The following is a 142233-nucleotide window of genomic DNA, read 5'->3' on the forward strand; positions in this document are numbered from 1 at the left end:
TCAAACGATGACGTTGAGGGTCGGTAAGATTGTATCGATCAGGTCTGGAAATCATTATTCTGGTCACTTGAATAAAGTCTTCTAGAACTGGAAAATTGTCTTTAATTTTGACATTCTTTTTTCGAAAACTTTTGTGCAAGAAGGTGTGAATAGTATCTGGGGAAATTGAAGAAGCGTCTTCGAGCTTTAGAGAAGAAGTATCGCTACCCGCATCACTTGAAACAGAGACAGAAGAAGATGTCCCGTCAGACTCGTATCCCCCCATACTATCTGCGACAATACCCTGCTGTCCTTCAGCAGTGACTTCATTAGATATCACAGGCACGGCTGCCTCCAAATTACAATCAATCTGTACATCCGGTGTGTTGATTTTGACTGGGGTAACTGTACATGGGAGGGAGGTTCCATCAATTTGACCGGGGACCTCAGATTTGTCAGGCACGGTGGGAGTACCAGTTTTGTCAGTTCGGGTAGGTGTTTTAGCATTATCATGACATTCGTAACACTGCTCTACGTTATGGGGAGAGGCCCCCTTTTGTGAAGCGGTACATTCTAGGGGGTCAGGAATACAGTCTTTCGATATTAATGATTTGGCATCTACTCCATCATCATTAATATTGTTATTGAGTAAAACATCCGATTTTTCCTCTTCTTCTAACAAGGTAAATTGGTTGGAAAGTGAGATTTCAGTGCCATTTATGCTAGTGTTGGTTGGTCGTTTCCTGGAGGGTGATACGTTTCTGACAACAGACTTGCGTTTTTTAACTTTAGAAACCGTAACGAACCCCTCGTTTGTGGTGTCCATCTGTTCATTACAAGTGCTTGTGTCAACTCGTTCAATTACTAAAGGCCAATCTTGTTTATTTGTTGAAAGGGAAGCTGCAACATTCGACTGAAGCTCAACGTTATTTACTGAGTTGGTGATATTAATATTAAGGCAAGGATCGTCACCAACAGAATCAGTAACGTTGGGAAGAGGATCGTTATGAGCACAGTCAGTGACATTGGAGGCAGAGACCTTACGAGCAGTGTCAGTAATGCTGGGGAGGGGATGGTTACCGACGGAGTCAGTAACATTGGGGGGGAGGATGATCATTTCGGGTGAAGGTGATAGCATTAGTCTGAAAATCATTGCTAGGAGCATTGAGGGGAGGTTGTTTCTGACTGAGTGGACAGAACTGTTTCATATGTCCAATCGCTCCACAACCAAAACACTTTAGGGTGTCGGTAGAGACATATACTAGATAGTTATGACCATTTGAAGTGAACTTCATAATAACATTCAGTGAAGCATATTCTTTTTTAAGTACCATGAATACTTGTCTGCGGAAGCTCATGACATGGCTTACCCGTTTGTCTTTAAAGCCGACAGGGAGCATTATTAATGGGGACACACAATCACCATAGCGCTGCAAGGCTGAAAGTATTATGTCATTCTTTAGGAATGGTGGGAGATTACTAATCACTACCTTTTGTGCACAAGAGTCAAAGGGGTATGCCATTATAAATGTCCCAGAGTCAAGGGCCAAGCCTTGTTCAACAATTGGAGCAACGAACGCTTCATCAGATACAAAAATGATCACACGCTTATTCATACATGAAGCAGCACGTACCTTTTCAAAACCGATTATGTTCCCGATTGCCATGACAATCGCTTCCACCGTAACACCTCCCGGTGGAGAGCAAGCTATACCGTGTTTACGTGATAAATGATCGAATGCAGCATATTGCTGTGAACGAGCAGCCGCCATGTTTAAGTACAAGGGGCCCAACCTCCTCCCTACCTCGGGAAGAGGAAGTCAACAAGGCACTCCAACTTCCTCTGACTTTGGGAAAGAGGGAGTTAACAAAAACGAACTTAAAAGAAGATAACAAAATAAATTAAAATAAAACAGGTTTAAAGCAGAGAGCAAAACCTCAAAGCAAAATCTATCCTTAACCAAAACGGGTAGGCCATGCCCAAAGGGAGGGCCAGCTCTCACTCTTTCTCTCTCTCAACGATAACAGAGGAGAAAAACCACGAATAAGACACCACAGAACATAACAGGAAGGAAAAGGGGAAGAGGGAGGGGGAGGGAAGGGATGAAAACAACACTGAAAACTCACCACAACACAGAGCAGCAGCCCACGGCGGCCATGACACCACGCCCAGAAAACAAACGACCAGCAGGGGACAAGAGAGAGAGGAGAGAGAGAGAGAGAGAGAGAGAGAGAGAGAGAGAGAGAGAGAGAGAGAGAGAGAGAGAGAGAGAGAGAGAGAGAGAGAGAGAGAGAGAGAAAGAGAGAGAGAGAGAGAGAGAGAGAGAGAGAGAGAGAGAGAGAGAGAGAGAGAGAGAGAGAGAGAGAGAGAGAGAGAGAGAGAGAGAGAGAGAGAATATTCTGGCAGATGTGACGTCAAGTTTATCATCCATGCAGATGGCACAAACATTGATGAATCACTCTACCTGTGAAACAAGGGATGAAACAAGCTGGGTTGAACAAGGGTGAAACAAGCTGGGTTGCGATTTGAACCCATGCTCAACAGCTCAAAGCGAGCATGCATACCTCTCGGTTATCATGCCGTGATATAGCGATTCATTGCTTTGTAACAACTGAAAACCTTATTTACTCATTGTAATCATCAAATTACCCTCGCTGAAGGAGAGGGTATTGCATTTGGTTCCATTTGTCTGTCTGTCTGTTTGTCCACCCAGAACTTTAATGTTTTTCTCCTCAACCACTTGTCAGATTGAGACAATTTTTACCAAAGGAGCAACTACTCATGTAGACTGTTTTATTGATAATTGCGATATCATAGGTCATGTGGTGTGGCAGCCATGTTGGAAAAATGGAAAAACAAAATGGAACAAAAACTTCCTGACTGACGTCATAGGTCACTTAGTTTGGCAGCTGTAATGGATTTACCTCAAAAGCTTTGAAAATCTTCTTCTCCAAAATCACTGGACAGATTGAGAGGAAATTTCACACATATTCCTCAAACTTTGCAGACATCAGGGTATTCATTAATAATTGAGAGGTCACATGGTTTGGCAGCCATATTGGATTGAAGGAAAATATTTTCAAAATTGTCTCTTGAACCGCTGCATCAATAAACTTGAAACTTCAAAATTATGATCTAGTCCTGATGGTGAATATATATTGTTGCTAATTCTGGCCCGCCCGGCGTGCGATCGGCCACGTAACTCGAATCGCGGCACGTCGCCCACCGGACGGACAATTCAGTCGTGACCCTCTCGGAACAACGCTGGGAGCTAGTCACGGGTGGGTCTTTCAACCTCACCACAATCGTGCCAATCGGCCACCCGCGTAGGATAGGGTTGTTCGCCAAACTCGACCTACCTAAGTACCTACGGGGATGGTTAATCGGGCGATCGTACCTCGCCGCAGGTCGACTTCGGACACGAACCGCTTAAGCGGTTCGTTCCGTACTGCGGAGATAACCGAGCGGAGTTATCGTCGACCTCGACGGTTCAGATTAGTTACCGGAAACTTACACCCACTGCCAATCTCTTGCGCGATGCAGGATGGAGAGTCAACAAAAGGAAGGAGACTGAAGCAAAGCGGGAACAATTGAACAAGCACATTTATTTCACACACGCAGACAGCACAGAAGGCACATATTCAGTCACAGTAATAATAATAAAAGGCACGTATTCAAGCACAGAAAGAAACAGTAAAAGAGAGATACTACCGACTAAGACCGACACACGGCAACACTTACGCAGTTTTACTTAACAGACGGCGCCACCACAAGCATTTACACAAAAGGCAAAGGAAAAAGAAAGCCACCCTCATAGGCGAGGAGGCAGACAGGTCCGTAGACCAAATGTACGTGGATCCTGGAGGAGCGGCAAGGTCCACGAGACCGGGGAAGTCTTACCCGTGTCCTAGTGACGCAATGGCAGGCAAGCCGCAATGTTTGCGCCGCTGCGCCCCGACTCCGTGCCCTGGTATGGTCGGCGAGTCCTCTCCGGCGTGCTCCGCGCGAGCGGTCTTGTTGGTACCACGTTTAGGGTGGGGGAGGAACGGGGGCCCCCTCGGCACTATCTCAGCGCGAATGGGGGGGGGGGAAATCGCTGGTGCTCAGGGAGAGGGATGCTCAGGGACAGAAAGAATGCCAAGATGGGTGGAAATATGGCTGGCTGGCCTGGATCCCGCGACGAGTCGAGCGACCCCCACACCGCGACCTCGTTGCCGTCCGCCGTCTTCCCTGCAACTCCTCCGCAACTTCTCTCCAACTCTTCCCGAACTCCTCCCAGCTCAACTCACCCTCTCTCTCTGGGGAGTCGCCTTGTGCTCGCATCTTTATAGGACTCAGGAGGAGCCGATATGCAAATCTGCGGATCAAAACGCGATTGGAGGCGGGGCCACGCCACCCTCTGTTCAGCCATTGGTCAGGCAAAAAGGGGCGTGAACCTCCCTTGATCCGCATATTTGCATAAACGGACTTCACATACACGTGCTTGGAGGCGGGGCCAAGCGCCTCGCGCTCGCCCATTGGACGAAGGGGAAGTGGGTGTGAAGCATTTTGGATCCGAATTTTTCCCTCGGAAAGGCCGCCATTCGCGCTCGCGGCTCGGTGCGTTTGGCACCAATCGCCGAACCGGCCCAAGACAGCCCGACGTTCAGTGTTCACAGGTGGTGCGGTTGTTGGTTGTGAAGGAGAAAGGCGAAGGTGGTGGAGGGTTTTCTGTGGTGGTTTGATGGTTATGGTGTCGTTTGGGAATGGCGGTGAAGCGATGTTTGTGGGATGGAGTTGTGAAGGGAAAGGTAGTGGCTGTTTGCGTTGTCGGCGGCTTAATGGTCGAAAATAACAATAGAGAAAGAAAAAATGGCTAACTAAAGGATCGCAGGCCGAATGGAAAACATAAATTCCCTCAATACAACGGGTGTGGGCTAACTACACATGGACTTATCGAGATATCTCACCTGAGGACTCTTTATGGTGTAATGCGAATTTCCACAACCGTAACAATATATATATATATATATATATATATATATATATATATATATATATATATATATATATATATATATATATATATATATATATATATATATATATATATATATATATATATATATATATATATATATATATATATAATTTCAACCAAATCGGATGTGTTGTCTGGCAGCCAGAATTATTTATTTTTTTGAATCTACGTTGTGTTTTTTTTTTGTATTTTTTAAATAAGATTCACTTGGCTGCACCTGGATGGGTTTGAGTTGAGGGTAGAGGAGTAGCAGCTGAAATTCGAGTCAAATCCAGGTTCCTCCTGATGACTCCATCTTTGCATTTTGCTTGTTCTGGTTCCTTCTGATGACTCCAATGCAGGACTGTACCTATTTGGTCTTCCATTTAATTTGAATTTAATAAATTACAAATTTGCCACCAGAACAGTTGTTTCGCAATAAGTCCTTCTCAAGACTGCATAGGGTAAGTATTCTATGAATACCATCTAGTAAACCTCCGCCATCGATGATCGGAGGTTACTGTTTTCACCCCTTTCTGTTTGTTTGTTTGTTTGTGAACAGTATTACGGAAAAACTCCTCGACGGATTTCGACGAAACTTGGTGGGGGGGGTTAGGTATGGTCCAAGGATCCTGCCATTAGATTTTGGACTTGGTCCCCCCCCCAAAAAAAATTTTTGAGAAAAAAATTTTTTGCAACTTTTTTTTCAACAAAATTTCGATTTCTTTTTTTTGCATTTCTCCATGTTTTAAGTGATTTCAAACCCTCCCCCCACCAAAAAAAAATGTTGGAGAAAAGAACTATAACTCTGTCAGCACTGTTGACATCATATTTAATGAATAAGATATGAGGTTCACTTGAGTGACCCAGCAGTATTCTCGGCGGAGGTTTTGCACTCTCCCGAGTGCTCCCCCTCTAGTTTTATGTGTATCTATCTACGTCTAAGTGACAGGTCATATAATGAAAAACGATCGTACAAAAATGGGAAATGTTGAAATAAAATTACACATTTTCAGCGAGCGAGCCACCGCCTGAGGGACCGCATGCACGACAACACACGTCCAAACGCAGGCAAGTAGGGCCTGAACTTTGTTCAAGTCGATCGATATATTCCGTGATAGTGTGAGTACTTTTGTCAACTGGGCGTAGTGGCGTGCGCCTGTAATCCGGCAACTCGGAGGCTTGGGTTGGAGGATCGCTTGAGGACTGGGGTTCTGCGCTAGGCTATGAGAGGGTACTGGGGCTATGAGAGGGTGTAGGGCAGCCCAGAATCATGGCGAAACCCAATCCTTATCCCTGTGTCGTAAGAGGCGACCAGGGTTGCGTCAGGAAGGGCATCCGGCGTAAAACCTGTGCCAAATCAGTATGCCGATCATAATGGATGATCCGCTGTGGCGACCCCTAACGGGAGCAGCCGAAAGAAGAGCAAGAGTGCGAGTGCTTTGGTCATGTATGGCCATGGCTTGGAAATGAACTACCAAGCTCACCAGGTGGCTTAAGCACTCAAGCAAGCACTCCAGTGAAATGGTTGATAAGGAACAGCTGGCTTGGCAAGCAATTTGTGATCGCCAATCGGTCATATAAACACCATGCACCTGGATGGGCCGGAATGTCAAGCAATTCCCAAATTGGACAAAGGAACACGTTTTTTTAGCAGTCGGAACTGCTGCTAAGTTCAATTCCAGAGCTTGCATTTTGAAATTTGACTCAGATTAAGAGATTCTACAGGACATGGCACGTGCGGAAATGAAATAAAGCTACAAACGCTGGCGTCTCGGGGAATTTATAAGCATTGCAATATATCCAGCAATTCGTAGATATGATGATCAGGCATTTGATGATATGAGTGTGGAAAGTGAAAAACAAATACTTTATCAGAAAGAAACTGTTTCCGTCTGTTCCAAGTTGAGGAATTATCGAGCAGGCCAAAAAAAGAGGCAAATTGAGACTCCATTCATGCACTCCCTTGGAATTCCCCTCGCCTAGTACGAGTGCAAAGTTTCAGGCCGTGAGGTTTCATGGTTTTGGTGTTATGGAGGAGACACACACACTGATTGACACACTGACACAGTGACACACACACACAGATATTTATTATTTTAGATATGAGCAAAATGTAAAGGAAAATTAATGAGTCGCTACAGTTGTAATTAAATAAAGGTACAAACACCTCCTGTGGATTCCTGAAGAGTTGTGAGGGGTGCTGTGTCACGTGATTGGGTTTTCGTATATCATGCCTCGCCCGCTAGGGGTGGCAAGAGTGTGCTTCTGGTCGCGCAATAAAGCGGAGTAGATCGTGGCCCGCGTGCTTCTTGCGTCCCACCGCACCTGGTACACTCTAGTTGGCTGACGAGGATGGTGGAATACGGACTTATGCCCGTTTTCGACGGGGACGACTTCGAATTGTTTTCGGAGCAATTGGAATGCTATTTCCACGCGAACGATGTGGTCGACGAGAGCAAGCAGAAGTCGATCTTGCTCGCGTCGCTTTCGCCGGAGCATTATCGGCTGCTGGGTGATTTAGTGGCACCGAACAGGCCCCGGGATGACGTGCTGGCGTTTCGGGACATTGTGGAGAAAATGAAAGCACACATGGCGCCGGAGAAGTCATTGCAGCTCGCTCGATTCCAGTTTGATCGCCTCTCGAAAGGGGCAGAGGAACACATCGCTGAGTTCGTGGCGCGGATTAAGCGTGCTTCCGTGGCCTGCAAGTTCACGGTGGGGGAGCGGCCAGCTCAGCTCAGAGATCGTTTTATTGCTGGTTTACGAGATGCGAAAATGGTTTCAGCGGTTTTACGGCTGAAGGGTGAAGCCATTACATTCGACTCGGCGGTCACCATGGCTACAGCGGTCGAGCAGACTCGCGGGGATGTTCGAGCCATCACCGGCCACGCGGGGTCGCGAGCACCCCGGGACGCGCGCACGACCTTCGATGCGGGTCGGACGTCGCCACGCGGCCGCGCGTGCGGCGGGGTGACCCCGCGGACATGCTTGGGATGTGGAGGTCGACACCTGCGCCGTGCGTGCCCATATAAAGGCAACGTGTGTTTGAATTGTCACAAGGTGGGTCATTTGGCGCGTGTGTGCCGTGGGGCGCCGGCCACCGTTAAGGTCGTGGACGGCGATGTGCGAGGCGACTCGGGGTGGAACCAGCGGCCGTTGTTGAGCCTGTTTTCAATTGGGCCGGTGACAGCGCGCCCGATGACGGTGGAAGTCGAAGTGAACGAAACGCCGATCACGTTCCAGGTCGATACGGGAGCAGCGGTGTCGCTCATCGGCGAACAGACCGCGCGTAGACTCAACGGCTTGAGGCTTATCAGGTCAAACCTCACGCTGTTCACGTGCACCCGCGAGAAGATAACGCCAGTCGGGATGGCAGACGTGTCTGTGCGGTACCAAGGCCAGGTCGCCACGCTTCGGGTGTACGTCGTACGGGGGAGGGGGCCGTCTCTCCTCGGCCGAGATTGGATGGCCCGCATCAGGCTAGACTGGGCCGCAGTTCACCTTGTGCAACCCGTGCCGAGCCAGTGGGAGGATCAGTTGGAGGAGATTCTTCAAAGACATCAAGGGTTGTTTAGCGACGACCTTGGAAAACTCAAGGGCATGGAGGCGAAACTCTTCTTGAAGGAGGGGGTGGTTCCTCGGTTTTGTAAACCGCGTCCGGTGCCGTATGCTATGCGGGACAAGGTCAAGGGTGAACTGGATAGGCTGGAGGCCTGTGGAGTGATCGAACGGGTGTCGTGCTCAGATTGGGCCACCCCGGTTGTCACGGTGCTGAAACGGAATGGAGACGTCCGATTGTGCGGGGACTTCAAATCCACGGTTAACCCGGGGCTCAGCGTGGAGCAATATCCACTGCCGTCAATCGATGAAATATATGCGCGATTGGCGGGGAGTCAATACTTCACGAAGCTAGACCTGCGTGATGCATATTTTCACCTGCCGATGGATCCCGGGAGTAGCGAGCTTTTAACAATCAACACGTGTCAAGGACTCTATCGATATACCCGACTCTGTTTTGGGATTGCTTCGGCCCCAGCTTTGTGGCAGAAAGCGATGGATCAGGTTTGCATTGGCCTGCCCGCTCAGACCTACCTGGACGATGTGCTCATTGCGGGGAAAACGGCGGACGAGCATCTTGCGAACATTGCCCGAGTGCTGACAAAGCTAGAAGCGTGCGGCCTGCGCTTAAACAGGGACAAGTGCGCGTTCTTCAAGCAGCGCTTGGAATACCTCGGGCACATCATCACGCCGGAGGGGCTGTTGAAAGGTCCTCGGAAGGTGGAGGCGATTCAGCGCATGCCACCGCCTCGCGACAAGACGCAGCTGCGCTCGTTCATTGGCATGGCCCAGTATTACCAAAGGTTCGTGCACGGGCTCAGCTCACAGCTTGCGCCGTTAACGCGGTTGCTCAAGAAGGACGAGCGCTGGGTTTGGGGGCCTGCACACCAGGCGTCGTTCGACCATGTCAAGCGGCTGCTCACAGAGGATACGGTCCTCGTGCACTACGAGCCTGCGCGTCCGCTCCTATTGGCATGCGACAGCTCTGCATATGGCATCGGGGCAGTGCTCTCCCACAGGATGGACGATGGTTCCGAGCGGCCTGTTTGTTTTGCATCCCGGACCCTGTCCACAGCAGAGTGCGGATATGCCCAGATTGAGCGTGAGGCTCTCAGCCTCGTCTGGGGTGTGCGGAGGTTTCATCAATATCTGCTGGGGCGGCATTTCACTTTGCAGACGGATCACAAACCGCTTCAATTCATCCTGAGACCCGAACGCGGGGTGCCGGTGGTAGCAGCCGCGCGAATACAGCGGTGGTGTCTGTTTCTGGGTGCTTACGATTATGATATTCAGTTCCGAAGCACCGAGAAGCATGCTAACTGCGACGGGCTCTCACGCTTGCCGTGTGCAGAGGGTCCAGCTGCGTCTGAGTTGGGCGACCGGGTCGATGTGTTCGCGCTGGACCAGGTCCAAAGCGGGCCGGTCACGGCCAGGTAGGTCGCGGTGGAATCGGCTCGTGATCCGGTGCTTGCCCGTGTCGTCCAGGCGATTTCTACGGGGAATTGGAGCGATCTGCCTTCGACACCGGCATTTCAACCTTTCACGTCACGCGCAGCGGAGCTGTCGTTGATCCAACCGTGCGTAATGTGGGGAATGAGGACGGTGATTCCACCGAGGTTCAGGCAGCGGTGTTTGGAAGAACTGCATGTCAGTCACCTTGGCATCGTGAAGACCAAGAGTCTTGCTCGTAGCCTGTTGTGGTGGCTGGGGTTGGACAAAGACATTGAGCAGTTGGTTAAGCGTTGCGCCACGTGCCAGACAGATGCTGATAACCCGCGTCGAGCTTCGGGTCTCTGGCCTGTGCCAGACCGAGCTTGGCAGAGGGTCCATGTAGATTTTGCGGGACCGGTTAATGGCAAGATGTTTTTGATTGTGATCGATGCATTCTCTAAATGGCCGGAGGTTGTAGTAATGCAGCATACTTCAGCAAACATTACAGTAGAGAAGCTGCGGACGATCTTTGCTAATAAAGGGTTGCCGGAGATCCTGGTCTCTGATAATGGTCCGCAGTTCATCGCGGGTGTATTTGATGAGTTTATGCGCCAGAATGGTATTCGACATCTAAGGTCCGCACCGTATCACCCTGAGACGAATGGCCAAGCTGAGTCGTTTGTCAAGATGTTGAAGCGGGCTTTGCGCAGGGGGGGTGTTGCACCTGTGCAGACGGTGATCGATGTCTTTTTGCTCCATTACAGGAACGCAGTTCATCCTGTCACGGGTGATTTGCCGGCCATTCGTCTCTATGGACGGGCTTTGCGGTCCAGGCTGGATTTGCTACGACCTGGAGGGTCGGGGAGTGGGGCGATGTCGCGTCCGACGCGGCTGCGCAGCTTCGAGGTGGGGCAGCGGGTAATGGTGCGCGATTATTTCCACGGTTCCAAATGGGTGCCGGCGGTGGTCTCTGTGGTGCTGGGGCCGGCGAATTGCATGGTGCGGACTGATGGTGGGGATGTGTGGAAGCGGCACGTGGACCAGATGCATGATCGCTGTTCAGCGTCACCTCCCCCACACCTCCCCCGAGCCGAACGATGTGGGACCCCCACCGGTAGTATCGCCGGCACCTGACGTTGTATCGCCGGGGCTGGCTGGGCCGGCGCCAAGGGGGGCTTCGCCTGATGCCGTCCTACCCGGGGACGTCGAGCAGGCTGGGCGGTCGGGGGTGGCTGGTGTTGCGGAAAGTGCGAGTCCGGCGAGGGTGTCACCTCGACCGAGCCGGGAGGCGGTCTGGTGGCGCTGCCCGTCCGAGGCGGGTCAGGGTGCGGCCGCGGTACTTGGAGGATTATGAGTGTTGATGGGTTTCCGATGGTCATGTTGTGATTACCGTTGTGATGTGACGGGTCATTTTACGAGGGGAGGAGTGTGCTGTGTCACGTGATTGGGTTTTCGTATATCATGCCTCGCCCGCTAGGGGTGGCAAGAGTGTGCTTCTGGTCGCGCAATAAAGTGGAGCAGATGGTGGCCCGCGTGCTTCTTGCGTCCCACCGCACCTGGTACACTCTAAGGGGGGAGGGGTTTGGGTGGAGCTCAGCATGAGGGGAGGGCGGGAAGGGAAGGCATCCCCATAGAATATGGCTTTATTTGAATTACAAGTAAAATGTGTCTTTATTTAATAACAACTTGATTTAACGTCCAGTTTTACATCCATCCAAAGAATGGCAAACGCTGATGAATCGGCCTGCCCATGAACCTGGAGGAGGTGACCTCACCCCTCCATCCAGTCCTTTTCTCTCTTGTTCAAGGGTTGTAAACAAACTGATTTACATGTAATTCACATATTATGTGAAGTAAATATACATTAGAGGCGACAAAAATCGGCTGGGAGGAGTGAAATGCCTGCGTATGTAATTAATAATTAATTAGTCGGGAGGCCATCGGGTAAATTTCCGAGAGATATTTATTAATTCTTTCTTTAGAAGTTATTATGTTCATACACTTTCAAATACACCCTGTGAAAATTATTGTGGGAGGAGAAGGGTGGAGGTGGGAGAGAAGGGAGGTTGCAGGAGGGAGGGAAAGCAGTGGGGTGACATTCTGGATGGGGTGGGAGGGGGATGGAGTGGAATGAGGGAGGACGGGGGTGGGTTGAGGGGGGAGGGGTGGGAGGAGATTGCGGAAGGGGTGGGGTGAGAGTCTGGAGGGAGTGGGTGGGGTGGGATGAGGGAGAAGAATGGGAGGAAGGATGGAGAGGAAGGCATGGGTGGGAGTCTGGATGGGTTGAGGTGGGGGAGGCAGGGGAAGGGGTTGGGTGAAAGTACGGAGAGAGGGGGGTGGGAAGAGGTAGGGGTAAGGATGGAATGAGAGGGTGGAAGTGTGGGATGAGAGAGAGGAAGGGAAGTGAGGAGAGAGCAGAAGGAGTGGGGTGGGAGTCTCTTGAGGGAGGGGGCAGGGAAAGGGGTATGTGTAGGGTGAGAGTGAGAGTCTGGAGAGAGGGGAGTGGAAGGAGGTGGGAGGAGGGACCTGGTGTTGCTGGGTAACGCCGGGTACCGTTGCGAGTATTAAATATATTGTGGTGATATCGCTCCGATAATAAGAATTGCCCCCGTCACCTCCCCCCCCCCCCCGGAGAAAATGCCAAGATGGGTGAAAAATAGTTTTTCATTCACCATTGTGTGAAGCTCAGTTATCGTATGATTGTGTGAAGCGCAAAGAAAAAAGCACTGCAAGAGAATGAAACAAGGATATTAGTTATGCCTTTGATTCAGTGCCATTGATTTGTTAATAAAAGATAACCTCTCATCTTGTCTAAACTGTCATCCCTTCCGTCCCCCAAACACTTAAAAAAAAATCCTTTTTGTGTTCTGATTTTTCGACCAATCAAATTCATTAATTTGATGCCACGTTTTTTCATACATGTTGGGACTACTTGTTTGTCCCACAAATGAGACAAAACAATTTTGGAGATACTTTAATACAAAACTAACTGTAAAGAGAATTTATCAAATCTTGATTTTCATTATGTCTTTATACACAAAACTACAGCTATCTGGAAGATAATGTTTGTACATTTCTCAAAATAGGGAAGTGGAATCGTCCATATGTTTCCTGTGTCAAAATGTCAACCAATCACGTTCATCTCTCAGGGAACCTGACACGACATAGAAAGGTTTTGATTTGTTCCTTTCCCAGTCCAGACGAGCTGTTTGCTCATTTTACAGGATTAGTAAAAGCTCAAAGTCTTCTAAAGAATTTCAGAAGGTTAAAGAGAATCGATTATTGATCAGATATTCTTGTGCTTTCAACAAACTCAGCATGGCAAACTACAACATTCCTCAAGGTCTTCTATTGATGTTCTTGATTCTGCTTCCATGTAAGTACATTTCCTTATTACAGTTAAAATACAGTGCAAAAATTTCCTTCATCGAGTCTGAATAGAAAAGGGGAATTTAATTTTGTAATCGTAAAACAAAACGCAGCTCAGTATGTGTAGTTTTAATTTTAACAAAGATCATCCCACTATTTACTTGTCGTTGTTCCTCAATACGCTCAATGGTTTGGATCAGCCACTCTTTCTTTGTTGTTCAAGAAGAACTTTTACAACCCCAACAAGGAATAGCTGGGTCTGGAGACTGACAAGCTTTTTCCAGTTTCTCAATGTATATTCCATGAAAACTTTCATTACCTTCACTTACAGGTTCATCCTTGCTTGTTTTGGCTCTAATTAGACAATCTTATTACATCTTGACTCTTGTACATCTTGACTTCCTTTCAAAATTCCAATTTCTGATGTATTTTGTTGCTCAGATTTTCTGACTTGAAATTATGGGAAAGTTTTTAGCCAGCTTCAAAATGTCCTCCAGTGTTTATGTCATTCCCTCTGTTATCTCAGGACACAAAATAAGGAGGGAAAGAAGGAAGAAAACGAAGTTCGCCGATATCACCATGCCAATGCACTAACAAATCTAACCTGGCTCCTCAACAATGGCTCCTCTTTCAAGTCTTACCTGGCTGCTCCAGAATCCTTCCAAAGGACTACTTGTGTTGAGGTTAAACAGTTAATCTCAAAACATTAGACCATCAAGATCTGGCCAATAATGTGGTCAAACTCTTTTTCAGAAGCAATTTTGAGAAACATAATTTTGAGGCTGAAAAAGAAAGAAAACTAAAATTTAAAAACAAAATTATTATTTCTCATCTCTATTTTCAAGCCTGGTGTTGCTTAACGGTTGAAGTGGCTTGCTTAAGAACTTAGGGTCTTGAGTTAGAGCTTCTTCCATGGTGTTAAATAATACCAGGTGGGATGAATCAACTTGTCATCATTCTGAGGTCAGCAAAATGAGTACCAGCTTCCAGGTAACAGGGAGCACTGCATGAGCGGCACAGCAGCACTCCCAGCAATGTTGAAACCAGCAGCCACAGACTGCATACTAAATCATAAAATAAATCTCCATCTTCAATACACTGTACTATATGTGTATTGCAAGGAAATTATGCACAGAACGAGGCCATTCTGTCCATCATGCCTGCACCACACCAATATCAGATTTAATAAATCTGTCACTACCCCCTTCCCTTCATGTGCAGCCTTTTGGCTGCTACACTGGTACTCATTTTGCCGACCTCAGAAGGATGACAGGCTGAGTAAACCCCCTGGTGTTAATTCAACAGTAAACTTGGCTTGAACTCAGGATCCAAGGATCCCAAGCCACCGCCCTAACCACTAAGCCAACACCAGGTTCTAAAACATCGATATTGTTGGTATATAGAATTCCAGTTCTGGTTCTTGAGTGACGGTAGTGGTTCCTCTTCAGGGTCTCTGCTGACTTTCTCAAAGATAAGTTTTCCATTCTTTTTTGTCACGTTTTTACTGTTATTTTGTTTTCTGTGTTTACTGTGTGTTCCTAGTTCAGTCTTGTGTTAAAACTTGTGATAATTGTTGAGTGTTTGTCATCTTTTCATGTCGGGTTTCCTTGAGGCCTACCCTTCTTCCCGTTTGTGTGTACGATCGTGTTCATTGTATCTTCTCCTTTTTACCATGTTTTTATTTTCGCCACTTTTCCCTCCACCCTCCTTCTATATCTCCCAACTATACCCTCTGTTTCATGTATTGAAATAAAAAAAATACAACAAAAAAACCTTTTCCTCCTCACCTTGTGCCCCATGTCACCACGTGACTTCCTGTACAGACTCTTCTTCCTCCTTCTGCCGATATAACATCTTCCTTCTACTTTTGCGAATCTACATTCACCATACACATTCACAATTTTTTCTTCAACCCTTCCTTTACCTAATCTTTAGCCTGGTGTCGGCTTAGCGGTGAGGGTGGTGGCTTGGGATCCTTGGGTGCTGAGTTTGAGCCCCATTTTCCACTGAATTAACACCAGGGGGTTGACAGCCTGCCATTCTTCTGAGGTCAGCACAATGAGCACCAGTGTTCTGGTAATAGGGGCACTGCATCAGTAGCATAGCCACGCCCCTAACCAATGATGCAACCAGCAACCAAAAAGGCAGCACACAATGGGAACCTAATATTTGAAAAAAACAAAACTTTATTCTTTTTACTTCTCACCTTACATCTCCCATAATCACATGATTTCTTTACCCCCCCCCCTTCCTCTTCCTGTAACTTTCGCCAACCTACCATCTTCCTTCTATTTTAGCTGATCCAAATTCACCACTCAACTTCACGGTTTTTTTCTTTAACATTTCCTTTACCTATTCCACCGAATCTTTGTCAACATAAAAAACAGTCTCTTAAAATGTTTCAATTTCCTCTTTCACGTGTTTGGTTCCCTATATTGTATCACGAGCAAAAACCACCCATCACTTTGCTAACAGGAATACTAAAGGCCCAGTCACACCTTGACGTTTTAGCCAGCAATGGCAATGATTTAAAATGTATGCAAAACGCTGGCTTACGATGAACTTTTGGTGTTTTTTTTTTAAAGATTCGGACATATTCATAACGAGTTGGTCGTATGCATAACATATTAGAAATGGACACAGAACGTTTCGTTGTGTTATAGCTAACTTATACCAACGAATGCTTAGCCTGTTGTCGGCCTTCCCAACCTATGCCCAACGATAGTCTAACGTATGCATAGCGCGCTGCATGCATCGCCGACGATGACGTGACGTAGGTTATGAAAAGGCTGCCGCACAACGATTCAAATCTCAACCGCCGCAGAAATGGAAGTGTCAACATCGCAGTCACATGTTGGCGATCTTGCCAGCGTATGCCGACCTCTGAAAAATGCGTCTAAAACGCTGGTGCACGTCGAATATGGCATGGATAAGTTTGGTATGCATGAATAAAACGCTAAAGTACGCTATCATACGTCGTATTAAGTGGAGTACGTCTTGCAATTATAAACGTGTTAAACATTTTACGACGTACTTGCTTTTTTTACGATGTATGACACACGTTCCGCATGCGATGGGAATAAGTTGTACGCACGATATGCGAACGTTGGCACACGTCGACAAAAGTTACTTGTAAGGTGCTCATAAGTCGAAACACTCAAGGTAATGGTCAGCGTCAGTGTTCCAGACTCCCTGTTTTTTTTTTCCTTCGGTATGACGGTGATGTCGACACTTCGATTTCTAGTGCGGTTATGATTTAAATCGTTGAGCGGCAGCCTTTTAATTGTATTAAATTATAACCGCACTTGAAATCGAAGTGTCGACATCACCGTCATACCGAAGAAGAAGAAAAAAAACCCCAGGGAGTCTGGAACACTGACGCTAACCATTAGCTTGACGTGTTTTGACTTATGAATACCTTACAAGTAACGTGTGTCAACGATCGCATAACGTGCCTACAACACGTTACTCATAGGTTAGAAATAAGTTTCGGGTACGCTAAACATTACCTCGACGTGTTTCGACTTATGAGTAACTTACAAGTAACGTGTGTCGACGATCGCATAACGTGGCTACAACTTATGGCCAGCGTTATGCGGAACGTGTGAGTCATACGCTGGCATAAGTCTTAAAATTTCAAGCATGGAAAATTTGAGGACAACCGAAAAGTACAACGTTTAAAGCCAGCGTACTACGACGTATGGCAGTGTTTTTCAGCATGCTCTCAATGTTATCAAAACTTACCCATAACGTATTCGACGTGTGCCAGCGTTTTACACAAATTTTCCAAAAATCGGCATAAGCTGGCGAGAACATCAAGGTGTGACTGGGCCTTAAGAGAGGGGGCAGAGAGATGGGGGGAGGGGGAGAATAGTGGCAGCGAGGGATGGAGGGAGAAAGATGGGGGGACAGAGAGAGAAAGGGAAAGGGGGGCAGATAGGGTGGGGAGGGGGAGAGAGAAAGGGAAAGGGGGGTGGCAGAGAGGAGCAGTTGGGAGGAAAGAGAAAGAGAGACAGGAGGGAGACAGAAAATAAGACCAAGGCCTACCTTGCCGTGTTTGACCCCCCCCCAGGGATCTTTGACTGGTTGAAGGTTAAAGATGGCCATCGCTGCCGCGCCTCAACACAAAGCGCCATTTACTGTGCGTTTTGTATTTTACGGCGATAGCCCGACTTCACACAAGGGCGGCAAAGGTTTCATCGGCTTGAACTGTGTTCTCCTGAACCAGATACTATAGACCACCGACTGAAGTACAACACAATGACTGGGAGATCACAGGTACAAGATGGCAGAATGCAGTCATTGTTGCTGTGTTTGCTTCTCATCTTGCTTTTTGCTGTTGAGAAGTTTCAGTTGCTCTGGATTTTTGTTGTTCCTTGTTTTTTGTCATCTTTGTGGCCTTCTGCCTTTTTTATTCTTGTAACTTTCTTCTTCTATCAGCCTCTCTTTCCTCCTTTATTGTCTTTTCATTGTTCTTCTGTCTTCCTCCTTCTTCTGTGTTTCTCTTTCTGCCTTTCTTCTTTCCTCCTCTTTCTGCCTTTCTTCTCTTTCCTCTTTCTGCCTTTTTTCTGTGATCCGTGGTCACATGGTCAGGTCACACTGTGATATTGTCAGGTCAGGCCAGATCAGATCTGGAACTTGCAACAGGAGAGGAGGAGATTGGGACCATACTCTGTGTGGAGCGTTGATGCAACCTAAGCATTCTCCTTGGCTATTGGGAACAATCCTGGATGGGTCGCCACTCCAACACTGGATACCAGCATGCTGGCACTCATTTTGCCGAACTCAGAAGGATGACAGGTCGAATTAACCCCACCTGGTATTAATTCAACAGTTAAGCGGGATTTGAACTCAGGACCCTACGATCCAAAGCCCACCGCCCGAACCATTAAGCCAACACCAGGCATACACAGCAGGGTTAAAAACAAAACCTGTCAAAGGGCGGAGGAGCTCCTTGTGATTCAACGGCCATCCATATCTAGTGCCCAACTGTGTCTGCGGATGTCATCCTGCAGTTGGGTTACCTCTTATTAGGAGGTTGGTGGCAGGAATTGCATTCCGGCCACCGTAAAACCCTTCATTCTGCAAAACAGTCTCAAAGCATAAAAAAATCAAAAAACCCACTCCATCGGAATAACTCTTGTGCAGCTTCCCTTCGCAGGGCAGCTCACCGGATGATGGGATTGGGGCAAAGCCTTCGGAACCCCCAATCTTTGATGATAGGAGGGAATCCACGTTGTAACATTCCCGGGTAAGATTGTGGGAGTGTGACAGAATGGTGCTGAGGTTTCGTTCACCAGACGGCGGTCTCCTTGGGTTAACCTGAGGTGGTCCCTTCGGGTGGGTGCCTGGAATATTCGATCCCAAAGAGAGGATGATCACCTGTCTCTGTTATCATCTGAGCTCGAGCATTTGGACATCAGTATTGCAGCACTCTTTGAGGTTCAGAGACCGGATTTATTTGTGCCCCGTTCTGTGCGATGACAAAGTATCACGGGCTGCACGTGAGTCCGCCATTGCACACGTGGTCAGCGCGCGGGTCCGCCCGCCATTGAGCATGCCCCGTACAGTGCGCGCGGGTCCGTCATTGTACACGTGGTCAGCACGCGGGTCCGCCTGTCAACGAGCATCCTGTTCACGGTTATCAGAGGCGGTGGGGTACACCATGCCAACCCCAATCTGCACTATGAATTGAAGGAAAGAGCATAGATGTAAGTGGAGTGAAGAAGAATGCGCCACGTGCGTGCTGTATTTAGTTAGCATTTGGTGTGCTGGTGATGTCTCTGATCACCTGAACAGTGGGTGGGGGGTCGTCGCTGTGGGGCACATGCTCAGTGCAGCACTGGCGTTTATTGTTGTTTTCTACTGCTGCCCTCGGTCTTCTGTGAGGACGCATTCTTTGCGCAGGGCGCGGCTGTGGTTCTTACAGATTGGTGTCCGAGCGGAGTACCTGCTGGCCTCGTGAGCACCACTTGCTTGAATTTACCTCAGGAATAGAGATAAAAAATAGGAATGGGGTTCAGAGATTTACTCAGACCTAGCTATGAGATTTACACAACGCACTGTCTGTTCGACCTACTAGACAACAAGGAAGGGATTATCTGAACGTACATTAATGAAATAACTGACTGGGTACCACTGTATGTTGGTTGCCATTCAGAGGCCTGACAGGATTCAGAGGCTCGATGTTGAATACCTGTGTGTATTCTGTATTTTCCCTTCTTTGTTCAAAAAGTTTGTTTTCTATTGCAATTATAGTGTTGTGGGCCAGGGTTCGGTGGCGATAAACGACCATGAGGTGGAGCAGTAGAGTCGTCTCCCACCAAACACCCGGAATTTAGGTCGTAACTCTCGGATAAGTCCGAAAGGTCACGGGTCCCTTAGCGGACCGTGGTCGCCAATATTTTGACGGCGTGGGGTAGGGGTAATTGCCTAATTTCAATATACCTAAGTACCCACGTCGTCAAATTGCCAGGGAAATCACACCCTCGGCCGACTTTGTCCGAACCGAGTCGCTATCACCGACTCGGATCCGGCGTAACCGAGTGGAAGTTACCAAAGCCGCGCCAGACCCAATGACAAATTACTGGCCCAAACGGCCTCACTAATTCTCAATACGCACCGTGCTGGACCAATGGGAGAAAGCACAGTAAATGAGCTGATACATTTAACACAGGGGTTTATTTATAACCAATAATCGGGAAGGGGGGCACACAAAGAGCAGAGTTATCCGAATAAAAGAAATGTAATGTACAATGAACACGGCACTCAATTCTACTTACAGACAAGGTCCACGGACACACACACACACACACACACACACACACACACACGAAAATGGACCCCGTGGGGTCTTTATTCGGTCCCTCAGCTCAGGAGGGAAAGGTGAGCTGGGGACCTCCCCACCTCGTGCGGTTTCACTGGACCCGCACTTGTGGAGCTCGGAGTCCGTGGATGAGAACGGCGATCCCAGCTCGAGTGCTCCAACGCAAACCACCACGGTGGGACGCAAACCCACGACCCAGAGTCCACGGGCCCACAACCTGGCTGCTCGGTCGCCACCACCACGAGGAGCCACCACAAAGGACCGCTCGAACCACGACCACAGACCGTTCGAACCACGACCGCAGACCAAGCCAATCGCCACAATGACTGCTCACCACTCGACTTATTCCTCGGCGTTTTTGGCTTCTCATTGGCTGGGGCGCGAGTGTGATGCTCGTCCTTGGCTCATTGGACAGAGGAAACACTCCATGCCCTTTTTTGGAGCAGGGCTCCAATCTGAGGCGATGGAAGCCCCGCCCACATCTGTGCTTGGCACGTATGCGCATGAAGGCCGATGGTGGCAGGAGCGAAGGAGGGATGTTGTTGTTGTTGTTGTAGTTGATGTTTAAAAACCTAACTAAAAAATAACTCGTAGCGCACACACGAAATTCCCATTCGACAGAAGGAGGGATTCTAACTATAAACACATACTGATCGAAATAACTCAGGTAAGGGACTGCTGTCTGTGTGCAAATGGCTGCCAGATTCGTAACAATAGGATACTGATTTTATGGACAGTTTTCAGTGATGTCTGAATCATCTGGGGCTAAGTCGACTGAAAAAAAGATACATCACTTGTAGGTGACATATATGGTCACATTGCACAATTTCCGACAAAGTAAGAAGGGAAAACAGGAATCTTATGAAGAAAAAAAATAATGAAAAGGTGAAACATTCCATCCAATGTAAGTAATGTGGGACCTCAGGGGTTAATACTGGGACCATTATCCATCTATAATTCCAGCAATGTGTGTGTGTGTGTGTGTGTGTGTGTGTGTGTGTGTGTGTGTGTGTGTGTGTGTGTGTGTGTGTGTGTGTGTGTGTGTGTGTGTGTGTGTGTGTGTGTGTGTGTGTGTGTGTGTGTGTGTGTGTGTGTGTGTGTGTGTGTGTGACCGCTGTTTCTCAACAACCACTGGTCTGATCTAATTGAAACTTGCCAAGAATATTGCTTAGGACCTGAGTATGTGCTTTTTCAAGGTTTGATATTAATCGGACAAGTAGTTCCCAAGTTATGGCCATTTATTTACCAAACCAATGACAGGACACGTTGCTGCGTCGGCGTGGCCGCGTTCCCCATTACGGGTTACAACATACGGACTTCGGGATAGTGATGACTTACTGTATTCTAATAATTTCTCTATTTCTTATGCGCATTTATAGATAATCACAATGCCCCAATCCAGTCGGCGTTTACGAGAGCGAAGGAACGGCCTGTGTGGTTGTTTGAAAGTTTTTTTTTTCACATACGGCCACGCACGTACGGGCACGTGAGAGCGAATGAACGGCCTGTGTGGTTGTTGTTTCTGGCACGCGGTTTGAAAGATTTTAATTTTTTTTTGCATGTACAGTCACGCACGTACAGCCACGCACGTACGGCCACGCACGTACGGACACGCACGTACGGGCATGCACGAGTTATTTATAATTTACATCAATCAAATTTGGATAATAGGGTGAAGAGTAGGCTTTCCAAATTTGCAGAAGACACAAAGCTTGGAGGTAAGGTGGATAGCAGAGGGGTGGTGATCAGATTCAGGAAAGTATTGATACTTACATAGATTGGGCAAAAGATTGGCAGATGGAATTTAACCTGAGCAAGTGTAAGATGTTGGGGATTGGGAAGAATAATGATAATAGAAATTACAGGATGTAAGGGATAATTTTGTCACAGCGTAGGTCTGAGTTGGGAGCGTGTCACAGAGGAGAAATATCTTGGGGTGGTAATAGATACGGGAGGTAAGCAGGCAGCTGCAGGTAAAGCAAATAGGGTTTTTGGTTGTCATAGGGGGATCATTTATAAATCAAAAGAGGTGGTGTTAATGTTGTATAGGAATTTAGTGAGGGCCACATGTAGAATATTGTGCACAGTTTTGGTCACCATACGTCAGGAAGGACATAGATGCCAAAGAGAGGGTTCAACGCATGGCTAATTGATTGATTCCGTGCCAAGATAGACTCAGCTATGAGGAGCGGCTGAAGGAGACAGGGCTTTATACACTAGAAAGGAGTTGGTTACGAGGGGGATATGATTGAGATGTTTAAGATAATGAAGGGTATAGACATAATAAGTGCAGAAGAATTATTCACCAAAGTGGATAGTGATAGGATCAGGGGCCATAGCATGAGAGTAAAGAAGAGGAGAGTGAAGATGGGTCTTTCCCTCAGAGAGTAGTTAATGCACAGAATGGTCTTTCGGGAAAGGTCGTGGCAGCAGAAATAGTAGATAATTTTAAATTGGAATTAGATAGGTACCTGGAAGTATTGGAGATAGAGGTGTATAGGGATGTTGACATAGTTCTTCGGTATCTTGAGCATTGACAGGTGATTGTGTGCATCTGTGCGGAGCGTTGTCTATGGGATCTCATGTGCGACCAGGGTTGCGTACCACCACCATATGGTGTGTGCTTGATGTGTCTTTCTCACTGAAGAACTGCATTCACCAACACCTCCTCCCACTCCCCCCCCCCAAATTTTATTTTTTTCAACATATATATATATATATATCTATATTGTTGCGGTTCTGAAAGCCGCATGCCTCTAAGGCAATGGTACCCAACACACAGTGATCCCCAGAGAGTTATTTCATTAGTATACATGCAGTTAGACCTTCCCCTCATGTCTAATGGGTTACCGGGACGAAGTGTGTTGCATGGGTCTTATAGCGAAGTCTAATTATGTCTCTATCTTCTTTTAAATCCTGATTTCATTCCAACTCTTTCATCTTATCCATGGAATAAGTCAAAGCAGGCACCGCACCCAGACGGCCGCCTGTGAAAATCACGACGAGAAACTCTCCACCACCAGACTGTACGGGACGCACGCAGCCCTGTGATAACCTCCACCTACACTGGACAGGACGCACGTGGCGCACTCTTTCATTCGAATCTGCATCTAATAATTATAATTATATGTCTTCTTTTCAACCCTGATTTACATTCAACGCTTTCCTTCAATCCATGATACAATGCGAAGCAGGCACGATAAGACACGCACGCTGTCCTGTGATAATTACCTACCGCACTGTATGGGATGCGCATGGCGCACATCTTTATTCGGGTCTGCACGCTGATTTACAACTGCCTGATAACTGATTTACCGTTGACCTTCGCTTGCCACCTCGGCCACCAATATCTCCTGAAAACAGCAGAGGTCATCCCGTGCCTCCTCGCACCTCCACCTCGATTCAGTCGCCACCAAGCAGAGGCGTGCTGCATGGCTCAGACCGCTCGGGCAGCATGGCTTGCAGAGGGAACAAGCGCATAGGCCAGCGCCCGTCGCAGAACAATGAGGGTGCCCGAATGGGCATGAAGGACCGATGCAACCCTCAGCCAGTCGCCAGAACACGGCCCGGGTGTTTGGTGCAAGACAATTTCGCAGCTCTGACATGTCTCGCCAGATGTGCAAATGAGACAACTTCCGGCAATCGGGGCTAGGCAGTGGGGAACCCGGGGCCCAATAGGAGTGGACGATTCAGGTGACGACGCAATGTTTCAGGTCATCACCCCACCCTACACCACGGGGCTTATAAAAGGCGGATCGCGAAGACGTTCACTGTCTCGCCTTGCTTCGCTCTTGACCTGTACACTCCCCTGCTGGATCCGCCCACTCTTGCCTCGCTTGGGTCTGGATCTCTACATTTGTGTGCTTACTCCACCTTCCTCGCGTGCTGCTGGCTCCACCGACTGCCCTTCTCGCCTGCTGGCTCCGCCTACCGCACTTCTTGCCTGTCATCCCGCCTATTCTCTGAACCAGTGTGGAGCACATGCTGAGCCCGGAGAGTAACCAAGAAGGAGACAACATGCCGACTCTCAAGGTGGGATCGCTCAGCGGAGCGCCCCCCAAAACTTACTGAGTAGTGCGGTCGGCCGACCATGCAAGGTATTGCAAGGCCGTTAGCCCTCATTTTCTCTCCTTTCTTCTGATTCTCTCGTCTTCATCGGGGTGTGTGTGTGTGTGTGTGTGTGTGTGTGTGTGTGTGTGTGTGTGTGTGTGTGTGTGTGTGTGTGTGTGTGTGTGTGTGTGTGTGTGTGTGTGTGTGTGTGTGTGTGTGTTGATGCCTGTCCTAGCCTAAACTACAAGTGTCGAAGATATATCGGGATAAGGCTCCTCTTTGTCTGCTTAGTAAGTTGCTTGCCTTGTTGTCGTACCCCACAAATTCCTTACTATCCTTGCTTGCATAAATAATAAATCCTATTTACTGTACCACATACTTTTCCTCGCCTGTTTGTTAATAAATGCTTGTATAGAAATGTTCCCAGCTCGTTTTCCTCTTTTTCGTCGTTGATCCAGCATGATCCATATCATCGCCGAGCTGGGACTTTATCTCCCAACGTTCCGTTCAAAGAGCCAGTAAGTTCCTTGGCAGTTTCACTCGGCTGCATCTGACCCGGTAAGATGACCCAGTTCGGACAAGGCGTACCGAGGGTGTGTTCCCCGATAATTAGGTCACGTGATTATTTTCGGTAACCGGATAAACCTTAGATGGAGGACCCTAGGTCACGTGGTTGAGTTATTGGCGTTCACAGTCGATTCGCGACCCACCGCGTCATGGAGTTATCCGTGTGTGACGGTCTGCAATTCCGGAGAGTCTCGTGGGAACCCGAGGTAGCCTCGCCCCCCCCCCCCTCGTGGTCATCTCGCCCTGGCCCCAGGCCGCAACAAATATATTTATATATATATATATATATATATATATATATATATATATATATATATATATATATATATATATATATAGCAACCTCTTGGTTTATGCCACGTTTGCGTTGTTGAAGATAGTCGTGGAAATGAAACACGTGTTAATGAAATCGAATTTTTTCATACTTTCCCAGAAGAAATAATGCAATAGGTGGAGGTTCTGAGAGTGCTGCCTCAATCTTCATTTTTATTGTCCAATTTTTACTATTATGGTGCTTTATTGTTTAAATTATAATGATTAAGATATAAACAATGAAATATTGTGAGAAAATACAGCCTACTGTTGCATTTAATAAATTCGAACAACAAATAATGCAAAAATGAAAGAAAGGGGATGTTAACACTACGTTGGCTACTGCTGCTGAGGTCTGGTTGTTTCTGGAAGTGGTGGAGGGGAAGGGAGTAGTGGTGGAGGGATGGAGGAGGGGATCATGTGTGTCAGATGACCTTGGTGAAGACGGTCGTGTTGATGATGGTGACGGTGGTTGAATTGGAGAGGGTACGAGATGCGATTTCGCTCTTTGACCACTAGATGTTGAGAGTTCACTGGCATTGTCGTTCGGATGATCTTTCCCCTCCTTTTTTTGAAAAAAAGAAAACAAAGTCATCTGAGCTGCCTTCATCCTCTTTTCATTTTGAATTAACTTATAGCAGCTGAGGTCTGCTTGGACGTTTCAGGCCACGCTTGAGCCGCATTCTGTGTTGGGGGTTATCTTCATCAAAGATGCAAGACCCATAATTGATGAGGTGGAAAGCCTCTGCCATCCTCTAACTCGTGAGTGTATGCCAGTGGCTCTTGACTTTTTTTGCCCCACGACCTCATCAGACATTCTTGGTCAGTACCGTGACCCCCCCCCACCCCCGAAACATAAATTTAAAAAAAAAACATAATGGGTATGTGATGTTATTTATGACCCCGGAAAAACCCCAAACGACCCCCATGGGGGTCACGACCTCCAGGTTAAGATCTGCTGGTGTGTGCAGTGTCTCACCCTCTTCACTTTCTGCCTCTGACTCCTCCACCTGGCATTCCTTTACCAGCAATAGAAGGTTCTCATTTGAGAGCTCCTCCCGGTACAAGTCCAGCAACTCCTCCACATCACCCTCCTCCACCTGATCAAGGCCGACATTCTTGGTGATTTTGACAATGTTATGTCATGCTTTCAACACATCATTATTCACACTGAAATCCTTGAAGCCGTGAACAAATTTAGGGCAAGGTTTCCCCCATACACCATTCATACATGAATGGGTGACTTCCTTCCAAGACTCCTCAATATTACAATGAGCATCCCTTATTGTGAAGGCCTTCCAGAAGTCCTTTACAGTCACCTGATCATTATCAGTTGATTTCACCAGGTTTACAAATGTTCTTCAGAGATACTATGCCTTGAATGTAGCAATCACTCCCTGGAATCTGGACCATTGGTTGAATGCGAGATGTTATGTTGGGTGGAAGAAACCACCTTAATGTTTCCGTTAAGGTCCGCGGTGGATGGTGGATGACCTGGGGCATCATTGAAGAGGATGAGAAATTTGAAACTCAAATTCTCCTTCTCACAGTATTCCTTCAACTCGGTAGGAAGATGGAAGCTAAAATATTCACAAAACTCTTCTCTTTTTCTTCTTTCGGCTGCTCCCGTGAGGGTCGCCACAGCGGATCATCCGTATGATCCGCATAGTGATTTAGCACATGTTTTACGCCGGATGCCCTTCCTGACGCAACCCTGGTCGCCTCTTACGACACACAGGGATATGGTACACCTATTTTAACCGGGGCATATACCGGGCCCAGTACACTGGAACTCACTTCGCCGACCTCGGAAGGATGACAGGCTGAGTCAACCTCCTGGTGTGTATTAATTGAAGCGGCCAACGGGGCTTGAACTCAGGACCTTTTGGATCCCAAGTCGCTACCCCAACCACGACGCCAACACCAGGCTTTTTTTATTCGTGTGCTTACTTCGTGTGTTATCGCGAATAGGTTTTCATGTTGTTCAGTGTGAAAATTTAATTGCAGCGTTATTCACGTGCTCGAGCCACGTAATTCCAATCGCTCGTGAATGTAATTTAAACTAGAAGGACAATCGGTTGAGCACATACCTCCGCTATGTAATGCCTGATCCACGAGAACATATTGGGCCCATAACATTTTTGAAATATAAAATACAGTACTATATTGTTTTTGGCCCTATCGCTCAAAGGTGAAGAATCACTTTAAAAATTAAATAATTCTCGTATCCAGATCCGCATTCTGATCTTCACCAAAATCGAATCAATTCATCCTTGCGACACACCCAATCTGTCCACCAAGTTTCGTCTGAATCCGTCCTTCACCTTTTGAGAAATTGTGCTATATATCAGTTTCACCCCATCTCTCAACAGTGAAGAATCACTTTAAAATTATCAGATCCGGATCCGGATTCGGATTCCCACCAAAATCGAATCAATGCTTCCTTGTAACATACCCAATGTGTCCACAAAATTTCATCCAAATCCGTCCACAACCTTTTGAGATATCTTGCGATGTATCGCTTTTTGCCCGATCTCTCAATGGTGAAGAATCACTTTAAAATTCTAGTTGTCGGATCCCGATCCAGTTGTCGGATTAAAATAGGTGTACCATATCCCTGTGTCGTAAGAGGCGACCAGGGTTGCGTCAGGAAGGGCATCTGGCGTAAAACCTGTGCCAAATCACTATGCGGATCATTCGGATGATCCGCTGTGGCGACCCCTAACGGGAGCAGCCGAAAGAAGAAGAAGAAGAAGGATCCCGATCCAGATCTTCACCAAAATCTAATCGTTTCTCCCATGTCATACACCAAACCTGTCCACAAAATTTCATCCGGATCTGTCCACAACTTGTTAATGTATGCTGCACACAAACAAACAAACAAGCAAGAAGATGTCACACAGAGCACGATACTTGCAAAATCAATGAAACAAATTTGACCTCAAAAATAATTGGTGGTTGAGTTCAATGACCAAATATGCAACTCCTCTTGAAATTTCAAGAGAATTGACAATTTTAGAAATCCGGCCAATGGTGACCTTTTGGCCGATGTTAACCTCCAAAATAATTGGCTCATTGAATTCAGTGACCTGAAATATATATCCTCTTCAAATTTCAAGTCATTCAGATGAAAATTGACGATTTTAGAAATACCACCTTAGTTGTTGACCTTGGAACTATGTTGACCTGTTGGTGTATGTTGACCTCAAAAATAATTGGTGGTTTAATTCAGTGAACAAATATCCAACTCCTCTTCAAATTTCAAGTCAATCGGATGAAAATTGAGAATTTCAGAAAGTCGGCCTATGTTGTCCTTTTGGCTGATGTGGACCTCAAAAATGATTGGCGAGTTGAAGTCAGTGACTTGATCTTAAAATCCTCTTCAAATTTCAAGTCAATGAGATAAAAATTGAGGATTTTTGAAATGCCTCCTTAGTTGTTGACCTTGGGCCTATGTTGACCTTTTGGTCGATGTCGACCTCAAAAATAATTGGCTGGTTGAATTCAGTGACCTGAAATATAAATCCTCTTCAAATTTCAAGTCAATTGGATGAAAATTGAGGGTTTTAGAAATACTGCCTTCGTTGTTGACCTTTGGCCTCTGTTGACGTTTTGACCTTTTGACCTCAAAAACAATAGGCTTCTTCCTTATGATAAACTCTACCAGGTGGTGAGGTTTCGTGAAGGTCGGTTTAAAATTGTGACCTGTAGGCGACAGACAGACAGACAATAACAAAATCGACAAACCAATTTACTTGGAAAATGTTCGATTTTGCAAGTAACAAACAAACAGAAAGGGTTGAAAACATAAACCACCTTCACCTTCGGTGGTGGAGGTGAAAATGTTATACCTGGTCGGTGCGGACTACCCCAAAAATGCACAAACAGGACAAACATAAAACCTGATCTTACCGTACAGAAAACAACGACAAAAAAACTCCAAAAAAAGAACATTTTGCAACTTTTTTCTTTCTATAAATTGGTCCGGTGTTGATGTGGCGCAGGCAGGATGGGCCGAGCGTCCTTCCTGGGTCTAATCTCCTTGTGCATCAACACAATCAGTGAGTTATTCTCCAACACGAGGTTTCCTTGACCACGTGATTAAACGGGATCCGTTGATTCAATTTGAATCAAATAAACACGTGATGAACAAACCTGGAAATGTTTATAAATAATTATGTTAATAACTCACAATGTGTTCTTGTGTTTTCAGATGTACAACACACACGGGCTGTGGAAGAGAAATCGGTGTTTGTTCGTGTGGGTGACGCGGTCACGCTGCCATGTTTGTTCAACGGATCATTGTGGGGAGAACGGGCTCGGGTGGAATGGGACTGGAGAAACTCATACAGGGTCACCTACCTGAACATAGATTTTCCGAATGAAGGAAACACTTGGAGTATGTATAATAACATGAACATTATCGGCCATGGAGTCACAGAAGGAGATTTTTCTCTTCTTATCTCACCTGTACGGTTTGATGATTCTGGAACATTCACCTGTTACCACGTAAATCTTTCCACTCACAAACGAACCAAACTCACCACGGTGAACCTCGTTACTGCTGAAGGTGAATATTTATCATGATGTTCATTAATAAATATAATAATTTAATAAAGACATGTAATTAATATAAATTAACAAAGTAAGGGTTAAAATGTGATGTTTGTTCCACACAGTGACGAGACCGAAGTACCCGGTACTCGAGGGTCTTGGAGCCACCCTGATGTGCAGGATCTCTGATGGGAGTGAGGGTGAGGTGGAGTGGATGAGGGGGAAACTGTCAGTAGGAAAGGGAAAGGAAATGAAACTTTCACCAACGGAGATCACTGATGGGGGACAATGGACCTGCATCGTGTCCACCATGAACAAACCTCGTCTCACCATCAATCACTTCATCAACGTCTATCAAGGTAAGTTAATTACTTAATTACCGTCATGTGATGTAATTTATCTTTAATTCTCCTTTTATTCACATTTGTGATTTAACATTAAATATTTAATTTCTCGTGTTATTAAACATCCGATCCCCTCTCTTACAGGATCACGTGATGGTGTAAAGAGAAGTATTTTTATAACTCCAGTTAAAAGTAACATCACCTTACCATGTGTGAATGATAACAGTACTCGATGGTATAAAACGAAGGAATCACAATCTCTGATGAAGGATCGAGAGGAACAAACAAATGGGAAATTCACCATCACCGAGGATTTCTCACTTACAATCTCCGATGTTCGTCCCAAGGACTCCGGACATTACGAGTGTCGATCTGATCGGGTTACCTATAACATATCGGTTATCACCGTCACAGGTAAGCTGCTCCACCTGCACCAATTATAACAGAACAATTGGGAGTTTGAAATTTATTTTTTATTGTGATATTTAACAAACCAAGAATAAAATATTTACTTTCACCCCCAGCCCGAGTGACCCCCAAGAACGGAGTTTCTAATGGAACTGCAGTGACTTTGAACTGTGACCTTTCACGTCCTGTACCCGGTGTAACGTTCGGATGGCGTCATGAAACATCTGATCGTGACGTCACAAACCAGTCCAGTTTCACTCTCTCATTTACTCCTGAACATGTGGGAACATGGACGTGTGTTCTATATGGAGAATCAGGAAGGGTCATCACAACAACCTCACAAACAATCACTGCAGCAGGTTCGGTTTCTGTTTATATTTAAATTATATAAACACAAGTGGGAACTAAATGTTAAAATTTTGTTTTTTGGTTGTTAATCGAGATTGTCAGGAGACCTTGGAGGTGGCACATTCGCTGCTGGATAATTTAGTCTGAGTACGATTCCCGATGGAAACTATCCATGTACGAGGGTCAACATTTCATCTTGGTCCTTTGATGGGCATGGTCTTCGCTTACATAGAGTGTCCTCGTTTTAGAGGGGATGTTAAACTGGTTGTTCTTCTTTGAGAGGGGACTTTATATGGAGTGTGCCCTCATTTTAAGGGGATGTTTAGCTGATTGTCCTTTCATAGCAGACATTACATGGTGTGCCCTCATTTTGGAGGAGACGTAAAGATGGTTGTCTTTCTTTCAGAGGGGACATTAAATGGAGTGTGCCCTCATTTTGGAGGGGACGTTAAGATGGTTCTTTCTTTCAGAGGGGACATTAGACAGAGTGTGCTCTCATTTTAGAGGAGAGGTTAAGCTGGTTGTCCTTTCAGAGGGGACATTACATCGTGTGCCCTAATTTTGGAGGAGGCATTAAGCTGGTTGTCTTTCTTTCAGAGGGGACATTATGCAGAGTGTGCCCTTGTTTTGCAGCGGATGTTGAGCTGCTTATCCTGCTTTCAGAAGGGACATTAGAGAGTGTGCCCTCGTTTATTTTGGTGTCTCTTATTTTCTGAATGAAAAATAGTCGCTGTGATATCGCATTTTGTTTTATGTCGTCAACATTACCCACCAAATATATGAATATATATATATATATATATATATATATATATATATATATATATATATATATATATACAAATATATATGTCTTGTTACGGCCATGGGTACCAAGTGTATTATGAGGGAGTTAATCCCCGTTTCTTCTTGGAAGAGCCGGATCTGGGGCCACCGTTAACAATTAACTTCATGATACGGTGGGTTGCTTTAGAACCATGAACGCCAATCAATTAACCACGAGTTCCAGTGTCCACCGTATAATTTTGCCGTTTAACGAGAGGTCACGTGGCTTTCTGAAATGGGAGTGTTCCCTCGGCAAAGCACCAATATTATCTTGATTAGATCTTAATTAGGGCCGCCGAGCATCTAACCGCTGGTGTGTGCCAACTATTACAGGTCAATTTGTTTGGTAATTACCTCCCAGTCTGTCTAGGTTCGGACAATGCTGGATCAATGTAAGGAAAGGACAAGCACGCACAGGTTGGAACGTCAACAAAGGAATTTATTAATAAAGAAAAAATAAATAAAAAGAACTTTTTATTTCCTTGTGGTAAAAATTAAGTTTATTCAAATCAATCAAATTATTTGCAAGCAAATAAAGAATTAACCAGGCACCGATCGAAAAAGAGACAAAGAGCAGATGCTTATCACTCTGCCTTACATAACAATTAAACACAAGACAAGGGTACCCAACAGATCATTCGGGGGGGGGGGGGGAGAAATCCAGTCTCACTCACCAAATAGAAGTTGTCGTACGTCAAATAAAACGTCCTGAAATGTGTTAGCGTGCCTTGTCCGTTGCCAGCGCTCAGCCTTACCATGCACCCACTCACAAACAGGTTTGAACGCCAATCAACGTCACCCCCAAGAATCAGGTACACCAAGAGCAGGTCTCGAGCAGAACCAGCATTAACGGAACGAGCGTTACCCACCGTCAGGAGCCACCAGGAGCCACAACTGATGGACAGCTGTTAGGAGCTGTGAGAAGTTGTAAGGCTGCAAGGCCGTCACCAACTGTCACAAACTCAACTGTCGCCAACTTACCAACCGTCTGACTGGAACCGACGAAGCAACTGTCTAACTGGAACCGATGAAGCAACCGTCTGCCTGGAACCGATGAAGCAACCATCTGACTGGGACTGACGATAGCCGTTCTCCAGCTGTCGCCAACTGACTCTGAAAGCTGTCACAACTGCAACCACCTGTCGCCAAATAACTATAAACGCTGACAGAACTGCAACCAGCTGTCGCTAAATAACTCTAAAAGCTGTCAGAACTGCAACCAGCTGTCACCAAATAACTCTAAAAGCTGTCAGAACCACAACCAGTTATCGCCAACTGACTCTAAAAGCTGTCAGAACTGCAACCAGCTGTCGCCAAATAACTTTAAAGCTGTCAGAACCACAACCAGTTATTGCCAAATAACTCTAAAAGCTGTCAGAACCACAACCAGCTATCGCCAACTGACTCTAAAAGCTGTCAGAACCACAACCAGCTATTGCCAACTGACTCTAAAAGCTGTCAGAACCACAACCAGCTATCACCAACTGACTGGAAAAAAAATGATCCACTCAACCTCTTTACAGGTGGTCCGTCTGGGTATAGACTCAAGCAGAATGTAGCTAAATCCACCCCGCCCATTTGCGCATTGTTTCACGTGACAACCTGCCTGTTCTGCGATCATTCCTGGCCTATGATGCCATATTTGTGGTGCTGGATGAATGGCAGAAAGCAGCCATTTGCCAGAATTACCAAGCAAAAACGTGAATCGCTCATAAAACATCAACAACAAATATCACCTCAACGTTCAGCCCGATTCAATGGAAAAGGTGGGTGTCAACGTCAATGGAAACAGGTGGGTGTCGAGCCTCCGTTAGGCTAACGGCTATCTCACGTGCTTGAATGTGTCTGTCGTAAAGAGAAAAAGGAGCTTTCGACAAAAGAGGGAATCTATTCTTTACCCTTCTCAATGCATCAAAGTTAGAATCCCACCAGACATGGGGATGGGTCTATCCTGGACATGCATTTATGGAAATAACTGTCTGAGGACTGAGATGTTTGTATGCATTCGGCGGATCGGATTCTGAAATCTGTAACAATATGTTGTTGGTGTTGTGGTTCTGCGAAGCTGACATTCCCACGAGGCAAATGTATACAACATATAGCTGTCTTCAAGCAGTTATTTCATTCGTATTACTTAGCCCTTCTCTCATGTAAAGTGGGTAATTGGACAAAATGCATTGCAAGGGCTTTTCGTGAGGTCTTAAATTACATGCTCTATTCCTTTATGTATTTTATTTACTTTATTTGCACACACACGACCTCTCCTTCATGCGAGCATGCACGCACGATCACAGACAGCTTCATTAGCATATGCCACTGCCAAACCCCATTCGAACAGCGTGTCATAACCCCAACGGGTACTTCGTTTCAACCTTCTCCGTACTCGAACCACAACGTCACAACCTTCATACGACTACCGCAATGCCTTCCTAAAAATACGCACAATAACCTACGCTCACCCACCTCACCACAAACCCTTCAACCACCTCACCACAACCGCTACAAATTCCGCAACCACAGTCAGCACCCTGGACACTCACCACTGTCCTTTGTATATATTGGGGAACCATTGACGCTACCTGCCATGGCAGACGCTTGTGTTCAGAACATTTTGGCATGTACTGTAGTTCAAAGCACATGTATGCACTGGAATCCATTCAACATCGAATGAATAGCCCTGGCACTCTGCTCAATCACGACCCCCATTTGGTACCCAGCACACGTTAATGGCCAGAAAGCTCTCTCAGAAACCCGCACTCCATGTTGATCTTGGAGCTCCATCAAAGGCTGAGTTTGGGGGTGAATGAGGTCATTTTCGGCTTCAGAGCCTCACAGTGTGGGGATACTTCTTGGGGAAAGCGTCCATGCACCATTGGAGGCGCTGGGAAATGCCTACCGACAATCCTGATCCAACTTTGGGGATGTGAAGCTGGTTGTCTTTCTTTCAGAGTGGACATTGTATGTCAGACAGTCCAGTTTCACTCTCACATTTACTCCTAAAGATGCCAGAACATGGACGTGTGTTCTATACGGAGAGTCGGGAAGGGTCATCATAACAATCTCACAAACAATCACTGCAGGAACATTTGGTACCTTTTGGACACGTGACTCGGCTCATAGAGCTGAGCTCATCGACAGAAGTGAAAGATACAAAACACCAATTATATCATAACATTTAATTGAGGAGATTAATAATAAAAACTCTGTTAAATGTGATGAGATATTGTTCAACAATGTGTAACGTAAACAGGATCCACAATGAGGATGGTCCAGGCAGGGGTGCTGAGAGGTGGTGGTGAGGGGGTGGGGTAAGGGGGGAGGCAGGCGGAGTAACTACCTCCGGTCCATACCGAATGGGGGCCGTAATTAGTCCTTCAATTTTTTGTTTCCTCGAATGTTTGTTTGTGATGACAACACAACGGGTGGGGGAGGGGTGGGGGGAGGGGGGAGGCAGGCGGAGTAACTACCTCCGGTCCATACCTAATAGGGGCTCGTAATTAGTCCTTCAATTTTTTGTTTCCTCGAATGTTTGTTTGTGATGACAACACAACGGGTGGGGGAGGGGTGGGGGGAGGGGGGAGGTAGGCGGAGTAACTACCTCCAGCCCATACCTAATAGGGGCCGTAATTAGTCCTTCAATTTTCGTCTCATATAATGATTGTTTGTGATAATAACACACCGGTGGGGGAGGGGAGGTGCAAATTAATTTGTGTCTCCCTCCAAACCATTCAGGGTGATTTCCCGACCTGCCATTAACATAGACATGACACCCTCCTTCATAAAATAAACTACTAAACTAATTTACATAATCACAATCGAGTTAATGATGAAATGACTTAAATGAACACAGGAACGTCGGCCACACCCCATGCGGATGAAGTGTATTAAATGGATCTGCATGGACAAATAAGTGAATGAAACCCCAATTATAGGTTGTTATTAAAATTGAAGGGCCCCAATGATGGGGGCCCTACACTTTGTATCGCCTTGGGGCCCATTCTGGCTCTCGGTGGCCCTGAGTACAGGGAATCCACAATGTGGATGGTGATACACGAGACTTGGTGGTGTAACGGTTATAGAGTAGAGGGTCCGCTCTCAGTCTGGGAGGTCGGCACTTCAAACCCCTGCTGTGTTTTACCAAAGACTAAAAATGGGATGTTTTTGAATCAAGAATTAAGTGTACAAATAAATATTCAGTTCTTGAAGATTTTGTCACTGTCTCTAAATTACATACTGTTTGAAGGTCAGTTGCAACATGATTATGTCTATTAATGACACACTCCTGGAGATGCCTTTCAAACATTTACACTGCTGAGACCCCCATTGGACCCTTTCGATCCCTTACACCTTTTAAGAACCTTTAGACTCCTTCGACCAGTTTAGACCCTTTAAACTCCTTATACCCCTGGTGGTGATAATTCCTTTTCGTGTGCTGGTTGTTGTGATGGTGTTCAAACCAGAACAAAATAAATCTCACTCGCATTTAAAATGGAACAACGTGTTGTAAATGAAGTCCTGTTGATAATTAGTCCCTCGTCATATCTCCAGCGGTTGGTGAAGGTTTCTTGGCATCGAGCCGCCATGGTGTTAAGATGGCATCAAAAACTGGAAAGCAGGAGAGGAGGCTCCTTCATTGTCGTCGTGGTCATTTCACCAAACAAACGAAATACACTTCGTTCAATTGTTCTGTTGATGTAGAACAAAAGTCACTCTTAAATATTGATGTGTTGAGTGACTCGTGAATGAGACAAAGGCTTGTAAGGAAAAACAGACGAGCTTCTAACATGTCATGATGATGAGCTCCAGTGAAGTGCCTTTCAGTGTCTGCCACATCTATTGGCTCTCTCAAGAAGGACTCCAGTGATTGGCTACGAGTGTTCACATGTTTGCTTTGTTTCAAATATTAGCAAAATGTGAAGAAAAATTAACGAGTCATGACCCGAGCTGCCTCCTAGATCGATGACCAAAGAGAGACGATCGATAATGATGTCGACGTCATCCCCTATTAAATATCTTAGGCCAATGGACATGTCTGCCAGAACAAATTTTCTGCACGTCTGATGAAGTTGTCAGTGACAAAGAGTTTGATGTAGATGTCGATGGGGCTGAACTCAGTGCTCTTGTGTGTCGGCTCAAAGGAACAGTGGGAGTTGATGTAGCTGGAGCGTGTTCTGCTGCAGCAGTAGGATGAGTTGTATCAAAATCTTTATCTGTGTCGGCAGCCTTGAGACTGTCTAAATTGACCATTTCAAACTTCCAATTAAATTAAGGATGAAGTCCTTGTCCTTCGTGGTAATGACGCAGATGAGGCCCTGGTAGGGAAGTTACAGAGAAGCCCTGACAGTGTCGTCACATACAAAAACATAGGTACAAGATAAAATATCTTTGGGCAGTTTGTGGAACTCTGCTAATCTCTGGTTGGGATGTATTGTAACTCACTCATTGTCCTTCACAGTTTGTCCACATAATTACTCAGGTCCAAGCTGGTGTGAACGTTCGGTGGAGCAAAAAAATTCCCCAAAAATATACTGCCAACCCAGACCATCGAGCTCCAATGAACGAGGTCCCAAGGATGCACCCCACATGACAGTAGAAACCTCCCTCTAAGCTTCGAAAATGGATGTCTGCCGGGATATAACTTTAGTACCGATATATTGTACCCAAATAACTTTTCGTGGCTTTAGCTGCCCTCCCCCCTCCCCCTGCTCACCAAAAGCAGCTCCACAAAAAGGCATTCGATCCAATACAACGTAGGTAGTCCCAGATGAAACGTGCTCAGAGTGAAGCATTGAGGTCCTCTCAATATGGTATGACCATTAACAAACAGGTTGGGTGGTGACATTAACATGGCAGATACCCCTGATTGTAAAATCAGTTTTAATACACCAGTGATGAATTGTTGTCCAATAACAATGGAGTTGTTATTAAACAACAATGTTGTTCGACTCCACGACCGAAGATGGATGGAGGTTATGTTTTCACCCCGTCTGTCTGGGTGTTTGTGAACAAAATATCTCAAAAAGTTGTGGACAGATTCGAAAACTTGGTGGGCAGGTTGGGTGGGAAGGTAACAAGGATTCGATTTTGGTGAAGATCCGAATCTGGATCTGTATGCGAGAATTTTTTTTTTTAAATGATTCTTCACAATTGAGTGAGAGGGCTGAAACCATATGTAGCCCAATATCTCAAAACGTTATGGATGGATAGGGAGGAAACTTGGTGGATGAGTTGGTAGGTGACAAGACCAAGCCGATTAAATCTTAGTTCTGGTCCGACTCCAGATTTGGCCTATCAGTGGGGTACAAAATATAAACGAATCAGCCTGGCAGAGGTATGTGCTCTACCGATTGCCCTTCGAGGGAACTCCACCACCGAAAGTTAAGGAGGTTCTGGTTTCACCCCTTTCTGTATGTTTGTTACTTGAAAAATCAAACATTTTTCAAGTATATTGGTCAGTCGATTCTATTATTCTGTCTGTTTGTCTGTCCTTTTGTCGGCTACAGGTCACAATTTTAAACCGATCTTCACGAAACACTTCACCACATGGTAGAGTTTGTCATAAGGATGAAGCCTCTTGTTTTTGAAGTCAAAAAGTCAAAATGTCAACATCGGCCAAAGGTCAACAACTTGCGTGAGATTTCTGAAATCCTCAATTTTCATATTCAGGTCACTGAATATTTCACTCAATATTTCAGGTCACTGAATTCAATGAGCCAATTAGTTTGGAGGTTCACATTGGCCAAAAGGTTACCATAGGCCAGATTTCTACAATTGTCAATTTTCATCCAATTCATTTGAAATTTTAAGAGGCTCTGCACATTTGGCCATTGTCTTGAACCACCAATTCTTTTTTAGGGCATTTGTTTTATGGCTTTTGCAAGTACCGTGCTCTGCACGACGTCGTCTTTTTGTTGCTGGCAAAATCGAAGGTTTTTCAAATATATTAGTTCGTCGATTTTGTTCTGTCTCTGTCTGGCTGTCTGTCTCTCTGTTTGTTGCCTGCAGGTCACAATTTTAAACCGATCTTCACAAAACTTCATCACTTGGAAGAGTTTGTCATAAGGAAGAAGCGTATTGTTTTTGAGGTCAAAAGGTCAACATAGGCTAAAGGTCAACAACTAGTGAGATTTCTAAAATTCTAAATTTTCATCCGATTGACTTGAAATTTGAAGAGGATTAATATTTCAGATCACTAAATTCAACCAGCAAATTATTTTTGAGGACAGCATCGACCAAAAGGTCCTCAATTAAAGTCCAAAGGTCAACAACGAAGGTGGTATTTCTAAAACCCTCAATTTTCATCTGATTGACTTGAAATTTGAAGAGGATTTATATTTCGGGTCACTGAATTGAACCAGGGAATTATTTTTAAGGTCGACATGAACCAAAAGGCCAACATAGGCACAAGGTCAACAACTAAGGTGATATTCCCAAGGTCAACAATGAAGGTGGTGTTTCTAAAACCCTCAATTTTCATCTGATTGACTTGAAATTTGAAGAGGAGTTGCATATTTGGTCAATTAATTCAACCACCAATTATTTTTGAGTTCAAATTTGTTTTATGGATTTTGCAAGTCTCGGGCTCTGCATGTCTTCTTGTTTGTTTGTGTGCACGGTATCTCAAAAAGTTGTGGACAGATCCGGATGAAAATTTTGTGTACAGGTTGGGTGTGTGACATGGAGCAAATGATTCAAATTTGGTGAAGATCTGAATCCGGATCAGGATCTGATAATTTTTTAAGTGATTCATCACCATTGAGAGAAAGGGCTAAGCCGATATATAACACGATATTTCGAAAAGTTGTGTGCGGATTCGGACAAAACTTGCTTGACACGGTGGGTGTGTGGCAAGGCCGAATCAATTCGATTTTGCTGAAGATCCGAATGCGGATCTGGATACGATAATTATTTAATTTTTGAAGTGATTAATCACTATTGAGAGACAGGGCCAAAAATGATATGGTACTGTGGAGCACGATATTTTACCTCCACCACCGAAGGTGCAGGAGGTGATATTTTTATCCCTTTCTGTCTGTCTGTCTGTTTGTATGTGTACAGGATATCTCAAAGTTGTGGACGGATTTCAATGAAACTTAGGTGTGTGACAAGGAAGAATTGATTCGATTTTGGTGAAGATCCGGATCCGGATCTGACTACTAGAAGTTTTTAAAGTGATTCTTCATCATTGAGAGTTGGGCCAAAAACAACATGTATCACGATATCTCAAAAAAGTTATGCATGGATTTGGACAAAACTTGGTGGACATGTTTGGTGTGTGATGAGAAATGATTGATTCAACTTTGTGAAGATCCGAATCCAGATCTGGACACGATAATTTTTTTAAGTGATTCTTCACCATTGAGAGATAGAGCTAAAAATTATATATAGCATGATATCTAAAATAGGTGTAGACAGATTTGGATGAAACTTGGTGGAAAGGTTGGGTGTGTCGTAAGGACGAATTGATTCGATTTTGGTGAAGATCCGGATCTGGATATGAGAATTATTTAATTTTTTAAGTGATTCTTCACCAATGAGAGATAGGGCCAAAAACGATATAGTACCGTATAGCATATTTCAAAAATGTGTTGGGCCCAATATGTTCTCGTGGATCAGGTATTACGTGGCAGAGGTACGTGCTCTACCGAGTGCCCTACTAGTTCCCTGGTGTTTTGTTCCACAGGTCAAGCCACTCCGCATTGTGTGATATTCATTTGGATATTCATTGCATACGTGCTCCTGTTGGCCATTGTTTCATCACTTCTGATTTGGTGCCTGTTCAAAAAGAAAGGTAGGAACAAATCCTTGCACATGACATGAACTTTGACTGGATATTTACTTTAACGACTTTTACAGGATATTTCCTTTAAAGGAAATGGATATTTAATTTGACAGGATATTTACTATATACTGAGATATGAATCATGAAAGAACGTGAAAGAAAACTTTATTTACTGGAACATGATAGAAAACTACTACTATGACAACTACTCCATATGCCCATATATGGGGTTGAGTGACTCCCTTGGGGGGGATTGCCCCTTTTGCACTTTGCTCTCTTGGGACAGGGTGAACACAAGGTTTGGCCAGGAATTTAGAATTTTTGGCCACACTTCCGGCAATTGCTTGCCTACTCTTCATGAAGGACACCGTGGGATGTTTAACAACAGTTTATAGCTGGGTCAAGATTCAAACCCATGCTAGACAACTTAAAGGTGTGCATACCCCCAGGACATCCTGCCAACCCATGTAAACAAAGGGAAACACAATTTACTTCATGTATTCTGTTCCCAAAATGAAGTTTAAACATTCTCAGACAAGGAAGAGTTTTATGAGTTTTGAAATAATTTTTGAAATTCTAAACATTACACCAGAGCAGAAAAACTTGTTTATGTTTTTACAGGGTGCTTTAACAGCCATTTCAATGAAATATTATGTCTTCACTGTTTTATAAATGGGGATATAATAACAGATACAACAGGTTATATATTATGTGTTTATCAGAAAATATAAACCAATTCTAACACAATCCACTTGTGTAGCTTTCTTCAACAGGAAAGAACCAGAAGAAGTCGAGGAATAAACAGATGAAATGAAATACACAACATGGCATCTGAAAGTTTGAAATAACCAGATTCGTACCTGGTGATGAATTTGTACAGCCCAGGAACACGTGGTCCATTCACCTGCTGCACTTTCACCAAGCATTTACACTTCCTAATTGAAATATTTCAACACATGATCATGTTCATGTAGTCCTGAGCTGTGGCACACTGTGTTTACTAACTCGTTTTTCATACACCTTCGAAGGTTTTTTGTGTTCCTGAATGGTTGTTATCTCCCTGGGTGTGTCATGTAATCTTCTGATGTAAAGTTAAGATTGAACTTTGGAATTTTGTTTAACCACTGATGAAATGAATTTTGTTTAACCAGTGATTGCGTTCCGGTTCTGGGTTTGCAGCAACGGCAGGTTCTCTCAGGGGTCTCTGCCGACTTTCTCAAAGTTAAGTCTCCGGTCGATTTTTGTCCTGTTTTAACTGTTTATTTTCTCACCTACATGTTACTGCGTGTTCCTTGTTCAGTTTTGTTTCGAAAATCGTGCTATTTTGTGAGTTTTCATCGACCTTGTCTTACCGGGTTCCTTGAGGCCCTTGAAATGAGGCAATCCTTCCCCTCTATTTTACGATCGTTTCTATTTGTATTCTCTCCCTATTACCTTCAATTCCTATTGTCACCACTTTCCCAATGTCCCCCCTCCCATCCCTTCCAACTAAACACTCTGTTTCTTGTTAAATTAAAAAAAAACTACCGTCCTCCTTGCATATTCATGAGTATCGATCCTTCTTCTTCTTCTTCTTCTTCTTCTTCTTCTTCTTCTTCTTCTTCTTCTTCTTCTTCTTCTTCTTCTTCTTCTTCTTCACATTCTCAACATTCTTCTTCTTCACCTTCTTCTTGTTCTTCACTACCTTTCTTCTACTTGAGCTGATCCATTCTCACCATTACCTTCACGATTTCTTCTTACAACCTCCCATTCCCGAATCTTACCCAATATTCAAATATCCATTAAAAATTAATAATTTTCCTTGCATCCTTTCGATCTGTACACCTCTTGTATCCACGTGTCTCTCTCCACCCTCTTCCTGATACTTTTCATCGACCCAGCAGCTTCACTCTGCCTTTCTTCTTCTTCTTCTTCTTCTTTCGGCTGCTCCCGTTAGGGGTCGCCACAGCGGATCATCCGTATGATCCGCATAGTGATTTGGCACAGGTTGTACGCCGGATGCCCTTCCTGACGCAACCCTGGTCGCCTCTTACGACACAGGGATATGGTACACCTATTTTAACCGGGGCATACACCAGGTCCAGAACACTGGTACACACTTCGCCGACCTCGGAAGGATGACAAGCTGAGTCAACCTCCTGGTGTGTATTAATTCAAGCAGCCAACGGGGCTTGAACTCAGGACCTTTTGGATCCCAAGCCGCTACCCTAACCACTACACCAACACAAGGCATAGCTTCACTCTGCATTTACCGTTCCAAATTCACCATTCACCTCCACGATTCTACTTCAACCTTCCCTTTTCCAAATGTTATGCAATCCTTATTTAAAATAAATATATTCACTTTTGACTAGACATCTCCCATGGCCATGTGCTTCTCTCGTAGTAACCACGCAATCTGTTTCCACCCTCTGCGTTTACCGATCCAAAGTCACCATTCACCTCAAGATTTTTTTCTACAATCTTTCCATTGCCTAATCTGATGAAAACTCTCTCAAAAAATTAATGATAATAAAAAATAATAATAATAATAATAATAATAATAAAATAATAATTAAAATGATCTCTTATAATGCTTCATCTTCCTCTTCCACACGTGTAGTTCTCATTACTCTCTCATAATTCATAATTCACTACTCTTCTTCCACTTCAACAGACTGCTCTCAATTCGACCTTTCCTTCATACGTTGCCTAAAAAATCCATCTGTTACAGCGTTTCTTCTCTCCATTCTCTTAATTTGCCTTGATTGCATACATCAAGAAATGTCTTTAATCGCATTTCTGACCTGAAAATTAAAAAAACCCAGTTTGCTGTACATGTTCACTTTCCATCAACCATTCTTTTTTCTAACTTCAGTGCCAACTCACCCCTCTCACCTCTCCCTCTCAAAGCAACCGTCACACTCTTCTCCCTCCAAGCTTCCCTCTCACCTTTCTCAAAAACTCCCCCCTCATCTTTCTCCCTCAACCCTCCCCACTCACCTTTCTCCCTTCTCCCACCATTCACTCCCTTCACTCACCCTTCTCAAAGTTATCCCGCCCCCTCACATCCACAAAGCTGCCTCCTTCCTCTGCCCTCTCACCTCCATCTCATCACACCACCTCCTCAAATCCTCAACTGCTTTCTGCCACCTCTCCTGCCCACCCCTCTCCCCCAGCAGCACAGAGCCTTTTCTCCTCCTCATTCGGCCCCCTCCCCTAGCAATTGTGCAATCCCCCACACTCTTTCAACAAATCTCTTTTCCTCCCCCATCCTCTCTTGTCATATCCACCCCCTCCCCTCCCATCCGCTGCAACCAAAGCCTCCTCCCCTCCCTCTTCATTAACAGTGTACACCTCAATTATCCGGGGCTTTCGCTCAAATCTCACAGATCTTTCCATACAGGTTTCCTCTGACAAACCAGACATAATCTGCCTAAAATAAACTTTCCTCCTTCAAGACGACTCTGACTCCCAAGTATCTCTCCCTGGTTACTCCCTCCTCCGGAATGATAGACTTAAGCCTCGTCCTGGTGGAGGAGTTGCTCTCTTCATCAAAAACTCTATTCGTCACTCTCCATGCACTGCCCTCACTCCCCCACACCCCCAGGATTACCTCTGACTCAGGCTCCCCTCCACTCCCACCTCATGTTTATATGTGTACTGTACCGTCCACCTAACAGTGATGACTCCATCTACACCTCACTATCCGAAAACATGGACCAACTTCTATCTTCTCATCCGAACTCTCTCTTCCTCATATGTGGCAACTTCAATTGTCATCATGCCAGTTGGCAAGGTGTGGGTACCTCTCTCACCTGTCATGGCACTTCAGCAAAAGACTTCTGCGACTGATTGTGACTGACTCAATCGGTCAACTTCCTGACCCGGATCTCAACCAATGGTACTCTATCTCTTCTGGATCTGATTTTGACCAATTTCCCAGAAAATATCTGCTGTTCTTTTTCCGCTCCAATTGGTTCTTCTGACCACGTCCTTGTCAAACAGGACATCTCTCTGGCTGTTATCAGGGAACCACCTCAGCACCGTCAAGTCTGGCATTTCACTCAAGCCGACTAGCAGGGTCTCCAAGCAGCCATGAAACTTCTAGTCTGGTCTCCTATCACTACGTTCTCCAACATCAACTCATCCTGGGAATTCTTTCAAAGAAACTTGCTCTTCCTCATGCACAGATTTATCCCCTCTCGTCTTCAGTTGTCCTACCCTTCCTCCCGCCAATGGTTCAGTGAAGCTTGTGGTGAGGAAGTTGTCCTGAAACAACTTGACTTTGCCTCATGGAAAGCAAACCCAACTGAGGGTAATCTCAGTTCCTTCCATAAAGCTCGTAACAAGTGTGTATATACCCTCAGGAGAGCCAGAAAACAACATCTTTCTAATCTCAAGTCTGAACACTCAAACCTCTCTCCCCCCTCGAAATCCTGGTGGCATCTAAACAAATCTGTTTCTGGTATATGTTCCCCCTCCATCCCCTCCCTTACCTCAAATGGCCACACTGCTGATACCACACGTGAAAAGGCTAAATGCCTAAACTCGGTGTTTGCTTCCAAATCTTGTGTCCCAAACCCATTGCTTGCTGTACCCATCTTACACAGTCGCACCCAACTGTCCCTGGACTCTGTGTCCTTTTCTCCTGACAAGGTGGAGAGCTTGCTGTCAAACCTCGAGTCAGATTCTGCAACCGGTCCAGATGGCATCAGCCCACGTGTCCTAAAACCTGCTCCTCTGCTCTTTCTCACCCTCTCTCAGTTCTATTCACCCTCTCATTTGCTCAATGTCATCTGCAATCTACTTGGAAATCTGCAAACATCACTGCCCTGCACAAAAAGGTGCAAAAATATATCCCTGCACCGACAGACCAATCAGCCTTCTCCCAATCATCAGCAAGGTGATGGAATCCACCATCGCTTCAGACATTAAATCTTTCTTCTTCTCCAACAGCTTGATTTCCGATCATCAATTTGGTTTCAGACCAGGTCACTCTACCCTGGATATGCTGCTTCTGTTCTCCCAACAATGGATGGAGGTACTCAATGCTGGACATGAAATCAGAGCCATATCCCAAGACATATCGCATGCTTTTGACATGGTCTGGCACCCTGCACTACTCACCAAACTCTCTTCCTATGGTATCCAAGGCCATCTCCACTCATGGCTCGCAGACTTCCTCTCCTGTCGCAGTCAACGTGTGGCCCTAAATGGAGTTCTTTCATCCCCCCTTCCTGTCCAGGCTGGAGTTCCTCAAGGTAGCGTTCTGGGCCCTGTTCTTTTTCTGGTTTTCATCAATGATCTCTCAGACTCTGGAAAATCCTCCTTATCTCTTTGCTGATGACTCCACCCTCTGCCGTACCATCTGTCATCCCTCAGACCGGTGAGCAGTAGCCTCTTCACTCTGCAGATCTGGATAAAATCACAAACTGGTCCAACACATGGAACATGTCTCACTCCTGACAAATCTCACACTCTCACTATGTCTATCAGAAAGGACCGTTTGGAACCCCTCCCCCCAACCCCCACCGCACATCTACTTTCTCAACAATCCTCTGGAAGAAATCCTTTCTATTAAGCTTCTGGGTCTCACTATCTGCCATCATCGTTGGCATCTCCCGCGATGAGGCTGAGCCTTTGGGCCTTTCACTCTCTCACCGCAGGCTGGTCAGTGGTCTTTCTGTCTTCTACCGTTTCCTCTCCGCTCTTGCCCCCCCACCCCCCGCGCTCTGTCTGCTATCTGTCCCGCCCATTTTTCCGCAGGGCGCTCAAGGTCTGCCAACAACCCCCTTCCTGTAAAACTATGAAAATCCCGAATCCCTGCTCACCTTCACTCTTCCATTATTCTTTTTTTCCCCACCTTTGGAATAAACTCCCTCACTCTGTTCAATCCCATTCTTCCTCCAGGCCTTCAAAACAGCTGTTCACCACCACCTCTTGTCGTCCCCCATCCAAATCCTCGATCTTCTCTACCCCTGTTAATCCACCCCAATCTCCCCTCCTTCAAATTCCCTGCTTTCCTTCCTGAAAGTCCCTGTAGTGTCCATCTTGTATGCCCCGTGTTCCCCACCCCATCCCTCTCCCTTCCACAGATCTCCAAATGTCTCTGTTCCCCACTGTTTTGGCCTTCCCAATCCCACCCCTCTTGTCTCATGGCACCCTTGCTGTGCGTTGTGTGTTAGCTCTCATTCCAGCTTTGACAAGGTATACAAAAAACAAAAGCTTTGATGAATTATCTAATTAACACAATGTGAAACATTCTTTTTCATTTTTATATCTGCCTATTCTCTGGTGTAGATCTCTATGTTTTCTCAGTCCTCCGACCTTCCCAAGTAATTCCAGGATTCACAAGTTCCTCCAGTTGCCCACTCACGGTTCAACTCCCAAAATCCAGAATTAGGGCATACACTCACTCTTTAATTCCTCTTTTTCCCCATTTGCGCAATTGCCTTGCTGAGGCTGTTCAATTTTACTTCTTGTTTTTTTTATTTCCAGGATTCCATCCACGCAGTTCACCAACATCTCATGTCATTCTCCATTAACCCAACCTGACAAACACATCATTTGTTTCCTGCAGGACAAATGTTTCTGTCTCTGTCTCTGTCTCTGTCTGTCTGTCTCTGTCTCTCATTAATTCCTTTATTAGCTCGCCTGTTCGAAGAACAGAGAGCTACAGCGATACCCCCGGCGTGAGCGTGAGCGTCAGCATCAGCGTCAACGTGAAAATGTTAAAGTTTTTGGTGCAAGTTATTTAGAAGCTTGCCATTCATTTAATATGTGTACTAGGATGCTGATATTTGGCATGGAGGTTCCTTTGGTGTACATTATATTGATGTAGTGAAGTTGAAATTAAAAAAGAATTTCAATTTTTTTTTTTTATTTTTGACCTGTTTTGAACTTAACTTTTTTGTAGCACATCAACGTTAGTTTTTTCCTATCTAATATTTTTATCTACCACACTATTTTTTACTCATTACAATATACAAATACATATATTGCTTTAAAATTATTTGGATCAGACTTCACTGCAATGTTTTATAAAAAATATTAATTATTAGACTAGTCTTTTAAAAACGATAAATGTATAAACAGGCGAGCATTGGGTGGCTTTGACACCAACTCTCTGGTTGTTCATATGTGCTCCTACTGTTTGTTCATTGTCGATTTTCAATGAGGCATTTTGTTTGAAATGTCACTTTAACATCACTCTTATAAATAACCTGTTGAAACTTTTGAAAAATAAATTCTCTTTTCCGTTGGGAGTGTCGTTATCTTGAAACACAAGGATAGGGAACTGGTACAGTGTTAAAATGTCTGTCATTGACAATGGGTAATGCTGTAAAATGGACCAATGAGCCACAATTTTATTAAACGTGAATGATTTGACTATTAATTATTGATGTGCTGAGTGACTCGTGAATGAGAAAAAGGCTTGTAAGAAAAGTGCATGAGCCTCCAAAGAGTTGTGATGATGAGCTCCTGTGAAGTGCTTTTCAGTGACCGCTACGCCCATTAACTCCCCCTGGAAGGATTCCACTGATTGGCCACTCATATTCACATGTTTGCTTCATTACAATTATTCACAAAATGTAAGGAAAAATTAAGGAGTTACCCCCCCCCCCTTCGACTCGAACTAAGAATGGAACATACTCTTTGGACCTTGAGAATCCTTATAGACCCTTTAACCCCTGCGACCCTTCAGACGTTTACACCCTTTCGACACCTTTGAACTTTCACCACACAAGCTTCAAAAGAATCTTGTTGCAACACACATATTATCCTTTGTTCAGCAAGTAATGTGCAAACTCTACCCCCCCCTCCCCTCCCCAAGTGGTGGGAACTTCTTCTTATTCTTGCGAATGGCAGCTTAGCTGCCAGGGTAGCTATAATTTCTTGGAAGCGCAACTGTGTCACTGCTGCAGTGCCCCTCAACCAATACACACTGGTACTCCTTTCGCCGACCTCAGAAGGATGACAGGCTGAGTCAACCTGCAGGTGTATTAATTCAGCGGCCAACGAGGCTTGAACTCAGGACCCTGGGATCCCAAGCCACCACCCTAACCACGAAGCCAACACCAGGCTACATGATGGGAACTCTGTGAGTATTATTGAAATGTGCATTTCATACTTTTATTGTTTCTTCTACTTTTCATCCAAATTCTTCAAGATGTACAAACATGCAAATCCACTCCCCAGAATGCACAGTGGTTGGTCCATAGATAACCATGACAGGGAGGCTACTCCTTTGGACTCCCCATTTATTTGTCTCTTTCCATCTTTCTCGTAACTGTTGGCATAATAAATTAATTTTGGGAAGTTGTCACAAGAGGATCGAGTAAAACTGAAAACGACAGTCCTGACAGCATTTTCTCGAGCACCACAACAGCCTTGTTTGCATGGACACCGCCGTGTTGTTGAGGGATGCTGAAAATTCCAGTACGTTGGAGTTCTTGCTTGAGTGCTTTAATCAAGCAAACCGTTTCTCAATGGAGCACACCCCTAAAGATACACACATTGTGAAGTAAAAATGAAGAAGGAATTGACTTTTGGGTAAACAGTTACACTAGTTCTTCCTGAGTAATAAAATATGATTTTAATAATTGTTCAATTGGAAAGCAAGGCTTTCAGTAGGAAAAATAATTGTTCATTTGCAAAGTAAGAAAGGATATTCCAGGATCCTGAATACCATTCGTGGTCAGGATTACTCTCGAAATGGGCAGATTTCTTTTTCTTTTTCTTTTAATCGGGAAAACAGTGTGCCTCAGAACACCTGTGACGCCAATGGACGAGGGAGGGGAGTGAGGAGGTGGAGGGGGGAAGAGAGAGGAGAAAGGGGGAATGTGGCAGGAGGGAGAGTGAGGAGGGGTGGGGGAAGGGAAGGCAGAGTGATGTGAAAGGAAGGGAAGGCAGACGTGCGGTGAAGTGTGAAGTGCAATTCATATTATCGCATCAAAATGCTTCTGCATAGAATACCAGTGAAAATGGAAACAAAACAAGATGTGAAATATATTTTTGACCGTTCATACTATAAATACAGCCCAGAGACAAATACCACCCAGACATGTCCAGAGATAGACCCCATCAAGAGACAAACACTGCCCGCACGCATCCGGAGATAAACCACCGTCCAGACATAAACAACACTCGGCCACATCCAGAGAAAAACTCCTGTCCAGACATAAACACTACCCAGATATGTACGGAGATACATTCCGCCTAAAGATGTCCGGAGACAAGCACCATCCGGAGACCAATGCAAACACGTCCATAGACAAACACCGCCCGGACATAAACACCACCTCGACATAATCACCACCCGGAAACGTCCGGAGACAAACACTGTCCGGACATGATCACCACCTGGACACGTCTGGAGACGGAGACAGAGAAATGTGTGGGAAGGTGCTGCACTGTATTAGGAAAGGGCGGAGTGAGGATGGGACAGAGAGAGGTGGATTGAGGGGTGGGGGGGAGAGCAGAGTTATCAGAGAGAAAATGTCATGCTTTGTGAAGAAAACACATAAATTTATTAACTCACCTGGAATGTAGTTCGCTCACTTGGAACGTCATTCCCGGGAGCTTATGTGATGTGTGTTGTCAATCCATCAGTCCGTCCATCCGTCCGTCCACAAACACTTGTAACTTCTCTGAAATGACACACACAATTTCGATGAAACTTTACCACCACCTTCCTCACCCTGTATGTCCAAAATTTTATTCATGGGATTAAAATAATTGGGCCCAAAGAGGGTCTATGGAGGTTGGCCTACAAAATAGGTATTTGGTTTCTTCTCCAAAACTACAAACACAATTTTGATGAAGAATGACTGCAACCTTCATCACCCATGATGTACCAAAGTTTGTTAGTGCTATTTATAAAAAATCGGGGTCTAAGTGGTTTATTGGAGGGGAGGGGGGGATTGCTCCCCAAAATAGGTATTTGCTATGACATATAACATTGTTTCATTGGTACATTTTGCTGATTCCATCCCACGTAGACTTCCTCCTCAGTATTATTATTCTACCAGTTGAGTGCCCAGGGACATTGCCCCTATTTTTATTCGTTCACCTGGAACGTAGTTCCGTGGAGATTATGGGATGGCGTGTCATCCGACCATCAATACGTCCATCCACAAATACTTGCAATTTCTCTGACACTACACATACAATTTCAACGAAACTTTACCACAACCTTCATCACCCTGAATGTCACAAAGTTTGGTCATGGCATTAAAATAATCGGGCCCTCAGAGGGTTTACGGGTTTGGCCCCCAACATAGGTGTTTACTTTCTTCTCAGAAACTACACATGCAATTCCAATGAAACTTGACCACAACCTTCATCACCCATGATGTACTAAAGTTTGTTCAGAGCATTAAAAAAAAAAATTCTGGGTCTGAGGGCTTTACAGACAGAGTTGATTGGGGGGGAGCGTTGCCCCCCTAAAGAGGTATTTGCTTTCTTCTCAGAAACTACACGTGCAATTCCGATGAAACTTAACTACAACCTTCACACCCATGATGTACCAAAGTTTGTTTATGACAGTAAAAAAAATACTTGGGGACGAAGGGTGTGTAAGGGGGAGTTGCCCCCCAAAATATGCATTTCCATTCTTCTCTAAAACTACACACACACTTTCTATGAAACTTGACCAGAACCTTCATTTCCTGTAATGTACCAAATTGTGTTCACACCATGACAAGAAATTGTTCTCCAAAGCGGTGTAAGGGGGTGGGGTTTTGCCTACCAAAATATGTGTTTGCTTTCTTCTCAGAAACTACACACACAATTTCAATGAAACTTGACCACAACCTTCATCACCCATGAAGCAACAAAGTTTGTTCATGCTATTTTAAAAGAATCAGGGTCAAAGGGAATTTATAGGTTGGGAGTAGGGGTCCCCCCCCCCCCCAAATAGGTATTTGCTATAACATTGGTTCATTGGTACATTTTGATTATTCTGTCCCACATTGACTTCTTCCTCTGGATCATTATTCTTCCAGGTGAGTGCCCAGGGGTATTACCCCTCTGTTTATAGGTATATGTTGTGGATATGTACATTTGAACCTTGAAGAATCATCAAAAAATGTTTGGTCAATCTTCCCCAAATTTTGCATACATGCTCATTTCTCAGGGTTCCCAAGGTCAGGTCATGGATGTAAAATATCCTCTCTACCTCCCCCACCCCACCACCTTATCGAGAGTGTGGGGAGAAGGCTTGCAATTTTTGCCAATATTTGTGTTAAAGTGCAAATTGTTTGGTCACCGACACCTATTGGAGGAAAAAAAACAAGGCATCAAAATCCAACTCAAAAGCATCTGAAAATGCAAAGCCTGTCCACGTCCGCTTTGTATGCAGACTTCATCTTCCGTAAGCTAAACATGATGAAAACAGCGAACAAAAAAAATTACAAAAAAATTGATGATTTTTGGTGACCTTGACCTTTTGACTTCAAAAGCAATTGGCTTGCTTCAGTGACCCAATGTACAAACTCTACTCAAATTTCAAGTCAATCAGATGGAAATTGACAATTTTGTGACCTCGACGTTTGACCTTTTGACCTCCACACGATCATCTTTCAGCGTTTTATTGGTGAACAAATTCAGTGACCCAATATGCAAACCATGTTCAAATTTCAGGTAAATTGGATGAAAATTGACGATTTTATATGACATTGAGCTTTGATCTTTTTACCAAATTATTGATTTATCTTCTCCATATTCTTATCATAAAGCTTTGTTGAAAATTTGATAACAGTTGCAAATGGTAGGCACCAACAGGGTGAGAGGGTAGAGCTTTGTGAAGATTCACACCTCAATTCGACAGCTTTAAGGTCATTTTTTATGGGTGAGTGCCAACCCCACAAAAACGACGTATAAACGAGTGAGCGGTTTACAAACAAGAACAAGGACAACAAGGAAATCCAACACATGTGGAGGCCATTCAGCCCATCATGCCTGCGCGAACACCCCACCAACCCAAGATCATTTTAATTAATGAAAGAAAAAAATATTTTTTTTTGTTTTATTATTATTATTATTATTTTTTTTTTTTTGCTGTTATCATTTTTTTTTCTTTTCTCTTCTTCCCCTCGGAGAGGGGGCATGGGCTTGGTTAAAAACACATTAACTACACAACCCCCCTTAACAAGACTCCCACCAACAGCACTCCGTACACAATCACCCACCAATACTCAAACTACCAAAAAGTCTTATCAACATCCCCATACCTCTCTATCTAGATAACTTCCAGGTCCCTATCTAATTCTAATTTAAACTTATCTACTTTTTCTTCTGCCACTGCCTTTCCAGGGAGACCATTCCATCCATTAACTACTCTCTGAGTGAAAGTCCCCTGCCTTCCTACCATCTTAACTCTCCTCTTCTTTACTCTCAGGCTATGGCCCTGGTTCTATCACTGTCTACTCTGTTGAATAATTCATCTGCACATATTTTATCTCTACCTTTCATTGTCTTAAATATTTCCATCATATCTCCTCACAACCGCCTCCTTTATGGTGAATAAAGCCCTGTCTCCTTCAACTGCTCCTCATAGCTAAGTCTGGCTAGGCCCAGAATCAATCTAGTAGCCCTACGCTGAACCTTCTCTCTGGCATCTATGTCCTTCCGGAACTGTGGTGACCAAAACTGCATACAATGTTCTCGATGTGGCCCTCACTAAATTCCTGTACAATGTTAACACCACCTCTTTGGATTTACAATTCATCCCCCTCCTTAAACAGCCTAAAACCCTATTTGTTTTACCTATAGCTGTCTGGCACTGTGCTGCCTGCTTACCTCCCGTATCTATTACCACCCCCAGATCCTTCTCCTGTGTGACACGCTCCAAAATTACCCCTTGCATCCTGTAATCTCTATTTTCATTGTTCTTTCCCATCTCCAACACCATACACTGGCTCAGGTTAAACTCCATCTGCCAGTCTTTTTCCCAATCCATACAAGTATCAATACTCTCTTGTATCTGATCACCACCCCCTCTGCAATGCACCTTACCTCCAATCTTTGTGTCATCCGCAAATTTGGAAAGCCTACTCCTTACCCCGTTATTCAAATCGTTGATGTAAATATTGAATAGCAATGATCCGAGTACTGATCCCTGAGATACCCCGCTACTTACATCCTCCCAGCAAGACATCCTTCCACTCACAGCCACTCTTTGCTTCCTATCACTAAGCCAGTTTGCAATCCAATTAGCTATCTGACCAGCCACTCCACAAACCCTCACCTTGGCTAACAACCTCTGATGTTGTACCTATCAAATGCCTTCTTAAAGTCTACATATACTATGTCCACTGCCTTTCCCTCATCCACCCAATCAGACACTGCTTCATAGAACTCTAAAATATTTGTTAAACAGGAACTACTGTTAAACAGGAACTACCTTTGGTAAACCCAAGCTGACTACCTTTAATTAGTTTGTATTTGTTTAAATGGTTCCTCATCCGGTCTTTAAATAATGTCTCCAACACCTTCCCCACAACTGAAGTCAAACTAACAGGTCTATAGTTTCCCAATTCTTCTCTGGATCCTTTCTTAAATAATGGTGTTACATTTGCTACTCTCCAATCCTCCAGTACCTGTCCTGACTCCAGTGAACTATTGCAAATATCTGTTCACATCTCGCTTACCTGCTCAGCCACCTCCCTCAAGACTCTCGGGTGCATATTATCTGGACCCGGAGCCTTATCTACTCTCAGATTACCGAGCTGTTCCTTTACTTCCTCCACTCCAACCTGGATCTTCTGCAAAAGTCCTTCCTCACCTCCTCGATAAATACTTTCAGCTATTGGCAATTCTCCTGACTGTTCTTGTGTAAAAGTTGAAGAAAAATACCTGTTTAATAAGCCTGCCATCTCACTTTTGTCACTAACCACTCTTTTGGTGCTCTTCCTCAGTGGGCCACACTGGTCCTAACCTGTTCTTATCCCCTGATATACTTAAAGAAAGCCTTGCTATTATGTTTATCATTCTTAGCCATGTCCTTCTCATCCTCTCTTTTGGCTTGCCAAGTTATTTTCTTAACTTGCCTCTGTTTACTCCAACAGTGATATAAATCTAACTCCAGTCCTGTTATTTTCAACCTAATAAATGCCTTCTGCTTCTCCTTAATAGTATTCCTTATCTCACTGCTCAACCATCCTGGCTTCTTTCTACTTCTAGTTTTACACCTCATTGGAATGTACTTGCTCTCCACATTTGATCCTTGAAGGTTTCCTATTTCTCTGATGCTGATTGTCCTGTTGTTGGAGTCTCCCAATCTCCACCACCCAACTCTCTCCTCATACCCTCAAAGTTTGCCTGAGTCCTGAAATCTAATAGCCTTACACTCCCATCTTGAACCCTCACCCTCAACAGAATCTTTGCACATACAATGTTATGGTCACTTGCTCCTCAATGCTCCCCAACCTCCACCTCCTCCACCATATTGGGATCGTTACTCAAAAGGAGGTCCAACACTGCACTCCGAGTGGGCTTATCTACAAACTGGGTTAAAAAGCAATCTTTGAATAAAACTAGGAAATCCTCGTCCACTCTGTCCTTTCCCTGTTCCTGGACCCAATCTATCCCTGGCTTGTTGAAATCCCCCATAATCAATACTCTTCCCTTACCACATGCCCTTTTGAATTCTTCATGTTCTCCTCCTTCCTCCTCTTCCTTCCCTCCTGGAGCCAGATAAAAGCATCCTACCAGTATCTTACTGTTTTTACAATCTCTAATCTCGACCCACACAGAATCCTCAACATTTATTCCTTCCTTAATGTCACTCCTTTCTCTTGATGTAATGCTGTCCTTTACCCAGATTGCGACTCCTATTCTCTCCTTCCTATCACACCGATACACCTTGTAGCCTTCTAATCCTGTCCTCCAGTTACTCTCCTCCTTTAACCATGTCTCACTCACTGCAACTGTATCGTACTCCTCACTATTTACTTTGGCTTCAAGCTATTCCATATTATTATTTCAACTTCTGACATTGGTATAGAATACATTTAACTTTTCCCTTCCTGAAATTCTATTTTCCTGCTTGGCCTTACTCATCACAATTACTTCATCCGTTCCTTCCTTCCCTCCACTGACCAAAAAAGCCTGAATTCCTTCCTCAATTCACATTGCAAACCTTGCTGCCCCATTTCTATTTAACATGCGGCTATCATTCCGGAAACACTCCCTTTGCCCCCTAAATGATTCCCACTGCTTCCTAAATGTAAAACCTTCCTCCCAACACCATTCTTCCAGCCATTGGTTGATGTCTATTGCTCTGCTCATAATTTCTGTATCATTTCCTAATATTTGGAGGATCCCAGAAAATATGACCTCCCAACCCTTTGCTTTCAGCTGCTTATGCAATTTCCTGTATCTATTTTTCAAAACCTCTGAGTAAACTTTCCTTCTATCATTCGCACATTGGTGTACCACAACCAACTTCTTCCTGCCGTGACCCGATACAATATCGTTTACTCTTCCTTCAATATCCCTAACTCCTGCTCCTTCAAAACTACACAGAATTCTGTCTACAATCCTTCTTGCAGAATGAAGAATCGACAGATTCAATAATCTCATCACCCACAAAAAACTGTCTCCCATACCTCATTTCTACCAATTTATATTGCTGCACCTCCACCACTGCCCGCACCGGATGCACCTCCAACACCGCCCACACCCCATGCACCTCCACCACTGCCCACACCACCTGCACCTCCGCTACTACCCATACCCGCTGCACCTTCACCAATTCCCGCACCCGCTGAATCTCCGCCAATGCCCGCACCTGTTGCACCATCACCACTGCCCATCCCGTTGCACCGTCACCACCGCACGCCCCCGTTGCACCGTCACCACCGCCCGCCCCCATTGCACCTTCCCCACTCCCCTCCCCCGGTGCACCGTCCCCACTGCCCGCCCCCGTTGCACCGTCACCACCGCCCGCCCCCATTGCACCGTCACCACCGCCCGCCCCCATTGCACCGTCACCACCGCACGCCCCCGTTGCACCATCACCACCACCCACCCCCGTTGCTACTTCCTCACTCCCCTTCCCCGTTGCACCGTCCCCACTGCCCGCCCCCGTTGCACCGTCACCACCGCACACCCCTATTGCACCGTCACCTCCGCCCGCCCCATTGCACCGTCACCACTTCCAATATCCTCAGCAACCTCACCCCACAACCATAACCAACTATTATCTACAAATTTCTCACATTCTGCGACTTGCTGGAAATTATCGATGCGTTTCTTCAACCCGGTAATAACCTTCCTCAAATGGACGATTTCCTCACACTTCCTTCAACAATAAGAACCCTCTGCTCCCCCCATTGTTGACATGGCCCACATTGAGCAACTGTGACATTTTACGTACTCCTCATCCTTTCTCTTTTACTCTCTATTAATAACCTTCTTCACCCCCATACTCCCAAGGCCCCAACTGACTTCATGCTAAACTTATCATGAGGCCTCGTCATGCTTCTTTCATTAAACTAACTCAACTAACCCGCTAAAACTGTTATGAACACAACATGAAAAAAAAGTACAATTCCACAGACCCTGAAATAAATCTCGATAACAAAATACGCAAAACGCTTTCGGACTGGAAACTTAGCTTTAGAGGGCCTGGAAGGAGAGCTCGCCACCCAGTCGTCCTCATGCGCCTGTCCCTAAACCGGAAGTCCAGAAGTGATGAACAAACTAACAATTCTCTGTTGCATGAACAAGACAATAGATTTACACAGCATTATTCGTGAGGGAATGAATTTTACTCTACACTGTACTTGTGATGGTTTGAATCCATTCACAATGGTGAATGAATCAAGCTCTCAGCGGTTGTTGTTTCTCTTCAATTTTCCGTTCTCTAACTTTATCCCTGAATGTTGAAATCACGGAAAATCCATGAAAAGTGAGTCTCACAGTTAATTCTCTTATTCAAGAACTTTTATGCAATGGAATGTACAAAACACATGGAAATAAATATTTTTATTTTTGTCCTGAACGGGATATACGTACAAGTGCCGTAAACGTGTGAAAATGAACGCTTCAGAAACAAACAATGCAGTTTTAAAAGATAATTCCACAAAAGTAAATACATATGTATATTTGAATGGATGTATGTATGTAATATATACACACATATATAGGCCTACAGATATATATATATATATATATATATATATATATATATATATATATATATATATATATATATATATATATATATATATATATATATAATATATATATATAACTAAACCTCTCATCTTGTATGTATGTGGGGAGAAGGCTTGCAATTTTTGCCAATATTTGTGTCATTTTGCGGCTCATCACCAGACGGGTAGGCTCGACGCGGTCTCGGCCCCAGGCCCGTCTGCCCCCTTGTAGTTGAGGGTGGCCCCTTTTTCTTTTGCTTTGGAGTATATGTGTTGTCGGCGCCGTCTGTAAAGTAAAACTGTGTAAGTGTTGCCGTGTGCTCGCGTAGTCAGTAGTAGATCTGCATTGTGTCTCTTTTGTTGCATTTGCTTTTTGTGCATAATTGTTGTAATTGTATATGTGTGCTTTCCGTTTGCCGCGGAATAAATGTGCCTTATGTTGAACTGTTTTTCCCGTTTCGCTTCGTCTTTTCTTTAATTGAATCTCCATCTTACTTCACGTAAAGGGTTGGTCGTGGGGTAAATACGCCCGACAATTAATCGGAACCGTCGAGGTTGACGATAACACCGCTCGGTTATCCCGATAGTACGGAACGGGTCGCTTAAAGTGGCCCGTGTCCGAAGTCGACCTGCGGCGAGATGCGATCGCCCGGTCTACCCTCCGTGTGGGTACTGAGGTAGGTCGAATTTGGCGAACAACCCTATCCCACGCGGGGGGCCAATTGGCACGATCGTGCTGAGGCCGAAAGGCCCACCCGTGACTAGTTCCCGGCGTTAGTCTGAGAGGGTCATGACGGAATTGTCCGTCCGGTGGGCGACGTGCCGCGATTCGAGTTACGTGGCCGCTCGCACGCCGGCGGGCGCGAATCCGCAACAATATATATATATATATATATATATATATATATATATATATATATATATATATATATATATATATATATACATATATATTTATATATATATATATATACATATATATATATATATATATTTATATATATATATATATATATATATATATATATATATATATATATATATATATATATATATATATATATATATATATATATATATATATATATATATATATATATATATATATATATATATAGAGCCTGGTGTTGGCGCAGTGGTTGGGGCAGCAGCTTGGGATCCAAAAGGTCCTGAGTTCAAGCCCCGTTGGGCCACTGAATTAATACACCAGGGGGTTGACTCAGCCTGTCATCCTTCCGAGGTCGGTGTATACCCCGGTTAAAATAGGTGTACCATATCCCTGTGTTGTAAGAGGCGACCAGGGTTGCGTCAGGAAGGGCATTGGAGACGGTGTGTTCTGATATACGTTCGTCATCTAAAGTGGTTGCCATGGCAACAAGGATGCTGTTTTCCATCCGTTCCTGTCCGCACTCTAACTCCAAAAGTTCTCAATTTTCACGTTTCATATTTGGTACATAGGTACAGACTGTGGAGACGGTGTGTCGCGACATACGTTCGTCATCTAAAGTTGTTGCCATGGCAACCAGTATGCTGTTTTCCATGTAGTAGCACAATTCTGTATATACCCTCTTGTTCGTGCATATATTGTGCTCACTTGCGCTCTTGTTACTGATTACAATATACAAATACATATATTGCTTTAAAATTATTTGGATCAGACTTCACTGCAATGGTTTATAAAAAAAAATATTAATTATTAGACTCGTCTTTTAAAAACGATAAATGTATAAACAGGCGAGCATTGGGTGGCTTTGACACCAACTCTGTTTTTTTTTAATGCCATGAACAAAGTTTACTCCATCATGGGTGATGAAAGTTGTGGTCAAGTTTCATCGAAATTGTGTGTGTAGTTTCAGAGAAGAAATTCTGAGTGTTTACAAACAGCCTGATGGACTCCCTGCATGGCTGCCTGACAGTGTGATACTTATGCCTCCCCTAACTCCATTCCAGGTGAGCTAAAATGGACTAGAACAGCACTTGGAAGAGCACATACCTCCATCAGGCTGAACAGTTTATGTTTAGTACCCCACTGATGGGCAGGGTCTGCATTCGGACCTGAACCAAAATCTAATCGGCTTGTTCTTGTCACATACCTAACTCATCCACTAAGTTTCATTGGAATCCATCCATAACTTTTTTTGAAATATCGTGCTATATATCGTTTTTTGCTCCTATTTCTCAATGGCGAAGAATCACTTAAAATATTCTCGTATCCGGATCTGGATCCAATACTTCATCAAAATAGAATCAATTCTTACTTGTCGCACATCTAACCTGTCCACCAAGATTCGTCTGAATCCCTCTATAACCTTTGGAGATATCCTACTCACAGAGAGATAAACAAACAGGGGTGAAAACAAAACTTCTGTCCGCCTTCGGTGGTGGAGGTAAATATAGATTTAGATCAATTAATTGACAAGTCAATCTATTAAATTGCTTCGATTTGAATCATGAAGAAGTACAATGGGACTGTCATCGTCATATTTCACAGGATGGGCGTTTCATCATGGAGGTCACTGTCCTTGAAGGCGGTTTAGGGGTTAAGCTGACTGTCTCATGTGAAGGTTGAAGATCCAACAATACGGTTTGAAGAGTATTTTGTTGTATCCCGATACATTGGCCAACTCTAAATTCCTGCCCTGGGTGGGCTTCAGCAACACTCCGTGATGGAGTAGCAATCCTTCCAGAACAAATTTTCAGCTATAAGGAAAAACTCATGGCTCATCATAGACACCCTGTCAGGTCAGGTATGGGAGCATGTGCCAGAACAGCACGTCGCTGCGTCCACTTTCCGCCGGTACTCCAGGGGCCTCCATCTGGCCATCCCCCAGGCAGATGCCAGGCCCATCCCCATCTCCTTGAGATGATGGTCAACCTGTTGCAACCATGAGGCACGTGGTCGACCCACTGGCCTCCTCCACTCATGAGACTCCCTCGCTGAGAGAATCTGGTGAGCAGGATCAGAGTCAGGAAAACGAGCCACATGTCCATACAGCCGCAACTGACGCTCACGGACTATGCAGGTAACAAATCTCATCCGAGTCTCTCTCAGCAACCGCTCGTTGGACACAAAATCCGACCAGCGATAGCCAAGGATTCTCTGAAGAGACCTGGTACCAAAGGAATTAAGTCTCCGTCTCAGATCCTTGGTCAAAGTCCAAGTCTCGCACCCATAGAGCAAGACTGGAAGTACCAAGGACCTGAAGACTCGGACTTTCGTCCTCCCGCACAGGTACCGGCAGCGCCACACCCCATGATCCAGTGAATCGATGACTCCCCAGGCCCGACCCAGACGTCTATTGACCTCTGACTCGCAGCCAGCAGAGACATGGATATCACTGCCAAGGTAAGTGAATCTCTCCACGACCACAACATCCTCACCACAAACAGACACAGACAGGACAGCAGCATCCAAGATGTCACCGAAAGCCTGGATCTTAGTTTTGACCCAAGAAACCCGTAATCCCAACGGCTCCGACTCCTCATTCAGCACCTCGAGGGCCCCCAAGAGGATATCTAAAGTCTCCGCAAAGATGACTGCATCATCTGCAAAGTCAAGGTCCGAGATCTTGACATTCCCAAATGACGCACCGCAACTTGATCTCTCCGACATCCTCCCTAGAATCCAGTCCATACAAGTGCTGAAAAGTGTGGGGGAAAGTACACATCTCTGACGAACTCCAGTAACAACTGGAAATAAGTCAGAGATGGTACCACCACACTTCACAGCACTCTCAGTACCAGAGTAGAGTTCAGACATCAGATCGATCAGTTTTGGTGGCACCCCACGAAGACCAAGAATCCTCCAGAGGACATCCCGATTCACCGAATCGAACGCTTTACAGAGATCAACATAGGCTGCAAGCAGCCCCTGCCGAAACTCTCACCTGCGTTCGGTGAGGACACGAAGTGCAAGGATACGGTCAATCGTTGACCTCTTTGGTGTAAAGCCTGACTGCTCTGGACGCTGGTGCTGAAGCAGATGGTGGCGAACCCTATCGAGAATTATCCGAGCAAAGACCTTGCCCAGCACTGAGAGCAGCGTCACCCCTCGGTAGTTGTTGCAGTCTTGGCGATCACCCTTCCCTTTCCAGAGAGGGACAACATGGCCCCTCTTCCAGTCAGTTGGGATGATGCCTGTGTTCCAGGCTGAGCACAAAACTGCATGCAACGACACGAGTGCAGCATTTCCACCAGCCTTGAGAAGTTCAGCATGGATGCCACAGATCCCTGGAGCTTTGCCCCGTTTCAACTGGTTCACCGCAGCCTGTGTTTCCACAAGCGTAGGTGGACCACAGTTGATTCGAGGGTCAGCAACAGGGATTGGAACACCCTTGATGTCCAACTCGACAGTTGGGGGATCAGCCTGGTACAACCGCTCAAAGTAACCGGCCCAGCGGGCCTTCACTTCAGACTCCTCTGTCAAGAGCCTACCACTCTCTGCTCGAACTGTAGTGCTCCGAGGGATGGGCTTGGATGAACGTAATGCGCGAATTCCCCTGTAAGCGGGACGAGAATCACCTGTCCACAGGTGATGCTCTACCCCCTCACAGATTCCTTGCACATAGGCCTCCTTGTCCACCCTCAGTGCATGTACAGTTTTACGCCTCAGCTCCCTGAACAGCTCAGCTCTGCCATTCAGCCTGGCCCTGCGGCTCTGGTCAATGGTATCCAGTGTCCCTTGAGAGACAAAATTCTTCTTTGCCCTGCGGTGAGCTCCAAGGCATCCACCGGCAACATCAAGGACGGTGGTCTTGAAGGCGCTCCACAACTCTTCAGGACCCCCCAAAGCACCCAGACCCCCCAAGTGTCCACTCAGCCTGTTCGCAAACTCCTCAGCTACTCTCTCATCCCTGAGCTTGGCAACATCCAGCCTAGGCTGGGATGGTACCATTCTCCAGGATTTAAGGTGCAGCTTTAGAGTTGCTACAACAAGCCTGTGGTCAGTATTGAGGAACTGAACACTCCGGTAGACCCTGCAGTTCTGGATCATCCTTCAGCGACCATCAACAAGGACATGGTCAATCTCCTTTGCCACACCGCCAGCGTTGGAATACCAAGTCCAGCGATGAGCTTGTGGGCGCTGAAACCATGAACCAGCCACCCTAAGTCCATGACTTCTTGCAAAGTCAAGGAACTTAGTGCCATTCTGGTTTATAGTTCCTGACCCATGGGGACCAACACACGCCTCATAACCGTCCCTATCAGTTCCAGTCGATGCATTGAAATCCCCCAAGACTAGAAGTGTATCTCGTCTGGGGCACTGATCAACCACAGACTCGAGTGTGGCGTAGAATGCATCCTTCACGGTGAGATCACTCGCCTCAGTCGGAGCATAAACAGAGACCAGGGAAATGACACCTAAGGAGTGACGAATCCTTAATCTCATAATACGCTCGTTGACCAGTGTTACCTCAATTATCATTGGGGTCAGCTTATTGGACACAGCTACAGCAACTCCTTGGGTATGGTAACCATCAGAGCGACCAGACCAATAGTAGGTGTAACCACCCACCATTATCTCGCCGCAATCCGGTCTCCGAACCTCAGAGAGAGCTGCAATCCCGATGTCCAAACGCTTGAGCTCAGATGATAACAGAGACAGGTGATCATCCTCTCTTCGGGATAGGACATTCCAGGCACCCACCCGAAGGGAACGCCTCAGGTTAACCCAAGGAGACCGCCGTCTGGTGGACGACACCTCAGCACCACTCCGACACACTCTCCCGCAATCTGACCCAGGGATGTTACCCCGTGGTTTCCCTCCTTTCAAAGATTGGGGGTCCCGAAGGCTTTGCCCCAATCCCATCATCCGGTGAGCTGCCCTGCGAAGGGAAGCTGCACAGGAGGTACTCCCACGGAGTGGGTTTTCAGATTTTTTTTGCGTTTTTGCGTTTTGCGGAATGAAGGGTTTTACAGTGGCCGGAGTGCAAATCCTGCCACCAACCTCCTAATAAGAAGTGACCCAACTGCAGGAGGACGTCCGCAGACACAGTTGGGCACTAGATATGGATGGCCGTTGGCTCACAAGGAGCTCCTCCGCCCTTTGACAGGTTTTGTTTTTAATCCTGCTGGGTGTCCATATCCAAACACCCTCCGCACCAGAAAACCTGGTGGGGGAAACGGTTTAGTCGCCGACAACCCGACTAACCCTCCATAACCAGAACCTGAAAGGTTACCGCTCAAATAGACACCCTGATGCCCACCAGAAGACGATGATAATGATAACAAGGAGTTTATACACTCAGTCCGCAACTTTTTGGGTGGTACGAGGAATAGATCTGTGTAACATGAAAGCTAAATGTTGAACAGTTTTTGAAATATTAGTCCACAAGTCAAGTTACAGAGATGGTTGCCATGGCAACATCATTCAGCCAATCACCGTGGTGATCTAATCAGGTTGAGATAATGTCACAAGGAATAGATATCTGCAATATGAAAGCTAATTGTTCAACGGTTGTCAGAGGGGCGGGGGACAATGGTCATGATAATAATAATAATAATAAAAATAGGACCAATAATAATGCAGTAATAAAAAGGATAATAATAATAACAATAAGAGATGCCACAATAAAGATTCACAGTTTATTGTTTACCATCACCAAACAAAAATAACCACCACCCGAAGAGTGACATATATATATATATATATATATATATATATATATATATATATATATATATATATATATATATATATATATATATATACATACATACAATATTTCTGAAAATAAACCCTTGATAACTATTGGTATCTAAAGAATGATATTTATTACAAATGGTAATAACATTACGAAAGCTATTGATACGATTGTTATCGACAAGACTAGAATGTACAGAGGCAATGTACTGATGAACCATGAAAAGCTAGCAGTAAACTATGTGGTGGAATAATCATTAAATTAAACATACATTATCCTTTTTGAAACATAAATACAAAAAAAAAAAAAATAACTTACATTTGGTTGTTTATACCTCAATCAAATGGTCAATTTATAAACATGAGAAATGATTCATGTTACTGAAAGGTGGTGTTTTAAAAGGTTTAGAGTCAGCCCATAAGTCTCAGAAGCTTTCAATTGGAATCTTGTTCCGATAAATATACCAATTGTGATTAGATTTTAAATGATGCCTTGGCAAGCTCAGACAAGTAAATATAAGAACAGTAAGGGATAAAATGGTCATTTGGGTCTATCATGCCTTTCAAATCCCCTTACAAGTACTTTTAGAACAGGCAGTTGAATCCATCCCATCATGTCTGCAGTTGTAGAGTTGTAGATAGAGCTGTGAGTTACAAGCTAGACGCAGTTTCGATCGATCGAAGTTCAAAAAAGGACTTTCATGAGAAGTTGCTTAAAGACAGTATTGCACCAATCTGTTCATAAATATGACCGCACATGATTGCACAACATCCAAAAAAGATACAACTTGGTGAACCATTGTTTTTTTTTTGTTTGTTTGTTTTTACAATAGACCATTGTTTTTTTTTCTAATTATTTACAAATCCCTTACTATGTCTTTGCATGTACATCCAAATATGTTCTATAATGATTTTAAAATGCAAAACCTGTTAATTACAGTAAGAAAAACAGAAGAAGAGAATTTGCACATTTTACAAGCAGGACCAAAAACAAAGGATCGTCTAAGCACAAAATGATGTCTCATTCGAGGCATTGTGATCGTTCGTCATCTTGTAGTCTATTTCTGCGTAGACCAATTCATCCGATGCATCTTCCTGCACACAGAAAATTTATAAATTGCAGTTTTCCATTCGTTTTTATTCAACTAATAAACATGCACTTTACTCAGTTGTGTTGACGTTCAGCTAAACCGACCTGCAATTCATGGAGCAGTGCTTATGTTTCCGACAAAGGATGTCCTCATCTTAAAGTTTTTAGCTTATACTAGCAGAGACCCCCAGAAATTCCATATCATGTAATATGTGACTTCAAGTACTGAACTTCCCCCCCCCACCCCCTTTTCTCCCAAAGGCCTCAACATCCTCTCTCAATTCTCTGTCCCCGAACAACCCTCCACCCCAACTCTCTACCCTCCCCTCCCCTTTTCTTCTTCAAGTCCTCAACCACCCTAACCCCACCCCCAAGTCCTCAACCCTACTACCCACCCTCAAGTCTTCAAACCCTCTCCCAACCCCAAGCCCTCAACTCCTTTCCCCCAAACTCTCTGTCCCCTTTCTGCCATCCACTCCCCATACTTGTTCAAGTTCTCAACACCTCAACCTCACTCTCCCGACTCAACCTCACATAAATGGCAAATGGGTTTGAACCTGGGTTCCCCATATCATGTACCAGGGATTGAGGTGGGAATGTGAAGCAGGCCAATCTGAGTTTTAAAGTAAAATACTAAATAAACAAGAATAAGTCTGCTATTACTTTATTGACCCCAATTAATCCCATCTTGACGTGGGGTCAGCTGCCCAAGTTTACCCTCTCGACATCTCTCTATTTCGAGCATCCTCTCTATGTGCACCCCCACTTCTATCATGTCCCTCTCCACCACTTTCTTCCACCTCATTTTTGGTCTCACCTTTCTCCTGCCAACTGCATCCATATCACAACCCCCCCCACACTAACCACATCCTCCTCCTCCCTTCTGAGCACATGCCCCAACCTACATAGACCTGCCTGCCATGCCTTTCACTCATGGATGTGAACCGAAAACCAGAATCAATGTGAAATGAAAATTACTGGCAATTATATGGCATTGATAATTATTCACCACATGGACGTTTGTTTGAAAACTTTCTGTGATTTCCTTCAATTTTGTGCTGAGTATACTGACTATTGATGAAGTTCAATAACCTTGTGCAGTTTTGTTTAATTCAAACTCACCATCAGGTTTTCTTGATATTTGGGTAATTCTGCAGGGAGAAGATGAAAAATCATTGTAAAGTAAAAAAAATAATTTGCAAACGGAAATATATCATTAAGTTCAGCAAGAACCTACCTGAAATGGTTTTCGTCGAACACCGGAAGGAATTGGGAAGTTTTGTAGAAACACATGCGTAAATGCAATCTTGGTACTCAGCATCACCTGCACATCCCATTGGTCCTGCACCGTCTCCCTGATTCCTATGAACCTGAATTTGTGCTGCACAATAGAGATATTCATAGTCTCCTTACTTTTGATCCAGAAATTAAAGGTGCTTCAATGCTCTGCTTCTTAACACCTCATAATGGATCATTAAACATCAAGTGAATTTTAAAGACATTTTCATTTCTTATGAATATTCTTACCGAGAGCCCCAAATTGCTGTTATTTTTTAGTCCTCTATCGATTTCACTGGAGGAGACTATAGGTTTTCTCTTCGAGCTGTCCGTCCATCCCACCTGTGGTTTTTCAGACTTTTTTCCCCCATACCTTTTAACGTATTCAACTGAAACTTGGTACCTGGCTTTATTGTGTTAAGTAACAGAACAAGTTCGAGTTTCAGGGTGTTCCATCATTTTTTTGCAGTTATTCCCTTTTCAGACTTTGAAAATTTCACATCGGTAGGGGGCACGTATGGCAAAGCAATTCTCGCTCTTGTTTAAACTAATTTGGCGATCACAGTGACTCTCATAACATGCACATTTATACATAAGCAATAGTGATAAAACGAATGCTTCAGTGGTACTATTCCTCCATGTGTCAACAATGTTGACCCAACATGTCATTGGATAAACTGAGTTTGGCTGTTTAGTATTTCAATCTGTGTCATTAGCTCATGGTGCTGGGATCAAATGTAACCCTATTGACTGTAATGTTGATTTGTTCTTTGTTCATCAAATGTCCTCAAATCATGTGAAAGCAAGGCGATGTCTCGTAATGTCTTTGATATTTGTTACCCCGTGCATGCGCTGTCTACACACATCAGTTTATGATCGAGGAACGACTCAATTTTAAATTGAGTGTTATATTTTGAACATGAATAGGAAGACAAGTCTGTCGTTTTACCATATGTCGGCCCTGAATTCGTCCCGATCACGCATGCACAGAGAGGAGTGAGATTTTAGTCTTTTTGGCTGCCTGACGGTGAAACAAAATTGAAAATTGTTTCAAAGAGGAAACATACAGGTTTTTAAGGATGTCATAAAGGACACAAACAACAGGCACGAAAAGCTAATGTAATATGTTAAAGAATGTGGTGTATTAAAACACTTACTTCATCAACGGCGGGAAACTTCCGGAATTTATTTTTTCAACGACCGTTAAAATCGTTATTTTATTTCAATTTAATTATACACGTGATCACTGTCGAACACAAATCGCCTTTTTGACACTTTCAAAGCCCTTCCGTTTATCAGAACTTGGGCAAAATATAACGGAATTTTATGTCATCACGACAAATCAAATTTTCCACTCGTAGACCCCACCCAATGTGTTCTATGAACTCTCAACTTTGATGATATACAAAATCCCCCATTAGTTGTAGGTTGCTGTAAAAAAATTTAAATCGAGGTGTATGTGTCCTAAAAACAAAATGATTGGTTTTGAGTTTATAAGAGTTGAGTTTATAAGTTGAGTTTATAAGAGTTGAGTTTATATAAGAGAATGAGTTTATAAGAAACAATCTGATGAAAATCTAAAGGTCATGGCATTCCTCAAAAAGACCTGACTTGGAACCATGAGAGTTTGTTTAGGTCCTTTGGTCCACATTTTGTTGTAATTTTACCGATGGTCCAAAAGCTACAATTTCTATGAATCTCAGAGAAGTGTTTATGTAACTTGCTGCCAGCAAATTTCTAGTTGACTCGAGACATCACATGCACTTGAATTGTGTCTTAAATCAATATATATATATATATATATATATATATATATATATATATATATATATATATATATATATATATATATATATATATATATATATATATATATATATATATATATATATATATATATATTTGTAAACAAGGTTAATATGTATACATTTAAATATTAAGAACAAAATGGGTGCTTAACCAAAGGTAAAATGTAAGCTCCACACTTCTGGCCACACCTTCCAGGAAAGTAATGTTAACAACCACGCCAACCACTAACACCAGGCATGTACAGACGACTCTCAAACGCTTACCTTGCTTTGCTTTTGCGTCGTTCCTGACTTGTCCAGAGCTGCGTGTTTTGTTATTGGCATAAACTGAATCACTGACATACAGTGGGTTTTCATGCTGCTGTCGACCTGTCATACAAAAAAGTTACATCAACGGCTTCTTTAATACCATAACTAATTTTGATGCTAAATGTTTCACAAAGTTTATTACCTTCCACGTTGGTCATTTTCACGGCAACAGTGGCACTAAAAGATGAAAGAAAAAAAAAACACCAGCACATTTAGTACAAGCAGTGAGTAGTTTGCAAAGGTGTGAATCAGATGGTTTTAAGTAGTTTATCTTCGATGCCATGTGTATATGATGTAAACAAGAGAAATGGTGAGGGGGTTTGTTACCCCTGAACAAAACAGTTTGAAGAGAGTACGAGAGGACAGAGGTACTGCCGTGGACTGATGAGAAAAGGAAAATGAGGTTGTACCAAGAGCAGAGAAAGGGGAGAGGTACAAATTAAATTATTGAGACATCACATATGGAGTGCAAGTTCTCAAGAAGCTGGCTTCACAGTAGAGCATGTAGGGAGCAGGCTCATTCAGTGCACTTAAGGACGTCAGAAAGTTCGCCAGGTTGTTCAAATTAGGATGTCACACACAACATTACATTCGCTATTCCATAACGTTCACAAACTCTATCTTTAGCCAAATTTTTCAGATTAAATCAGGAAAAGCATTTTATAAATACCAACTGTGTTTTCCACATCTTCATCTCACAGGACATGAATGATTTCACTAATCAACACATTTTTCAAAAACTTTACATTGTACTAATGTGTACATAGGAGTACATCATGATTGCGATTTAATATTGAGTTAACATGCATTGATAGGATTCATAACAAATATAAATCCTACAACCCATACAATTGGAGAATCGATCAACTTTACAGAGGTTCTGATTCTGAGATCCTTTGAGGCCAAACACGATCTTCTCTGCTCCGAGAGGCTGTCTTCAAAGCAGAGGATGCCTGTTTTGCAGTATGGTATTTCACATCTTTCATCATTTTTTTTCTGTACAAAGTCAAGGCTCGTGGAAGAGCTAGAACATAGAACGGATCACGACTAAACAGAACAAAATGGACAGTAGAAAGAGAGGTGGGGGACAAAGAGTACGGTTCAGACATAAAAGAGGGATGCTTGGACAAACAAGGGATGTGGGGAGGAATGAGATGCATGGGGTTGACAAGCTGGATTACGAAGCAAACTTTCAGAGAGGAATGGCTAAAAATTTGGATAGAGGTGAGCTTGGGGAGGTGGATTAATGTATGTGGATGAAATCATGGTTTTGGATGTTGGGAGGGGGGGGATGATTTGAGATAGTGGTGAACAGCCGTCTTGAAGACCTGGAAGGAAGAGCAACATTGAAGAGAATGTGGAAGTTGATTCAACAAGTGAGAAAAAAGAAGAACAAATGAGTGGAGGTGAGCAGTGATTCAGGATTTAGGTCGTTTCATCAGAAAAGGGTTGATGGTGGACCATGTGAGCCCTGCAGACACCTGTAGGGGGGTGGAAAAGCTCTGAAAGAGCAGAAGGTACAAGACCCGAAAGGAAGCAGTAGAAGTCAAAGAGACCACCGACCTGTCTGCAATGGCAAAGTGCTAGACCCATAGACCCAGCTTCATTGTGGGAGATCCCAATGATCTTGAAGGCTTTGGTTTCCATGGCGTCCAGCTGAGGAACGTGTGAGGCATTGCTTTATTGGTGCAACGTGATTGATTTAATGTATTTTCCTTTCTCATTGAATGCCTTTACATGTGCTTTTGTACTGGTTTGGTGTGTGCTGGTCCAGGCTGCATGCTCTTGTGGGCCTTGTTCAGGTTTGCTAAATGTTTCCTCCTCTTCATCTTTTCCTGTTTGTTCAATTCTCTTGCTTGTTGTCCGACTGTGCCACTGTCGGTGGTTACCTTTTTTCCTTGTCAATCACCTTGCTATTCCATGAGCCGCAATTTTGTTGAAAATTTTTTTCAAAAGGGGAATGCTCCAAATTATAGTCAGAATTGTCATTACGATGAAACTTTTGAAAGTTCCTCTTGTTCCACCACCAACTTACACAAGTGAGGCTATAGGTTAATGTGGCTCTACCTGCAATGCCTGCTTGAAACAAAATCGATATTGCAAAATTCAGAACACTCTCACCAACTAAAATATATACTTGCTGAAAATCTGAATATATGAATTGACAAGAGTTATTTCGTTTTTGTTTACACAGCTTTGCAGATGGAGCATTGTTTATTATGCTACATATTGGCATTATGTTCCTACAAATACATCGCAATTTGGTGATTTATAATCAAATATAACCATTTGAATATAGGCCACCATGATTGTTTCATATACAGTCCAACGCTATGAACATTGTAAAAAAAAAGGCTTGCTGTTAAGCAACAGAATGCTACCATATTTGTGAGAACTCGTCAGTCTGCATCGACGGAAAAGAAAAACAATGGAGTAATAAGTAATTAAATAATGGAGTAATTAATAATTTGTGTTTTTAGTTTTAGTTTATCCTCCTCGTGCCATTATGCGCAGGAGGCTGCAAAGACAGTTACATTTGCTTGGGGTTAAAATTATGGATAGGACGCCACTTCAACTTTATGGGGTAGTAACTGATAAGAACATGTATCCGCCATGGCAAACAAGGTGTGGCTGACTTTCAGAAAGTTAATTCTTTGTCAAAGGAAAAAAAAAAGGACCGATGCGACGCAAAGCGAGCGCACGAGACTACAAAGACAGTTACATTTGCTTGGGGTTAAAATCATGGATAGGACGCCATTTCACTTTATGGGGTAGTAACTGATAAGAACATGTATCCGCCATGGCAAACAAGGTGTGGCTGACTTTCGGAAAGTTAATTCTTTGTCAAAGGAAAAAAAAGGGCTGATGCGACGCAAAGCAAGCGCACGAGGCTACAAAGACAGTTACATTTGCTTGGGGTTAAAATCATGGATAGGACGCCATTTCAACTTTATGGGGTAGTAACTGATAAGAACATGTATCCGCCATGGCAAACAAGGTGTGGCTGACTTTCGGAAAATTAATTCTTTGTCAAAGGAAAAAAAAAAGAGCCAATGCGACGCAAAGCGAAAAAGGCCTAAAAATGGACCCCCCCCCCCTTCTAATGAAAGGGTAAGGTTCAAAATGTCAGCCACACCTTTATCACTCATCAACCTCCAGTTCACATACATTGATCATAAGCATATTGTCAACATCAAGTACAATATGGCACTAAAAAGGTTTGACACAACACTCATAGCACTTTGCATTACTTTCTGACCCTCATTGTAACTGATGCAGTGACCTGTAAAGATAGACCATGAGGAATTGCTGTAATAACAGCTCAAATCTTCTCATCTATTGATTCATGTTCATCATATTCGTTCCATAGACTGTACACGGCTGTAACCTTCTCTTTTCCCCTCATTTTTGTTTTTAATAAATAAAACCAAAAGTATGTCGACATGTCTCTATGTCTGGTAACTCCTCCGAGACTCTAACACCGATAGACACCAAATTTTCAGGGCATACTCAGGGTGTATATACTACATATTCAGGGCATATACTTAGGTTTTCCACAAAATAGTTTTCCCCCCAAAATTTTTTATTTAATCTTTTGATTTTTTTGTCGGATTTCTCATTGATGTTATTATTTGGATTATTTTCCATTGTGGATGACCAGTCCCATCACTTTGGCATTAACTACTCTGAGTACAAGAACCATAGATATAGAGGATGAGAAACACCTATTATGCATGTATGAGCCAAATTATTACTGTCTTTCTCTCATTAGAGGTCAAATGAGCAACCGGATGACGTGACATCGCGTAATCGCAATGTTGTGATTTGCAATATACATGATAATAGACTATATCTTTTTTCAGCAAGTAATGTGGTAACTCCACCCACCAGGAGGGTGGTGACTCTGCTATTATACAATAATGTGATTAGAGGAGATAGGAATACAGGTAGGAGACGGATCGGGGCAGGTTTCATGCAGAGATGGGGATGTCAAAATTTCACGGTATTGGCACACATAATAAATAAACTTGGACCATTGTACCATACTCGTTACAGAGCATCGGTGCTGCAGAATCAGTGTATTGACAAGGGCTACATTGGATGGTTTGCCATTGCCTCCACAGTGTTGTTTTGTCCATGCCCTATTCTAATAAATGCTGAACATCAAGCAAGTAAGCAGCATATTCCTTATATATTTTTTTTAATATAAAATCTTTGGTATGACTCAGCCAAGGTTTAACCATTAGGCCACTATACTGGCATACATAATAAACAGATAGGTCCGAATAGGAAAGCATATGCTCATCAATGGATTTAGCTAATGCAATAGAATCAATCAAAGGAACGAATAAAGCAATGCTCTAACTCAAATAGGATGTTCACTCAAATGCAAATTTACATGTTGTATCTCAGGGTCCCCACATGAGCCAGTGCACTTGCCCAAACCCCATAACATATTCGTATGTATCAATGATATGAAAGACAAATTAAACTTCAGCGCGTAAGTACAGTTCTGTAAACGAATGATGTATTTTTTTTTTAAATGAACACCAAATTACAATAAAGAAGAAACGAGGACAAATTTGATGGCATGATAGTAGAGGTGACACTTTTTCCTTAATTTCACGTCATTTATATTGAGCTCAATGGTGAACATATGTTGAAGATGTTATTTTGCCATCTGGACCCACTCAGTGTTACCGCTCCAGGCTTGGCATTCGGATTTTAATTACTATTGAAAGTTTCAGCACCGATGAAATGTCGCATTCAACCATCTTCGTAAAAGCACTTTTGGACGTTCGATAAAACGTTGGCATGCTATCCATATACCGTGAAACCTCACCAATCTAGACGAAATGGGGGGGGGGGGAGGGGGTGTATGGATGAGCCGAAAGTCCTGACTATCCGAAAGAAATACGTAAAATTGTATAATATGCATTAAACAAACGAAAACGTCACAATCATCCACTGCAAAACTTGGGATGCCTAAATGCACAGCGAGGCTTTCAGCAGCAGATTGAAGCTCAATGCCATGAACACCAACACCACTTGAACGTTGTTGTACATACCACTTGCAAACAGCTCGTTGCAGTTGTATATCCTTCGGCTGTTTCGAAGTCATTATTGTTGACTCATTACTCCCAGCACTGACATCAAATTTTAAAGCAAACTGCTTTATTACCTCCACCACTGAAGGTGGATGGAGGTTATGTTTTTACTCTTGTTTGTTTGTCTGTCTGCCTGTCTATCTCTCTGTCTGTGAGTAGAATATCCCAAAAAGTATTGGATGAGTTGTGACAAAACTCGGTGGACAGGTCGGGTGTGTGACAAGGACGAATTGATTCGATGTTGCTGAAGATCCTGATGCGGATGCGGATCTGAGAAGTTTTTTTAATTCTGTGTTTGTTTTTCTTCGTATCAGATACTGTTTGTTTAGATATGTCAAACACTTCCACGATCTTTGTTCCAACCACACCACTTTCAAGTTTCTCTATTTTTAACTTGTCTGCAACATTTATAGACACATTTCCTTTTTTCCTTCACTCTTTCCTTTCTTTGGACGCACTTTAAACACTTTATTTGGCACTAAAGGTTAGAAAATAGAAAAGTTTCTCAGAGCCCCACACCGCTCAGCAGATAAGCACCAGCTGACACCACGAAGTCACGTCAGGCCAGCAGCTACCGGGTGGACTGGTACGGATATTATCCGAAGTCCGTACAAGAAGGGTCTGGACTGGCGAGGTATCATTGTGTAAATGTAAACTACCAAAAAGTTCCTGTCTATTAATCAACTTCACCTTGTTTGTTGAGCACATTAAATATGGCTGCAGTCGACAATAATGGGATGTGCTGAAAGTGCACAAAGCTATTCAACAAATGTGGGGCAATGGACACGAAGTAGTAAGTTAGTACCGGGTTCATTGTTACTCTGCCCTCTGGAGAGGCCCGTCCATTGCCAATTGCCATCCTCTGTAATGGATTGATCTTGATCTCCATCTCGATCAAGTCCAGGTAAAATGTGCTTTATTATTTTGTTTTGTGGAATTGCTTTTTTCATCAGTCCATCATCGACGTGAGTTCGCAGAGGCTCCGAGTAGAGCTCAGTGTACATAGAATTAGCACAAGCGATGGACCTGAGATTTAATTGTGGACGGCGAAATAAAACAGCATTCGGTACAACTGAGTAAATAGAATACTATTCCGTGAATGTGATAACTCCAACTAAATAAAGGATATTATTTTTTTATTGTAGCATTCAAATCAGCACAGGTGGTCGAGAGACTCGATTCTCAGACAAACGTTTTTACCTTGTGTTCGCAAGTCTTTTTCTCTTGGGCCCTGCAAAGCAGAAAAGCATACATTACAAGTCCAAATTTGAAGCTAAAGGAATTTTCTCTTTGAGTACTCACTCATATCACATTCTGTAATAGCATTTGCATAATATAGAGTACATCTCAAATAAATAAAACAATCTTCGTGCCATAAATATGTATTTAATATGTTGTGAAAACAACACGCCTCAGAGCAAGAAGGTTGACCTTCATTAGTATGTTACGTACTGGTCAATGATTCCACTTCTAAGGATAAATAACACGAATACATCATCATCATCGCTGTATGATACTACTTGAAGATCGAATGACGGTTCTATAAAACCAGTCTCTTGGTAAGGGTTATGTTAGGTGGTTTGCTATTGCCTTCCTAGTAATCTGTCAGGACAGGAATTTGGAATATCACTGGCGATAACTCGCTGACTTTTCGTGAAAAACACCAGGGAATCTTTAACGTCCGCCAAGAAGCAATGTTGGAAGACGGGTCCTCCGTCCCCATGTCCTGCCAGTTGACAACACACACATTGATGACTCGCTCTGCATGCGAAACACCATGACGATGCCTTAAAGCTGGGTCGAGATTCAAACCCAGCTTCGAGAGTTAGGGTTAGTGTTAGGGTTAGGGTTAGGGTTAGGCTAACAGCTTTGATGTGCATCCATCAAAGCTATCCCATCAGTCCTAAATACATATTGTCATATAAACAACAAAGCTTCCATTTATCACACAAAATAAATTTTCAGTTTATTTTCGATCAAAAAGAAATTAATATTATTCTGAGGATAACTTGCGCATCAATCAATTAGGCTTAGAAGTAAAGAAAATAACGATGGTGAAGGGGACACCAAAAAAATGTTTTCTCAAGAGAACCGACATTGCACAAGAAAAAAAAAAAACTTACAGAAATATATTTTACTCGGCAGTCGGAAAATGCATTTTCCAGGAAGTTGATTCCACTCAAGATAAATTTCCCAAATGATGATCAAGACAAAAACAACAGCAAATAAGCTTCACAATTATTTGTTTTGCATGATATGACTGTTTTTGATTCAAACACATTCGATGATGCGTACAACAGGTGAGATGAATACGATGCTGATATTAGGAATCAAATTTTGGTTTATTATGCCCCGGGCACAACGGATCGTATGAAATTTTGTCGTGGTAGACCCATAAAATATTTGTCATGGCCAGATCTTGCAACATGCCCGAAATCTATTTCCAGTGGTCACAAGGGCGACGATACATTAAAGATGGTTTGGCGATGGGAATGCGACAGAAAAAAAAAGATATGTCCTGGGTGTGTCGCAAGTCAGTCGTGCGACAGTCGTGGGACCATCATGAGTTGTCGGGCATTGTCAAGGGGCTGTTTTTCACGTGATCAGGTCGTGGTTCACTCGTGGGATGCACTTGCGACAGCCATGCGACAGTCGTGGGATGCGTGTGCGACAATCGTGGTTCTCTCGTGGGATGCGCGTGCGACAGTCGTGCGACAGTCGTGGGATGCGTGTGCGACAGTCGTGGTTCACTCGTGGGATGCGCGTGTGACAGTCGTGCGACAGTCGTGGTTCACTCGTGGGATGCGCGTGCGACAGTCCTGCGACGGTCATGCGGCAGTCGTAAGATTGTTTGACTAAATAAATTTATTCTGGTACCCAGGACAAGATATTTATCGCACGACAGTCGCAAGACATAGATAGCACAAAAAATGGTCGATCAAAAAAGGTGCATGTCCAATTTTGCCTCACAACGGCAAGACGATGCCACGATGCTCACAATTTCGTAGGACTGTCCTTGCGACGACCCCCGATGACCCACGATTTGCCCAAATTTTCTGTCGTGTCGTGGCACAAATGCGTCGTGGGTTCGTTGTGACCAAGCCATTACAGTCAGCACAGGGGAAGGATCGAGGCTTGAAATCAACAGCAAAGAGAAAATGGGGAAAAGGTCATAAGTTATATCTGGACGATTCATTCGTGAATAAATTAAGGAAATTAAATACATATTGTATAGATTGTAGGCTATATTAAGAGATATTCGACGGTAGTAATTTGATAATTATCTTGCCATACAGTTTTTTGAAAATCCATATAAGGACACCCCTTCTCGGGAAATACATTTTCATTATCCAATTTACTATTGAATCTTAGTATCGTTAAAATGAACCGGAGTTGGTCATGTCATGCTTTGAGGATCTGCTTTGAGTCTGCGTGCTACTCATCGTTTTTGGCCTTATCTATATATTAATTCTCTGATCTGGATCCGGATCCGGATCTTCACCAAAATTGAACCAATTCGTCCTTTTCACATACCCAACCTGTTCACCAAGTTTCATCCGAATCCATGCACAGCTTTTTTGAGATATCGTGCAGTATATTGTTTTTTGGTCCCCATCTCTCAATGGCGAAGAATTGGAGCATCTGCTTTGAGTCTGGCAGGTCAGTGGTTCAAACCCCTGCCGAGTTTTACCAAAGACTTAAGAAACGGAACGTGCTGCTTCCTTGCTTGACGCTCAGCATTCAAAGGATAGAACATGGCAAACAATGCTGGGAAGGCAATTGCAAACCACCCAGTATAACCCTTGCCAAGAAACTGCTTCAGCAGCACTAACACTCTGTAAAGAGTATGGTACACGTTTGTTATCATTAAACGTTAATCTTAAAAAGAGGTTTAAAACAAAATTTAGTTGTATGTAATTTACTTGGGGAATGGTACTGGTACGAAATGAGAGAGCTCATTGAGTAATTTTTTCTGGGACTCTATATAAACCTCTATCGAGGATTTAAAAGGCAGGAGTATCCTTTTTGGGGGGGGGGGGACTGTTTCTTCCCAGGCACCCCCTTATCATGGGGACTAGATACAACCCAGGGAAAGATTTTATGAGAAAATCTCTCAAGAGCAAGCATTGCATGCTCTGAATTGTTTCCTGAGTTAACTGTCTCATTGAATATCAATCTTTCATTGAGCATTTGTTGTGAATTGTAATTTCTCAACATCCGGTCTGCATTGTGTTTTTGCTTGAGATTTAGGTTCGTATCGTATTGAATGCGTATTGGGCCAGGATTCAATTGGGAGTTTGGCCCGCAGGCAGCTTGATGCTTGACTATATCGCTGATGGTGTGCCCCTTGTATGTTAGGGCAGGGATTCTGAATTTGTTCAGGATGCCGGAGATAATTTCACGACTCTTCATTGAAGGATACCCTGCAATCTTTAACGTCCTCCAATTTATAATAGCGGACAGATCGTAGGCTTAACCTCCTCCCGAGGAATGGAATACTTTGGGATTCAACACTCTGCCTGAAAAGCACCAACCAAACAGTTTGTAGCTGGCCCAATAATCAAAGCGATATTAGACAGCTCAAAAGTAATCGCACAGCGACCTCTGGACAATCTTCTCAAGAACCAATTTGACATTAATAAGCTCTGTCCATGTTGCATTTATTATTTGAGATTTTGAGACGTATTATTATTATTTGAGTATTATTTGAGATGTTTCGGGAATATGCAATTACAGTGAAGTTAAAATGTAAAAAGAACAGCAAGATTGTAGAGATATTGAGAGAAGCTTAAAATGCGGAAAGCTATTTCTCGACCCAGGTACAGGTGGTGGTGACCACCAAGTTTCAAGGTGACCATAAGTGGTGACCCTGGTGTTTCGCATGCAAGGTGGAAACATCTATGTGTGTGCCGTCCATCGGAAGGATGTGAAGCTGGGGGTTCCATCTTCCAGCATTGGTCCTTGATGGACGAGAAATATCTCCTTCGGTGTCTTTCACAAAAAGTCGGCAAGTTATCTCCACCACTCTGAATAAATTCCAAATTCCTGAAACTTTCTGTTGAACGTCAAGCCTGGCTGGCCTGTTCGTGAGACTTAAACCAAAAACATTCCCCAACTGATCCCACAAGATGGTGGGAATAATTAGGATTGTTAAAGAAGTAGTCATAGTAGTAGTAGTAGGTGGGAACTCCAGTACAAGTTCAAGACACGAGCAAAAGCGAATGAATAAACTCGGCAAAAAGACCCCTCAAAATGGATGTCGCAAATTAAAGTATATTGAATGCTTTAACAACATAAATGTAGGGAATAAATGTCTGGATTTCAGAACCACTGTAATCAGAGAGAATTTAATTTTTCATTATGAGAAGGAGAAGGTTGAAATTGGTCGAGGATGATCAAAATCAAAACCAAGAGAGATTGCTGGGATGCAATAAACAAGGGTACTTCTTTAGAAGAAACGACATGAAATGTACCAGTGGCAGAAACGTATCTTTCGTTAACGACTCTTGAAGGGTAAAAACAGTAAGAAAAGACAATTAATTAAAGAAACATCAATACCTTGATATACTCGATAATTTACAGGGAATGATTCTTAACCGATATATCAGAGCAGATGAGGCTCATGATATATCACACTTTTAAAGAGCTTGTTAAATCTCAGGCAAGGGAAGAGAGGCCAAAAAATAGCAAATGTAGCAGCAATATGCAAAGTCTTATTCCGATTCTGATGTACCATACTATGTGAGAGAGCGTCGATGCTGCCAAAGCAGTTTCTTTGCAATGGTTACACTGGGTGGGTTGCCATTGCCTTCCCCAGCAGTAAGTTATGGCATGAATTTTGAAATTTGTTCACCTTCAGGGTGATAGCTCGCCTACTCTTTCCAAAAGACACCGTGAGATCTTTAACGAAGGACAGCACATCCAAAGGATGGCACAGACATTGATGAATCATCCTGCCTGTAGGACACCGGACTGACAGTTTATAGTTGGATCTGGATTCAAACCCAGGCGAGACAGCTTAGAGGCAGGTGCGCGTACTTCTAGGCCATCCTACCAGCCAAGCCGAACATGGAAGGGGAATAATGAAAAGGGAAATAGCGCTCTTTAAAGGTGAAAATTATTCCCCAAAGCCGATGTAGCATGTTTCACGTGTCAACTGTGATATAAAATAGTGGAGAATGTGAACTGTTTCGTTGATATCATTAATTGATCGATGATGAGTCCTCATATAAAAAAGGGGTAGGATAACTATAGTTAGTTAAATCTTGGTGGTATAGAAAAACCATATGAGCCAGTAATGAAGGATTCAACAGGAAAGCATCCATAAAAGGGTTCGTTTATGAATAACAAATTGGTTTATGAAAGTTAGGTCGAGGTTATCAATGAAAACAAATATTATCAATGTATACCAAAAACAATATCTAGCACAATATCTCAAAAGGTTATATAGATGGATTTGGATAAAACTTGGTGGACAGGTTGGAAGTGTCACAACCTGTCGAATCGATTCAATTCAGGTGAAGATCCGAAACCGGATTCAGACGTCATAATTATTTATTTTTAAACTGATTCTTAGACATTGTTTTTTTAAAAAATTTTAACCGATTCTTCACCATTGAGTGAGGAGGGCCAAAAACAATACAGAGCATGATATCCGAAAAAGTTATGGAAGGATGCGGATGAAATTTGGTCAATGAGCTGGTTCGATGACAAGAACAAGACAATTAAATTTTAGTTCAAATCCAAATCCAGATCCGGCCTATCAATGGGATGCAAAACGTAAACGAATCAGCCTGGCAGAGGTATGCGCTCCACCGAGTGGCCGTTCTCGTTTACTTTATAGCAATGACTGATGTCACGTTTGGCTTATTCAGATAGAATATTTACATCCTGTATGATATGGAAGTGGGTGAGGGAACGTTGTGTGTTATAAATTGAGATTCAACCAATTTTGTTTGATTCAGAAACCTTAAATCTGTTCATTATTCGCACAATAATCATTGCAAATAAACATCTCTTATTCTTTCTTAAGTCATTATCTTCTACACAAGGCTCGAAGCACCCCACCACTTGCTTGTCGATATATGACTTTGCTATGTTTTGTAATATTATTGCAGTTTTCCACTGCAGTCGACTGCAGTGATGAGATGATATTAATGATATGAATAACCAGTGTTATTGGTGCGAAAAATACAGTTTTAAGTTTTTGAGTGTCACGTGGTGTCTGATTTAATTGTATTATCAAATCGTTTTTTGTACTTGGAAACATTTGAAGTCACTGGTGTAGATGTTTTAAAGTGGGGGAAAAAACATCACTAATACGGTAAAATGATTTTGGGTGCATTTGGATATAACTTTGTTAAAACAAGAAGAGTGTCTTCATAATTTCATGAACAACCGAACAAATATAATCCTACTGTTAATTTCCAATTGGTCACTTGCTGTGACACCAATATAAATTTTTATTACTGACCCTTGGTACCAAAAAGCTCCATATATCGAACAGAATGTTTCAAATGGAGCACCTCGCCACAATTAGAACATTTAAATTGTATCAGATGTGGCAATAAATGCGAATTGTTGCTTCAGCTTGCTGGATCAATGACAGAAAACATCATTTGTATTTTTGCCACATCCATTCCCACCCGGGTAAGAATTCCATGCGGGTAGGGGCAACTTGCTCGTATCAATCAATGTATCGCTCCGGTTGATTCACTTACCCTTGATGCTGCTCTTGCACCAACAAAGTGTTACAATTCCAATGATCAACAAGGTAGAAGTGGTCCCAGCCAGGATTGGTATTAATAGATTGGTTTTCTCTCCACGAGAAGCATTTGGATATTCTGTTGGTTTTGTTTGAATGGTTGTACTGATTCCTGCAACAAAGATAGTGTGAACTCAGTGGTGGAGGCCATGAATATTGAAAGTGTGAACGAGTGAACGTTCACACTTTCGAGTGAACACGCTCATAACAAGTGAACGTTTTACTGACTAACAAAAAAAACAATCCCACACAGATCACCCGCCCTTGCAAAAATGTGGAAATATCTGCTCTGGGAATCGAACCTACACCAATAAAGGCAATGAATCAAAGTTTTACCAACCACACCACCAATTCATTCTTAAAAATTAGTGCATTGAAACATATTTTTATATATATATATATATATATATATATATATATATATATATATATATATATATATATATATATATATATATATATATATATATACACATATATCTTCATATGTGTATATATGTATATATGTATATATATATATATATATATATATATATATATATATATATATATATATATATATGAATGGTGCGTGTGCATGCCTGGGGTTGGTGCTGCATCCGCATGCCTGGTGTTGGCTTAATCGTTAGAGTGGTGGGCTTGGGATCCTGGGATCCTGAGTTTGAATCACACTTGGCTGTTGAATTAATACCAGCTGGGGTTGACTGCCTCTCATCCTTCCGAGGTCGGCAAAAAGAGTGCCAGCTTGCTGTTTTCTTGTGTCGGAGTGGTGACCCGTCCAGGATTGTGCCCAATAGCCAAGGAGACTGCTTAGGCAGCACCAACGCTCTGCACAGAGTATGGCCCCAATGGATGGATGGATGCATGCTCGGTGAAGCCCGGCTTTAAAGTTAAATGGATCCTTTATGGTGTGCAACGACAGCCTGACCAACCATTCTTTATCACCCATTTAATTGGAGTGTTGCATGATTGCTTAAGCCACTTGCCAAGCACCCATTGTCGATAGTGGTACCGCGCTACGTCATTCTGAGCAAATCTTTCACTCTCTTTTGATGGATGCATGGATGGATGCTTTTGCTGTAACACTTTCATGGATGCTTTTGCTGTAACACTTCAGAGTGAGTGGATTGTGCTCCATCACCCTGAACAAGTGGTTCATGCTCTGTTACCCTGAGCGAGTGATTCCTGCTCTGTTACCCTGAGCGAGTTGTTCTCAAAAATAACACCTGATTTCCAAGCCGTTTGCTGTAGTAATGTGTTTTCTAAATTACCGAGCCAAATTTTTTTCCACCCTTCCACACATAGCTGTTAAAGAGGAAAAATGTTTCCCTGAAACGTCCACAAAAATGCAACGCTGTTTTTCAGTGAAAGCTACTCAAGGTTTCTGGGTTGTCTGCAGAAAGTACTGTAGTTGATAATCACACTGACTCCAACCTGCGGATTCCCAAAAAATTGCCGATATCGGCCAAACGTGTGTGTGCGTGTGTGTGTGCGTGTGTGTGTGCGTGTGTGTGTGTGTGTGTGTGTGTGTGCGTGTGTGTGTGTGTGTGTGTGTGTGCGTGTGTGTGTGTTGTTCATTACGCATAATATATTATTCCTGTTAATTCCCCTCGCCCCAACCCTCTCTCCCATCCTTGCTCTACTCCCTCCCAATACAGTGCAGTACCCTAATCCCGCATCTATATCTATATATATATATATATATATATATATATATATATATATATATATATATATATATATATATAGATATATATATATATATATATATATATATATATATATATATATATATATATATCTATATATATATATATATATATATAGATATATCTATATATATATATATATATATATATATATATATATATATATCTATATATATATATATATATATATATATATATATCTATATATATATATATATCTATATATATATATATCTATATATATATATATATATATATATATATATATATATCTCTCTCTCTCTCTCTCTCTCTCTCTCTCTCTCTCTCTCTCTCTCTCTCTCTCTCTCTCTCTCTCTCTCTCTCTCTCTCTCTCTCTCTCTCTCTGTCTCTCTGTCTCTCTGTCTCTCTGTCTCTCTCTCTCTCTCTCTGTTCATCTCCAGACGTGACCAGACTGTGTTCGCCTCCGGACACGTATGGGCGGTGTTCATGTCTGGACGGGAGTTTGTCTCCGGGCCTTGTTTATAGGATGACCATAAGAAAATTGATTTCAGATGTTATTTTGTTTTCATCTTCACTCTTATTCTATTCAGAATCATTTTGATGAGATGATATGAATCGTAATTAACACTCCACCACACTTCTGCCTTCCCTTCCTCTCTCACCTCACAATGTCTTCCCTTCTCCCTCCCCTCCCTCCTCCCCCCCTCCCTCCTCCCCCCCTCCCTCCTCCTTCCCCCTCCCTCCTCCATCCCCTCTCTCCTCTTTCGTTTCCTCTCCACCTCTTCACTCTCCCCGCTCTCTCTCTCATGCACCCCCACCCTCTCTCCCTCTTCCCCCCTCCTTTTCTCCCTCCCCCCTTTAGTAGTACCGTCAACGAAGCGACAGGTGATATTTGCTGATATATATATATATATATATATATATATATATATATATATATATATATATATTTTTTTTTTTTTGACTGTCACTTTCTCTGTCCTCATTTTGCTATTTCCGACTTGTAGAGGTCAACAGCTCACAGATCATGAACTCTTGGACTGTTTTTTACAAAATGACAGGCCAGGTCTAATGTTCAACTGAAGGTGGGAGGACTTTTACAATTTGTTTGGGACGCTGGTGATGACCCACTTATTGTCTATTGAAACATATATGTGGGATTTTAAAGATGCACCAACTAATAATGGAACACGGGACACCCGGCTTAACGTCCATCCGATGGACGGTGCACTCTGCTTACCTTAACATAATCCTGTCAAATCCACTTATCAAAAGGTTATCTCATTTTTAATGGCTAAATACTATGTTAGTAAGAGTTATAACCAGAGAGTTGGTGTCACAGCCACCCAATGCTCGCCTGTTTATACATTTATCGTTTTTAAAAGACTAGCCAAATAATATTTTTTATAAAGCATTGCAGTGAAGTCTGATCGAAATAATTTTAAAGCAATATATGTATTTGTATATTGTAATCAGTAAAAATAGTGTGGTAGATAAAAACATTAGAAAGGAAATAACTTGCACCAAAAACTTTAACATTTTCACGCTCACGCTGACGCTGACGCTCACGCTAGGGGTATCGCTATAGCTCTCTGTTCTTTGAACAGGCGAGCGAAAAATGGTTTTGAATAAGATGTGTTCTTTGTTTTCATCTCTGACTATAAATGCTTTCCATACGTAGACTGACATACAGTTAAGGTACAGTGAACAACTTAATTGTAATAATAAAAAAATAATTTGTACCTAATTATTTACTCCATAAACCATCTGGTTATGTAAAAACCACTTTGTAGTGTTATGTCAAACCATTTAGTCACATTGTTAAATTTTCATGAGATAGACTCAAAGACACCGGAATGTTTTTTTTAGGATGAGCAATGTCAAGAAAGCAACCATCAATATCTCCTGATCAGGTGTCTAGTGTTGCTAACAATACTTCCTCCAATTAATGATAGAATTCAGTATTTTATAATTACCGTTTTGAATCAACATTTCAACTGTGATTTCGACATGAACATTCCGACTGTAAACAAAGCACTTGTAAATCCCCAAATCTTCTCTCCGAATGGATGTTATGTTCAGGGAAAAATCTCCTTTCTTGAAGTTTTGAATACTGAATGAATCCTTTATGCTCCAGTGTCTGTAAGTCCTTCCACTTTCAGACTGATATCTCTCAATGACTTTCTTAATGCCCTTTCCATCCAGTGGGGTAAAGAACCAGGAAACTCCATGGCTTGTGCAGAGGTTGCGTTGAGGTTTGCAGGACAATACAACGTTCACGTCTCCCAGTTCCTGGATCTGCCTGAAGTCAGCCTTGAGTTCTTTTCTTCCTGTTTACATCAAGAAATGGGTTTATTGGCATAAATGAAACTAAATGCAAATGATGCAATTTTATAATCGTCATTTGGTATTAAAAATTACTGTCCATAAAATGAATGGTTATATAAATTGTTAATTTCGGTGAATATTCTGTCCTGTTTCGTAAATGATGGACTTACCATCGGTAATGAAGAGTTTTGTGATGTAATCGTGAGTAAAGTTTTTGGTCTTTACATGGCAGGTGTAGTTACCACTTGCTTCAGCTTGAACTTGTGAGATAACAAGGGAGAAAATTCCATAATCCACTTTATCCTTTGCCCATAGTGTGACTTTATCAGACAGTCGTTGACGGTTGACTGATATTGATGTCTTCGTATGCTTTCCATTTGATTTTAATATATTTAATATTTCTTGCTTCCCATCACTGTTTTGTGGCGTCCATAACCACAACACTTTGTAAAACTTGTTTCCATCAAAGCTCACATCAGATATAACACATCTGATAATAACATCATCACCCTCTGATGCAAAATGCACTCCAATGTACTGCTGTGTTGCCGTGAGGTGAACTGTAAAGCAGAGAAAAAAGAATGTTTTCACAAAAATCTTCTAAAATTCACAACAACATCTCTGTCAGCAATATATACACAAACACACGTACGGGGTCTGCCTGGTTTTTGAGATTTTCTCAATTTCTAAATGAGAGACAGAAGACATCGGCTATCATACAGCTTGCAGTGTTAGTGTGAGACATTTCAATGTTAACCTGAAGACTCAATAGATAAGTGGGCTGTTGCCACGTAAAAGTGATGAGGTCCTTGGGGTTGAGTCAGAAAGTTTTTCACACTTGCCCCACACAGGAATTTATTCCTTTTTAATGTATATTTTAATGTCATATATATATATATATATCTCTATTATTATACCAAGCTTGCACACTAATAAATTGGCTCGCCGTCACACGATCCCTATGAAATTGCTGTGGAACTTAGCGGACATGCCGACATTGTTTGGGAAGTTTTGGCGTTCCATAGTACCACTTGCATTTTGCACAATGTGTATTTTGTCATTCCCCCGTGTACGGTCTGTCGTCTGCTACCAGCTATGTTGCACTGCTATCCCGTGCATGTGCATGGGTATCGCTAGTATATATATATATATATATATATATATATATATATATATATATATATATATATATATATATATATATGTATATGTATATGTATATGTATATGTATATATATATATATATATATATATATATATATATATATATATATATATATATATATATATATATATATATATATACACACATACATATACACACACATACACATCACCATTATCATTGTACCATAATATTTGTGAGCATCAGCACTGCCTAAGCAGTCTCTTTGTAAGGGTTACACTGGTTGTTTTGTCGTGGCCTTCTTAACAGTAAGTTATTGCAGAAATTTTTAACTCGTTCATTGTGCCAGTGATAAGTCACCTACTGTTCACGAAAAACACCAGGGAATCTTTAAGGTCCACAAGCAACCAGTGGTGGGAGACGCATCCTCAAGCTAAACGTCCATCTGAAGGACGGCACACACTTTCTTTCCTCGCAGTGAATGTGAATCACCATGATGACAGTTTATAGTCGTGTCGGGATTCATACACAGTCTCGGCAATGCAGAGATGAGTGTTCATTCCTCTCGGCTATCCTGAAATTCCTGAAAGTTATCATTTTTGGCATATAACAAATATATTCAAGCTTCTACATAAATTTTACACACTCAAAGTAAAAAGCCTGGCCTGACAATTAAAAAGTGTGTCATGTAAAAATATATAAATATCAAGAGTTCTGATGAAGAGTTCAGAAAGAATGAAACCAGTGTGGTGGACTTTGCGCAATCAAGACAATTTGAACAATTAATGAGAACATGAGGCTGTACGAGTAACGTTCGATAAGTTCTCCAAACGTGATAATCATCACAATCCAAGACACTCCAATTACGTTTTACTTTTCGATTAACTGGTAATATCCACTGAAACAGAATTATTTTCCTGCTGATATTATTTACTTATTTATCCTTTTAAAAGTTGCCATTTCTTGCACAATTATGATTGTATTAAATCTACATCGTATAACGTTTTGAACACCACGCGCAATGTGCGTGTAATTAAAGAGAGCCCAACAGTTGAAGACCTTTTAGATGTTTTTTTCATGTTGTCATGTTTTCCGAACATTTATTTTGTTTTGAGCTTTCAAAATTAAAAGAGACCATGATGCAATTTTCAAAGAATCCATTCAATGTCTCAAATCCAAGCAGCGATTTGTCTTTACAGGTAATTCCTTTGTCCCATTTTATTAATAATGAATATTACTTGGTTTCACTAGTTAAACGACACATTATATTTACCTGAATGAAGAATCACCTGTATCAGCAGAAAGATCACTGAAGACATAGCAGATAATACTGGTGGCAATTTGTCACTTGTTCTTAAACTCCACCGGCTTCTTCTGACATGGAAACAGCACTTGTTGATGAAGTTGGCTCCTTGTCTCCTTTGTCCACAACAGATATTTGTGTATTTTGATGTACACATGTACCAAGTCGATAAACACATACACCAGCGCTGTACACTGGTCGAGCATTATGGTAGGCATTGTGGCGAGGGGAGTTGTTTCCTCAACACGAGAAGATTGACATCTTGAGGAACTTCGCCCACTTGGTGTTCTTGCGGTTTCAAAGCTAAATGCTTCTGTTCATGGCTAAAGTGAACCGGCACACACGCGCTCTGCCAATCATTGCTGACGAACTGGCTGCTCTCACATTATCCATTATGCTGTAAATACATCACAGATTATGAACGATGACGTAGGCAGATGATTAATTTATCATTTATTTTAAAATACACACAAGAAGGATAACTAATAAGTTTGTGCACTCACCATTCATTTGGCTAGCCTGGGTTCAAATCTCCATGCAACTTATAAACTGTCATCCTGGTGTTTCGCACGTAGGGTAAGGCATCAATGTGTGCACCGTCCCTGGGATGGACGGTAACCTGGGTGGATCTCATTAGCCAGCACCGGTTAATGGTGGACCATAAAGAGGCGAGTTGATCTCTGAATGAATTCTTGTTACCTTCATTCAAGTATCCCACGATGGATTGGACAACCCATCAAGCTTTAGTTATAGCCTTGAAACTTATCATGCTTTGCAGTGAATGCCCCCATCTCTGTCAAGGGGATTGGCTTCCATTATTACCTCCACCACCGAAGGGTGAAGGAGGTTATGTTTTCACCCCTTTGTGTCTGTTTGTGTACAAGATATCTCAAAAAGCTGTTGATGGATCTGGATGAAATTTTGTGGACATGTTGGGTGTGTGACAAGGACGAATTGATTCGATTTCGATGAAGATCCAAATCCGGATCTGGATGCGAGAATTATTTAATATTTCAAAGTGATTCTTCACCATTGTATTGAGAAATTGGGCCAAAAACGATGCATCGCATGATATTTCAAAAAGGTATTGATTGGGCCCGATATCTTCCCGAGGATCAGGCATAATGTGGCGGAGGTATGCGCTCTACCGAGTGCCCATCTAGTTATTTAAATTATACTTTGTTTGTGTATTTATCATTCATTTGTAATTCGATATTTACTCCATTTAGTAAGTCATGTAAGAATTGTGAAAACGTTTCACGTTCCTATTTATTACATGGCGTGGTGTCAGGAGAGAAAACCAGACATGGTGGTGAAAAAGTTAGAACTTGATCCGCTCTGAGTCTGGGAGGATGTTGCTTCAAACCCCGACTGAGTCGTACCAAAGACTTCAAAAATGGTACGTGCTGATTCCTTAGTTTATGTTTGGCAAAAGAGGTGAGAGCATGGACAAACAATGTTGGGAAGGCAATGGCAAACCACCTCATATAACCCGAGCCAAGAAACTGGTTCAGAAACACCAACACTGTAAAGAGTATGGTACATCAAATCAAATTTAAAAAAAGGAGAGATACAGAATGAAATAAGTTTTCGATTCAGTTGAAAATTTATTTTGACTTCTTTTATATCGAAAACAAACATTCATGATATGACTTCTCTTGAAAAATTAACTTTATGAACCGCCCATTGCACCTGTTCCTCATTTAGTAGAGGTTAGGATAATGTGATGAGATAATGAGGTTCTTTTGATTCTGATGTACCATACATACACTGATAGAGAGCACTGGTGCTCCCGAAGCAGTTTCTTTGCAATTATACTAGGTGGTTTTTCTATGGCCTTCCCAGCAGATATCAGGGCAGGAAATTGAAATTCGTTCAGGGTGTCGGCGATAGCTCACCTACTCTTCCCGAAAGAAACACCTTTGATCTTTTGCATCCACAAGGTAATGCCGGTAGATGGGACAACCCTGTTTGCCATCAATCCGAGGGATGGCACACACCTTGATGAATCACCCCATCTGTGAAACACCAAGATGACAGTTTATACCTGGGTAGAGATTCAAACCCAGGCTAGACAACCGAGGCGAGTGTGCATACCTTTCGGCCAACAGGCAGGTGAACAAATTAAACCAGCAGTGACATGAAATAAAGAAGTCCAACCTTGAAAATCAGGTTGTAAGTCTAATGATGAGCATGAATTACATGGTTGAAGAAACTTTGTGTTTTTTTTTTACATTCTCTTCTTCCTGGTGATCATGGATGGGATTGTGAGATACTGAGAGTGAAAGATTAATGAATGGTGAGAAAACTGAGTGACAAAGCAATCGATTTTATAAGAAAAGGATAAAAGGCAAAATAGACTGTCAGAAGGAGCTAAAACCACGTGACTAGTCTTAAGGGAGTGGGACATTCTACGTCCTTTTCCTTCTGTGCCACATTGTTGCCGTAACACTTCCACAGCTCGAGTCATGAAGTGACGCATTGACTTATATCTGGAGTTCATACTTGGCAGGATGACTGCTGGGGTAGTTCTATAGATAGTATAGCTGAGACACTGCTGGGACGTCATTCCACTCACAACACCACATAGGCTTGATAAAACAGAACTTCAGATGCTCCACTTCCCTTTACATTGTTTGCAGACGCCATTTTTTCCTTACACACGACAAGAGGCACTCCAAAGTCCCCCCCCCCCCCAACTCCAAACCTGTGGGAAGGTTTCTGTGCTGTCATATCTTATGGTGTAAATGTCAAATATTTTCGACGTTGTTTCTATCCAACATATTATTCAGAGTAGTCATTGATTTATTTTCCTGATTTCATTATAATAATAATAAAAAATAATCTTACTATAATGCAGCAATCATGTTTGTATGTATGTATATGTATGCATGTATATTTATATGTATGTATATATGTATGTATATATGTGTATGTATGTATATGTATGCATGTATATTTGTATGTATGTATGTATGTATTTATATCTATGTGTATGTATGTATTTATATGTAAATGTAGATATGAGGCCCCGCGAGGAGTGATGTTTGCGACATTTTTTAATGATATGATGATGATAGGCTCGGATGATAGGGGAAGGGTTAAAATAGTGCTATATGGCATTAACTCCAAAATGGCCGATGTGTCCCTTACATCACTCCTCCTCGTGGCGCCTCATATGTATATGTATGTGTCTGTATGTATGTGTATGTATGTATATGTATGTATATATATTAATATGTATATGTCTGTATGCATGTATTTATGTGTAAATGCATGTGTGTATGTATTTATATGTAAATGGATGTATGCATACGTATATATTTCTATGTAAATGTATGTATGTATAAGTATGAATGTATAGATATGTAAATGATTGCATTATATGTATGTATGTTTGTATGGATGTATGTGCGTATTTATATGAATGTATGTATGTATGTATTTATATGTAAATGTATGTTTGTAAATGTATCTGTAGGTATGAATGTATTTATATGTATACTAGTAGTAATGCCCGGCATTGCTCGGGCTAGCAATAAAGCCTGGCGTTGCCCGGGCTTTCTTGCAAATTTCCTGAATAGCTGTTAGCGGTTAGCGGTTAGGGTTAGGGTTGCAGTTAGGATTAGGGTTAGCGGTTAGGGTTAGCGTTAGCGGTTAGGGTTAGGGTTAGCTGTTAGGGTTAGGGTTAGGGTTAGCTGTTAGGGTTAGTGTTAGGGTAGCTAACCCTAACCCTAACCCTAACACTAACCCAAACCCTAACCCTAACCCTAACCCTAACAGCTTGGCGTAGCGGAGGTAAACAGCGCCCGGGGCAAAGTGGAAATTTGCGTCCCCCGTAGGCCTTAAACTTGAGTGGATTTGAATGGAAAATCCCATAAGGGATATCGATTTATCGATTTTTTCGAATATCGGAAGTGTTATGGAAAAAATTTATAGCCAATGACCTAAGTTGGACCAAAAGCCATAATCGTACCGAATTTGAATGGAATCCGTTGGAGTTTGTGAAAATGCATTAAAACGAATTTTGAGGGGCCTCTTAAGGAAGACAATAATATCATTAGTATATGTGCCAAATCTTGTTTCATTTCATGTCGTAACAAAAATCTGATGGTGGAACAAAGAAAGGGGCATGCCGAAATATTAATATAGATATGTATTTCTATGTAAATGTATGTATGTATCTGTGTATTTATATCAATGTATGTATGTATATATAAATGTATGTGTTTTTATATCAATGTATGTATGTATATGTAAACGTATGTATATGTATGTGTGTATGTATGTGTGTATTTATATGAATGTATGTATTTATATGTAGATGTATGCATGTATGTATTTATATTGTTGTGGGCCGGGGCTCGGTGGTGAAAACGACCACAAGGTGGGGAAAGCATGTGTCGTCTCCCGCCAAGCTCCCTGGAATTGTAGGGCGTCGCTCGGATAACTCCGCGAGCCGGTGGGTCGTCTAACTGACCGTGGACGCCAATATCTCAACCGCGTAGCGTAGGGTCTATTTGTCTATACCCAATTTACAATGCGATTTTGACTACCGGGGAAACTACGCCCTCGGCACGTCTTGCTCAAACCGGGTCATGCTACCGACTGCGGTAGAGTTCCAACTACCGACTACGAACTCCGGTTCGGGTGCAGCCGAGCGGAAACTGCCAAAGCCGTGCCGGCTGGAACGAACGGATTATCGGGGATAAAACCCTGCCTAAACTCAGATCCGTACCATGCTGGACCAATGCAAGAAGTTATTTCCTTAAATGCATGTTCAGATTAGCCCCATCTCCATTCCCCATGTCCAATGGCATCTTAAATGTGATGCATTGAGAAGGGGAAAGGATAGATCCCCTCTCTTATGGGAAGCTTTCTTTCTTTATGACAGACACGTTTACACACATTTCTTTCATGAGCTCTGAAGCCTGCCCCCCATTCTTCCTCAGTAACAATCTTTTGTGAGCTCCGACGCCTGCCTTTTTTGAGAGCGCACAGGTCGTCATGGTAACCGTGCGCCAGTGGGGCGGGGTGAGCTTGGGGTGAACTGCACCCGCAGAGATGGCCCGGAGATATAAAATGAACAGGAAGTACGTTCTGTCGGAGAAAAAGCGAAAGAGGAAAAAGAAAAAGTGATAGGAAAGAGGGAGAAGCAAAGGGAGAGAGAGGCGAGAAGAAAGCAGGGCGAAAGAAAGCCAGGGAGGGAGAAGAGAACGAGAAGTAAGCTTGAGAAGTGAGCAAGAAGCGGGTGTCTGACCAGCACCAACAACGAGACAATTCGTCCTTCCCAGTGCTTCGGCAAGCGAGCGTGTGGTGTGCGTGTGGGTGTGAGCAGCGCCGCCAAAAAGTGAGGCACGGGCCAGTCACCAAGAACACCAGGGTCTAAACCCATGAGGACGATCCCGGTGCCCTCCAGACATCGACTGGCATTCAAGGTTTTCGCGAGAGGGTGCTTGGTGAGGCTGGGTGCTGGCGACGGACGCGACACGCACGTACGCATTTCAGGGCGTTTTCGCTTCATGGAGGACTTTCTGGTGAGCGAGACGATTCTTCCCCCCCCCACCCACTCCCCCTGAATGTTCTGTTGGGTACCCAGGTCTGTGTTTAGCTGAAAGTAAGTCAACCCCCGATAATCATCTGCTCTTTATCTCTTTCCTGGCATTTTGATTGATTTTGCTTTGAAATTCATTTTTTATTTACCTCAACAAATAAAAAGTTCTTTTTATTTATGTATTTTATTATTAATAAATTATTTGTCAATTTCCAACCTGTCCGTGTTTGTCCTTTCCTTCCATTGGTCTAGCATTGTTCGAACCGAGATAGACTGCGAGGTAATTACCACAGACTTGATCAAAAATTTAGTCGGCACGCACCAGCGGTTAAAACGCTCGGCCGCCCTAATTAAAATCTAATCGAGATAACATTGGTGCTTTGCCGAAGGCGCGCTCCCTGCTCAGTTAACACGTGACCTCTAATTAAACGGAATAATTAGACGGTGGACACTGGAACTCATGGTTGACTGGGTGGCGTTCACGATTCTAAAACAACCCACCGTACCACAACGTTAATTATGAGCGGTGGCCCCAGGTCTGGCTCTTCTGAGGACAGTAGATCCCTCTGAGTGACAAGCTGGTGTTGAGGTACCCGTGGCCGCAACAACTGGTGTCAGGAGTGGGAGATTTTTCGAACCCCTTGATCAATAAATTGGTGTCAGTTCCTCGACCTGTGGTGCGCTTCACGCACCTTGAAGTTCAGAGCGGTTTGACAAAATTTTAGTTAAATTTATTGGGACGAACAATGGCAGACCAACATGGGCAGGTCCCGGTGGGCCATGTAGATAATGTAAATATGGATATGGGATTGACCCAGGACCCACATGAAGTCACAATGGAGGGTGGAGGAAGCAATTGGGGAGATGGGAAATAACCCCGACCCTCGGTCTCTGGAAAATGCAGCGCCGATAACACAGAAGGCTGGGTTATCGCCACCAGTGCAGCTCGAGATTGACATGATGTTGTTCATGAGGCAATTCATGGCACAAATAGAAATGTCGAGCAAAGAAAGCAACAGAAAAACAGACAGGATGAGCAGAAAAATGGACGAAAACAGCAGAAAAATGGACGAAAACAGCAGAAAAATGGGCGTGATGGGTGAAGAAAACAACAGCAGAATGGAAGCGATGAGCAGAAAAATGGATGTGATGGGCGATGAAATAAAAAGGGAGATGAGTGAAGCGATGTGCAGAGAAATGGCGGCGTACGAGAGGAGGTAAGGGAGTGTAGGATCAGTGTCCGGGAAGAGATGAGGGAGAGCGAGGCCAGACTGATGGGAGAGATTGGGAACATAACGAAGGAGGAAGAAGGACTGACAAAAGGACAGAATGAGTTGAGGAACAAATGGGGAAGAACACAGGGGCGATAAAGGAGTTAAGACTCCAAGAGCCGCCAAGAAGGAAACACCAAGAGAGAGATGACTGCAATTAAAAACGAATGTAAAATGGCACACGAGAAACAAACGAAGAGAGTGGAGGAGGTGACACAGACAATGGGAACAAAGGAAATGGAAACACAAATAGAAACAACGAAGGTGACGGAGGGGGGAATACAAAAGAGGCGCATCGGGAATTTACGAAGGTAAGAGAGGAGGTGGATGAGGTAAAATCGAGATTATAGAAATTAAAGCAAAACAGGTAGAAACATGTAGTAGAGTAAAGGAAGAGAATATTGAATGCATCAACGTGTTATATTTGCAGCGTGACAGAGTGCTCGAAGGACGGGAGGAGGTGAGTATAACGAAGGTGAGTCATGGCGAGACCAGGCACGGACATGATGTGATTGGGTGTGTGTCGAGTTTGGGGGGAAATGAAGGACCCAGGGTTTCTTGGAGTGCCCAATGTGCCGGAGTATGTGTGGAGTGCACGTGACATCACATGGTTGAGTGCACACGAAAGAGTGGGACACGGATCGACCCGGACGGGAGTAGTGGTTCGTGGAGCGGACCGGAGGGGCGAGCCTCCTGAGCGGGACAGAGTTGTATGGGAAACCACGCCGGCTCCACGGGACTTTGCGTACGAGGTATGGGAGGGTGCGCGGTCGGTACTTTGCCAAGCATGGACGAGGCGCGATGCAGTGCCGTATATAAAGAGAGTCTGGCCAACTGTTGTCTCGATCGTGCTGCGCTTTGATTGGTCAATACCCGGTCACGTGCGTTGCTGGCGCCATGTTGCAGCCCAACTCAACGCGAGTGAATGTTGGAGCGAAATTAGAATTGTTTTCGCCGTCTTTTCACGTTTTCTCGTCAGATTTTAACTTTTTTGATGACACAATGATGTTCTGTGCGTCCCCGGCAAGGCGTGCAAATGCACCGCTTCCCCAGGGACCCGGAAAGACGTCGCCATTGGGCCGTAAATGTGAAAAGGGAGAACCGGACTCCACACGACAATGCCTTCCTTTGTGCTGCATGTAGCGGTGGTTTGCAGTTCCTGTGGTGTCGTGGCAGAGGTGCGAACAGGCAGACACGAGCCGGAGGGTAACACAACTCCGCTTTGCTGCACGAGCGGGAGCGTGCGCGTACGTTGCCCGTAGCTCTGCTTTATTACGTACTCGATGCACTCTACAAGCCACAACGACAACAGCAACCACTACAACGCCTCAGGCGGCGCGCACTCCTATATCCCTTGCATGCACGTGATCACGCCGACCACTCCTCCACATCATGCCCTACCCCCGCCCGCTACACCACACTCCTCCCTCCTAAAACCATGATTATTAAATGACTATGGTCATAATAAGCATAAGCAGCACAGGATACCACGATATAAAAGCAGATAAGGTACAAAAACGATAATAGCCTCAAAAAGAAAAAGCATAGGCACATCACACCATATAACGTGTCGATGCGAGCGAGTGGAGCTGCAACGGCCAGGTCCCGAAGACTGAGTTGCCACAAATGAACCCACAAATACTCTGACCGCGTTACAGATATCAAGCAGCAAGGCGAGAAGCACAGCATCACTATGCAGCAAAAGCGCCCCCAGGCGGCTCATGTTTACACGCCCTGCGGCGAGGTCGTGGCGACCTCCCGAGCAAACCTCCCCCGGCACCATCAAACGCCCCCGGCCGACAAGGCGGCACATCTCCCCCAGCCAGACTAGAAGCAGATAAACATTCCGAGGCCGGAAGCCCGCTGTCTGGAAGCCGTGGCGCCAATGCCAAACCCGACTGGCCTTGGGTGGGAACGCTGAACAGTGCCGTCGGCTGGATGCACCAATCACCCCACAACAACCCACGCACTACAATCAGCCGAGATTCCAACGTACGTCCAAACGGCCTCGGGCGAGAAGAGAGAGTCGCACCCCAGGCGCCAGACACGTCTGACCTTGCTGAAACCAGAGGTGGGGGTAACGCTGAACAGCGAACCAGCCCCGGCTCTGAGTCGATCTCTGAGACCCACACGGCAATTAGACGGTAGCAATTCCATCCAAACCACACATCAAACCCAGGCTCGTCATAAATCAATAAGAACATCATCTGTGCAATTGCAAACTCCTTTTTTCGTACAGCGCGTTCTTCCGTTAAAATCCCCGCACATGACAAAGCAACAACCCGTGGCCCGTGGCAGCGGGAGGCCAATAAAACCTCTTTATTTGCCATGATCGCTCCCAAAGCCTTCACATCACATTGATTATAACGAAAATCCCATCGATTGATCCCAGCCAAACATATTCTCACACATGAACTGTCGGCATTTATTTCAACAACGTTAAACTGCATCACTTGAGCAATGAAAATCAAATACGCAATGAACAGCAACCCATGAACCACATCACGTGTCCGTCTCCCGGCTGTCGTCGCGACGTTGCGATGACCTGCTTGTCGTCGACAGTCGCGATCCGCGAACTTCTTGAACGCGATGGGCTCGCTGCAACTCCCCGTTGAAATCGCCTGACCGACACAGGCGCGCATTGCATCATGAGCGCAGCCGAAGCGCGAGAGCTCAGCGTGAGAGCTGGCACGGCTCCCGTTGCCCCCGAACCGCCGATCATCGTTGCAGGAAGCAACGAACGGCCGCTCCCGTTGCATCGATGCGGCTCCTGCCGCCAGAACCTCACCCTCGGGTCTCGAAGGAAGCACCAGCGCACCTGGAGGCACGAACTGGAGATCCAGCTCGAGGTGCGCCAACCAGTCCCGACCCAAAAGGGTGGGCCCCTCCCCTCGTACCACAAACACCGAGAGTAGGGCACTTCGACCCCGGTAGACCACCGAGACGTCTGCTACCGCAAGCGGTGCAATCGCTTCGCCGGTGTACGTGCACAGCGACAAGGTCGTCTTGACCAGGCGAACACCGCGAAGACTACGAGCCGCCCGCTCGCCCATGACTGACACTGCAGCCCCGGTGTCAACATAAAACACGGACGGCTCGCCATTCACCTCGACTTCCACCATGATTGGTCTTGTCACCTCCGGACCAATTGAAAACAGACTCAACATTGGTTGCCTCTCCTGCTCCGGCCCGCCGGCATCGCTGTGCCCCGGCTGCCCGCCGCTCCCCAGGTCACTGGGGTCCTCCCACACCTCGCCATCCAAGACCCCAACGGAGGCCCCCGCCATCCGACACACACGCTTCAAATGTCCCACCTTGTGACAATGCAAACACACGGTGTTCTTATACGGGCACACTCGTCGCAGGTGCGGACCACCACACCCCCAGCACCCCTGGAAATCCACCTCGCTCCCGGTGCAGCCGCGCTGCGGCGCGCGCCCCCGGCCCGCATCGCCAGACGCGCGCGCGACCTGGGGCACCTGGGTCATCGCGTGGACCCCGGGATCAGCCGACATGCCCCAGCTGGAGCTACTCATTACGTCCTGGCCGGCGATGGCGCGGACATCCGTGAGCGTCTGCTCGACAGCCGAAGCAGTCCCGACCGCTGAGTCGAATGTAACGTCGACACCGCTCATCCGCAGAATGGCTGCCACCATCTTTGCGTCTTGCAGACCTGAAATAAAACGATCTCTGAGTCGTGCCGGACGCTCCTCTGCCGTAAACTTGCAAGCCACGGCCGAATGCTTCACCCGTGCCACGAAATCTGCAACGCGCTCCTCCGCACCCTTAGCGAGGTGATCGAACTGGTACCGAGCGAGCTGCAATGGCTTCTCTGGCGCCAAGTGGGTCTTCATCTTCTCCACGATATCCTGAAACGATAGCCCGTCATCACTGGGCTTATCTGGAGCTACCAAATCACTCAGCAGCCGGTAGTGCTCCGTTGACAGTGAGGCGAGCAAGATCGACTTGCGTTTGCCTTCATCATCCACATCATTCGCGTGGAAATAGCAGCCTAATTGTTCAGAAAACAATTCAAAGTCATCTCCCACGAAGACGGGCACGCGTCCGTGCGCCGTGCCCCGACCTTCTGCCATGCTGGTGAGATGCCTGGCCCCGGAGCCTGTGATGCGCTCTTCGCAATGCGCCCTCCGGGACCTCGAACCGCGCGGGGTGCGCTGAGTTACTCGCTGCCAATCCGAACCCAACCACCCTGCACACGCTGATCCAAACAGCCTCGTCGCCAAACTGTGGTGTCGTGGCAGAGGTGCGAACAGGCAGACACGAGCCGGAGGGTAACACAACTCCGTTTTGCTGCACGAGCGGGAGCGTGCGCGTACGTTGCCCGTAGCTCCGCTTTATTACGTACTCGATGCACTCTACAAGCCACAACGACTACAGCAACCACTACAACGCCTCAGGCGGCGTGCACTCCTATATCCCTTGCACGCACGTGATCACGCCGACCACTCCTCCACATCATGCCCTGCCCCCGCAGGCCTGCTACACCACAGTTCCCATCCGACGTCGGATCGGAGTATCTGGGTTAAAGTCAGATTGAATGAATACCTGTCGGATCGGATCAGAATGGAGCACTGAAACAGCTCAGAATCCGAAATAATGAGACGTAATCCGATGCCGAAATTTCACTAATGTGTAAGTAGTCAACACCAGATTTGCAATATATCCGATCCGATCCGATCCGATACACACCACTAGCCATAAGTAACTTTCTTACATTGGTTTTATCCATATTAGCTTAGGAAATAGTTTTTGCAGTTTTCCCGTAAAATTCAATCCCTTCAACTGACGACGGTCATCAAGTGGAACAAAATGCACTGATAACATAGCTGGATGACTGCAGCTACGAACTGTTTCTCATTTCTAATCTTTATCTGATGTATATTTCCCCGGGATTCCCGGCGTAAGTTTCTCTGGAAATCGTTCCCACATTTTGACCAGGAATCTCAGGAATTTCCCGTCACGGGGTTCTCGACTGCAAATCGTATTTGGAAACTTTCATGGACTTCGAACTGACTGTCAACACGCACTTCAATTTTCCGTTTTTTTGTTTTTTCAGAAGCATTTCGACAACAGTCAGTATGAAAACAGGAGGGTTGATGGTTCAAGACCACTCGAGCACAATGCCGTCCCGACTGTCTTCCCGCATATTGTGCCTGTCACGAAAAGGAAGTCGAGGAAACGACCCCATGACGAGACGACACCACAGAAGGAGCCCGTCCCAGATAACACATACACAAAACAAGACATGCCTGTGAATGACGGCGACAACCAAGATGTCCAACTCGTTGACCTTGCCTCCGATGCCACTGTAACGCCGGCTGAAACCGACCAGGGTCCTGACGACGACACCAATATCGCAGCAGTGTAGGCGAAAGTGGTCTCTCTCAAGTGGCGGTTACATGAGGCACAGTGGGACAAACGCAAACAAGCCAGGGAGCTCGTCACTCTAAAGGCAAATGTCCAGAAAGTTTTCAACCTCGATCAGATCAACAAGCTGTCTTGTCTCAGCACAAGGGGTACTCAGTGGTCAGCAGAAATCTACAAGAAGGCTCTGCAACTCCGCTTTGCATGTGGCAGTACCGACTACGAAGTCCTGTTGTCGCAACACCAGCCACTGCCTTCGCTTCGTTCGTTACGACGGAAGATGGAGGTTATTGCGATGGAACCTGGTATTCTTTATAAAGTGTTCAACTTCCTTCAGCTGAAGGTTGCTACCAAGAAGGAACCGGAGCGTGAGTGCTGCCTAACGCTGGATGAAATGACAATTGAAGTGGGATTGCAGTTCGACAGATCATCCAGTAGTTTGCGCGGAAATGTAACTTTGCCAGGACATGGTGGCGCTGCAACTCATGCCCTCGTATTCATGCTGGCTGGCATCACCTCCAGATGGAAGCAAACAATTGCCTATCATTTTACAGGCAATTTGGTGAACGGAGCCTACTTCCAGCCACTTGTGACTGAAATCGTACAGCGGGCTCATGTCATTGGGCTCCACGTCAAAGCAGACACATGTGACATGGGTAGTGCCAATCGAGCAATGTTCAAGAACTTCGGACTGGTTAGTTTGAAGCACGCAGTGACAGTCAATCGAATTCCCCACCCATGCGCTGACGGCAGGTTCCTACACTTCATGTACGACGTACCACACCTGATCAAGAATGTCAAGGCGGGTCTGGTGAATGGGAACGAATTCAAGCTCGGTGCTGATATCGTCACCAGGCATGATCTGCCTTCAAATGTCATCAGCCTGGGGGCAATCAAGGAACTGGTGACATTTCAGGTCAATGACGACCTGAAACTGACGCCCCATCTCGGCATGGAAATGGTGTCGAACACCGCCCATTTCGAGAAAATGAAAGTGGGAAAGGCATTGAATTTTTTTCAGTAAGTCGGTCAGTGCTGGGCTGCACTACCTGGTGGAAAACGAAGGTTTTGACAACGCGTTGCTCGCGACTGCCTGGTTTTTGCACTTTATAAACACCTGGTTCGACCTGATGTCCAGCCGTAACCTCGCCACCCCACTCAGAAAAGCGAATACGTGTGCTTACGAGAAGGCGATCCGGCACCTTGAAGAGATGCTGGTGGTATTCGGAGGGATAGAATGTGGCAAATCGTGCAAGCCGTGGCAATCCGGCATCATATTATCGACCTCGTCTGTGCTCGACATTCAGAGAGAACTGCTGGCCAGGGGACACCACTTTGTGCTCACATCCAGACTCACGCAGGATTGCCTCGAGAACCTGTTTGGGTGCGTCCGATTCAAGAATCCTGTCTCAAACGCGCTGGAATTCCGACAGGCTCTGAAGCTCATAACAGTGGCGTAATTTCTGAAGTGTCCCACGTCCGGTAATTATGTCGAGGATGACCGGTCATTTTTAGCGGATTTCCTCGACACTCCGAAAGAGAAACCGGCGACACCAGACGAATGTGACGAGGACACATTCAGCTATTTGATTGGAGAGCTGCCTCCTGATCCTCTCAGCAAATCCCAATAGAGCAGCTTGTATTACGTGGCTGGCTACTGTATCTCTTCAGTCTCCAAATCCTGGACACATTGCACCACTTGCCTGGAAGTCACAGAGGACTGCCGAAAGTCTCTTTCGCAGGGCAGTCGTGAGGCGATAACAAGGCTGAAGGAGTACAAAGAAGGCACTTTGACTCATTGCAGTGACGAGGCTTTCAAGCTGTTCAGAGAAGGAGAGAAGCAGTTCAGGATGGTGCAGGACCAGTTGAATGGGCATAACATGGTTGAAAAACTTGTCCGTCGTCTGTCAGCTTTCTCAGTTGATATTCCCGACTGCCACGATCTGAAAACGAAGCTACTGATGAAGTTTTTCACTGTGCGTCTGTACATCTATTCCAAAGCGCAAAATTCGATCCGTGTCAGCCAGGCAAAAGTTGGTACTGCCAGTCAACTCGGCAGCAAGAGCGCGGCAATGAGAGCGTGTGTTAAAAAAATTAAGTAGAACTGAGCTTGGTGTCAGTTGTTCGTATTAACCCCTTCAGGACGGGAGGCGGCCATAACCGCCTGGCGGTTATAGCCGCCTCCCGTCCTGAAGGGGTCAAGTCATATGGAGAAGAACCGAAGATGGTTTTGATTTTTAACCCCTTATGGACGGGTGCCGGCTATAACCGATATTGCTATAGCGGTTATAGCCGCCTCCCGTCCTGAAGGGGTCAAGTCATATGGAGAAGAACCGAAGATGGTTTTGATTTTTAACCCCTTATGGACGGGTGCCGGCTATAACCGATATTGCTATAGCGGTTATAGCCGTCTACCGTCCTGGCCATCTATAGCCGTCTCCCGTACTTTTTCGTTTTGGCGTTTTATGAATCTTGTACTCTGTAATTCTGGGTCACGTTTCGTTTAATTCATCCTGAGGAGCTCTTCGAACCATGGTTGGCTTTGCTGAACTGCTCTATTTTGCGCTAGATTTCTAGCCTCTGTGGTTCATGCGATACACTGGTTTCCATAGATTGAGGCAAGAAATCTTGTACAGTCAAAAATAGATGAGTCCGCCCTCAGTATGCGACTTGTGGTATTATGCCACCTCAGTTATTTTTGGGTGGGTTTATCAGCATCCAGAATACACCATCTTGTAGAGCGACTTATTTTCGAGCAGAGCTCAAATTTTGAAGTCGAAACTCCCATTACTTTTTGTGTAAGAAGGAAAATGCCCGTTCATATCGCGCCGCGCATATGCTCCAGCAGAGCCAGAATCATGCTGGCTGGGATGCAATATGGCGTCTGCCGAGCCAGTTGGCCAGACTCTCTTTATATACGGCACTGGCGCGATGTGTTAATGGTTTCAGAGGGGCAGGCGTCTAAACGTTCCGTGACAGATAAATCACTGGAGCACGGACGGCAAAACAACGCATTTGGCTGCAAATTGTTTTAAATATTTCTTTCATGAGCTGTGAAGCCCCCCCCCGCCCATTCTCCCTCAGCAACAATCTTTCGTGAGCTCCGACGCCCGCCTTTTTTGAGAGCGCACAGGTCGTCATGGTAACCGTGCGCCAGTGGGGCGGGGTGAGCTTGGGGCGGACTGCACCCGCGGAGACGGCCGGAGATATAAAACCAACGGGAGGTACGTTCTGTCGGAGAAAAAGCGAAAGACGAAAAAGAAAAAGTGATAGGAAAGAGGGAGAAGCAAAGGGAGAGAGAGGCGAGAAGAAAGCCAGGGAGGGAGAAGAGAACGAGAAGTAAGCTTGAGAAGCGAGCAAGAAGCGGGTGTCTGACCAGCACCAACACCGAGACAATTCGTCCTTCCCAGTGCTTCGGCAAGCGAGCGTGTGGTGCGCGTGTGGGTGTGAGCAGCGCCGCCAACAAGTGAGGCACGAGTCGGTCACCAACAACACCAGGGTCTAAACCTGCGACGGACGATCCCGGTGCCCTCCAGACGTCGTCTGGCATTCAAGGCTGTTCACGAGGGGGTGCACGGCGGGGCTGGGTGCTGGCGACGGACGTGACACGCACGCACGCATGTTTTCGCTTCACGGACGACTTTCTGGTGAGCGAGACGATTCTTCCCCCCCCCCCTTCCCCCTGAATGATCTGCTGGGCACCCTTGTCTGTGTTCAGCTGTACGTAAGTCACCCCCGATAAGCATCTGCTCTTTGTCTTTTTCTTGGCATTTTGATTGATTTTGCTTTGAAATTCATTCTTTATTTACCTCAGCAAATAAAAAGGTCTTTTTATTTATTGTTAACAAATTATTTGTCAATTTCAACCTGTCCGTGTTTGTCTTTTCCTTCCGTTGGTCCAGCATTGTTCGAACCGAGATAGACTGGGAGGTAATTACCACAGATTTAACCAAAAATCGTCGGCACGCACCAGCGGTTAAAACGCTCGGCTTCCCGAGTTAAAATCCAATCAGATAACATTGGTGCTTTGCCGAAGGCGCGCTCCCCGCTCAGGTAACCACGTGACCTCCAGTTAAACGGATTAATTAGACGGTGGACACTGGAACTCGTGGTTGACTGGGTGGCGTTCGTGGTTCTAAAACAATCCACCGAACCGCAACGTTAATTGTGCGTGGTAGCCCCAGGTCTGGCTCTACCGAGGACAACCGGGGATTTATCCCCCTGAGTGACAAGCTGGTGTCTCGGTACCCGTGGCCTCAACAATATATTTATATGTATGTATGTGTGTATTTATACATAAATGTATGTGTTGTGAATGTATTTATATGTAAATGTATATATGTATGTGTTGTGAATGTATTTATATGTAAATGTATATATGTATTTGTTGTGAATGTATTTATATGTAAATGTATATATGTATTTGTTGTGAATGTATTTATATGTAAATGTATATATGTATGTGTTGTGAATGTATTTATATGTAAATGTATATATGTATGTGTTGTGAATGTATTTATATGTAAATGTATATATGTATTTGTTGTGAATGTATTTATATGTAAATGTATATATGTATGTGTTGTGAATGTATTTAGATGTAAATGTATATATGTATGTGTTGTGAATGTATTTAGATGTAAATGTATATATGTATGTGTTGTGAATGTATTTAGATGTAAATGTATATATGTATGTGTTGTGAATGTATTTAGATGTAAATGTATATATGTATGAATGTGTGTATTTATATGGATGAATTTGTGTGAATGTATTTATATGTATGTATGTATTTATATCTTCTTCTTCTTTCGGCTGCTCCCGTTAAGGGGCTGTCACACCTTGACGTTTTAGCCAGTGTATGGCAAGGTATCAAAATGTATGTAAAACGCTGGCGTACGCTGAACTATTGATGTTTTTAAAAAAAAGTTTTGGGCGTATAATAACGTGTTGGACATATGCATAACGTATTAGTAACGTACACAGAAAGTTTCAATCACATATAGATAACTTGTACCAACGAATGCTGAGCGTGTTGTTGGCGTTCACAACATATGCCCAAAGATAGTCTAACTTATGCATAGCGCACGGCAGCGTATCACTGACGATCACGTGGCGTAGGCTATTCATAGGCTGCGGCTCGACGATTCAAATCATAACCGCACTAGACATCGAAGTGTGAAGGCGCTGTCACACCTTGACGTTTTAGCCAGCGTATGCCGACGTACGAAAAATTTGCCGAACCAAGCTGGCACACGTCGAATACGTTATGGGTAAGTTTTGTATACGTCTTCATATGCCGAGTACGTCGAGAAATTTTCAGCATGTTGAAAATTTCTCGACGTACTCGGCGTATAACACACGTTCCTCATACGCTGGCATAAGTTGTAGGCACGTTACGCGATCGTTGACACACATCGACACACGTTACTTGTACGTTACTCATAAGTCGAAACACATCGAAGTAATGGTTATCAGTGTGTCAACGATCGCGTAACGTGCCTACAACTTATGGCCAGCGTTATGCGGAACGTGTGAGTCATCTGCTGGCATACGTCAAAAAATTTCAAGCATGGAAAATTTGTCTAACAGCTCGGCATACTATGACGTATGCCAGCGTGCTCTTAACGTATACAAACTTACCCATAACGTATTCGACGTGTGCCAGCGTTTTAGCCAAATTTTTCATACGTCAGGCATACGCTGGCTAAATCGTCAAGGTGTGACAGGGCCTTTAGGGGTCGCCACAGCGGATCAACCGTCTCCATTTCGCTCTGTCCTCCACATCTTCCATTGACACTCCAATCACCCGCATCGCATCCATGAACCTCTTCTTTGGCCTTCCTCTTCTCCTCCTGCCTGGCGGCTCCATCTTCAACATCCTTCTCCCGATATACTCCACTTCCCTCCTGTGCACATGTCCAAACCATCTCAATCTCGTCTCTCTCACTTTGTCTCCAAACCGTCCTACCTGCGCTGTCCCTCTAATATACTCATTTCTTATCCTGTCCATCCTCGTCACTCCCAACGAGAATCGCAGCATCTTTAACTCTGCCACCTCCAGCTCCGCTTCCTGTCTTTTTGTTAGCGCCACCGCCTCCAAACCATACAACATAGCTGGTCTCACTACAGTCTTATATACTTTCCCCTTCACTCTTGCAGCTACCCTTCTGTCACAAATCACTCCTGCAACTCTTCTCCACCCACTCCATCCTGCCTGCACTCCCTTTTTCACTTCTCTACCACACTCTCCGTTAATTTAGACAGTTGATCCCAAGTATTTAAACCCATCCACCTTCCCCACCTCAACTCCTTGCAACCGCACCATACCACCACCCTCGCTCTCATTTACGCGCATGTACTCCGTCTTACTCCTACTGACTATCATTCCCCTTCTCTCCAGTGCGTACCTCCACCTCTCGAGGCTTGCCTCAGCCTGCTCCCTACTCTGGCTACAGATCATGATGTCATCCGCGAACATCATAGTCCATGGAGACTCCAGTCTGATATCGTCCGTCAATCTGTCCATTAGCATTGCAAACAGGAAAGGGCTCAGAGTTGATCCTTGGTGCAATCCCACTTTTACCTTAAACCGGTCCGTCATTGCTACCGCACACCTCACCGCTGTCACACTGTCCTCATACATATCCTGCACGATCCTCACATACTTCTCCACCACTCCCGACTTCCTCATACAATGCCACAACTCCTCTCTTGGCACCCTATCATAATCTTTCTCTAAATCCACAAACACACAATGTAACTCCTTCTGGCCTTCCCGAAACTTCTCCATCAACATTCTCAAAGCAAACATCGCATCAGTGGTGCTCTTTCCTGGCATAAACCCATATTGCTGCTCACAGATCGTCACCTCTCCTCTCAACCTCGCTTCCACTATTCTTTCCCACAACTTCATGGTGTGGCTTAACAACTTCATCCCTCAGTAATTTCCACAGCTCTGCACATCACCCTTGTTCTTGAAAATCGGAACCAGTACACTTAATCTCCACTCCTCCAGCATTTTCTCACTTTGCAAGATTTTATTGAACAATCTGGTTAACAACCCCACTGCCATCTCTCCGAAGCACTTCAATGCCTCCACTGGTATATCATCTGGGCCAACTGCCTTTCCACTTTTCATCCTCTTCATAGCAGTCCTCACTTCATCCTTACTGATCCACCCCACTTCCTGATTCACTATCTCCACCTCTTCCAACCTTCTCTCTCTCTCATTTTCTTCATTCATCAGCTCCTCAAAGTACTCCATCCACCTTCTCAACACACTCTCCTCGCTCGTCAGCACATTCCCATCTGCGTCCTTTATCACCTTAACCTGCAGCACATCCTTCCCAGCTCAGTCCCTCTGTCTTGCCAATTGGTATAAATCCTTTTCCCCTTCCTTAGTACCCAACTTCTCATACAGCTCGTCATATGCCTTTTTCTTAGCCTTTGCCACCTCTCTCTTTGCCTTGCGCCGCCACTCCTTGTACTCCTGCCTACTTTCTTCATCTCTCTGACTATCCCACTTCTTTTTCGCCAACCCCTTCTTCCTTGTACTTTCCTGTACTTCCTCGTTCCACCACCAAGTCTCCTTATCTTCCTTCCTCTGTCCAGATGTCACACCAAGTACCTTCCTAGCTATCTCCCTCACCACTTCTGCTGTAGTTGCCCAATCATCCCACCCATCTTTACCACCATCCAACACCTGTCTCACCTCCTCCCTATATTCCACGCAACAGTCTTCCTCCTTCAGCTTCCACTATCTGGTCCTTGGTTCAGCCCTCACTCTCTTCCTCAACCTCACCTCCAAAATCATCTTACAGACCACCAATCGATGCTGTCGAGCTACACTCTCCCCTGCCACCACCTTACAGTCTCTAATCTCTTTCAGGTTGCATCTCCTGCTTAAGATGTAATCCACCTGTGTGCACTTTCCTCCACTCTTGTATGTCACCCTGTGTTCCTCCTTCTTCTTGAAATACGTATTTACAGTGGGACCCGCTTAATAGAATCACGGTAAATAGAATCACCCGTATTATAGAATCAAAATCGTTGAGACCGATTCCATTGTATCTAAATGTACACAATTTTTCCCGTTTATTAGAATCAAAAACCCGCTTAATAGAATCAGCTGCTGGCCATCCACTTCGACAGTTCAGCGCCTACTGGCCGCACAGTTCCAACTTTTGCCACCAGGCGGCTGACATCACGCTAAAAATAACACTATGCCACTACAGTGATTTCGGTAGTCATTGTACAGATAGGCAGATGGCTGACAGCTGCAGTCTAAGCACTAGGCGTGTTGTCATTTCCACGATGGACAGAAAACGAAAGCGGACGGATCGTTCAAACATTGATAAAGCACAAATCCTGAGGGACTATGACGCTTTGCCCAGAATGAGCCAACGAGAAGCTGCAGACAAGTTGGAAATTAACCAGCCGATCCTATGCAAGATTCTGAAAGATCGAGAGGCCATTCTGAAAGGTCAAGTGGATTCGTCTTCTTCTCAGAAACGCAAGCGAAGCGGCAACGCACCCGATGTCGAATCAGCAATGGTCAAGTGGATTCAAACTTCTAGAGAAAAGGAAGCACCGCTTTCTGGACCTCTGATGCGGGAGAAAGCGGCTCAGTTCGCGGAAAAGTTCAACAACAAGAAGTTCAGTGTGACAAACAGCTGGATTGACCGGTTCAAGACAAGACATGGAATCGTCCACAAGAAACTTCACGGAGAGGCAGCGGTGGCTGACGTAGGAGGGAAACAACAATGGATGGACCACGTGTTTCCGGATCTCGTAGAAGGCTTCACGTCTGATGAGATCTGGAATGCTGACGAAACCGGTTGTATTTTCGGACCTTACCAGACGGAACGTTCCTCTTCAAGGGAGATCAGCACTGCGGTGGGAAAAAGCCAAAGGAAAGAATCACAGTGCTTTTTTGCTGCTCGATGACTGGTGCTAAGCGTCCTCCTTTCGGTATTGGTAAAAGCAAGAATCCACAGTGTTTCAAAGGCCTCAAAACAATTCCAGTTCGCTACAGAGCCAATTCCTCCGCATGGATGACAGGTTTCCTCTTCACTGAATGGCTCGATGAGTGGAATCGCGAGCTTCGACGTCATGACCAGAAAGCGTTGCTTCTCATCGACAACTGTCCGGCACATCCCCAATCACTTCAACTGTCGAACATTACTGTGGCATTTCTCCCGCCGAACACAACCTCTGTTCTTCAACCGTTAGATCAGGGAATTATCCGTTCATTCAAAGCTCATTACCGCCGTGCCATGCTTCGAAAAGTGCTCACTGAGATTGACAACGAGGATGGAGCAATGACAGCGAGTGACTTGGCGAAAAAGATAACGATCCTCGACGCTATGCTGTTTACGGACGCAGCATGGAATGATGTGAAGACTACCGGCATAGTGAACTGCTGGCGCAAAGGAGGAATTTTCATCGGAGCGGCTAGCGAAGGCGAAAGGGTCGAGAGCAATGACGACGACGAGTTAGCCAACCCTCTTCAAATGGATCCCGACCAATGGCAGGACTTCATCAACATGGACGCCACTCTCCAAACCACAGACGATGATGTCACAGACGAAGCCATCGTTTCAGCAGTCCAACGCGAAATGGGAATTGCTACTGACGCAGACTATGACGCCGACACTAAAGTGGAGGAAGAGGAGGAAGAGGAGATCTCTGTCCCGACCATCAAGGAAATGATGTCTGCAGCTAAGACGATCAGGCTTGGTTTGCTATCACATGGGTTCAGTGACATGGCCTTCCTGCGCAAACTTGACAAGGAGGTCACCGCCATTGCCACAGACTCGTTAAAGCAGGCAACAATCGACAATTTTTTCTTAACAGAGTAGGCTCATCGACAAACCTATGTTGTTTTGCTTTGAAAAGTACATATGTACTATACGTGTAATTGTTTTATTTTCAGTCGTAAGTTACATTGTTTTGAGCAAGTGTGTCATATAAATCAAACTAAATGCTGAGTATTTGTCTCCGTATGTGTACTCGACATTTGATCCGCTTGATACTCCACAACTCTGGTGAACTCGGATATTAGAATCACCCGCTTATTAGAATCAAATTTGTCCGGCCCAAAGTGATTCTATTAAGCGGGTCCCACTGTACCACCGCCATTTCCATTCTTTTTGCAAACCCAACCACCGTTTGCCCTTCCGCATTTCTCTTGTTGAGACCGTACCTACCCATCACCTCCTCATCCTCTTTATTCCCTTCCCCAACGTGCCCATTGAAATCTGCTCCAATCACCACTCTTTCATCCTTGGATACACTCTCCACCACTTCATCTAACTCACTCCAGAAATCTTCTTTATACTCCATCTCACACCCCATATGTGGGGCATATGCACTGATGACATTCATCATCACCCCTTCAATTTCCAACTTCACACTCATCACTCGGTCAGACACTCTCCTCACCTCCAATACCCTCTTGACATAATCTTCCTTCAGGATTACCCCGACACCATTTCTCCTCCCATCCACACCATGGTAGAACAGTTTGAAACCACCTCCAATGCTCCTCGCCTTGCTCCCCATCCACTTGGTCTCTTGTACACACAGTATGTCCACCTTTCTTCTCTCCATCATATCAGCCAACTCTCGCTCTTTGCCAGTCATCGTCCCAACATTCAGAGTTCCAACTCTCACCTCCACACTTTTACTCTTCCCCCTCTCCCACTGCCTCCAGACTCGCCTTCCCCATCTCCTTCTCTTCCTTTGCCCAGCAGTAGCACAATTTCCACTGGTACCCTGCTGACCACCGGTACCGGTGGCGGTCGTTGGTAACCCGGGCCTCGACCGATCCGGTATGGAAATTCGTTTTGTTGTCCGCATAATTATTTAGCATAGGTTTTTACACCAGATATCCTTCCTGACGCAACCCTGGTCGCCTCTTACGACACAGGGATATGGTACACCTATTCTAACTGGGGCATACATACATAACCAGGTATGTAGTTATATGTATGTATATATTTATATGCAAATGTATATATGTATTTATATGTGTATGTATGTATTCATGTGTATTGTTACGAATTTTCACCCGCCGGCGTGCGAACGACCGCGTCTTACCAATAGCGGCCGCTACGCCCACCGAACGGACAATCTAGTCGCGGCTTTCCGGATCAACGCCGAAAACCAGCCACGGGTGTATTCTTAACCACACCACAACCTTGTCCGCACTCTACCCGCGCTACAGGGTCAATCGCCGAATTGTCGATATACCTAATTAATCGTGCGGGTAGATTACCGAGAAATTGTACCTCAACGGGACCGCTTGGAAACGAGCCGCTTAAGCAGCTCGCTTCCTTTTGTGATAACCGAGCGGTGTATTATCGCGCAGTCCCGTTGGACCCGATCACTTTACCGGCTATTTAAAACCAACTATATCCCGAGTACTAGATGGCAGCTCAATTAAGGGAAGAGGACGCAACGAACAGGTTCACATTTAAAGATGCACATTTATTTCCACACGTATACAGTGATGCAGTCATGCAATGAATGGGGGGAACACGCATGCAATTATACAGCCAAACAAAAGCAATGTAAAGGAGCTACGACCGTTTATTTATTCTTTACACACTTATCAGTTCTACTTATCGGACTTGGCGCCACAACTTTCATACAAAGAAAAGCAAGGAAAAGCCCCCCTCAAAGACAAGGGGGTAGACTGGACCTCTCGGGGTCTTTATAACATGGAGCTTTGAGGACCGAAGGAGCTCCAAGAGGCCGGGCTGGTTACCTTGTCCTGGTGGTGACTCGCTGGGGGGGGGGGGCGATGTCCCGTCCCCACGGCAGCTAGCGTAACCGTGGCTCGGCCGTGGCCTGGTGATTCGGGCCCCAGCCGGCAACGCCTGAGAGGAACAAACGGGTCTTTGCTCTCTCAGAGTTGATGCTCTCTTTAAGAACCCGTCCGTCCCTCAGCGATGCTCGGATTGTTCCGAAGCCCGATCACCTCAGACTGTTCGGTGCTGGTTGGCGAGCTCTCTCCGACTCTCTCCACGTCCCGCACACGAACACACAGCTCCGCGTGGCACAGCAGACTTAGCCATGCTCCCCGCTCGCGTCTCCTCCGCTTCTCCACCAACTGCAGGCTCCAGGCTCCAGGCGCTCCGAACCCCGACAGACACTCCACAGACTGACCACGCTTGGCGCTCCGCTCGCCCTTTTATAGGGCCCGAGAAACGAGGCTTGGCCTTCGATCCTCACCTCTGACCCCCCCCCCCCCGCTGGCTCCGCCCCTCTCGATCTCCTGATCCGATTCTCGGACGAAGCTTGCACAGAGCGGACGTGCGCGAAGACAGCGACCCTGCGCGGCAAGCGGACGTGCGCGAAATCACCGATTTGCGTGGCGAGGTAACCCCTGCGTCTGCCTGCAGCGCCGCCGTTCGATGCGGACTCGCCGTGGCTGGCGCAAAGATGGCGTCGCTTCGGAGATGAAGGTGAGGCGATGTTGTTCGTGTTGATCTATTGGGGGAGATGTGGATTAGGGGATGGTGAGGAGATGTTGTTGTTGTGAAGGCGGTTGTGGAGAAGGTGGTTGGTGGCTGGCGTGGTGGAGAAGGTGGTTGGTGGTTGGCATTGCGGAGAAGGTGGTTGGCATTGTGGTTGGTCCAAAATAACGATAGTAAAAGAAAAACGGCTACCTCAAAGATCACAGCCTGTGTGAGAGCCCTTTTGACAACGGTGGGGAAATCTATCTGAACACAGACTTATCGGCATAACTGATCTAAGGACCTATATGGTGCTCTGCAAATTTCCACAGCCGTAACAGTATGTATTTTATCTGTATGTATGTATTTATATGTAAATGTATGTATTTATGTGTAAATGTATTTATATGTATGTATGTATATATTTCAATTTATGTTTGTATTTATATGTATGTGTTTATATGTAAATGTATTCGTTTATATATAACAGACATCAACTCCACAAACAATTTTGGTTCCCAAACCAATCCCTTTATTTACCATTGAATCACTCTCGCTCGCTCTCTTCCAATTAAGCATGTCCCAATTTCTTGCAAAACTTAACGCTTGGGACAAAGTGGGGGTGGGGGGGGGGGCAATTGGTCCTCAACAATGGGCCCGTAGGACTTTCATGATGAGAAGTTGCCACCTATTTAGATATGTTCTACATATGTCTAGTAACAGGAAAATTGATGTTGCCAATTTTGAAGCTGTGTCAAATGGCGGCCATTTTGGAATTCGAAATGGCTGCCATGATCATGCTTTTTTTCTTCAATGAATACAATTATTGCTCATATTTTAAAAACTAGTGCGGGCCCGTACGTGCGTGGCCGTATGTGGGAAAAAAAAAACTTCCCAACCGTGTGCCAGAAACAACAACCACACAGGCCGTTCCTTTGCTCTTGCGTGCCCGTACGTGCGTGGCCATACGTGCGTGGCTGTACGTGCAAAAAAACAACAACAAAAAACTTTCAAACCTTGGGAAACAGCTGTTTCCCTTGGGAAAATTAAAACCTTGGGATTAATTAAAAATTTGAACAATTAATTCAAACCTTGGGAAAAAACAGCTTTCAAACCTTGGGAAACACTTGGGAAACAGCTGAAACGGATGAAGAAGAACGATATCAAACCTTGAATAGGCACATCCTCAGAACCTCAGCATCAATTGTGACGTCATATCAAACGAAGAAGAAGAAGAATTGTAATGTCAATCGTGCAAAAAAATAACAATAATAAAAAAAGAAAGAAAAAGAATTGTGCCGTCATTTGTGAGGTCATAGCACCGTGTCCTGTCATTGGTCGGTAAATAAATGGCCATAACTTGGGAACCGCTTGTCTGATTAATATCAACCTTGAAAAGGCACATCTACAGGGCCCCAGCAATATTCCTGGCAAGTTTCGATTAGATCAGACCAGTGGTTGTCGAGAAACAGCGGTCGCAGACCCCCCCCCCCCACACACACACACACACACACACACACACACACACACACACACACACACACACACACATACATACATACACACATACACATATACACACACACACACACACACACACACACACACACACCTTAGCTCGTATATTTTATCCCATAATATGAGTGAACATGAATAGGAGAGACTTTATGATTTATTGTATGCATATTTAAAATAATTATTAGGTCATTTTGAATTACAAAATGGCCACCATTTGAAATGAGCTGTTTATTTATTTAAATATTCTTCTAAATCCATTGAAATAGAGTATTTTTTTCTTATTTCGAAGAAACTTTGGGATGCTGCTTCTAACAGACAATAATATATTAAATAAATTGGCCCTTTTGAGTATCCGTAACAAATAATTAGCTATAGAGGGCAGCATCTGGGTTACCTGCTGCCTCTACTACATCCATAAGCACATGGCATTGGACAAAAGTTTCTGCTGTATTGTCATGCAAAGTGATCAAAGCATATATTGTTACTTAGGTAAATTTAAGTTACAGTACTTGTTTTTAATTGTGCTTACATGTCCAGAAAGCTTTGAAAATATATCAGCAAAAAGTTTAAAGAAAGGCTTTTATAAGAAGCTAATGAATTAATGTGGAAAGCTTATCATCCATAGGCCTATATCATCCATTATAACCATTGGCAAAGTTGTAACAATAGACTGAAATATATAAACATAAAATGTCTGTACATATCTTCCGTCAATAGTATTCTAAACAAATTGTATTTTTATAAAACACGGCAACAACGCTAACAAGGTGTCAACAATGCTAACAAATTGGTAATTACGGAAAGCCGAATGGGATACTCTGGAGAGCTTTAAAATTAAAATATATCTCTATTAAAACACAGTATGCTAACATGTAGAAATACTTCCAATCACTGACCCACATAACCACACATGGACACATAAACACTACCCCAGTACACTTATTATGGATTTATGTTATTTTTTTTTGTTGTGAACAGACCCACCTTGGAGCAAACCTTTAGATTACTGTGTGGATGCTTTGAACCACCTGGTGCGAAATGTACGACATGCGCATGGTATTGGAAAGAAGTTTATACTGTAAATGATGTTATGCAAAGTGACCACGATTTATTGTTAGTAAGGTAGGTTGCAGTACTTGTATTTAATTGTGCTAAGATTGTCAAAAAGGTTTCACAAAAAGTTAAAAAGAAAGGCTGTAAAAATAATCTAATTAATGCAGTTTTGTTCTTTTTATTAATTTTCTAGTGAGCTGACCCACCTTGGAGTAAACCCAACAGTTACTGTGTTGCTAATGGAAAATGGATGCTTTTGGACCACCTAGTACAAAGACGTCAAGGCAGGAAACAAATTTTTGTCTCTGCATTATCTGTCAGCAAAAGACTGATGAAGAACTTGTTAAGAGACCAACTTCCCACCAAAATGTTATCGACTTCATCAGAGAACGCGCAGGGTATGGTGATGGTGAATATCCAGAAATAGATCGACGGCTTTGCGATTCAACAGCAGACAGCCTTAAAGCAGTTGCCGCATCTTGGCATATAAGTTATCAGAACACATATCAGAACACATGGCATATAAGTTATCTATGGGGCTTGCAAATGCAAGCCCCATAGAATACTGTGGTTCAACTAATTGGTTGACCAATAGTAAGCAAGTTTTGGCATGCTAAACATCTAAACATCTTTCAGCCCAACAATTTCACAGGGTCAATGAGAAGAATAGCAGCTTTCTTCTCATATCAAAATTTATACCACATCCGGTTAAATCTGGGGGTCAATGTTAGGATGAAGCTGTTGATCGGACCATGGCCCTTAAATTTTAATGCAGTTTGTAACTTTTTGGTGGCCATTTTGAATTTCAGGATGGGTGATATCGAATGTAATTTGAACAAAATATTACTTACATTGAAACTAACCAAGTGAAAAATAGTGGAAAAACATCGGCCATTTTGAAATCCAAGATGGCTGCCATCTGCCACACTTCCAAAAATGGCAACATGCATTTTCATGTACTTTGGTACATCGATAATGAATTAAAATAGGTGGCACCTTCTCATCATTAAAATCCTACAGGTGTCCACTTGCCCCCCCCCCCCCACTAACAGTAAACATCAAGGCACCTTATCCTAAGTGGAAGTCCTCGCAGGTTGGTCAGGTCTAAAAGTGTCATCAACCTCATCTAGTTTTTCTTGCACCCTTTTAATCCACCATTGTGGATTCGTTGCTTTCTATCTCTCTGGGTTCCACACTTTTAAAATTATGTATTTATTTATTCTAAATTTGTATCTCACTCCAAAATATTGGAGAGCACCCTGGCTAATGTTTGGGTGCAATCATAGACTTTAAGCACACAATCGATGAGGTGTCAGATATTCAAATCGGCCACAAGAACAGTCTACAAACATTCTTGCGAGAGGCAGCAGGGTCTTTGCCTGCACCCCCCTCCAGGATCTGGAAGACCCAAATTTTTCTCATTCGCTCCCAGAAGCCTACATCCTCCTCTGGGATCTCATAGGTCTAGAGTTCTTTCATCCCTTCCTGTTCGATGCTTACATCCTCTTCCGGGGTTTGGTAGGCCTAGAGTTCTCTCATTCATCCCCAAAAGCCTATATCCCCCTTCAAGATCTAGTAAACCTGGAGTTCTCACATCCCCTCTCAGTCGATGCCCGCATTCCCCTTCAGGAAGAACAGTGGCCACGGCTAAAATGCAAGCAGACATTACCACAGCCCAGCGGACCCAACCAAAACTTTATCTCCTGGGCACACCAGGCCAAGGGCGGAACAAGGCCATTACTGGCTTACCTATAACCAGCATGAGGATAACTCCCAGGCACGCATGGATGCTGGCAACCACACTCCACCATCCACGATAGACGAAAGCCAGACAAACAGCCACTATGGTTAACACAAACACCATCACCCAACCTTGGGCTGTTACACTCACCTGCTTGGCTGCCTGCGATGAGATTTGGAGTGAGTTGAGATGTGTTTTGGCCTCGTGCAGCTCTTGCTTCAGCTTCTCTGATCAAATTCCCTACTCCTTTTCTTTCTGTTTGCATTTTTTTCATCACTTTCCGGACTTCGCTCTTAAATGACTGCAGTTCAGCACGCAATGCTCTGTTTTCTTGGTGTAAACTCTCAATGAGATCTCTTTCATTGGGTCCCTCTGTAACATTGGGTTCCAGAATCAACAAAAGCTGTGGTTCTGGTTCAGGTTCAGGTTCAAGTTCCGGCTCTTCCTCTCCTGGAATAATACCACACCACTAGTTGTGTGGTGATACGTAACACTTAAGCTGACAGATTCCCTGACTTGGATACATCGAGTTGCTTCTACCCATCCATGGACCATACTACACTACACAATCCTATCTGCACTATTAAATCGGTTCATCTACCCCATAATCAAAACAATATGTATTCAACCAGTGCAGATGCACTCTTGTGCAGCCACTGCTCTCCATCGCACGACAGTTATACCTCCATGGAAAGGGAGACTCGGAGACCTGGATCTGGTATGACCTGTGTCATGAAAATAGCAAACGGAAGATCCAAAGATGCAGATCCTGCTTCAAAACATCTAAGCTCACCATCCATATAGGCTAACAGCTTCACAATCAGCCGAAAGACGGGTGCCAATACCACTCTCTCCCACAGCGCCAAGCTCCCTGTCCTTCATTGCCAAGCCAGATGGAAAAACCAGCCACCCAATGTGGCAGTCAACTTTCTTTGTGATCAACATGATGCAGATGGCCACAAGCCAACCACAATGGTCGTGACGATGGTACCACACGCAACCAACCTCCTCCAGCCGAGCAACTGGAAGTGAGGAATCCTGCGGAACATTGCAGTGCACGCACCGCGAAAAAGCTTGTGGAGCAAATTGCAGAACTTCCAGCTGAGAAAAGAGTTGCTGGAAAAGGAGAAAGTGCCTGCTACATTCTGCATATGTTTTGCAAGTGGTTCAAAGATTGGCTCTGCCAAATCTGCTCCCCTCTGTTCAGCTATGTTCCCAGTGACAAAGTGCAGCAAGTCCAACCGCACTTCATACGAGTCAGTCAGTCTAAGCATGGTGTCGACAGAGCTATCCACATCACCAATACCAATACCAATATCTATCCAGCTATCCAATAACAAACTCTTGTTTCTAACACCTCTCCCTTGATGGTATTGTCAAAAGTGTTCAGCTGCTCCTGTAATATCTCATCTAATCTGGTCCATTCAATTGCGGCTCCCATGGGCCTCTATCAGTTAATGCTCACTCTTGTTCTGTGACACGGGCCCCCAGCTTCTGCACCTCTTCAGTCAAACCACCACTCTGGCACTAACAAAATCTCATTTCCTCTTTATGGCCTCCATGTCCTCGTTTATTTGTTGGACCCAATTTATTCTTCCAACTTTTCTCCCATTCTGACCGCCTGGATTTGGCCCTCTTCTATTTTTCCCAATATTTCTTCCCTCTTTGACTCAAATCCCTTTGCCGTTTATGTTTCCATTTCCCTAAATTGGGCCACCAATTCCATCTCAAATTCTCCCAGTCTGTCCTCCATTCTCAGCCTCTGCCTCTTCCTTCACTTTCCTAAATCATACCTCCAGTTCTTGTGTTATTCCCTTCTTAATTTCGTTCATTTGATCAGTGATGCCTTTTATTTCCCCTTCAATTTTTCCTTCCAATCGTCCATTAATTTCTTGCATTTCATTCCTTTGTTCATTCATTTTGTTTTCTATTCCATTAATTTGTCCCTTCAATTCACTCGTTTGTATATTCATTTGTTCTTTTTTCTCTTCATCCATTTTAATTAACATCTCCCACATGGCCTGGATAGTCATTGCACCCGTTCCTTGTGTCTCATCCTCCATCACTGTGGGGGAAGGGGGATCGACGCTTGAGACGGGGGGGGGGGGGGGAGTTCTGCCCTCTCATTACACTGGTTTACAAAGTTATTTATTTTTTTCTGAGGCAAGCATGTGAATAGGTGTTTCTGACTAATTTTGATATGCTGCATTCAAATTTCTAAACAATTTTGCTCTATCACCTCTACTTTTTGTTTTCACATGTCCCATTTTTTTATTATAATGCATATATACTGAACAAAAATATAAACGCACCAAACGATTGTTACAATTTTACCTCGAACTCATTAATACTAAATCTTCACAACAATTTGGTTATAGAATCCATGACAATTGAGCATTAAATTTCAAAGAGTTCCTTGAGAATTCTGGCGACAGTCTTTGCGCTACAACAGCCGACACAACCGAGGTGTCACTGTCAGAGTTCACACAGTCAGTAGCGGGTGTGTCCACCGTTGGCGTCGCGCAGAGCGGTGCATCTCCGGCGCATGGACATCACCAGATTATCGATGGTGGCCTGAGGGATGTTTTCCCATTCCTCCTGGAGAGCCACACGGAGCTGGCGGACGTTCTCTGGGACTGCGTAACGTTGTCGTACGCGTCGATCAAGAACGTCCCAAAGGTGCTCGATGGGCGACATGTCGGGAGAATATGGAGGCCAGTCGAGGACATCAATGTCCTCCTCACCGAGGAAGTCCATGCAGATCCTGGCAACATGGGGGCGAGCATTGTCGTGCTGAAACATCACATGGTGAAGGCGCACAAACGGCACGACGGTGGGTCTGAGTATCTCGTCCCTGTACCGCTGCCCGTTCAAGTTGCCTTCAATGAAATGAAGCCGAGTGCGCTTTCCATGGCATATGCCTGCCCACACCATAACACTGGCACCACCGTGTGACACCCGACGAAGGACATTGGCGTCAGTGTCGCGCTCCCCAGCCCGACACCAGATGTGGAGTCTGCCATCAGCCCGATACAGCTGGAACCGCGACTCATCGGTGAACAGCACTCTCCTCCATCGTGCGAGGGTCCAGCGCAAGTGAACATTGGCCCAGTTCAGTCGGGTCTGACGCCGGACTGCAGTGAGGTCGAGTCCCCGGTGTGGTCGGCGGGCTCGGAGGTTGGCCTCCCTTAAGCGGTTACGCACCGTCTGGGCTGAAATGCGCCTGTTATGCAGCCCGACAGTCTCATCGGCAGTCCTCGTGGCCGGTCGGAGTCGATCCCGGAGATGTTGCAACCTCATGTGATGATCCTGACCGGCGGTGGTCACACGTGGTCGCCGGGCATGTGGGCGGTTCACGGTGCTTCCAGTCTCTCTGAGTCGCGTTCTCAGGCGGCTGATGGTGGAGTGGTGGACATTGAAGTGTGCTGCAACGGCCCGTACTGACATCCCAGCATTCAGCATGCCAAGAGCGCGCTCCCTCAAGATTTGTGACATCTGTGGCATGTTGACATTTGGCACCAGTCCACATTTTGGGGAGGCCTTTTATAGGGCAAGCTATAGGGAGTGTTTGTGTCCTGGTCACGCTCACTGACCATCACTCTGTCAAGCCCCATGGTGCTCATGGGAAGGATTACTCAACGTGTGAGTCCACACACTCAGAGTGGTCAATTTCAATGGGAACATCTGTCTTGAGCAAAACAAAGGAAGCATTGCTCAAACATATCATCGGTTTGACAATTTTCCCATAATGGCAATCTTGACTTAGATATTTAGGTTGGTGCGTTTATATTTTTGTTCAGTATATTTATAATATAATGTGTACTTTTTTTAGATATATTTTTTTATTTTTTTATATTTATATATTTATATATTTTTTTGTATTTAGATATTTTTGGGTCTCGGGCTATATGTTTTCATGTACATACATGTATTTCTCAAAAACTAGAGGTGATGAGTGATAATGGATTTCGTATCTGAAATCAGCACCCCTAAATTAGGTTAGGACACCTATTTTCATGCGTGCCTAAATTTCTTTGTAAACCAGTGTTATCACTCAATTCTCCCCCCGACTCGCTTCCTTCAATAGGATCACTATCTTGTACAATCATCGACATTTCTTGCTCATTAGCCATTTTGCGCGTGCGTTTAATCTCACCATACGAAAATTCTTTATTACACTTTGTCCCTTGATTCCTGCAACCACAACCTCAATGGTAGAGAGACGATTGTTAAAAAATTTAGATTCCTAATTCTTTTATTATTTTTTTTTTGAAGCTTAGTTCGCTCCGAGACCAAATGTCGTGGTCCCGATGGATTCAAGAATCCCTCCCCGATGCCAAATGGCATGGTGTTGTGGAGGGGGCAGGGGGGAGGGCTTCAAAAATCCCACTCCTGACACCAATTGTCGTGGTGTTGGCCAGCTTCGAATCCCGCTTCTGTCAGCAGTTGTAGGGGAGCTGGAGTGCGATTCCCACTACCTAAATTTGTGGTAGCCAAGCAGCTAACACCAACCAACCTCCTGGGATGGTCGAGTGGTCCTTATTCCAAGGAGACGGACATGCTCATTTATGGATTTCAGCTCGTGATCGAACGGTATTGCGGATGGCAATGCCGCTGTGTGGGGAAAGATGGTAGAGCCCAATGAGGGCAGCAGGGGATGGAGTTGGAGTACTCGGAATGGAATGGAATGACAGCATGAGGGGTTTGATCCGCAAACCCTGCTACAAATACACGAAAGGGAATACATTTAATGAAGCAAATATTTATAAGGACAATAATGAAGATTATAAGGACAACAATGTAACAAATTTAATAAATAACTCCTATGATCGATGCCTCGCACACACACACAAACACAAAGGGTGACAATCAAAAATAAAAACCCCTTTCTTTTTAAATAAACTGATACTCAGCCTGGCCAAGGGTTGGCTCTCGTCAATCTGGTGTTAGGGAGCTTCGTCCAGCATGTGCACTTGCAATCAAAATGGTGTCATCTCTTGTCGAGCCCGGGAGGAAGGCACCTCCACCATCCATGTGCACACGCAAGCAGAATCGCGCTTCCCGTGTAGTAGCTTTCCAAACTTTAAATGCGCAAATCTGGCCAGCACCTCCTCGATCAGCTCTAGATGTGAACTCCACCCTGCTCGATCTGTTGTCTCCGAAGCCCCCTTGCCAAGCACACACTCCGCCTCCTCGACAAGGACACACTCGATCGGCTCTTCGCCAAGCACACACTCGATCAGCTCAATGTCAAGCACACACTCGATCGGCTCTTCGCCAAGCACACACACTGTGCCTTCGATCCTCCTCTCATTTTTATCCTGTCTCCTCCACCCGGGGTGTGTAATCCTCGCCTCCAAACCCAGGAAGGCGGGGCTTCTCCTGTTGTTGTTTCAGGTAGTCGGTCCCAAGCTGACACCTGGCTTGGAATATAAAAACATAGGGAAAATCACAGAGGGTAATCATGTACAGGGGAACTTATTTTTACTCCCTAAGCTAATTAATACCACACCACCAGTCGTGTGGTGATACGTAACACTTTAGCTGACAGATTCCCTGACTTGTATACATCGAGTTGCTTCTACCCATCCATGGACCATGCTACACTACACAATCCTATCTGCACTATTAAATTGGTTCATCTACCCCATAATCAAAACAATATGTATGGATTTGTATGTAAGTGTATATATGTATTTAGATGTAAATGTATGTATATAAATATATATATATATATATATATATATATATATATATATATATATATATATGTATGTGTGTGTACTTTTGTATAAGTATGTATTTATATGTATGTGTTTGTATATGTATGTACGTACGTGTGTGTTTATATGTATGTACGTACGTGTGTGTTTATATGTATGTATATGTATGTATGTATGTATGTATGTATGTATGTATGTATGTATGTATGTATGTATGTATATATATATATATATATATATATATATATATATATATATATATATATATATATATATATATATATATATATATATATATGTATTGTTGTGGGGCCGTGGTTTCTGTGGCGAGCACGACCGCTAGAGGGAGCAGTAAAGTCGGCTCCACCGAACACCCGGAATTTATAGGTCGTCACCCTGGATAACTCCGGAGCCGACGGGTCCCTTATCGGACCGAAGATCGCCAATAGGTCAACGGCGTGGGATAGAGTCAATTGCCAATTTCAATTTACCTAAATACCCACGTCGTCCAAACTACCGGGGAAATTCACCCTTGGCGGAGCTCGAGCGGAACGAGCCGTCAGCGTGTTCGAACCGTGCGTAACCCGAGCGGATGGTTACCGAGGTCCGTCGGTCCAAATGCACAATTTGCCGCTTCCAAATTTCCCAACACGCACCGTGCTAAACCAAGGAAGAAAACACAGAAACGAGCTGAAACATTTAACAGGGGATTTATTTATAATTGGGGGAGGGGGGAGGGAACACACAAAGAGCAGAGTTATCCGATTATAAGAAATGAAATGCAAATAATATACAAGGAACTTAACCAATTCTACTTGAAGACGGGGCCCACAGACACACACGCACATACCCAAAAGAAATGATGGCCGCGGCCTTTATTCGGCCCTTTAGCTCGGGAGGGAAGGTGAGCTGAAGGGGAGAACCTGTCGCGCACCTCTCTGCCTCGTGCGGTTTTCGATGATCCAGTTCGGCGGGACTCGAACCCGCAACACAATGCAATGATGGACGCCAGCCCGTGCGAAGGTGGATCTGACAGCATGCCGGCAGGCCAGACGAGACGACCAGGTGACCAGGCTGACGAGGCTGACGTGACCTTCTCTTTCAGACAGCATGCCCTGAACACTTATTCACCCGTTCTCCAGAGGGGAGGAGCCGCCTCCTCGGACCTGCTCTCGCTCACTGGACGGTTTTGGCGCGCAATTGCGCTCATCGCCCCTGTGATTGGCCGAAAGGGGCGCCAAGTCCGCTGATTGGACCGGGGGGGGGGTGTGGCGGCCGTCACGGCGGACCGCCCCTCAAACAGGGCGAGTAACATTGTCCTGCATTGTGGCGCTCATTGACCGACTGACGGCAACCTCGCTCGCATCCCCCTGATTGGTCGAGAGCCGCCGCAAAGTCCCTCCTTGAACTCCGCCCACCACGGGCGCTATGACGTCGGGTTGAGGAAGCGAGGTGAAGGTGTGTTGGTGTTGTCAAAAGTGTAAAAATCCTATCTATAAATTAACTTCGCTGTGCATTCACACTTGATTCCCATTAGACAGAGGGGAAAGGGAGCTATCTCTCCACATTTACTTGTCAAAATAACTGAGCTATGGGGACCTGAATGTTGAGTGCTCATGGCTTCCAGATTCACAACAATATATATATATATATATATATATATATATATATATATATATATATATATATATATATATATATATATATATATATATATATATATATACTAGCAGAAATACCGGTGCTCCGCACAGGAATCTCGTGGATGACGGTGAGTCTGAAGGAGTATATGTCACAGTTAATTGTAAAATTGTAGAGGCTGCCACCATTATAATTTTTTTTTCATCACCACAATAATATTATGTTTTATATGCAGAAGACTCGAGTTCAAAAATGTTAAGATTTATTGCCGCATCAGATAAAAAACCATAATGCCTCAACAATGTGAGACTGGTTTCATGTCATCATTTGCGACTTAATTAATTCTCATTCTGTAGCAAATTCCGTTGGTCCCATATCAATCGGCTGAACTTGAAAAATTAACGTTATGCAATCAGGTGATGACGTCATAATTCGGAAACCGGGAAGTCGGAAGTCATTGTCTTCAATTGACTGGAGCATTATTTTTCATTCTATTGCAAATGACGTTGGCCCCATGTCAATCGGCTGAACTTGAAAAATTAACGTTACAAAATCAGGTGATGACGTCATAATTCGGAAACCGCAAGTTGGAAGTACAATTCTTTTACATCGGGACACTCCCGGGTACATGTTCTGTCAGCATGTGAAGTTTGGTGAGGATCAGTCCAGTACTTTTCGCGTGCATAGGTCACAGAGAAACAGACACACAGCCAGACACACTTTCAACTTTATATATATATATATATATATATAGACATGTAAATGTATGTATGTATGTACGGTATGTATTTATTTGTGTATGTCGGTATGTTTGTCTTTATATTGTTACGAATTTCGGCCCACCCGGCGTGCAATCGGCCACGTAACTCAAATCGCGACTGCGTCGCCCACTGGAACGGAGAATTCAGTTGTGACCCTCCTTGGAACTACCGCCAGGAGCTAGTCACGGGTGGGTCTTTCGACCACACCACAATCGTGCCAATCGGCCACCCGCGCAGGATAGGGTTGTTCGCCAAACTCGACCGACCTAAGTACCTGCGCGAGTAGTCAACCGGGCGATCGTACCTCGCCGCTGGCCGGCCTAGTACACGAACTGCTAAAGCGGTCCGTTCCATGCTTCAGTGATAACCGAGCGGTGTTATCGCCGGCCCCGACGGACGTGATTATTTACCGGGTGCTTGCACCCCTCTACCAATTCCTTCCGTGATGCAAGATGGAACTTTCAAACAAGGGAAAGGACGCAATGAAACTGGGAACAGTTCAACAAGCACATTTATTGCACACTCAGTCAAGCACGTATTTTACAGCCATACAGAAAATCATGCACGTACACAGTGAAAGCAATGAAAGCAAGCAAAGGCAGAGTTACAACCGAATAAAGTGTCTTTATTTCACACGCACACTTAGACAATTCTACTTATAAGATGGCGCCACCACATGCATTTACCCAAAAGCAAAGGAAACAGCCACCCTCAAAGGCAAGGGTGGCAGACAGGTTCGTGGACCAAATGTGCGTGGAACCTGGATGAGCGACCAGGTCCACGAGACCGGAGGGTCTTACCCGCACCCTCGTGGCGCGATGGCGAGCAAGCCGTGATGTCAGCATAGCTGCTGCTCGCATCCCCCTGATTGGTTGAGAGCCGCCGCAAAGTCCCTCCTTGAACTCCGCCCACCACGGGCGCTATGACCTCGGGTTGAGGAAGCGAGGTGAAGGTGTGTTGTTGTTGTCATAAGTGTAAAAATCTTATCTATTGAATTAAAGTGTAAAAATCCTAGGGGCTTCGTGCCCCTGGCGTGGCCGGTGAGCTCTCTCCGGCGTTCTCCACACAGGCATGTGTTTCACCGTCGGCACCACGGTTGGGGAGGGGAACGGACGGGGTTACCGGCGCTTTCTTAGCGCGGAGCTCGGTAAGTGAGAGGGGAATTGCTGACGCTCCGTCCAACGAGTTGACGCTCTGGACCGCACTGGCTTCGGCGAACCCCTCTTGGCTGTGGCCTCCACTCAGCAACTTGTCCTCCTCGCCCCTCAACTTCAACCTGAGCTCCGAGCTCCTTCCTCTCCGTCGATCTGCCCCTGTCTGCCTTTCCGAGCTCCGTCCTGTTCTCCGACCCCTCCAGACTGCCACTCTACAGACCCGACTTGACTGCCACTCTCCAGAGCCGACTTGACTGCCTCGAGCTGCGTTGTGCTCGCACTTATATAGGCCGGGGGAGGAGTGCATATGTAAATTTGTGGATCACAGCGGGTTTGGAGGCAGGGCTACACCACCTGATGCTCAGCCATTGGATGAATGAAAAGTGGGCGTGAATCATTCCTGATCCGATTTCCTCTTCAAAAGGATCCCATTCACAACCCATAGCACGACGTTCGGTAGAAAGGCAAAGGTGGTGGGAGTTTGCTGTGATGGTTTGGGAAGGGTGTTGCTGGTGGCGATTTGGTTGTTGGCAGGCGTCGTTTGAGAGTGGGGGTGAGGCGATGTTTGCGGGATGGGGTTGTGGAGGTGAAGGGACCGAAGGTGGTGATGGTTTGGTGTAGTTGTTTGTGGGCGTTGTTGGTGGTGGCGATTTGGTTGTTGGGGGATGATTGGTCCAAAATAACGACAGCAAAAGAAAAACGGCTATCTCAAAGGATCGCAGCCCTGTGAACACGGAAATTCCCTCTAAACAACGGTGGGGAAATCTAACTCCACATATTCTTATCGTCATAACTGATGTAAGGTCCTTTATGGTGGTCTGCGAATTTCCACAGCCGTAACAATATGTATGTATTTATATGTATATGTATATATATATATATATATATATATATATATATATATATATATATATATATATATATATATATATTGTATATATGTATATCTGTGTATGTACACATATGTATGTGTGTATTTAAAAGTATTTGTTTGTGTATGTATGTATGTATGCAAGTCATTATATGTATGTGTATGTATTTATGTATTGATATGTTTGCATATATTTAAATGTATGCCTGTATGGGTGTATTTAAATGTATTTATTTCTGTGTATGTGTTTGTATGTGTTTATATGTAAATGTATATGCATTATATGTCTGTGTATTTGTATGTATGTGTGTATTTGGATGTATGTTTGTATATTTATGTTAATGTATGTATGTATACATATGTATGTGCATGTATGTAGGTAAGTCATTATATGTATGTCTTCTTCATCTTCTTTCGGCTGCTCCCGTTTGGGGTCGCCACAGCGGATCATTATATGTATGTATACATTAATATCTATGTATGTGTTTATATGTGTGCATGTATTTAAATGTATGTGTACGTATGTATGTATGTGTGTATTTATTTTTATGTATGTATTTATACATAAATGTAAGTATGTATATGGGAGCATGTATTTAAATGTATGTATATATATATATATATATATATATATATATATATATATATATATATATATATATATATATATATATATATATATTTGTGCATGTATTTAAATGTATGTATGTGTGTTTATATGTATGTGTGTATGTACATGTATGTTTGTGTGTGTGTATTTAAAAGTATGTGTTTGGATGTATGTGTGTATTTATAAGTATGTATTCATATGTATATATATATATATATATATATATATATATATATATATATATATATATATATATATATATATATATATATTGTATATGTATGTATGTATTATATATATATATATATATATATATATATATATATATTGTATATGTATGTATGTATTATATATATATATATATATATATATATATATATATATATATACATACATATACAGGTAGTCGTCGACTTACGACCGCAATTGGTTCTGACCAATCTGTCGTAAGTCGACTTGGTCGTAAGTGGAACAACGTATATTTTACATCCAAAAAAAAAAAATTTTTTTTACATTCAAAATTTTTTTCAAAAAAGCGTGGTCGTAAAGTCGAACAGTCGTAAGTCGCATAGGTCGTAAGTCGACGACTACCTGTATATATAGTAAATGTATGTATGTATGTGGTTTTATATGTATGTATGTATGTACTTATTTCTGTGTATGTTTTATGTATGTATACAGTTATATGGATGAAAGTGTTTATTTGTGTGTGTGTTTAAATGTAGGTATGTATTTGTATGCATGTATTTTTATGTATGTATGTATGTTTTTATATATCAATGTATGTATATGTGAGCATGCATTTAAATATATGTATGTATGTGTGTATGTATGTTATTTATATGTAAATGTATGTGTGCATGTCTTTAAATGTGTGTATTTATATGTATGTATTTGCATGTGTGCAAAAGTATGTGTTTGTATGTATATATGTGTGTGTATTTATATGTATATATGCATGTATGTGTAGGTATATGTGTGTAGATGTGTATGTATGTGTATGTGTACAGAGACATGACAGAAGTAAACAGCCACCATGATTTTTAATGAATTCATTTATTTTACATTTGAAGTACATTTGATTCATTTTTAGGTCATCTCTTCGAGCATTACCTAATAATATGGGTGTCGATGTCCTTCGATCCGTCCGTCTGTCCGTCCGTTCACAATGAAGTTGAAGCGGGAGATCTGTCATTAGTGATCCTGATAGAGGTCGATGAGACATACACGATGGTATGACTTTCAAGGTCACCGAAGGTCAAGGTCACGAGGCCTTTGAAGTTGCGAAAATGACGGTTTTCAAATTCTATCTCCTCCGCCATTTCTTAAGCGATCTTGAATTTGATTGTAGCATATGAATCTATGGGACAATATCTAAATTTGGTCAGGCCGGATTTTCGATATTCGCTTTTGTGTCACGTGACTTCAAAGTTGGCAAAAAATGCGAAAATGACAATTTTCAAAATCTATCTCCTCCTACATTTCTCAAGCGATCTTGAATTTGATTGTGGCATATGAATGTATGGGACAATATATAAATTTGGTTCAGGACGGATTTTCGAATTTCGCTTTCGTTTTCGCGTCACGTGACTTCAAAGTTTGCAAAAACTGCCCTACATTCTGGAGGCTATATATTCTCTACTGGGCATGGTAAAAGTTAGTGAATGGTGTCATTGCATAGCAGCTGACCTTGTATATTTATACCTTTTCCGCCGAAGGTGCAAAAGTTTCAAAACCCGAAATGTAAACGTCGGCATTTATTTTCAAAATATAATTTCGTGCGCGCACGCGCCAAAATGCCGAGTCATCTTTAACCAAACTGCGCAGTAATCTTCAGTCATAACTGAACATTGAGAACTTGTGGTATTATAGAGATGACCGTCACCCCCACACGGGGGTAATTTTAATACATACACTCCTATTTTGAAGACTTGCCATTTGCAGATTTCAATGCTTTTGCTCTTTCAGGCATAGAACTAGCGAGTTCTGAAATTTTCTCTTGTGGGATTTCTGCCTTGGCTCCACGCAAAAGGTTTTGCAATTCTGCCCGTGATGTTGGTTTCCTGGACTTTTTCCGCACAGGTCGTTCCAATATGGTCCAGTGGTGTTCAATGGGATTCATGTCAACAGACTGCATTGGCTATGGAAGTCACTTGATCCCATTTCTATCCTGCCATTCTTTGGTCTTTTTTGCATTGTGGCATGGAGCTCCATCTTCCATGAACAGAGTGTTGTTTTTGACCATTAGACCAGTGGTGAAGACGGGGAGAAGTCCATCCTCAAGGATAGAAATATATATCTAAGAGTTGAGGTTGCCAACACACTCCACAAGCTCTGACCGACCAGCGCTCCAGATTGCTTTCCACACCATCACTGAAAAACCACCCTGTTTGACAGTTGGCTGCAATTGGTTCAAAGAAAATTCTTGACTGGGAAGTCTCCAAACCCACACGCCTCCACTTTCAGAAAATTGAGCAAATTGGGACTCGTCTGAAAAAAATGACACTTTGCTTAAACTCCAAGGGTCTGGTGGCCATCTTGCCAGGCCTCTTCCTTCTCCTTTGAATGTTGGCTGGTCTAAGAAGAATTTTTCTCTGAGCTGCTCTTCCATAGTAGCCCAGTTGATGAAGGTACCGCATGGCAGTTCTTGAGCTAACTTGGATCTCCTCTGCAACATCTGCTGCCTTGCAACGGGGAGTTTTCTCAATGGACCGCTTGAGAGCTCGAATACACCTTTCTGAGGGCCCAGGTCGACCAATACATGAAGCTGTGGATTCCTTGCCTTCGCTGGTGAATTGCACAATCACCAGATTGACCGTAGAAAGCGGAATGCCAAGGTTCTGAGATATCTGATGCTGGCTGACTCCTCCTTCCAATTGGCCAACAATTCATCCTCTTTGAAAATTGCAAAGGTTGTGTGCTCCCTGGGTTTGAGGCATATTTAATTGTCAAACACGGCCCAGGAACTCGTTTCTGCAAATAAATAGTTGAATATTAGGATAAATCATTGAGTAAAACTTGCTTGATACAGATGAAATGAATAAATTTAAGGTGTCCATTTACTTCTGTGATGTCTCTGTATGTATGTATTAATGTATGTGTGTATTTATATCTATGTAGGTATGTATGTATTTATATGTATGTACACTCACAGTCAAAAGTTTTAGAACACCCCCATTTTTCCAGTTTTTATTGAAATTTAAGCAGTTCAAGTCCATTGAATAACCAGAAATGGTACAAAGCTAAGTGGTGAACTGCCAGAGGTTAAAAAAAAGTTTAGGTTACCAAAAACTGAAAAATTATGTAAATTTCAGAGTTCTTAAAAAAGGCCCTTTTCAGGGAACAAGTCATGGGTTAGCAACTGCAGCTGTTCTGCAGCAATGGAAGTAAATTAAGCCTTGAAAGTTGATACAAACAATTCCTACAGGTGTCCCAACTTTTGTTGATTAGTTACAAACCCTCTGTCTGGATAAAAGCAGTGTTAGAACAGACTGTGTTGCTACACCCTCTGAAGCATTATTTGGACAATATTGCTGCAGGAATTGATACTGACAAAATTGATACTGCAGGAAGTAGTATATTGCTATCATAATGGCGAGAAAAAGACAATTAACAAAGGAAGACAGACCATTATAACCCTGAAAAGTGTCGGTCTTTCCTTTGGAGAATTGCAAAGAAGCCAAGGTGTCAGTGAGTACAGTTTCCTACACCATCAAAAGGCTCTTGGAAACTGGAGGAAACTCTGACAGGAAGAGGTCTGACAGACCCAAAGCCACAACACAATCAGAAGACAAGTTTCTGAGAGTCAACAGCTTGCATGATAGGCAGCTCACAGAACAGCAGCTTCAAGCACAGCTAACGCTGGTCAAAGTAAGGAAGTATCAATTTCAACTGGAAAGAAAAGACTTCGAGCTGCAGGTTTGACAGGTCGTGTGGCAGTAAGAAAGCCATTGCTAAGATGGCAAAATAAAAAGAGGCTTGCCTCAGCCATGAAGCACTGCCAGTGGATGACTGAAAACTGAAAGAAGGTCTTCTGGACCGATGAATCAAAATTTGAAATCTTCGGTTCATCATGCAGGGTTTTTGTACGCCGTTGAGTAGGCGAAAGGATGGTTCCTCAGTGTGTGACACCAACTGTCAAACATGGAGGAGGAAGCGTGATGATTTGGGGCTCATTTGCTGGATCCAGAGTCGGTGACTTGCACAGAGTGGCTGGCACCCTGAACCAAAAGGGCTACCACAGCATTTTGCAGCGCCATGCAATACCCTCTGGTCTACGCCTCGTTGGTCAGGGGTTCATCTTACAGCAAGATAACGACCCAAAACATACCTCCAGGCTATGTCAGAACTACCTTAGAAGAAAAGAACAAGACAGTGGGCATCAAATCATGGAATGGCCAGCACAGTCTCCAGACTTAAACCCCATCGACCTGGTTTGGGATGAACTTGACAGAAGGGTGAAAAGCAAAGCAACCTTCAAGTGCAACACATTTGTGGGAACTTCTGCAATAGTGTTGGGAAGAACTTTCCGAACAATATTTGATTTCCATTGCAGAAAGAATGCCACGAGTATGTTCGGCTGTTATTTCTGCAAAAGGTGGCTACTTTGATGAGTCAAAAATTTAGATTAAATTTAGTTGAACAAAACGATTCCATGATTTCTTTTTTATCTGCAATTGTTTATTTGTTCTGTGCTTTAATTTCAGAGTACATTGAAACATTAAACTGCTTAAATTAGAGTAAAAACTGGAAAAATGGGGGTGTTCTAAAACTTTTGACCGGTAGTGTATGTATGTATGTATGTATGTATGTATGTATTTATATGTAAATGTATGTATGTGTGCCTGTATATGTGTGTATATGTGTGTATATATATGTATGTATATATATATATATATATATATATATATATATATATATATATATATATATATATATATATATGTATGTGTGTATGTGAATGTGTATGCATGTATGTGTGCATGGCTCACAAAGTGGGTATGCTGTGGTATGTTTGTGGGAAATTCCACATAAAACTATAATGAGGTATTTAGACAAACCATCAATGGTCAGAAATGAAAGTAGACATCTTGGGGAACCTGTAGAAACCAGCAATATCATACTCTCCATTTCCCTGTTTTATTAAAGCAACAGAATATGGGTATTTTAACCTTAGAAATGTTACAGTTTGATTGGTAAAATTTTTATTTTACTGTACGTTTCTGATGTGACAGTTATTTTGAGTGTGGTGACTCAGAATGTGAACTTTGGTGTCTCTTTTATGTTTTGATGATGTTCTGTCTCCCTATTCGGGTTTTCTGGCATCGACCCTATCTGATGAAATAATGGATTCGTACATAACGCTTCGCGTCCACTACATCGAGAAAAATAAGGAGTCCAGTGTTGATAATGTTTCTTATGATTTTTATTTAAAATCTCCCTTAATTTCTTGGAAATATGACAGAGTCTAACGGCAGAAAAATATAGATCAAAATTGTAATCAGAAAAGAAAGTTCGGACCGCAAGTAATCCCATCTTGATTTTCGTGTCAGTCCCGTTATGTACGAATCATCTCTCGTCAGACGCAAATAACGCCAGCATTAGAAAATCTTGCCATCTTGCAAACTTCCCCGATTGATGGATATAATAGGCACTTGCAAGCGTGTCAGCAAATTTCCATTCGCCGTCAAGCGCAGCATTTGTCTTCGTGTCCGTGTCTTTGCGAGAGCCGTAACGTACGAATCCAACGTGAGGACGCCGAGCCGAACGAAGTGACTCGCATTTGTTTGATAATTCTTCATTTTAACCAACGCTATGACCGGTAGTGACCGGTAGTGTATGTATGTATGTATTTATATAGTGTATGTATGGATGCTTCGTGAGGATCCAAGAGGTAAAAGAATTATGTTTTTCTTTTCATGTTTAAAGTGATTATTTTCAAAAGTTCGAAAGAAATAGATTCGATTTTAACATTATTTTTCGCTTACAGGTGTGCTTTTCTTTGCTACTGAACTCGTCCGTGTTTTCTTCGTAATTTATAACATCGGACACTCTCAAAATGTGTTGTTTTTTTCTTTTTCCTGTTACACAATTGCGCCTGTTTCAAAAGGCAGAGTAAAAATTTTCTGTTTCTTATCCCAAAATATAATATTTACGTTGTTTTTTTTCATCTGATTCCGTACATAACGCTGACGCCAAGCTCGAAATTCGAACGTGTATTTACAGTGTTGTATATATTCAGTGGTAACTTTAAAACCGGACGTGCTGCAGGTCTAAAGAATTAGATTTAGCTATTTGAATACATGCAGATTAACATAATGGGTTGCATTTCATGTTTCCCTAAACGGCTTTTTTTGCCCTTTGTGGAACAGTAGTGTACCCATTTTGTGATCCATGCACATGTATGTATATGTATGTGTGCGTATGCATATATGTGTGTGTATGCTTGTATATATGTAAGTAACCAAAACTCCAGCCAATTAATTGTGTACTTTTAGAAAAGACCTTTTAAATCTTTAGACCCTTTAAACTATGAAGACCCCTTCGACATTTGAAGAACGTTTAAGACCCTTTAGATATTTTAGACTATTTAGACCACATCAATTCATTAGACCTGTTAGACACAAAGACCCTCATGACTATTTGAACATAACCTTTATACCCATTATACTCTGAGATTGTGTATGATCCTTTCAACCCCTTAGACCTTTTATGACCCTTTAAATCCCTATATACCCTTTGCACACCTTTTAGACCCCTTCGACCCTTTAGACCTTTTTACATTTTTGACACCTGAGATCACCTAGACCCATTAGACCCTCTTAGATGCACACCACCCAAATATCCATCGAGTCTTCTTGCAATACCCAGATGATACTTTTTTCAGCAAATAATTCGTAATCTCCACCCACTCGGATGGATGGGTACTCTGCTATTAAAAATAACCCTTCTTTCCATGCAGGCAGGCTCATATTGCTGACAGGGCTGCCAAGGCAATTTCATTGGCTCGGGGGCATAATCCAAGACAGGTCGTCACTTTGACGCAGAATACACAAATGGCTGATTCTTCCCAGTAAGTTGGTACTCATTTTACTGAACTCTGAAGGATGACAGACTGAATCAACCCACATGGTGTTATTTATGGCATGGCCTGGCCACTGAACTCAGGACCCTAACATTTAAAGCCAGCCACCTTAACCATTAACAAACCACCAGGCTTTCTTCCATTAGAATATATCATGTTTTTGGCTTTGAAACTTTTGGAAAAGGGAGGACTATTTTGACCTCTCCTCCTAGACCTCTCAACAGCCGTTGGTCTGTGACCAGATGAAGCCAGCTATAACAATGTCAATGTCATGTTTTGGAGAGGTTAAGTAAGATTACTATGTTTTATCCAAGGCCTTAATGATGCCGACTTGGCCTTCACTGCAAAAAAAGTTTCCTAAAATAAGAAAAGTTTTCTTGAAACAAGAAAACCATGAAATATTTTCTTGCAGCTGGAATGATTTTCTCATGGTTTTCTTGTTTCAAGAAAACTTTTCTTATTTAAAGAAAATATTTTCAGACAAAGAAAATTATTTTTTTTCTAAGACTATATACGTACTGCGGCCTATTTTGTACTTGCCACTTGTTCTAGAGGTTGATATTATGACAAAATAGAGCATTCATGTCCAGTTGTGGAGTGTCCCACAAAGCGCACTATTATAAACGTACCAGAGTTTCCGGGGAGGGGGGGATGGTGGGGTTCATGTTATTATCTTAATGATTGTTGATACCATCGCAGAGTACCCACCCTATGGGCAATCATGTTATTATCTTTATGATTGTTGATACCAAAGCAGAGTACCCACCCAATGGGTGGTCATGTTCCAACTTCCAAAACGCCCCTTAATTTTGATGGTGTATAGGCAACAGACAGCTGCCTTGATCACTTCCGAAGTAAAATTAACCCTGGTTACGTAGAAGAAGCCAAAACATGCGCACTCATTATGTGCATGTATGTACAAAATGCCAAGATGGGTGAAAACACGTTTTTTCTTCAAAACCTGTTGGAATCAAACGAAACTTACACTGCACAATGTCAGGGTGCCCTCATTGATCCTTGAAAGTTTCAGCTTCCATGGTCAAATCCTCTCAGACATACATACATACATATGCTCCATTATATGGAGACACTTTAGCTGCAAAAGTGAAAGTTTAAAACACAGTGTATGTACAATGGGACGAATGGGATAGCCAAGAGGTTTGTATACCTCAGATTTGCACATTTGCTTCTGAGCCGGTATCTTAACAACGGATAACTTTAACGACATTCGGTAGAGCGTGTACCTCTGCCAGGCTGAACAGTTCACGTTCTGCATCCCACTCATAGGCCAGATCTGGATCCGGATCTGAAGCAAAATCTAATAGGCTTGTTCTTGCCACACACCCAAAGTGTCAACCATGTTTCATCCGAATCCCTCCACAATGTTTTGATATATCATGCTACATATCGATTTTGGTCCAACCTCTCAATGGTGAAGAATCACTTAAAAAAAATTATCAGATCCAGATTTGGATTCGGATCTTCACCAAAATCGAGTCAATTTGTCATAGTCACACACCCAACATGTCCACCAAGTTTCATTCGAATCCGTCCAGAACTTTTTGAGATATCCTGCTCACAGACAAGTGTGAAAACATAACTACCATCCACCTTCGATGGCAGAGGAAACAAGGAAACTCGATGAAGGAGGAGGCCATTCGGCCCATCATGCTTGTGCCACACCAACAACAAACCAAATATATCTGTCAAAACGACAATTTAATTTGGGGAATGAGGGGAGGAGTGGGAATGTGGGGATATTCTTCTTTCATATTCAACACAAGGCTGCGAGTAGCATCATTTCCTGAGTGCATGACTACGTGCTGATGCCATGCCCTCTGTAGGTTTGGGCAGGAATTTGGGATTTGTTCAGGTTGCCGGTGATAGCTCACCTATGCTTCCCCAAGAACACTGTAGGGTCTTTAATGCCCACCAACGAATGCTGGCAGATGGGACACCCAGTTTAACGTCCATCCAATAGACAGCACACGCATTCATGAATCCCTCTGCCAGTGTGCCATTGCAGTTTATAGTTGCGATGAGATTCGGACCCAGGATAGATGAATCAGAGTGCATACCTTTAAGCAATCCTGGCAGCTCGTGAGATTTGTATCAAGGGTTTGAATCCCATCCCAGCTATAAGTTGTGATCCTGGTGTTTCACAGGCAGGGCTGGTGTTTTGGAGTGGTGACTCATCCAAAGTTGTACGAGTAAATACATATGTATGTGTATATATATATATATATATATATATATATATATATATATATATATATATATATATATATATATATGTGCTTATGTTTGTATGCATGTAAGTATTGATATGTGCATGTATTTGGATGCATGTATGTGTGTATTTAAAAGTATGTGTTTGTGTATGTATGTATGCAAGTCATTATATTGTTACAAATTCCGGCGTGCGATCAGCCGCGTAACTCTAATAGCAGCCGCCTCGCCCACCGGGATGGGCAATTCAGTCGTGACCCTCCTGGAACTACCGCCAGGAGCCAGTCACGGGTGGGGGTTTAACCTCACCACAACCCAGTCCGCATTCTACCCGCGCGAAATAGGGTGAATCGCCGAATGTCGATATACCTAAGTACCCGCGCGGGTAGCGTACCGAGGAGTTGTACCACGCTGCAGGTCGACTCCAGACACGAACCGCCTAAGCGGCTCGTTCCGTGCTGCAGGGATAACCGAGCGGAGTTATCGCCGACCTCGACGGTTCAGATTATTTATTGGGTGTCTACACCCACTACCAATCCCTTACGTGATGCAAGATGGAACTTTCAAACGAAGGAAAGGACACAACGAAACGGGAAAACAGTTCAACAAGCAAGTCGTTTATGACACACGCAGACAAGGCACGTATTTACAGCCACACAGTGAAAGCAAGCACGTATATACAGTCTTACAGTAAAAGCAAGCAAAAGAGTTACCACCGAATAAAGTAATGTCCAAGCACTTATTCAGGTTTACTTAAAAGACTGGCGCCACACACACATTTACACAAAAAGCAAATAAAAGCCACCCTCATAGGCAAGGGGGAAGACAGGTCCGTGGACCAAATGTACGTGGGACCTGGGTGAGCGGCCAGGTCCACGAGACCGAAGGGGTCTTACCCGCGCCCTCGTGGCGCGATGGCGGGCTAGCCGCAATGTCAGCTTAACGTGCTTGACTCCCTGCCCCTGGCATGGTCGGTGAGCTCCTTTAGGCGTGCGTTGCGCAGGCACGTGTTGGTCGGTCGACACCACGGTTGGGGTGGGGAACGGACGGGGTTACCAGCACTATCTCAGCATGGATGGGGGAAATTGTTGATGCTCGGGGTGGAGAGAGGAGAATGGCAGACGTTCCATCCCGCTAGCGGGGCCTTGGGACCGCACCGACTCCGGTGAACTCTCGCCCCTGAGCCATCTTCTGCGTCCCTGCTTCACTCCGCGCCTCGTCCCTTGACCCAGCAATGACAACCTCAATGACAACCTCCATCTTCACTCGACCAGCCCCGCGGCTCCACCGACTGACTGACTCACTGAATGACTGACTGACTTCGAGCCGCGCCGCGTTCGCTCTTATATAGCCCGGAGGTGGAGCGTGTATGTAAATTCGCGGATCAAAACGCGCTTGGAGGCGGGGCCACACCACCCGATGTTCAGCCATTGGTCGGGCAAAAAGGGGCGTGAGCCTCCCCTGATCTGATTTCCTCTCCCGTGAGGAACGCATTCACAGCGGGTTCGGAGGCGGGGCTATGCCACCTGATGTTCAGTCATTGAATGGAAGAAAAGGGGCGTGAGCCTCCCCTCATCTGATTTCCTCTCCCGTAAGGAACGCATTCACAGCGGGTTCGGAGGCGGGGCTATGCCACCTGATGTTCAGTCATTGAATGGAAGAAAAGGGGCGTGAAGCCTTCCTGATCCGCTTCTCCTCTACCGTAAAGGCATCCATTTGTACTCGCGGCTCGACGCGTTCGGCAACAATTACCGAACGGGCCCTGGACAGTACGACGTTCGGCGTTGACAGGTGGTGTGGTTGATGGTTGTGGAAGGAGAAAGGTGAAGGTGGTGGGGGGTTTGTGGTGGTTTGGTTGTTGGCGGGCGTCGTTTGAGAATGGCGGTGAAGCGATGTTTGCGGGTTGGGGTTGTGGAGGTAAAGAGGAGAAGGTGGCGGTGTTTGAGTTGTTGGCGGACGTCGTTTGGGAATGGCAGTGAAGCGATGTTTGCGGGATGGAGTTGTGGAGGTAAAGAGGCGAAGGTGGCGGTGTTTGAGTTGTTGGGGGATTATTGGTCCAAAATAACGATAGAGAAAGAAAAACGGCTAACTCAAAGCGTCGCAGCCTGGATGAATCACCCATATTCCCTCGAAACAACGGGTGTGGACTAACTACACGTGAACTTATCGATATATCTAACCTGAGGATCTTTCTGGTGTATTGCAAATTTCCACAGCCGTAACAATATGTATGTGTTTGTATGTATATATTTATATGTATGTATGTGTACGTATTTATGTATTGATATGTGTGCATATATTTAAATGTATGGGTGTATTTGTATGTACAGTGGTGTCCCCAGAATCCGAATTTAATTCGTTCCAAGAGGCTGATCGGATTTCAAAAAGTTCGGATTCCAAAACTATTTTCCCAATATGAAATAATGGAAAGTGAATTAATCCCTTCCTGGACCCCAAGAAAACCCACTTTCAAGACACTTTCATCTTAAATTACCCATGTTTAAGGTAAAATAAGATGAGTAAATGACCTTTTCTGGGTCATTAATCTTTTTCCAAGCCTGGGGGATGAGCAGGAGCGTTGTCGCTTCTTCCATCAGTCTGGATGCAGCTCCGGCCTATCAGTGGCCATTGGGATCCAAAACGTAAACTGTTCAGCCTGGTGGAGGTATGTAATTAACCATGAAGCACCAAATGGTGTTTTATATCCCAGTACACTTTGTGGAGACACAAACGTGCCGTTTTCACCGCACGGTTCCACGGGAGAGAATCAAGAGGTGAAGCGATTGGGTGATGCAGCATGACGTCACTGCCATGCTCGCGAAAAAAATGTTTAGTTCGTTAAAGCCGATTCGTCAGAGGGTTCATTGAATGAGTTCGCTTCACGACGGGTTTTTGCGCTTTTATCGCTTCTTTATTTTTCAGAATCCTACACACGGTCGATTTCGGCAGCTCGAACATGGCAGCGAGATCAGACACACGCGTACCGCTCTCATGCTTAGCGATAACTTCTTTCTTCAACTCAAGTGTCGTTCTCACGGACTTCCTCTTATTCCTATTTGCTTCACTGCTCTTCTTGGGTGCCATGGTGAATGCACAAGGGTGATAATTGAAGAAAAAAAATGCACAAATCAAGGTGAAAACACGAGGTAAAGTAGCGATCGACATACGAGAGATGCTTTCACGAATACTTCCACCGACGAACTGAATGAACAAAGCGCGAAGATGCAGGTCGAACAGGCTGGGGAGACGCACGTGAACAAACATGAACGCCACGTTGTGTTCGGTTTTCGAAAATGTGTTCGGTTTTTAGGGCAAAATTTTCTTGAAAAAATTGTTCGGATTCCAATTTGTTCAAACAATGGGGCGTTTGGATTCTGGGGGCATCACGGTATATGCATGTGTGGATGTTTATGTATGTGTTTATATGTAAATGTATATACATTATATGTATTTATGTATGTATGTGTGGATGTTTATGTATGTGTTTATATGTAAATGTATATACATTATATGTATATGTATGTATGTATGTGTCTGTATTTAAAAGTATGTGTATGTTTGTATTTTGATGTATGTTTGTATTTTTATGTTCATGTATGTATGCATATGTATGTATGCGTTTATATGTGTGTATGTGTTTAAATATATGTATGTATTTATAGGTATGAGTGTTGAGTATGTATGTATTTATATGTAAATGTATGTATTTATACATAAATGTATGTATGTGTGTATTTATATGTATGTATGTTTCACAGGCAGGGCTGGTGTTTTGGAGTGGTGACTCATCCAAGGTTGTACGAGTAACCGTTGCCAACAAACTGCTTCGACTTAATGGACTCTCTCTGGAGCTCTTGCAGGGGCACCTGCCACTGCCAGGTGCTATTCTAATCCTGTTGACATTTTGAAGAAATTAAATTTTGTTTTTTTCATATTTTTGTGGGGGCCTGAGAACACTTCCCCATACCCACGAAGGAATAGGATCAGGGATCATATTATATTATGTTTCACATAGCGACAAAGGATTATGTACGATAGAGTGATTAAAAAAACAAATCCCAAAAAACCAAATTTGTTTTTTGCTTAAGCCATTCCCCAACACTCCCTGAGAACTTCTGAAAGTTTGACGAACATCCATTTGGCCATCTTTGAGAAAAATGGCGACACACAGACAGACAGACAGACAAACATCTCTCTTATAGTACAGACTGTACACAATGAGTAGATATCTTTCACCGTAATGGAACAAATGTGGATGTCACTGAAACTCCAAAATTGGCATTTTGCACTTCTTAGGTCTAAGTAGAGGTTCCAAACCCAGTTCTACCTCTGGTTCCAACCCCAATACTGGCCTTAAATGAGCACCCACGGCCAGCAGACGAGCACGTACTTTAGCCTAAAGGCCCTGTCACACCTTCACGTTTTAGCCAGCGTATGGCAAGGTATCAAAATGTATGTAAAACGTTGACGTACGCTGAACTATTGATGTTTTTTTAATTTATTGGCATATTCATAACGAGTTGGACGTATGCATAACGTATTAGTAATGTATGCAGAACGTTTTGAGAAGTTATAGATAACTTATACCAACGAATGCTTAGCGTGTTGTCGGCGTTCACAACGTATGCCCAATGATAGTTAAACGTATGCATAGCGCGACAGCGTATCACCGACGATCACGTGGCATAGCCTATTAAAAGGCTGCCGCTCAACAATTCAAGCAGCTGTCACACCTTAACCTTTTAGCCAGCGTATGCCGACGTATGAAAAATTTGTTTAAAACGCTGGAACACGTCGAATACGTTATGGGTAAATTTTGTATACGTTAAGAGCACGCTCAAGCACGCTGGTATACGTCGTAATACGCCGAGCACGTCGACAAATTTTCAGCATGTTGAAAATTTGTCGACGTATGCCAGCGTATGACTCACGTTCCGCATACATTGGCCATAAGTTGTAGGCATGATATGCGATCATTGACACATGTTGACGCACGTTACTTGTAAGTTACTCATAAGTCGAAACACATCGAGGTAATGTTTAGCGTACCCAAAAGTTATTTCTAACCTATGAGTAACGTGCTTTGAACCTTTGTGTAACGTATCTCCAACGCACATTGATGTATGTAGACGTATTTGATTGACGTCTTCCGGATGACCACAGAACTTACTGAACGTGTTTCGAACTTACAGCTACCGTATAATGGCGTATTGGCAGCGTTGAGG

At 44.0% G+C, this 142233-nt stretch overlaps 2 protein-coding genes across 6 annotated transcripts; one reads left to right on the plus strand and one right to left on the minus strand.

The window, feature by feature from the left end:
* Positions 1-13144: 13144 nt before the first annotated feature.
* On the plus strand, positions 13145-47598 carry LOC147025059 (T-cell surface glycoprotein CD4-like). 2 transcript variants are annotated; one of them, XM_085885640.1, is made up of 7 exons: positions 13145-13347; positions 29309-29665; positions 29775-30008; positions 30138-30407; positions 30518-30760; positions 40258-40365; positions 41117-47598. In XM_085885640.1, exons 1-7 carry the CDS (start codon positions 13290-13292, stop codon positions 41155-41157), a joined length of 1311 nt encoding a protein of 436 aa, XP_085741766.1. In that variant the 5' UTR covers positions 13145-13289; the 3' UTR covers positions 41158-47598. The 2 variants fall into 2 exon arrangements, with proteins under 2 accessions (XP_085741766.1, XP_085741767.1); XM_085885641.1 differs by lacking the exon at positions 13145-13347 and adding an exon at positions 17412-17618.
* An 889-nt stretch (positions 47599-48487) lies between these two features.
* Positions 48488-90619, minus strand: LOC147025060 (uncharacterized). 4 transcript variants are annotated; one of them, XM_085885619.1, is made up of 11 exons: positions 89848-90619; positions 87920-88272; positions 85691-86080; positions 85169-85522; positions 81458-81613; positions 74937-74967; positions 68771-68805; positions 68584-68688; positions 66471-66614; positions 66356-66384; positions 64182-65238 (listed from the first exon to the last, which is right to left on the minus strand). In XM_085885619.1, exons 2-11 carry the CDS (start codon positions 88125-88127, stop codon positions 65146-65148), a joined length of 1545 nt encoding a protein of 514 aa, XP_085741745.1. In that variant the 5' UTR covers positions 88128-88272; positions 89848-90619; the 3' UTR covers positions 64182-65145. The 4 variants fall into 4 exon arrangements, 2 of the variants coding, with proteins under 2 accessions (XP_085741745.1, XP_085741744.1); XM_085885618.1 differs by lacking the exon at positions 89848-90619 and having other exon boundaries at positions 87920-89503; XR_015059328.1 differs by lacking the exons at positions 64182-65238; positions 66356-66384; positions 66471-66614; positions 89848-90619 and adding exons at positions 48488-48840; positions 49880-49988 and having other exon boundaries at positions 87920-89514.
* Between the last annotated feature and the right edge of the window lie 51614 nt (positions 90620-142233).

The sequence above is a fragment of the Eptatretus burgeri genome, chromosome 6, assembly GCF_056783735.1.
Source record: "Eptatretus burgeri isolate ZD-2024b chromosome 6, Ebu_testis_v1, whole genome shotgun sequence".
Taxonomy (NCBI): domain Eukaryota; kingdom Metazoa; phylum Chordata; class Myxini; order Myxiniformes; family Myxinidae; genus Eptatretus; species Eptatretus burgeri.

Excerpts from the sequence above, each read along its gene's own strand:
- LOC147025059 (XM_085885640.1), top strand. The coding sequence starts at position 13,290 with ATGGCAAACTACAACATTCCTCAAGGTCTTCTATTGATGTTCTTGATT. Across the intron at positions 29,666-29,774 it reads GAACCTCGTTACTGCTGAAG|TGACGAGACCGAAGTACCCG; the intron begins GTGAATATTTAT and ends TGTTCCACACAG. Across the intron at positions 30,009-30,137 it reads CTTCATCAACGTCTATCAAG|GATCACGTGATGGTGTAAAG; the intron begins GTAAGTTAATTA and ends CCTCTCTTACAG.
- LOC147025060 (XM_085885619.1), bottom strand. The coding sequence starts at position 88,127 with ATGTGTTTATCGACTTGGTACATGTGTACATCAAAATACACAAATATC. Across the intron at positions 68,806-74,936 it reads AAAAGACTTGCGAACACAAG|TGCCACTGTTGCCGTGAAAA; the intron begins GTAAAAACGTTT and ends TTCATCTTTTAG. Across the intron at positions 66,385-66,470 it reads TTCGACGAAAACCATTTCAG|AATTACCCAAATATCAAGAA; the intron begins GTAGGTTCTTGC and ends TTCTCCCTGCAG.